Below are 144,179 nucleotides of genomic sequence, written 5' to 3' on the forward strand. Positions count from 1 at the left end.
ATCTCTCTCCACTCCTACTATAGTCCAAAAATACAAGAGAGATGTGAGTCCAGCCAGCCAGACATTATATTGAAAACAGGTAAAGGTAAAGGTTTCCCTTGACGTAAAGTCCAGTCGAGTCCGACTCTAGGGGGCGGTGCTCATCTCCGTTTCTAAGCCTTGGAGCCGGCGTTGTCCATAGGACGCTTCCGGGTCATGTGGCCAGCATGACTCACGGAACGCCGTTACCTTCCCGCCGAAGCGGTACCTATTAATCTACTCACATTTGCATGTTTTCGAACTGCTTGGTGAGCAGGAGCTGGGATGAGCAACGGGAGCTCACCCCGCCGCGCGGTTTCGAACCGCCGACCTTCCGATCGACAGCTCAGCGGTTTAACCCGCAGCGCCACCGCGTCCCTCTGAAAACAGGTAAGTTCCTATTATTTCTATAATAAACCAGAAGATTGACATTTATCTGGAATAATTAGAAACTATTAAAACTAGGAGAAAGAGGCCATTTCTGGATTCTTCCTTCCACCAGAAAGGGCTATCAACAATAAATAATTTGACTTTTGGATTTTAAATTAGTTATACAGGATTTAAGCAGTTAGACTCCCCCACAAAACACCAAAAAAGGCTTTTGAATGAAACCTATTTTGAGAAGCAATCACAGCAATTACTTCTCACAAGAAATACGTTGACTATGATTCAAAAATTCCTCACCACAAAAAACATCTGGCGCTGGTCTTTATGGGGAAGTAAGAAAAGTCGCAGAACAGTAGTATATGGGATTTTGTAATCAAACGTTTTGCCATGGAGGTGTAGGAAGGTAGGATAGATACGGATATCATAGCGTCCACGAGGAGTCAAGCACTGCAGTTCTCGGAAGATGCAGATAGCATCTCCAGTAGCCTGGATGACATCTGCCTTTGATAACACATTCTGGGCAAATGCCTGCAACAGCAATGAGAGTTTTATGAACAAGTGTTTCCTCCTCCATTGTCACCTCAACTCCAGGTTCAGCTTACCTCCACAGGATCCACACCATCCTCCTGAGTGGGTGGTACGTAGAAGCGGACCTCCATAAGTGACACCTCAGCATCATCATTCTGATGGAACTCCAGGGTCACCTCATTCTTGCCAGTTGTGCATTGGGACACATTACTGAGTGGGATTTCAAAAACTGGTTGCTCCCCAATGTCAAAAGAGAGAAGTTGCCCTTGCAAAAGAAAAAAAAGGGGGGATATTTTTTCACCAAAATATATTACCTTATTTCTCACATCCTGCTAAACCATAATGTGCTTAGCACATTGGCTTTGGTTTTGCATGATGGTGCAAACCGCTTGGTGATTTGCAAACTAAGGTTATATAGAAGGGGTGGGCAACCTTTTGACTGTTGGGAGCCACATTTAACATGGAAGAGAGGACCACACCAAGCAGGAAAATGATATAAAATGGATAGAACAGTATCAGGGCTGAAATTTTCAGTGTTCGCCTGCAGATTTGTTGGGGGGGAGAGGATTGGGGTTGGTCATTTTGTTTTTTAAATTATATAAGCCTATTTTACAGCACAAGCTGCCTCAAAAACAATGTCTTTGGTATTTAGCATCAAGGATCATAAGTTTTGGGATGCTGCAAAAAGAGGTTGAAAGTCATACGTGGTCCTGGTGCTATAGGTTTCCAACTTCTGGGTTATGACTTAGCATAATATGCAAATTTAGCCAATTGTTGCATATTTAATAAGCCATGATTACAACAAGCATCGCTTAAGCTTATATGTAAACTCAGCGACTACCTCATAGCCAACAGTCAATTCCTCCCCAAAATAACTAAAAAAAAAAACCCACCTCCATCTTCTTTTATTAGTGATGTTTCATTGAGTTCTGTTTCCAACTATCAACTTCTGTGGAGTGGGATATCATCTACAGTATAAAACTCACCTCCAAATTTGACTGTCCCCCAGTTCCAACCCTTCACACATAGATCTTTCTCAGCAAGCTCTAAATGAAAGTGGGTTTTGAAGAAATCTGAAAGTTTGTCAAACTCCTAAGGATGAAAAGTGAGTGAGATGGGTGGTGACTAAATTTGAAATATAAATAAATGAAAAAATGAAAACAGCCAATTTACACACCAGCAAGCTAAAGACATGTACATCAGTAATTTGAAGCAAGTCCCTTTTTGTACACTAGAGGAATTTAGATTATACTTCAGATATGAAATCACATTATAGCACAGGCCCTAAAAATATAATATTAAGAAACATTACGTGGGAGTTGAGCCGTTAAAAAAAAAGAATTACAAGGATCTGTGTATTTTACCAGCATCACTTCCTACAACAAATGCAAACATATGTAAGAAACAAAACAAAACTCTATTTTATCTTTAAAAACCAAAACTATACTTGCTTTGATTTAAACTGGGCTACTGGTGATTTTCATGGATATAACTATGACATTTTCCTGGCCTGAAAGAAAAGTGGTTTGCCATTCTTTCTTTCAGGATTTTTTAAAAACCTTCTCATTGAACCAAGAGCTCGAGAATGTCTAGGTTGTCTCCCATCCAAGTACAAAATAGGGCCAACTCTGTTTAGCTAATCAAAGTCAGCTAGGTGCTGTCACCTGCTGATGTAAGTATCTCTAGTTACAGCTAAATTAAAGGAAACAAGCATTGCTGCTACCAGTTCCATTCACGTTACAAACAGCAGTGTAAGATCCAAGGCTGAAAGGCACACTGGCATAATCAGATTAGATATCCAACTGCAAAATCTCTTGCTATAGTGAACACTCCAGTAGCAGATTTTAAAATAGCCTATCTTCAACTGCCTATCTGATTAAAACTCTGCATTCTTCTCTAATGCATCATGCTCAAAAACAAACCTGTATCAAAAGGGCCTTACCGTCTCTCTGAACCCATCATACTTGTAGACATGGCCACTCTTAGTAAGCAGTTTGAGGCCGTGGCCCAGTGCTACTCGCCTCCAGACACCCTCTGCCAACTCTGAGGCCTGGATGTTGTCAACTTTCCCAGTTTTGCTGTTCTTGAAAATCACACCTTGACGGCTTAGCCGCAGACGGCCATCATTCTACCCCAGAACGAACAGAAAATGTAAGAAAACAATACTGAATAGCAGATGAAAGCAGAGGATGGCACCTAATCTTTTTAGGCTAGGGAACACCAAAACAATGTTTCAAATTCCTGTTTAAAGAAGGAAGAAACTATTTCCTCCTCTAAATTAAAAAAAAAAACTTATGTCCTAAGTATCTTCATTCTTTCAAGAGCCTCTAAGAACCTCTTTAAAATTTAGAATCGCTGGCAGCAAGCATACATCCATATAGGTAAGCAGTTGCAGAAATCTGCACACATAATGCGAAGACCTAGTTTTCTGGGGAGCTTCATAACGCTGGGAAAGGTGGAAAGAGAGGGAAGAGGAGAACCAGCAGCGAAGTGGATGGACTCAGTTACAATGGTGATGAGTGCCCCATTGAAAGACCTGAAGAAGCAAGTTGGGGACAGATTGACCCAAGAGCACATAATCTATCAATCAATTTGCAGAAATTCCTTCTAACATTGTGCCCAAACAACTGAGATGTGGCCAGCTACATTTCTTATATATGCTTGATCCCACCTACATTGGACATGCAGAATTCAGTACCATTGAAACCTAGGCTATAGACAAAGCTAAGCAGTGGCTTTCTCATCAATTAGAATAAGTAGATGTTTTTGCAGAATAAATGTTCTTGCAAACCTAATAGAGTGGACCATTGTTCTGATTCAACTTAAATTAATGCCTCATTATTCAATCAAAAAAGGAACCTAGAAATAAAACATGGCAATTTGTTCTTGTTTGATATCCCAAATGCCCTCACTATGTCTATACTGCCATTTGAAGATTATTTTTCTGAAGATACTCTAGACATCAATAGTATGCTTAATCAATTAGCATTATCTCCCATGCATCATACACTTTTAACTTGTAACTGTAAAGCCATGTAGTTAACCTTCCTCTTGTATAAATGGAGAAAACATACAGCTTTTGAACAAACAATTCAGGATTATGGAGAACAGCATATTATCAATGACAAGTGCCACAAATGTCTTAGGACTGAAAACCAATATCAACATACACAGGAAGAGAAAGCTATTACTAGAAATCAAGCTAATACCAAAACAGTAGCACTGAGACATAGAATACTAAAACACAAATCACTCAGTAATTTTTAGAAGTTTGGATTAGTCATTTTTAAAGCTAAGCTAAACTAAACTGGTCCCCTATGCATTTTTACAGTGGTAATATCCTGAGTGATATACCATTACTCTGCTCAGTTAGGCTCAAAGTGGCATTAACAACATTAAATAATTAAAAAGCCCTTAAGATAAATATCATTACCATCAGCAATTTCAAGATACATTTTAGTGATTAAGGTACAGTAGCATCATGGATCCCACAATCCCTAAATCAGAATACTTGAGAGGCAAGGTCCATTCCGTTACAGAAATATGGCATGTTATCTACAAACCTAATCTTCATCCAATCATATAAATGTTTCTCATTTATTACAGTTGACATGCCCTCCCTGCAAATTACCAAGATCCATCTATTCAGAAATGTTACTACATCACTCACCATAGATCCCTTCACCTCTTGGTATATTTCATTGAACTCCAATGTATCTGCCATGCTGACAGCTCCCTGCCCACTATGGCAGGGGCTGGTGTCAGATCACGAAAGTGTACTGTTTAGGAGAAAGGTGTTGTGCAAGAAAACACACAGGACATCAAGCAGAAGTCTTAGTGACTGGCATATTCTACCCTGAGAGATGCAAAGGAAGCCCTGAGAAACCAAGAACACTGGGTCTCTTCTTTAATATATCTGGAAAGGAAACAGATACATACAAGCATTTACCACCAAGATAAAAACAAGCAGTTTCCTTTTGCCCTTGCAAACCAAGCACTCTCTTCATGCCAAACCAGCTGTAATAACAGTATCCCAGTGCAGTTTCAAAAAAGTCAACATGGAACTTTATTAAGTTGTCCCAACACCATGGAGCCCACAAGAAATTTACCTGCCTTCCAAGACAATTCTTTATTGCCCTTGCCAGTTCAGAAGTGAGTCAGGAAGATTTATTTAGAGCTACGTATAGCACTTTTGCCCCACCTGGGAATGGCAGTCCCCCAACACACCGGATGGGCTCCAGGTTAGAAGAGATTGATGTCAGAGATCGCAGCTCTAAAGAGCCGGCGAGCGCAGAGACGCAGACATAAGGCCCGCCTCCACCACAACACCGGCAATGCGTGGCCCAGCGGTTTCATGCCCAGCCGTGTTGCAGCCGCCACGACTCCCGGCCCAAGCCCCGCATCACTCACCCCTCTCGCCAGACACAGTTTCCCGCCTGCGCAACACGAGTCCCAAGCAATCCCCTTCAGCTGCCACCGGAAACCAACCTCACTTCCGTCCTCCGAAGCCACAGACCGATAGTCTCTCCTGCGAGGCTTCGAGCTGCATGGTAAACTTCCGATCAAAAGGGACGGCTGCTCTGCACTACGTTTCTCTATGAATGCAGAATAATTCCACTCTAGCCCTTCGCGTGTCTATGGCCAAAGTCTTGGAACACCTTCGGGTTTCAAGCGCACAAAAGCGGGGTTGGGTTTCTGGAGGGAGGTTATCCTTTGTTTTCCTAGAGTCTGAAGCCCTGGTGGTGAGAGGCGTCAGTATTTTCTGTAGGCACCTAGAAGAGAGTATAGCCTTGCCTTTCTCTTCTAACTTGGCAAGGACGTGTTCAGACTAAAGCCTCCCGTGTTAGGCATAAAGCCGTTCTCACTGAAAGCATTTTCCCGCCTTCTCTGGCAGGATGGTTGGATAGGTGACCATTTGCCTGGAGGCTGTGAGCTATTGAAACAGGATTTTGCCTAAAGAAAGTTAACAGGCAAATATAGTAATGCTGTAAAAATGCATACGCCATTAAGCAGTTCCGTTTCAGGGCAAGCACCATTACACAACGTAGAAAGGGAGTAAGAAATAGCTGAAGAAAGTCAAGGCGTAAGAAAATAAAATAGAGGTAGATCTAGTTTGCACCAATACTCTATATATCTTCTCATTACAACTCATCATGCTGCCATCACGCCCATACACCACTTCTCGCTACAACGCTTGCCTCTCATTTTCAGGATTTTATCAACTCCATTCAACCACAACTTTCTTGCCAGTCTTCCCCTGCTTCTGGCCCCCTTCACCTTTCCTTTATATATTTTGCAGTCAGCCCTCATTCATTCTCTCTGTATGGCCAAACTACTTCAAGATACTTCTTTCATGCCGGTCACTCACTTTTGCATTAAATTCATATTCATTCATTCATTCATTCATTCTTGACCCACTCTTCATAAGTACCCCATTCCACTACATCCAATTTTTCTTTCTCTCTTGAAATACCCAACTCTCACTTCCATAAACATAGTGGGCAGAGACACAGCCATTTTTACTTCTTTAAACAACATTAATTCTTTTTCACAACAGGCCACATACAATCCACTACTTTACCAGAATTTGTGTATCTTAAAATTTCTACATCCAGTTTTCCATTTTTAGAAAACATTCAACCAAAGTACTCAAATTCAAGCATTTGTTCAAGTCTTTTTGCCATTTATGTAAAACTTGCAGTCATTCACTGCTTTCCTTGTTAAATACAACTAGTCTGGTAACTGAAACGTTAATTTTCAGTTTCATACTCCTCTTGCATCAGACTGTTTACTTAATGTTCACTACTTTACTTCTATCATTCAGAGTTTCAACCAGCAACAGAAAATTGTCTGCATACAAAAGTACATTACATGAACAATTTATATCTCCAACCAACACACTTTTAACATCAGCACAGTATACATTTATCCATCAGCATATTAAATAAACTAGGAGACATCACAATCCTTGGGAGAAGAGCAATGACAAATCTCGATAAAATAGTTAAGAGCAAAGACATCACACTGACAACAAAGGTCCACATAGTTAAAACAATGGTATTCCCAGTAGTAACATGGCTGCGAGAGCTGGACCATGAGGAAGGCTGAGAGAAGGAAGATCGATGCTTTTGAACTGTGGTGTTGGAGGAAAGTTCTGAGAGTGCCTTGGACTGCCAGAAGATCAAACCAGTCCATCCTCCAGGAAATAAAGCCAGGCTGCTCACTTGAGGGAATGATATTAAAGGCAAAACTGAAATACTTTGGCCACATAATGAGAAGACAGGACACCCTGGAGAAGATGCTGATGCTAGGGAGAGTGGAAGGCAAACGGAAGAGGGGCCGACCAAGGGCAAGATGGATGGATGATATTCTAGAGGTGACGGACTCGTCCCTGGGGGAGCTGGGGGTGTTGACGACCGACAGGAAGCTCTGGCGTGGACTGGTCCATGAAGTCACGAAGAGTCGGAAGTGACTAAATGAATAAACAACAGGAGACATCACACACTGTCTTATTCCCCTTTCAGCGTTGAACTGAAGTATTAAGTATTCCATTTATTCTCAGGCATTATATACTTCCAACATATACTGCTCTAATCACATATAGCTAACCTTCAACCCCATTTTTTGGCAAAATATTCTATAATTCAAGTCTTTACCAGTTATCATATGTTTTCTCTAAAGCAACAATCATCCAACAAAACGTCACTCTCAGATTCCTACATTTCTCAATGACCCACTGAAAAGTAAAAGCACAAACCTGCACTGCCTTTCCCAAATTTTGATCACTGTCACCTTTTGTGTTCTTTCAGTCAGAATTCTGCCAAACACTTCTCAAACACACTTAGAAAACTAACCCCTGTGTCATATTTGCATTCACTCATGCTACCTTTCCTGCTAGGGAGGGGAACAGTAGCAGCATTCTTGCAATCATCAAGCAGAGATGCAGTTCTCACACATACATTAAGCAGGTCACACTGTCATTGCATAAACAGACTACAACCATATTTTAACATGACTCCATTTATGCCATCTATACCTAATGTCCTACCTGGTCACCTCACGGCTTGACTACTGCAACACACTCTATATGTGGCTGTCCTTGAAGACCACTGGGAAGCTTCAGCTGGTCCAGACTGCAGCAGTGATGGGCATGCCTCAGTATGCCATGTAACACCTCTGCTTTGCAAGCTGCACTGGTTGCCAGTTCGCTTCCAGGTGTGATTCAAGGTGCCAGCCACTACCTATAAAGCCCTACATGGCATAGGGTCTAGTTACTTGTGGGACTGCCTGTCTCCCATTGTATTTGCCCGACTGGTTCAATCTGGCAGGGTTGGCACGCTCAGGGTTCCATAGATTAAACAACGCCACCTAGTGGGGCCCTGCAAGCGTGCCTTGTCTGTAGCAGCACCTGCCCTCTGGAATGAGGATTTGAACAGCTTCCACCCTGCTGGTGTTTCAAAGGGCCTTAAAGACCTGGCTCTTCGCCCAGGCCTTTGGAGCAGATGATTGATGCCCCTTTTTTACTTTCTGTTCCCGTCTGGATTTATGTTCTTTGCCATCATTGTTCTTCTGTCGTGTGCTGTTTGTGTTGTGTGTATGTGTCTCTGTGTGTGTGTTTCCATTGTTCTTCATTTTTAAATGTTTTAATGACTGTAAGCTGCACAGAGTCAATGGGAGTCAGGCTGCTTATAAATTTATATTATTATGGTTGATCACACAGCCAGATTTTTAGACTGGATTTGGCATTTTTGTCTACCTATCGAGTCCTTCCCAAGGACCTGGGATAGGCAGATGTTGTTTAATAATATTTAAGGTATCATCGCAGGAGGTAAGCTGTCCCAAAAAAAGCTGCCTTTTGCAATTGACTGGTGGTGATTTTGTCAGTGTCGATGGTGTTCAAGTGGTGCTCCAGATGTTTTGGGATTGCACTCAAAGCACCGATTACTATTGGTAAAATCTTTGCTTTCTTTTGCCACAGTCATTCTATTTGCAGGTCTTTATATTTTGTAATTTTCTCCAGTTCTATTTTTTTCCCCAGTTCTTTTTCTTCAGGTATTCCAATGTCCACTATCCAGACTTTTTTGTCTTTCTTATCAACAATTGTTAAGTCTGGAGTGTTGTGTGGCAGATGCCTGTCTGTTTGAATTCTAAAGTCCCAGAGCACTTTAGCTTCTTCATTTGAGTCTCCTTGAAAGATTCCTCTCTTAAAGTTAACCTCTCCCAGTCTATCACTATTGACCAGCAACTGTATCTTCCATTGTGCCATTGATCTTTGCAAAAAGTTTCTGATGTTTCTATTGATTCCTGTTATTTCTAGGCATTTGATTATCCAGTCATGTGGCAGGGAGTCAAATGCCTTCTTGTAATCAATCCAAGTAGTAGCTATTACTATTACTGCTACTATTCAGTACTCTCACAGCATTTATGACTTCCTTTTCATCCATTTCTTCTTGGACACTAACATGTTTCACCCCAAATTATTTCACTTTTATTTTTAATTCTACAGTAATGACTTTGATGTAGGCACCTTGTTTAGTCCTCTTCACCCATTTCTAAAACACTTTTTAAAATTTCCATCAAAATCACTTTATAGTTTCACTGCCTCTTTTAATTTTAATTGTTCCATGCTCTCTTTGACTGCCACCACTACTACAACTAGCAGTGATGTTATCAAAAATAATTTCATGCAAAGTATAAAGGAAATTGATCTCAAAGGCATCTTTCAAGAATTTGTACTGGAGATCAGAAATTATGATCAGAATAACTAAAATACAATGTTTGGATCCATTAGCTTTTAAAAATCAATGGTTTATCGATTTTATTGCTGGTTGGTTAAGGGCAATTACTTAAGCAGATTTGTTTGTTGGTTTGTTTGATGTATACCTGCATTCATTTGATATTCAAGGTTACACCAGGTTAAAGAGGAAATATCCGCAGATGTAGGTGGCCCTAACATCCACAGCCACTCAGTCTTGGTAGAATTGAGTTGGAGATGGTTCCTCCCTATCCAAGCCGCACAACCCCCAGGCACTAGGGCAGTACTTCAACAGCTGCACCTAGCCAGCCTTGAGGTCAAAAGATATAATTGGGCATCATCAGCATACTGTGATACCAAACCCCAAACCAGGGAATGACCTCACCCAGCAGTTTCATACAGATGTTGAATAGGACAGGAAAGAGAGTTGAGCCCTGTGGCATCCCTCAAAGAAGGGCCCAAGGGAGCAACTTCTCCACCACAACAAACCCCAGCTGAAACTGGCCCTGAAGGGAGGAAGAGAACCACCATAAAACAGTCCCCCCATCTTGGGACCCTGCATTTTCCCCCTCTATGATAACAAAAGTTTGTATATGTTTACTGCACTTCCTGGCAGTATTCAAAAGACTGACTCATTCAAAAGATTATTGTCTTCCCTGAATAGGTCTTCAATTCTTTACCAAAGGGGTCCACATAACACAACAGTGTGATGTGTTTTGTTCTGTCTTACTGTAGTATTGTAAACCATGCTTTATGATTGGACAGACTGCACCAAACCCAGTGTGGTTTATTTAATAAGCCAGGATCAACTAAACCATGAGTTAGGTCTCATCCACAGAGCCCCAGAGGCTGTGCTTTCCTCTCATCCTCAAGAGGAACCTTGAAAAATATGGGTCTTCTTATTGAATAGGGAAGTGGCACCAAGTCCAGAACTTTTCACATGCATCGTCTTCAAAGTACACACAGCCCTCTTACGCAGGGCTTCTTCAAAACGCTGTTCCATGTAAAGCCACTTTGTGGTCTTTATTCTTTCCAGACTCAATCTTAATCTGAACCTGAAACAAAAAATGCATTGTTTGTTTTCTTTCTACACATATTTCTACCTGGGGCAATAATTCTCAAACTGACAAAAGAGATCTGGAGCATAAATGTTTTACCAGCTTAAAGTAACTTTCCAGAGGGGAGATTCACTGCAGTTGCTCTCCAGGGAATTGCTCTCAACTTCCCTCTGTTAGATCAGGGTAGAGATATATTATAGGAGAAGCACCATCACTTAATTTTTGCTCAGTCTAACAGTAAATCTCAGTTGCAATAGATAAATAATTCCTGAGCTGTGAAAACATTGGGAAACACTTCTCCAGAGTGACAAGATGTGGAAAAAAATCATATACCTTTAATCATTCAGGTTGGATTTTGTCAATTGTAAAAGAGACAGGATTGTCTTTTGAATTTGATTTAAAATGTTTGATTTAAAACATTTTCTCCATGCTTTTCCTTAGCTTAAAAAACCATTCAAAGAACAACATAAAAGAAAAGGGTGATAATGCTACTGGTTCATCCACTTTTTCTTCTTCTGATCTTGTTGTGACTCAACGGTTGACAATAACAAATGTTTAATTTACTGATCATCCAATGTTACAGAAAAAGAAGCTGGTCAATGTAAGGCCTAAAAAAGAGGTTACATTTGCTTATTAATATAAATATTAGTTTATGTAATATTTTTAATCAATTGGTCCCAACCATTTCAGCCTAATACTTAGTTTGGCTTTTATTATTTCCTGTTGTCAGTTATATGTAATTGACCCTTTATTATGCTTGTGCAACAAATAATGCCACTAAGTTACCATCACTGTAATTTTTGACACAGATGATGTGTTAAAGCACTGTACAAATGATGAACTTTTTTAGTCATTTCACATTTTTTCCTGCTGTACCTATACATATTTCTCCTTAGTTTTTCTAGTAAAGTTGGATTGTTCAATAAATATACATGGAAGTGTTTGTAAGAGATGTCCTTAAAATTATATTGTACGAGCAGGATCCCTTTCACTGATTCTGCTACAACTCCTCAATCTGTATTTCTTCCTGGGGAGAGTCTTTGACAACAGTCCCACATTTAACATATATTTGACATAGCCTTGAAAATCACATCTTACATTTCCCTTATGCTGCTAGACAAATTACTGTATGTATTTCATAAGTTTCTGCTACTGAGAACTATCTGAGATAACACATTCCTAAATCTGCTATGAAAATGATTTGAGTTGATCAGATTATAGAAGCTGAAGATCTAGAGATACCGAGGTGATAGAACAGTGTAGGAAAATCCTGATTTAGCATATATTAATGCTTTGACATTCATTTCAGTGGTTACTGATCATTTTTAGATTGCAATATAATTGCTATGTATAGCAAAAACATTTTCTACAGAAATGCAGAACTAGAGCAAAACCCTATACCTGGCATATGGAAATTAGAATCTTTCAAAAAATCATTGGTTAACCTGCCATACACTTCTACTTATTAATAAGGACTGCTCTATAGTTCCCAGTTCCTGGGCTGACAAATTGTCCAGATGATATAGGCCTTATTAATCCTAGAGAGCCAGTTTGGGGGTAGTGGTTAAGAGCATTGGGCTAGAAAGCAGGAGACCATGAGTTCTGGTCCTCCCTTAGGCACGAAGCAAGCTGGGTGACCTTGGGCCAGTCAGTCTCTCTCAGCCCTAGGAAGAAGAAGGTAAGGGCAAACGATACCGAAATCTTGCCAAGAAAACCGCAGGGACAGGCAGTCTCCACAGCTAATAAAGCACAACAGCAGGACACAGGGCACTTTCTTTGTACAGAAGAGGTCATTGATTCAATAATTCTGGAATCTTTTCTCTTGGGGAATACAACTGAACCAATGCACCAGCATTACATTTCATCTCCTCTGAGACTTGGATATCATAGAAATAGGAGGAAGAGAAGTAGCTGTTCTTAAGTGTGTACCTCTTTTATGCGCTTATCCAGCTACTGTATATTGAGCAGTTTTCAGTAATATAACCAGCAAATTTGGGCAAGATTCTTGATACTATATGCTTGATCCTGTCCTTTCTCGGCTTGGTGGAGTGACATCATGTCAAGAGGACTTATACTTTTGGGTTCCATGAAATGTATCATTTTTTTTAAGGTGCTCAACACCCCCCACTTCTTGTCACATCTGTTTTAACCAATATTTGAACTTTTTGGGGGGGGTCAAACTTGGATGTTAGTGGATGATCCCATGTGGAAACATTTCACACACATTTTATAGCAGTTGCACCGGTTATGTTTCCAGGCATAATTCACAGGGCTGGTAATTAACTTTCAAGCCCTGAAGAACTGAGGTTCCTCTTGCTGCACCTGTGGGAGATGAGCTTCTTTCCATGTCCCAGAGACTTAAATATTTCTGAAAAACCCTCCAATCATATTTTGGGAATAGTCTACAAAAATAATTCAGCAATTCACATGTAAGTCCAAAGGGGGAAAGTGTACAAAAATCACCAAATTATGAAGATAACATAAAATTGTCAGCAGGGATCAAAAGCACAGTAAACAGAGAGCCTACCTAATATAATTCTACTCTTTGTTCCCACACTGTCATTGCGCGTTCTACTTTCAAGCACTCACATGTATGCAGTATGCAGTGAACATGGGAATGTTTTCCTGCACTGAAGCTTGCACAACCCTGCTGTTGCTCTTCTAAGTCTCTTGATGCTTGCCCTTGTGATCCTGAAAACCAAGACATTTTCCTAATTGGGACTGAGGGCGAACTCAATGCCCAGGATGCCTCCCCACAAACTGGGACTGTCCTACTAAAACCAAGGAGCCTGCTCACCCAAGTGTGAGTGGAATGGAAGTAGGACCTGCGGTGTCCCAGGCCTGGAAAAAACTGGGCCTTTTGGCAGCAAGACACAGCAGAGAGAGAGTGGTTGCCAGCAGTGCTCTTGCCCACTTCTCCTGCTAACTCATAGCTGGCAGGAGAAGCAAGAAGGGAACAAGAAGCAGGTCCTTCAGCACCAGTTCTCTCCACAGAAGGGAGAATCAGGGAAGTGGGCTTTCTATGGCCAGTGATAATGCTGTGGAATTAGAGAATGAGCAGTGAAGGGATGGTAAGAGAAGAAGGAGAAGTTGGCTTTTTGGTACTAGTTCTCTTGGCACCAGAAAGAGCCACTGCCAAGCAAGGAGTGGTAACTGGCTTTCCAGTGGCAATGCAAAGGGGGGTGGGGGCAGTTCTTCAGTCAGCACTCCGTAGTAAAGACAGGGCCCACCTGATGGGTTTGCTTTATTGCAGGGCTGCTGTCTGCAGAGGCATCGCCTGCCAGAGTAGATCTGCCTGCCCCTTCCAGCTTTGGTGCTACAGTGCCAAAGCCTTACGGATGTTTTTTATTCCTGTCCAGTGGTCTTCAGGAAGACTGCTGGACACTTGTATTAAAAAGCAGCACCTAAGCCACATAGGAGAGCTGGTATCTGTGCCATGGCCCTGCTAACTGCAGAGCTTCTTCCACTGTATTTTGCTGCCTCTAGGGGCAAGGGAGAGCCAGGTTGATGCAGTGGTTAAGGCATCAGGCTAGAAACCAGGAGACTGTGAGTTCTAGTCCCGCCTGAGGCACAAAGCCAGCTGGGTTACCTTGGGCCAGTCACTCCCTTTCAGCCCTAGGAAGGAGGCAAGGGCAACCCAATTCCAAAACCTTGCCCCAAGAAACTGCAGGGACTTGTCCAGGGAGTCACCAGGAGTCAACACTGACTTGAAGGTGCACGCGTGCACATGCGCACGCACACACACACACACACAGGGGAAGGGAAGCACATGAAAGGGCTCTTTGGCCAAGCACCATTCCATCTTTTTAGTGCTAGGAGAATTGGCACCTCTAAGATTTGCTTCCCCTCTTTCTCACCCCTGCTTCTCCTACCACAGAAAGGGTGAAAAAGAGGAGGGGGCAAGGGCTTCTTTGCTGCCAATTCTCTGACTCCATGCAATGATCATGCCATTGGATAAGAGAACTGACAGCAGAAGACTGGTGGGTGTTCTGCTGTCCATGATTTGCCCCCAGAGGAGGCATTCCTCCCTGATTCTCTTCTCCCCCTGCTTCTCATGCAGATCTACCCCTTATTCTCCTTTGCTACTATGACATAATAGGGGCTGCAAGTGCAGTCAGCACTCCCTTAAGCCAGCTTATTTTTCCACCAGCTCTTAAACTTGATGGCAGCACTTTACTGCTGCCTCTCCCTTGGGAGGATGCGTAAGTGTCCTTGTCCCAACCACAGTGAGCTGGCTTTGCACTTTGGGAAGGGATATGCATTACTGTTACTGAGTTCCCACATGGCTAAGAGGTTGGACTGAGATTTGGGAGATCCAGGTACAAGTCCTACTCAACCAAAGGACTTGGGTGACTTTGCACCAGCTACTCTCTCCCTTATCATGCAGAGTTGCTGTGGTCAGGGCAAAATGAGGAGAGACCTATCATGTGCACAGTCTTGATCTCCCAGAGGAGAGGCAAGATATAAATGTAATGAAATTATAATAAACATTTCTACACTAGTGATTCATAGCATCACCAAGCCATTGTGATGGCAGTATAAAGCCTGCCTTCATTACAGATATATCACCAAAGTGATGACCATAGAAATCACTATTGTGGAAATGGTGAATATTAATATTTAAAAAGCACATGCACATACACTCTCATCCCCAGTAGGAACATTAATAGTCTAAACCTACTACTAATCTTTAGAAAGAGCCACACATGCTGCCTTCGAAAAGGAATCTGAATGATGAACCTGGAGACAGATATTCTCAATGGATATCCAGTTACTTAGCTCTGCTCACTATCATTCATCTGAAGCTCTTGGGAGGGTAGTGGAGACAGGATTGTGTTAGGACGCCTCCCATTTTTCAATTTTGTCTCCAAAGAAAAATATTCTTTAACCTTCCTCTTTTGTTGGCGATCCCTTCCCCCATTTCTGACTGTGTGAAGTTCCCAGCACTCACAGAAGCAGCGTCTGTGGGGCCGGAACACCACTCAAGAAAATGCAGCACTTGCGGATTCATTATTTAATGCTAGGATGTCTTCCATCTACATACTTGCTAGAATCCAATTTGTAACTGATGAGCTGGGAAGCCCCACCTTTCTCTGACAGCATCATTATAGTAGTCAGTGGAGATGGGAGCAAGATCTTATTAAAGGGGTCCCTGCCCTTCAGACTGGCCCAGAGTTGCAGCAGAGAAGAGCTGGAAGGAGCCAACTTTAGAAGTGCCTTCTGTGCATTCTGCCAGCACTGCTTGTGCCATTGGTGTCTGTTCCTACGCTCATCATCACAGCCCTTGGCCTTCTCCTCTGGCTTGCAGGGCATCCTGGAGTTGCTTCTCAGTATCCATGCTTTCCTCCGGCATGACTTGCGTGGCAGACTTCTTCACCTATGAAACCACCAAATCGGTGGTGGTAAAGAGCTGGACCATCGGCGTGATCAACCGGGCTGTCCAGTTGCTCATCATTTCGTACTTCATTGGGTGAGGGAAGGCAGGTGCACTGGGGGCGATATCTCCTAACCTGGGGGGAATGTAAAGATCAGGTAGGAGTCTAATCCCCAGAAATCACCTTCAAAGAAGATTTCTTCATTTTAGGAAGTTTAATAGGTGGAAAGAGTGCAGTGGAGGAAAAAATGAATAAATACTGATTTATGTGAAAAATGAGGCAGGACAGGCTGCTTGACTGAATATCTGGAGTCCTAAGTGCAGCTTCAAATGCATGGGGTCATAAGCATGGGGAAGATTTGAGAGAGGTAAGAATTTGCATCCTGATTATTTTCTAAGCTTGCAGAAATTCATATTCCCATGACCGCCAGCTCTGAAAAAGGAACCTATGGGTATATGTGGAAGGAAGCTCAAGTCTCATGAGGTTGCAGCCAATGCCTCCTCCTGCAGGTAGGGTCTTAGGTAACAAGCTGAAAATTGTTCCATTCTGCTGTGATGAAGACAGGACGTTTTTTGGAGAAGTAGAAAAATGGGTTCAGACTCAATTCAGTAGCTTTTATTTGAAAGATCTAGATTCCTCATCTAGTGATTATCTAAATGAAAGCTACACGAATCTGGGATTTCCTCTTACTGTTAATTCAGAGGCAATTACTTTGATAGGTAAAGAAGGACTGTCGGTATTTGTTTTTGCTTTCCTGTGCAAATGTTTTGCTTTTGGGTTGTTGTGCACCATGTAGAGACAGTTGGAACTTTGGACATCTGAAGGCAAAGGAAGCTTTGGACTAGTGAAATGAATGTATGAGTGAAAATGCACATTTAGATGGGTTCAAACAATTATTTCACCATTGTCTCAGATTCTAAACTCCTTATTTGTTATCAAGAACTGTATGCAGGAGGAAACCTGATAATCTGCCACAGACCAAGGCGTAGCTTACCATATTCCCCCACATCATATCACCTTATGGCCAGACGTTACCAGTAATTGTGTGAATCCATGCTGCATGTGCTTTGTGGGATAGGTGTTCATGTAGACTTCAGTGGAGAGACAGACAAGAGGTAAAGAAATTGGTGAAAAGTTTTATATGTCATTCCATATGGTGGCCAATGATTATTCTGAATAGGGGAGATGTTTTGAGGGGGAATGGAAGAATAGTACAACTGCTAAAATGGGGGATCTGACCCACAGCTCGGTGATAAAATCCTTGCTTTGCATATGGACGTTTTTTGGTTCAAACTTGGATATCTCTGGTGAAAAAGTTCCAGCAGTAAATGATATGAAAACCTTCTGCTTGGAAGTCTCAGTCTCAAACAGAGGAAAGAATATCGGACTAGATGGACAAAAAGCCTGCCCCTGGTTTCAGGTAGTTTTCAATGCTTCATGGAAGACAACGTGAGCAGGAAGCAGCAACAGTTCAGTAACAGTTTTTGTGCTGGGATGATGTTTTGCCTCAGTCCGTCTTGTATTGGAGGAGTCCCTTAAATCCTAAGGATGCCTCCAGGCTAAGGTCTTTTGGCCCAGTGCCAACAAAAAAGCATTGTGCAGCCATTCTTCCCCTCCCTCATTAATTGTTTGTTTGTTTTTAATGTGTACGGTAAGAAAAAGATGGAAGAAATGGTGGGAAAATGCAGGAAAGCTTGGATGACACCAACGTAAAATTCTGTGAACTAGGAGGAGCAGTGGCATAATTCAAAGCCTTATCTAGAAGCGCCCCTGGAGGATTCTTTGAAATAAAGTTGGAGTGCTGTAGCATTCCACAGAAAATGTCACTTATAATTATGTGTGAGGGAGAAAAAGGCACCCGGGGACCTCTGTATGAGATGACAATTATATGGGAAGGCATGTTAGGAAATTGGAAGTAATTTAACTCATTTAAAATAGCTTAAGCAGAAGGGTTACGGGGAAGGGAAGTTATTTATCTGGTGATAGGCTACAGGGACATGAGGGATGAAGGAACTGGTGAAAGCCAGCAACTAACTGGAAGAGGAGACAATGGTTACAAAGGCCACTTCTGCTAAGACATTGTGACAACACAATAATAACAGAAACAGCCATAGTTGAAGGAACATTCCATTGAGGTGTGCTAGAATAGTTGCAATAGTTTATTACTGTGAATAGGACAATATCATATTAGATCTGTCTCACAGCAAATCACTGGCTTACTGGATCTACTCAGGCATTTTACTAGAGTCCTGAAATCCACTAGTTGGATTCCAAGGCAAAAATTACAAGCTTGGATCAATTTTGAGTCTCAGCATTTATTGTGAGTACCACAATTGAACAGAGTTCGGAATCTTTCCTCTCAAAAGAATTGTCCTGATACTTTGGATTTTCTTCATTTCCTCAGTATATTAGAGCAATGAGTCTCTGTGTGTGCTACTTTGTTGTTGCTATTATTTTTTAAATGGGAATCTGAAATCCTTGCTAAGCTATGGTAAATCACTCAGATGGATATCTGAATGATTTCTGGTGCCAATCAATTCAGATATCCTTCAGTCTTTCAGTAAAGCCTGATGAGAATCTGGAACTTAACAAAAGAGTGCTCCTTTGTGACCCCAAATAGACTCTGCATATTTCTGTGTGGTAACTCTGCCTGCAGCTGCTGAGTACCAGGACCAAAATGAGTACCAGGACCAAAATAACTCCGAAAGCTAATGCATTATATATACTGTAGTCATCTAAAGGATGAAGGTCTATGAGTTCAATTCCCTATGAACCCCATAGAATAATATCTGGCTACCTGCATCGGAAGAGTCCCAATAAGGATGAAACCAGTAAGGTGGTGCCTCCTGGTGGCCACTGTAGCTCATCCTCAGAACATTTCTTAATGGTATTTCCTGGAATGTTTGGAATAGGAAAGTCATCAGAGTCTGAAGAAGGTGATATACCACAACACCTCTTCTGGACAACAGGAAGGATGTATATGAGAGGGAGACCCTGTCTTCACTTCCACTTTACCATGGTATAATTGTACCTGGACTACAACAATGTGCTCCCTTGCTTGTGTCGTGTCTTCATTTCATCACTGTATCAGGAATGAAACATCTTTAAGTCATTAGGTTACCAGTTTTAAACTAATATCCTCCCAGGCAAGCCAACACTATTCCATTACAGTTTCAAGGTCACCCATTATCTTGGAGGTGAAGTCAACTGACCTATTGTGGGTGTGGTTAAAGGTACGTTTTGGGAATGTCAGGAGGTGAGGCCATGCCTCTTCCACTCCGGTCACTTAGTTAGACTCCACCACAGCTGTTTCTTTCCCAGCATTTGCCCTCTCCATTCCCACATTATTTCCTGAGTTCCCTTCATACCCATTACCTTCTTCCTCCACTACGCTTGAAACCAACTTCTCTCCAGGCTTCAAAAAAGGGAAATGAAAACTCTGCTAATTTAATTTAATTTAATTTAATTTAATTTAATTTAATTTAATTTAATTTAATTATTTAATTTTTTTAGGAAGAGGAGGACTCTCCTGTTTTAACAGGGTTCTTGTTAGAGGCATGTCTTTATCTTAAGGTGCAGCAACCTCATTTTTCCTCATTGCGGTGTCCAGAAAATCAGGAGGGATGTTGAACTGGGCTTTTGTTGCATATCTGCTGCTTTCCATCCGTTTTTCAGTTTCAGTCACTTCCCACTCCCATGAAGTGAGAGAGGTGGTTGCCTTGTGGGCTAGTCACTTTCAGTTCTCCTGCTGTACAAAATTTATTTAATTAGGCAGACATGGCAGGCAATCTGCTTTCTTCCTCCCTAGGGTGATTTCTACATTTATTACTGTTATTGTTATTATTCCACATTATTTTAACTTGAGAGATGCATAAATAGGATGTGAAGAGAAAATCAGAAAACCAGCCTGCAGAAGCCCAGCAAGAGTCTTGAAATTAGACCTCCTCCATTCCTGCTGCAGTGCAGACCCGCAACTAGGGTCTGTGTCACCCGGGGCAAACATGGATTCCGCGCCCATTTTGGCGCCCCCCCCGTGCTCATTTTGGCACCCCCCCAGTGCAGCACATGCCCCACTTGTTCCACCCAGTTGCGGCCCTGCTGCAGTGCATTAAGTGGGGGACGTATTCCCCACTCACATGTGGCAAGGGGATGGCAGCAAGGCCAGAGAAAAGAAACCTAATCACCTTCCAGTTATGAGTGGAACGATCACCAATCTGGACAGCACTCTCTGCAGTGACCCAGAACAGAGAAAATTGAGGAATGGTAGGGATTGGCAGCAGGGACAGCAATGGTTATTTGTGGAGTGTTTTATGCCCACTCAACGATGGGTGGGCAGCATTTTAACTTAGTAGTAAGGAAGAGAAAGGGAGATAGGAGTTGAAAGCTGGAAAGCTGGAAAGACAGGGTAATTCTAGGATATGATATGAGGAAGCAGATGTGCTGCTTTTTCCTGTTATTTGTTTATAAATTTGCAAACAAAACAAAAATTAAAGTCATCTTTGAGACAAGCTCATTTTTTGATGACCTACGTGGAAGCATCCATGCAGTTTCCTTGGCATTGTAGGGAAGCGATTGGCCTCTGCCTTCTTCCTGATTTTTTTTTTTCAAACCCCAGCCTGGCCTACAATACAAATCTCCCTGTGCTGTGCTCTGAAGGAAGCTTTAGGTAAGATTGCATCTGTTGGAGAACTGGGAAGAATTTAACACCAGTTTTTAAAGTTTCTGTTTTCTGATCAGCATTATTTTAATCTTTTTGGACTGACAAATAAACAAGATAGTGGTTGTAAAGACAGAGAGAGAATACAGCAGCTCTGTGACCTGTAGGGTAGAATACCAAACTCGAAACAAATGGATGCATTGATCTGGAAAACAGATCACATAAGGGTAAATATTATGATATTCATGATATTCATTTCCTCCCAGAAATTCAAAATTTCTTGCAAATCCATCTGCAGAAGAGCAAGTTAAACTATAAATTGAATAAATAAATAAATAAACTAAGTTAAAATAAAAAATTGGCCCAATAATTAGAGACGATGGCTGCAGGTTTACAGCCTTCCTGATCTGTAAAGTGGGCTGAAAAACACACGCAGCTACAGAAGTACAATATAAAACAAAAACATCTAGCAGCTTTCTGAGTTGTAAAAGGGGTGATGTGGTAGCAGTAGAACCAGGGCAATAATATATATGTGGAAACTGCATTGCTGTCAGAGGGATGATGAGTCTGTTTGCCTTACCAGGCATAGACTTCCTTCCTAGGCATTAGTCCAGATGGATATGGGTGGGTAGTGGGGTTCATGGCAGGAAATAGCTGGAGACCTGTCATCCACTCCCCTGCCAAGCTCTGCTTGAGTGCTGCAGTTGGTTTCCTCTCTCCTTTGAGGTTGTTAAACAAGATTTCATTAGCCACAACAGCCACTTCCGCCTTGCCAGCACCCCCCACCAATTCCACCCCCAATCAAAAGGGGAGTTCAGTTCTGCTCAGATACAGTGTTGCTGGCAAGAACTAGATTGTTAAATCTTGCTCCATTCCCAAGAGTCTATCAGGATAATGAGCAATTTTGTTCTCCTTAGGGAGATTGCTTCTTACTGCCAGAAATGCATTTGACCTAATTCTACCTAAAGATATTTGTAGCTAAGACTCCGATCCACAGCTCACTTATTAGGGAGTAAGCCTCATTAAACACAGGGTGCACTTCTGAGTCAAGATACAGCATTCTGCTGCAAATCTCATTGAAAGCAACAGGGCTTCAGTTATTCATGGTTTCTTCCATTGGATTCAGCATGATTTAGGAGTCCTTCCTGTGTACATCAAGTTCACCTGAATACAGTAGCAGCAGCATTTTCTCAGGATGCAAATGAATAGGCTGCTTGTCATAACTAATTGCAGCTGGATCAGAGTGTCTTTCTCTATGTGGAATTTTTAGGTACATTTTTCAAACACTTCAACTGCAACAGTTGAGACCTTTCTCTCTCTCACACTCACACACAAACACATCCATCCACAGAGAAGTCCTGATTAAAATGAGTTTGTTGGGTATTTTTGTCAGTGTTGTATAGTCAACTGGAGGTGGTTCAAAAATTGAACCACTCAAGTGACAAGCAGCACAATCATCTTGCTTCACTACTGTGCAGGGTTTTAGATTAGCAACAGATCTATCTTTTCCAGTCTGGTGCCCTTTATACATGTTGGGTTGTAACTCTAGCTCCCCATTTATAACTCATGCCATCTTCAGTGACATGAAGAGGATTGCTGCCTGCGATATGACATTCTCTCTGCTCTTATATCTAGAAAGCAGTGTGGTGAAGCATCATTTTTCATAGCTATGCTCCTTATTCTGTCTTGGCGTTTTCATTCATATGGCCTACCTTCCCGCTCCCTATCTCCTTTGAGACTTTGCACTGCTCCTTAGCTTTGTCGAGGCCAGTGTTTCTCAGCCTTGGCCACTTGGAGATGCGTGGACTTCAACTCCCAGAATTCCCCAGCCAGCAAATGGTCAAGGTTGAGAAACACTGGCCTAGACTTTTATATTAGAATTCAGTTACCCACATCATTCTGATTTTCAGGACAAAAATGCTTAAATGCATCCATTATATTTTGGAAGAGGAGTATCTCAGCAGCCTAAATCCAACTAATGCTGTATTAGTCAACTCATGTGGAGAATGAATATAAACACACACAAAACCACCCCCACTACTTCAGATAATTCACTTATTTTATTTTATTATTTATTTATTGGATGGATAGATTTTCTATCTTTCTACCCTGGTGAGTACTAAAGGCAGCACACAAAAGTTAAAAAATAAAAAGCTAAAAAGCTAAAAATACAGTTCAAAACTGATACTAAAACAGGCCCTAAAATCTTATACAATTAAAAGCCTGGTGAAAGAGACGCATCTTTACAGATTTTCTAAATGCTGAGAGAGTGGAAGCCAAATGCAGCTCCTGAGGGAATGCATTCCATAGCTGGGGAGCAACACAGGAACGACTTTTTACCACTTGCGGGAAAAATCAGCCTCCAACAGCAGAGGCATCTTCAGAAGGTCCTCTTCTGCAGCTCTTAGCAGCTTTGTAATAGGAGAGCTGTCCCTTAGATCAGAGTTTCTCAATCCTGGCAACTTGAAGGTGTGTGGACTTCAGTTCCCAGAATTCCCCATGCTGGCTAGGGAATTCTGGAAGTTGAAGTTCACACATCTTCAAGTGACCAAGGTTGAGAAACACTGACTTAGATAGTCAGCCCTAAGCTGTTTAGGGCTTTAAAGGTTTCTGGTAAGCAATTGGCAACCAGTGCAGATGTTTCAGTACAGGCATTGCATGATCCCTATACTTCGTAGTGGTTATCAGCCCGGCGGCTGCTATGCTTTGCACCAGGTCCAACTCCAGGGCAATTTTCAGGAGTAGCCTTATGACAGGTGCGTTACTGTAGAAGTTGGGAAGACATGGATAAATAGTCACCAAACAGCTCAGGAAGGGCAGCAGTTGGCATAATAGCTGTAATTGTACAAAGGTGTGCCTTGCCCCAGCTGCTAGTTGTAAACCCAGTGATGGCTCATGGAACACTTCTGCACAAGATGGAAAAGCCATCCTGGTCTGCTCCACGCAGATATAATGTAGGCAGAGAAGTACACACTTATGCCTGCATTCACTTAAACAATCTCTTCATCTAACTGAAAACCTTGCAAAGAGGATGTACTGGAAATATGTAAGTCTCTGTGTGCTAGGGAAATATACTTCTTAGAATTTTGAATTGCATGGAGAAAACAATACTTTCTTATTATTTTTCTTGATATATCACTATTCATAACCACGGCACTTTGTAAAGCACAGGAGAATTGGTCCTTGCTCAAAGGAATTTATAATCTAACTTGTAGTTATAAAAGAGGAGGGGATATTTTTTTTTCCCAGTTGGAGGGGAACTCTATTTTTTTCCTCATTATATGCAATTTCTGAGGAGTGGGCAGTGCTGATTTGGGAGTCCTTCTGCACTCTTAGAAATATTGGGGTGATTATAGAAGTCAGGTGCATCAAGCCTCCCAAGACTAGATACACCTATTTTGTAATTTAAATTGTTTTGTTTTGCTTGTAAGTAAAAGGGAAAAAAAACAGCACTGCTGAAAACTTGCTAATTTGCTGCAGACTTTCAGCAGCACAGTTCTGGGGACTGCAAAAATAAGGCTGGGATTGGACTTGTGGCCCAAGGTGGTTACCCTCTCATATTGGAAAAGATAATTACAGATTCTAAAATTCTGAGAGTGCCTTGGACTGCAAGAAGATCAAACCAGTCCATCCTCCAGGAAATAAAGCCAGACTGCTCACTTGAGGGAATGATATTAAAGGCAAAACTGAAATACTTTGGCCACATGAGAAGACAGGACACCCTGGAGAAGATGCTGATGCTAGGGAGAGTGGAGGGCAAAAGGAAGAGGGGCCGACCAAGGGCAAGATGGATGGATGATATTCTAGAGGTGACGGACTCATCCCTGGGGGAGCTGGGGGTGTTGATGACTGACGGGAAGCTCTGGCATGGGCTGGTCCATGAAATCACAAAGAGTCAGAAGCGACTGAACGAATAAACCACAAAAATGCAGACCCTCGCATGAATTCATGTAGAGTGAAGATGGTGTCTGCCACCACATCCCATCATTCATATAGTAAGCCCAGATCAAAAAGGCTCTTGATTCACAAGGAGCTGCTGTAGTCTTGATAGAGTTTAGGCATTACTAGACAAAGATCAGTTTCAGTTTCAGTGTGAGATGAGCCTATTGGTGACCAGAGAATATCACGACCAGGGGGTGGTACCTGCATCCCAAATCTCTGTTATTTTTGTGAACAAGGATCTTTTATTTCAAAGCAGTTGCTCTTTTTGAAATCAGCTAGCCACACAAGAACAACAACAAGAAGCCTGGGAGTTTCCATGACTGTTCATCCCTACCAAAGAGTTTTTCTTTCTAGCCCACTCAGAACAGACGATTTTCTATTACTGTCTATTGCTAATTAAGTCTGATGAATTTCTAGTCAATTTCCCCCTGCTCATTTCACCTGGTTAATAGATTCACAAACTATCAAAGGGGCCTGGATCAATTTCAGGCACGTCTATATTGGGATGCTGTGAGACAGGAAAGGTTGGTCATCTGGAAATGCTCTTTAGTTCGGCTCCAAGCATCAGAGAGTATCTGTAGTCTGATATCTGGTGCTTGACATTGACTGGACTGCAGAACACTGAAATAAACCTGATCATTAGCTTTTTAAGGGGGTGGATGTCATGCGCTGCCTACCACTGAGTAAAACACAGACGCTGATTCAGAGAAGAGCAGGTTCAGGTTTATTCAAACATAGAGCTAGTCGCGAAAAAAGCTGAGAGTGAAGGGAGCGCGCCAGTGCGGGGTTTAAATACCCCGCGCCGGTCAGCGCCCCCTCACCTTGGGTTGCATCATCCCCCCTTTGTCCTGCATACGTTTGTGCCGGTAGGTGAAGGGTTGCGGGGCCCCAGCTGGTGCCCCGGGATTGCCCATAATCGGTTTCCTCCTTCAGCCGGTGATTGCTGTCAGCTGGGTGATCTCCGTTGCGCTTTTGCTAACAGCTTGGGTGTGCCTCGTGATCCGCCTAGTCTTTGTCTTTCCTTCTTCCTCTTTTGTGTCCTGATGGCTGAATCATCCAGCCAGGGTCTGTGTCTGTTGTTGTGCGTGCTATGCTTATCTTGTGTCCCTTCCTCTGCTTCCTCGTTATTGTCATGTGTGCCGTTGTGCTGATGTCTTCAGCTCAACGGCACTCATGACATACTGCCCCCTGTCCGAATAGTGCCCCCCCCCCCGGCCTTCCGGTTTTTCACCAGGAGAGCTGTCAAAAATGTTTTGTTTTTTTTTAAATTTCCCGCCGGAGTGTTTTCGCCCCTCCCTTTGTTCCGCCTTCTACCTCGTGTCCATCTTTAGGGTGTGTTCCAAGTGCGCATGCCCCGACCACACCCTGGGCGTGCGCATGCCCCGGCCACACCCTGCTTGTTTGGCTCAGTTCGTCGAGGAAAGAGGCGTGGCTGGTCGGGTGCTTTTCAGCTCCAGGTAGGAACCTTATCTTTTTGCAAGTGCGTCGTCATTGTTATGTGTGCATCCTGGGCGTTGCCCCCAGGCATGCACTGGTGACCAATTGACACTTCCTCGTGGGCCCGGGGCGGGGGGAGGGTGAGTCCCGGGTGGGGGAGGTCTACCCAAGTCGTGGGCTTGGGGGGCCCTTTCCCCTTGGGGCGTGGTGGGGGGGGCCCACAGGGAAAAGGGTGTTCAGGGGCCGGTTCGGCTTGTCGCCCCTTTGGCTTGTCGGGGTACGTCCGGTGGAATGCCCGGGTCAGGTCTGGCACCTTGACGTGTTGCGCCGCCACCCATTCTGGGTGGGGGAAGTGTTTCCACCTTACTAAGTAGTGTAGTGTTCCCCGTTGACGGCGAGAGTCGAGTATGTCTCTTACTTCAAAATGTTGTTGGCCGTCGATCATCACTGGGGAGGGCAGTGGCGTGCTCGGGTGCCATCGAGAGGTGGTTGCAGGTTTCAGGAGGCTGGTGTGAAATACCGGGTGGAGTCTCCGTAGATTGTGCGGCAGGTCCAGGCGTATTGCCACTGGGTTCACTATCTGTGTTACTCGAAGTGGCCCGATATACTTAAGCCCCAGTTTTTTCGAGGGTTGAGGTGACTTCAGGAATTTGGTGGATAGGTAGACCATATCCCCTGCCTGGAACGTCGGTTGCTGGCGCCGGTGCTTGTCGGCCTGCTCTTTGTAGGCCGCCTGTGCTTCCTTCAGCGCTGCCGTGATTATTGGCCACAATTCCGCAATCTTCCGTCCCCAGTCACTAGCGTCCACTTGGGGTCCCGGGGGTTGCGGTAGCTCCGGTATGGGTACGAAGTCGCACCCCGAGACTACTTCGAACGGGGTTTTCCCCGTGCTCGTGTGGACGGCGTTATTATATGCGACTTCTGCAAACGGGAGCAGTTCGACCCAGTCGTCTTGGTGGTAGTTGGTGTATGAGCGTATGAATTGTTCTAGGGTGGCATTGAGGACCTCTGTGGCTCCGTCCGTCTGGGGGTGCCAGGCCATGGATAGGGCTTGTTGGGTCCCCGTCAGCTTTAGGAAGGCCCGCCAGAATTTCGAGGTGAATTGTGTGCCCCTGTCGGTCACCACGCGTGCGGGACATCTGTGTAACCTGTACACGTGTATAAGGAAGAGTTTGGCGAGTTGCTGGGCGGACGGGACCGATGAGCAGGGGATGAAGTGGGCCTGTTTCGAAAAGTAGTCTTTCACCACCCAAATGGCCGTTTTCTTCTGGCTGGGTGGGAGATCCACTATGAAATCCATGGAGATTTCCTCCCATGGGCGGGAGGGCTCCGCCACCGTTTGTAGAAGTCCCGGGGGCTTACCTGGTGCCCGTTTGGCCCTGGTGCATGTCGGGCAGGACGCTACGTAGGCTTTCACGTCCCGTCTCAGCGCGGGCCACCAGAATTGACGTCGTGTTAGGTGCAGGGTCTTTAGGAACCCGAAGTGTCCTGCTTGTTTGGTGTCGTGGGATCTGCGCAAGATTGCCTGGCGTTGCGAGTCCGGGACATATATTCTGCCTTCCCCCCATGCCAGGTCCTGTGCCATCGTCACCTTGTCGGGGTTTGCTAGTAGCCAAGGGTCGGTTTTGAGGGCGGCGGTGAGGTCCGCGCGTATCCCCCCTGGCAGTTGCGGTTGGCGCCGTCTGGTCACTGGTTGCCCCGCCGTCGGTTGCGCCGTGGGGTTGGGCTGCCTCCGAGCGCCGCTCCGGGTGGTCACAGCCATCCCCAGCTGGGAAGTGGATAGGACCGTCCCGATCATGTCTGGGGCGGGCTCCTCATCTTGGGGCAGTCGGGAGAGGGCGTCAGCCAGGAAGTTCTTTTTACCCGGCATGAACTTCAGCTGGAAGTTGAAGCGGCTGAAGAATTGGGCCCATCTGACCTGTTTTGGGCTGAGGCGTCTGGGCATCCGGAGGGCCTCGAGGTTCCGGTGGTCTGTCCAGACCTCGAATGGTTGGGTGGCTCCTTCCAGTAGGTGCCTCCATGTTTCCAGCACCGATTTTACTGCGAAGGCTTCCTTCTCCCAGACGTGCCAGCGCCTTTCTGTCTCAGAGAATTTCCTCGACAGGTAGGCGCATGGTTTCAGGACTCCTGTGGGGTCCTTTTGGAGTAGGATGGCCCCCAGGGAGAAGTCTGAGGCGTCGGCTTGGACCACGAACGGCCGTTCTGGGTCCGGGTGCGCAAGGATTGGCTCCGTGGTGAACAGCGCTTTCAGCCTGTTGAATGCGGTTTGGCACGCGGGAGTCCAATTTAGTACTGTCCCCGGGTTCTTGGCGCATTGTGTGTCCCCCACCCCTTTAGTTTTGAGGAGGTCTGTTAGGGGGAGGGCTATCTCCGCGAACCCCCATGCGAATGACCTGTAAAAATTCGCGAAGCCAAGGAAGCTCTGGAGTTGGCCCCTGTTACGTGGGCGTTCCCAATTCACCACCGCCTCGACTTTTGCGGGGTCCATCTCTATGCCTTCCCCGGAGATTCGGTACCCCAGGTAGTCTAGGCGTGCTTTATGGAATTCGCACTTTGAGGGTTTGGCATAGAGTTTCGCCCTTTTTAGCTTATCGAGGACTTGTCTGACTAGGGTCACGTGTTCCTCCTGCGTTTTGGAGTAGATAAGGACGTCGTCTATGTAGACCAGGACCCCTTTGAACAGGTGTTCATGCAGAACCTCATTGATGAGCTGCATGAACACCCCCGGGGCCCCTGCTAGTCCGAATGGCAGCACTTTGTACTGAAAGGCGCCTAGGGGGCAGTTGAACGCAGTTTTCCATTCGTCCCCCTCCCTGATTCGGATTTGGTAGTACGCCTCGCGAAGGTCCAGCTTGGAGAATACTCTGCCCGTGGACAGGTGGGCGAGCATGTCTTTCACGAGGGGTAAGGGGTATTTATTGGATAGGGAAGCTGCGTTGAGGCCCCGGTAGTCAGTGCAGAGCCGTAGGGTGCCGTCTTTTTTCTCCCGGAATAAGACGGGCGCTCCGACCGGTGAGCATGCCGGCTCTATGAATCCCCTCTCTAGGTTTTTGTCGATGAACTCCCGGAGGGTTGTCATCTCCTTCGGGGTCATCGAGTAAATCTTCGGCCTAGGTAAGGGGACATCGGGCAGCAGGTCAATCCTACAGTCCGTCTTGCGGTGGGGGGGTAGTTGATCAGCTTCCGCCTCTCTGAAGACCTCAGAGAAGTCAGCGTATTGCTCGGGTAGGTCTTCTGGGGTAGTTGTGTTGTCCTGGGTTGCCGCCTCTGCCCGTCCCACAGTGGGGTTGGTCCTGCCCGCCGGAACTGGCGCCCGGTACTCGCCGTCGTCGAATTGGAAGGTGCGGGTCTTCCAGTTGATGCGCGGGTTGTTTGTCGCGAGCCATGGTATTCCCAAGACTACGATGGGCCGTCCTATGTGGGTCACCACGAACGATGTTCGTTCGGTGTGGGTGCCCATTTGTAGGGTGACCGGCTCAGTCTGCATCGTGGCAGGTTTCCCTCCCGCTGTTGAGCCGTCCAGCTGGTGAAATGCCAGCGGCGTGGGGAGAGGGAGGCAGCATAGGTCGAGTTTGGCGACTATGTCGGGGTGGATCAGGTTTTTCGAGCACCCTGAGTCCACTAGTGCCGCGGCCAAGGTGGCTCCGTTGCCCACGGAGAGCTTGATTGCCGCCATTATTACGGAGCTTTCGCCGCTCTGTCGAAGTGATCCGCGCCTCTGTCCCACCACCTGCCCCGCGGCGCATTTTAGGGCAGGCGGGGAGCATTTCCCGCTGGCTGGTCTGGGTCTACGGTGTCCTCTCCCCGCAAGTAAGCGTCCCAGCCTTCGTCCGGTGTCGCTGTGGCTCCGGTCATTCGGCGGTGGGGGGGCGGCGGCGGGTTCGTTGGTTTGAGGCTAGGTTTCAGTGCGGGTTTGGGAGCGCTAGCTAGGGTTCGGTTGGAGAAGCAATCTGCCGTTTTGTGCCCCATTTTACCGCACCTCCCGCAGGGCCCGTGAGTAAATTTCTTCCTTTGATATGTGGGACCGGCCGGCCCCAAGTGTGGCGCGGGTACCTTTGGGCTGGTGTTGGTTTTGTCTTCCGTCGTCGCCATTAGGAAGGTGCGGTGCGCGTGTTCCGCTCTCCCCATGAGGTGGATCCAGCCTTGCAGAGTCTCCGGGTCGTCCCGGTAGAGAGCCCATTGGAGTACCTCGCGGTTGAGGCCCCTTTTGAACATTTCTAGCAGGGTGGTCTCGGACCAGTCGTTGATCTTCCCTGCGAGGGCTTTAAATTCAAGGGCGTAGTCCGGGACAGTGCGTGCGCCCTGTTTGAGGCTTTGGAGTGCGCTTTTAGCCCTCTCTTTGGCTAGCGGGTCCTCAAAGTAGCGCTTCATCTCGGTGATGAAGGCATGGAAGTCAGAGAGGGCGGGGGAGTTGGACTCGTACATTTGGACGTACCAGTCCGCCGCCCGGTCTTGTAGTTTGATCGCCACGGCTGCGATCTTGTCCGCTTCTGAGTTAAAGGAGTGTCCGTGCCGCCCCATGAACTCCCTGGCGTTCGTGATGAAGAACGACAGTTTCGCGGGGTGCCCGTCGAAGAAAATGGGGAAGTCCTTTGGGGCCCGGGTGTTCGGTGAGTCCCCTCTTCTCACTTCCCGACCCCTGGCTTCGTCCGCCTGGGCCGCTTGTTGGTTAGCAGTTGGCCCATGGGGGTGCGACGACCCGCTCGGGGTGTATACTTGCACAGGAACGTCGTTGTGCGGTGCGGGGGACCTCAGCGATTGCAGCCTGGTCCTGAGGTCCTTTAGCTGGGCCTCCATGGCTGCGAGTCTGGCTTGTGTTTCCCCGTCTGAGATCCGCGCCGCAGCTGGGGTCGGGTCTGTCGGTGCTTCCGCAGGGTTGAGCCACCGGTGGGGTTCAGGCATTCCCGTCCGCTGGTCAGCTTCCTCCATTTGGGAGTGCATCGACTGGGTTGCCTCTCCGTCCTCCACCGTGCTTGCCTCAGTTGGGCTGACGCTCCACGCCTGTGGCTTGGGTGCGATGTGGTGCGGGGGGGTCTCCGCGGGTCTCGGGAGGTATGTTGCTCCCTCCCGTGGCCGGGTCGCCTCCGCCTCCGCCTCCCTTTGGGGTTGGAGCTGAGGCTCGGGGTGGGCCAGGAGGGTGTCCGTGGCTCCTGGGGTTCGCGGTGCCCCCGGCCTTGATCGGTCCTCCTCCGCTTCTTGCCGTGCGGTTCGCCCGCCTTGGCCGCGACGCGTCGGCCCCATTGCTCGTGTTCTTCTCGCCGTCTATTCCGCCCGCGGCTCGTTGTTGTCCGGTGGGGCTCGGCGAGGCTGAGTTTGTGACTCTCAGCTTTATGTCATGCGCTGCCTACCGCTGAGTAAAACACAGACGCTGATTCAGAGAAGAGCAGGTTCAGGTTTATTCAAACGTAGAGCTAGTCGCGAAAAAAGCTGAGAGTGAAGGGAGCGCGCCGGTGCGGGGTTTAAATACCCCGCGCTGGTCAGCGCCCCCTCACCTTGGGTTGCGTCATCCCCCCTTTGTCCTGCATACGTTTGTGCCGGTAGGTGAAGGGTTGCGGGGCCCCAGCTGGTGCCCCGGGATTGCCCATAATCGGTTTCCTCCTTCAGCCGGTGATTGCTGTCAGCTGGGCGATCTCCGTTGCGCTTTTGCTAACAGCTTGGGTGTGCCTCGTGATCCGCCTAGTCTTTGACTTTCCTTCTTCCTCTTTTGTGTCCTGATGGTTGAATCATCCGGCCAGGGTCTGTGTCTGTTGTTGTGCGTGCTATGCTTATCTTGTGTCCCTTCCTCTGCTTCCTCGTTATTGTCATGTGTGCCGTTGTGCTGATGTCTTCAGCTCAACGGCACTCATGACAGTGGAGGAGCTCAGCTTCCATTTTTACAAGAACCAAAGTGATAATTGTCATGGTAGTGGACCAAACACCAGGCATTAATATGTGCTAAATATTAAAAACAAACAAAAACAAGGGAACTAAGGAATGGTTTAAGGAGTGAGGCATCTAATGGCACAAATGCCTAGCCTTCCCTACCTCAAGACTCCATATCCAGAGAGACCAGTTTCCTCCCAAGAAAAGCAAATCAAAATCTTTGTTCCCATGCCAAAGATATAAATCAAGATAACCTAATCTGAGAGTTTTGAATATGTATGCCAGTCTAGTGATAAATTTTAAGCCCCATCATCCCTGATTAATCTGCTGGTTGGTGTTATAGTTCAATTCTTCTGGAGAACACATTGTTGAGAAAAAGCCAAAAAGGTTACCATGCTTGTGCCCTGAATGCTCAGTAGTATATCATTTTATTGTCCTGTATAGTAGTAACAACAACAATAATAGCATGCCAATAAATCATTCAGATTCTCAGTAGCTTACAACAAAATAAAATACAATAAAACAGCCAAGGGAAAGAAAGAATAAATGCAATAAAACATCTGTGGTAAGAAAGAAAAAAAATGTAACTCACAATCCTAATAACACTATTGTTAAAACCAACAATAACCATCAATAGAAACAATAATGATGGTGAATAATCACTTATCCAAAGCCCTCCAAAAGAGTTATGCCTTCACTAGCTTCCAGAAGGGCATATCTGAGGGGGCCAGTCTAGCTTCCAGAGGGAGGCTAGTCCAAAGCATAGGTCCCCTGGTTGAAAAATAATGATTTCTGGCCTCAGACATCCACCCTCAACTCATGAAAATAGGGTACCACCAGCAGCTTTTCCTAGGAGGACTTCCTGGATGGATCAACTCAGTTGGAGTAGCGTTTATAAGACAAAATTAGCACTCTGAATTGCACTCAGAAACCTTTTGGTAGCCAATGTAGGTCCCATAAGATAGGGGTTTGCAATACTGATGGATGGATGGATGGATGGATGGATGGATGGATTGATAATATGCCATCAAGTCAGTGTCAACTCTTAGTGACCATATTAACAGATTTTCTCCAGGACTGTCTGTCCTAAACTGGCCCTTCAGGTCTTCCAAGTGTTCACCCATCACTACTGCAAGCAAGCCCATCTACCTTACTGCTGGTCTTCCTCTTATTCTCTTTCCTTCATCCTTCAGAGCATCAGAGCCTTCTCCAGAGAGCAGGGTCTTTACATAATATGTTCAAAGTATAATTGTCATACTGAAGGTGCTCCCTTTGGTCACTGATCTAGTGGCTATTAGGCGAGAGAGAGGCTGGAGAAGAAAAGTGTTTTACCTGGTTCTACAAGTGAGTTCCAGTAATTGCTCTGGGGTGAGGTAGCAGAATTGCTCTGAGCCTCCGAAATAGGAACAAGTGATGATTGAAGTATGAGAAGCTATAGAATTATATTGGCATAATAGAGGAGGAATTCTATAATTCACTATTAAGGACACAATCCAGTTCCATACAGCCCTTGTCAGACCACAAGAAACATAGCAACTGAGAGAAAAACTGTATTTCCCCAGTATCAAAATGGGAATTCTGGGAAGATGCTGCATCCATAGTTAAGGCTCTTCCTTATGAAATGTTCTCACTTCCCAGCAATAAGCAAATAATTATCGAAGTGTGTTCTGTTTGTCACAGGATTACAAAAAAACCAATCCAGTATCTAGCAAGGGCTGCAGGGAAGAAGCCGGAAAAAGGGGCTGCACTTTCTTTTTTTCCCAGTGAATTAGAGAAAGTAACTCCCCCTCCTTTCCCCAATACTTAAAACCATATTTGCAAGGCTGGAGAATCTCCTCCATTCCATCAAAGAATGTGGCCCAAGGCCATTTCCCCACTTGTGATTTTAGTGTCTTCTAATGCCACCCAGTGTCCTTGAAGCAATATTCTTAGTACTGTTAGGTTCTTGTTCTTACTGTTCATTTATTTATCTTATTTATTTATTCATTCAATTTACATAGCTGTCCATCTCACATTTGTGACTCTGGGTGGCTTACAATTAAAACATAAACAGTACCAAGAATGAAAAATAAAACAGCCATACAAACAATACAAACATTAAAAACAATTAAACAATTAAAGCCGTACAGTACAATCACCAGGAGAGCACAGCCATTCAGGAACACTGCAGCCATTTTATGGGCTCCGCACCACGCTCTGATCCCCAGGCCAGATGGCAAAGCTAGGTCTTCAGGCCCTTCTGGGCTAGTCTGACTCTGGGGAGAATGATGTTCCATAGGGTGGGTGCAGCAGCAGAAAAAGACCTCCTCCTGGGTCCTGCCAGATCACGCTCACTAATGGACGGAACCTGCAACAAGCCTCTTCTGCTGAACCTGATGGGATGGGTAGATGTCACTGGGAAGAGGTGGTCCCTCAAATAACCCAGCCCCATGCCATGTAGGGCTCTATAGATTATTACCAGCACCTTGAATCAAACTGGTAACCAGTGCAGCTTGCCAAGCAGAGGGGTAAGATGCGCAGACCTAGGTGCACGTGTAACTGCCTGTGCTGCTGCATTTTGCACCAACTGAAGCTTCCAAATACTCTTTGAGGGCACCTCTTCTTAGATCAGTGCAGTCTGGTTTGATGTGCTATAGGCTTGTCACCATATTCTTCAAGCCACTGCATGAAGATATTTCACTGATTGATCTAAAAGGCATGTCTCATTCCCAGCTCACTACAAAAACAGTTTATGCTTATCTTCAGCTGTTCCAGTTTTAAAATAGCGTTTTCCCTCTTCTCCTGACAAAAGTCTTGCCATGGACACAATCTAGGATGCTTCATCAATATTGCTGGTGATAATGCATTCAAGAGCTGGGATCTGTCCAGCTCCTAACAGTCACTTTAAGCTGTGGTGGGCATGCCCCCTTCCTTCCTTCCTGATCAGTCAGCATTGCCCTGCATAGGCCTTCTGGCTTGGTTGCAGCACCTGATTTCTGCAGAGGCATCCACCTGTCAGCCTGACCAGCACTTTCTGAAGCACTTGCCATGGGCTATGTGGGCTCTGTCTAAACCCAAGTTTACTGTTCTTTTGAAAGAACAGTAAACCCATCTTAAAAACAAAACAAAACAAGACTAGTGCTGCCTTGGATGCTTGTGTACTTCTGTGTTAGCAAAGTGGAAAAACTGACCTGAGAAATCACCAACACTGCAACGTCTTAGCTGGTAAACAAGAGAAGGCTGTTCCCAGCCAATCTCACTCCCTTGATCACTTGCTTTAATCAATTAGAAAAGTCTCTAAAATTCTTCCCCTCCCCAGTTAAAATCCATTAAGGAACTCCTCCCCACTCCAGCACCTTTGGTTCCAAAGAGGAAAGGATGAGCCAATCTACATTTAAATGTAAAACACACACACTAGTACACCGTGCCTCCTTGATGTGATTTGTCTTTATGATATCTTGAGGACTTGGTTCTTCTCCCCACCTCTTTTTTTTTTTCAAAGCAGCCTGCAATTTTTTTGCCATTGCAATTTACCACACAGCCCCTCCTTATCTCACCCAATGATCCTTCCCAGTACCCTCTCAACAGTTATCTCTCCTGCCTGTTAACCAGTTTGGACTATTTATAAACTCAGATGTACTACTGTTCAAGAATGGTGCTGCTCCAGAATTTTGTGGAAGAGCACTATTCCAGAATAGTACTAAACCCAAGTCCCAAAACTAGCCTAACCAGCTCCCTTGGAAAGCACATAGGCAAAAGCCTGGGACAAAACCAGAGCGAAACTCACTTCATCTTGACTCCAATTCCACATTAAGGACAGCAGTTGGTTGACGTTTCTCCTGCCTGCTGGGGCTATCTGCTGGGAGGTGAACAAAGCCAGGGGAATTCACTAGTCCCTTTTCTTGACTTGTCCTGCACTAAAACTATAGAGACACAACCACTTCCTGGCCTTGTTACTGAGGCAGAATAGGGTTCACTGAGGGTCAATTTTTAACAGCAATCTAATTGATTCACCTTTAGTAACTGGTGCAAAAGTCTTGTCAAAGTCTAAATCTTTCCTTTGAGTGAGCCCTTTTGCAACCAGCCTTGCTTTATATTTTTAGATGTTACCATCAGCATCCCTTTTCAGTCTGAAAACTCACCTACAACCTAGACAGCATGCATTGGGAGGTAGATTTACCAGTTTCCATGTGTTATTTTCTTTCAAGGATGCTAACTCCTGTTGCATAGCAGAATGCCAATTTTGTGCAATCTCAGGTGGTAAAGCATTCACTTGTTCTAAAGACTCAGGTTCTGTGAATATGTGAAAAGCCTTTACTGTTTCAGCCTGAAAACATGATGGAGGAACACCTTTATTGCTCCTCTGAGATCTGTGAGGTAATACAGGGCTTAAATTTTGACTTCTATCACTTTTCTGAGAAGCATCTGTCTCATCAGACAGATCTTCAGTTTGCTTTTCTGGTTTAATGTCCTCATCAGGCAAAAGATCACTATCAGCAAGTCCTTGCTGTTCTCTTGTGGTGGTCAGATCAACTGGAGAGTTAGAATTTAATCTCCCCCAGTTTTGTTCAGCAAAAGAAGCTAATTAGCTTTTGCTAATTATTAATTTCTTTCCCATTATGAACCTGTAGTTCCTTTGGCTTTGTTCATAGCCAACAAAGATGGCTTTCTTTGTTGTGGGGCCTCCTTTCCTTCTCTGTTGTTTTGGAAAATGAACCCATGCAGTGCTACCAAACACTCTAAGGTGGTTTACCTTTGGTTTCACACCATAAAACAAATGGAATGGAGTGTCCTGAATCACAGAGTTATACAGTCTGTTTTGTACATAACCGGCAGTAGATATTGCCTCTCCCCAATACTTAAAAGATAAATGTGAATCTTTAAGCATGCATTCCATTGCATTTTGCAAGGTTCTGCCCTTTCTTTCAGCAACACCATTTTGCTGAGGGGTGTAAGGGTTAGAAAGAATTTGTTCTATCCCCTTTTGCACTAGGAACCTTTTGAATTTGTGAGAAAGGTACTCTCCTCCTCTATCACATTGGAGTGCAGATACAGGCCTAGGGAATTTTCCATTTGCCCATGTCACAAAACATTTAAATTTCTCAAATGCCTCATCTTTGTGTTTTAAGATGTAGATAAATGTGTATCTTGAGAAATCATCAATGATGGTCATTGCATACCTTGCTTGTCCAAGACTTGGAGCAAAAGGACCAATACTGTCAGAGTGTACAATTTCCAAAGGTCTAGTTGTAACTCTGTCACTGTGCTTACTCACAGGAGCTTTTAGTGTTTTGCATTCTTTGCAAACTACACAATCTAAGTATTTATCACAGGGTTTTATCTTTAGGTCAGCACACAGCTGTGGCATTTGTGCTATATACTTGAAATTAGCATGACCAAATCTCCTGTGCATCAGGTGTACACATTGGTCATGATATGGAGTGTTGCCAACTGCAGCTTTGCAGCTTGGCTTCCTTGCATTTTGCACAATGTACAAGGAGTCTTTTAATATACCAGTAGCACACAATTTCCCATTTTTACGTATCTCACAACCATTTTTCTTAAATGTTATGACATACCGTGTTGCAACCAATTGTGCCACAGATAAAAGGTTTGATTGTAAATTTGGCACATACAAAACACCTTTTACAGTTTCTCCCAAGCAGAATAAATACAAGTTACCTTGTCCCATAATTTTGGTCACAGACCCATCAGCCAAAGATACACTTTGTCTGTTTATTTTAGACAGTGACACAAAAGAGCTTTTACAATTACATAAATGACAATTGGCCCCAGAATCTAACACCCATACATCAGAATTACCCTTCTCAGCAACCTGTGCAATTTGGGTGGTCTGAAGAGCCTTCTTCTGTGTTGCCCTCTGTTCTTCTTCTCTGTCTTTCTACTCTTGGGTCTCAAGGCACAGTCTTTCTGCAAATGTCCTGCTGAACCACAAGTGAAACATCGCTGGCTGGCTAGCACTGTGGGCTCAGCTTCTTTTCCCTTGTTTTCTGATGCTGCAGCTTTCCAGAAGAGATGTGGGGGAATCTTTCCTCTCTCTTCTCCCATTCAGCGAGCAAGCACTGTGTAACATACGATGGGGTGAGGTCTGCTTCAGGCATAGCCTCCAGGGTACAAATCAGTGTGTCCCACATTTCATTCAGTGAGGACAGGAGGATATAGGATTTTGTGAGAGGTGTAAATTCCATTCCTCTCTCCTGCAACTCAACAAACAGCTGCTGAATATGATGCAGGTGCTCAGGAAGGCTATCTCCTTCTGCTAGGTAGGCTTTGTACAGCTTTTTCGTCAGGGTAACTTTACTCCCTGCTGTTGCCTTTACATACAAGTCTCTCAAAGTGTCCCAAAGTTGCTTTGCAGACTGCATGCCTCGCACGTGCACTAGCTGATTGTCCTCAACTCCCAGGATAATGGTGGCTCTAGCCCGCTCATCCTGTCTCAGCCATTCAGCACTGGGATTTTGGGGGGTTTGCTCACCAATTGGCAGCCAAAGATTCTCTCTGCGAAGATACATTTCCATCTTCAGGGCCCAATTCAAATAGTTGGTTTCTGATAGGTGCTCAAGAGGCATTGCTGAGGGCTGGGAGGTAGCCATGGCTTCTTCCTTCTTTTGCAAGTCACCTCAGCTGGCTTCTTTGTCCTGTGGACCGGCAGTTGCTGGAAAATCTCCAGACAGCTCCAAAGAAAAATCTTCACAGGTCTTTGCTACCTGCCTTTAAAAATGTGCATGAGGTGTGAAGCTGCTCTCTCTGCTCTCTCTGGGGTTTTATACTGGGTTTACTGGGCCCATAACCTCTTGCAGAGTGCTGGAAAGCATTTGGCCCAGAGAGATCAGAAAAATCACACACCAGGCATTTCTATAAAAATAAATTTATTTATAGAAAGCACAAAAACATATTTATAGGCTTGTGTAATGATTGCCTATTCCAATAAAAGGAGTCTCATCAGTAGTTACTAGAGAAAACTAATTTATTGAATGAATAGTATGCAAAGTACGAAGAAAGCTGAGAATGAGCAAAAGCGCGCCAAATACAAACTTAAAAAGCCTTGCTCCCGTTGCGAACCCTCCCCTCAGGCTAGCATAGCAACCACCCACCCCAGATGCTAGCAACCGTTAGAATCGGCCTGAGAAAGTAACCTTGAACAGCAGAGATAACCCAAACATACATTCCAGAAGATCACAAGTCAGCACAAAGGAAATTTACCAGCGTGGCCAGGCAGGCACGCAACTGCAGATATGACATGTGAAACGTTACGAGGAACCATAAACATCAGAACGGGAACATGACAGCTTGTGCATTCACACACGTGCTCAGAAAGAACTGAGCTGCTTACGCAGCTGCAAGGCTAAAAACTAAACAAAAGTCCTGCAAGCTGCCTTCCCCTCAGGCAATGCAACTATTAACACCTAAACTGAGGACAATTAAATTCAACCTCTTCACCTGGCCGATGCTTAAGGAAGTACTTAATTACCATGGTAGCCAAGAGCAGAAAAAAAATGCCAGCAAACACAGCCATGGGAAATAGCCCTATAAATCATTAGTGAGAAAATGGCCTAGTGTAGAGATGACTCAAAGCCAGTTCCATGTTTTTCCTTCCCTTTCCTTTTTTCCTGGCATTTAATCGTCTTGCCCATGAAGATAGAAATTAGCATACCAGCAACTAAATGATAAGCATTTGATTGGCATAATAAAGGTATGGCCTATATGGATTTTGATCTTCAGCGTTGATCAAAGAGAGACATAAACGCAAAAACGTTTAGTTGAAAAGGTAGTTTGATTTCAAGATAACTGTGGTTAATGGTGTTAGCATTTTACCAAGTTCTCAGTGGGTCTGGAGGTAGGAAGGAAAAAAGCTTGTAACTGAATTTGTTCCATTAGTGGCCTTCCAGCCTTGAATGTGTGGCATCTGATACTTCATGGGGATTGTGTCCTCTCTGATGATGCTCAAAAGAATTCTTCCATTGCAAACTGGATGACATCAACTGCATTTGCTCACCAGTTCTGCAAGATGTCTCATAACTGAGACATAGGCTTTTTTTTTAAGCTAGGCAGGCAGAGTGAAATCCAGCCATGACAATGAAGCACTTGAATTAGGAATTTGGTATAAATATTTCATAAAAAAATAATTGGCAGCTGGAATACTTTGCCAGAGGAAATGATTGAATTAATCAGGCATCTGATGTTCCATTAAAAAAACATACCTTAAATGTTTAAATTTTATTAGGACAATGCACCCTGTTGCCTGTGGGAAATCAGACCAATTATTAGACGGGTTCTTCTATAATCTGTAATTTGATTAATCATGTTACATTTTCCATTCTTAAGTGCATGATTTTAGTTAGAACTACATTTGATTAAAACCAGGGGGACTTACTCTTCAGTACCTGAGTTCAAGTGACAATTTTGTCAATGCTGACAATCTGCTTGTTCTTGTGGAAATCGGTGCTGAGTTTTAAACTGAGTCCAATGAATTGTGGTAGTAAGCTCTTTCTGTACACTAGAGGGCAGTGCATATCAAGAAGTAAGATGGATATGTGGAATTGCCTGATTAAGTTAGGGGAAGAGTAATTTTAGCATCCTTTAAGGAGCCAATTCTAGTTGATGGTCTAGCCGTGTAAAGGGTTGTAGAATCAATTTACTTATATTACAACAAAGCAAGGTTTTGTACAGGCTTTTTGGATGGTGAGGTGCAAACCAGGATGGATCTGGTTCCCACTTGGATAAACCTGTCAGTTTCCTGAAGAGGGAACAAAGTGGGCTCACTGCAGTCAAGAAATAGGTGTCTAAAACACCTTAGCAGGTGAAAATACAAAACAAAGGGAGTTTCAGTCATTATTAATGCTGTCTGAAGGGCTGGGAGACCCAGCACCTTAGTGAAACCTAGGGCATGCTTCATCCAATTTGTGTCTCTAGATCAGTGTTTCTCTGGGAGTTGAAGTTGAAGTCCGCACGTCTTAAAGTTGCTAAGATTGGGAAACACTGCTCTAGTTGAATGGATTGGCTACAATTAAAAACGATCATTCAAATAGGTCCCAATAAGCCAGAAAGGGACTTAGTGATCAGGGGATACCATCAGGGGATTGCTGACTGAGAACAGCTTCAGAAGTCAATCAAAGCCAAGGAGAAGAATAAGAAGCTATCAATCTAGTTTGTCTAGGGAGCCATTTCATTAAGGCCGCTCATAATGTTTACAGCAGAGTCTTTGTCATGTTGTATTTTCATATAATGGAGCAGGTGGAAATCTACGGTCTTCCAAATGCAGCTTAACTAAAGTGTCCAACAAACCAGCCCCAGGCAAGGGTGAGGGTGAGGATTCTGGGAGCTGTAATTCAGCAACATTGGGAACAGGGCAGAAGTTCCCTATCTTCCATTAGCCCTGACGGAAATACTGTACTGAAAGGTCTCTTTTCCACAGGTGGGTGTTCCTGCATGAGAAGGCCTACCAGATAAGGGACACCTCCATCGAATCCTCTGTTGTGACAAAAGTGAAGGGGTTCGGCAACTACAGCAACCGCATTATGGATACAGCAGATTATGTCACACCTCCACAGGTAATGCTGTCCAAAAGCCAGGAGGGCAAGAGTAGCAAAGAGATAAGAGACTCACAAGGTTATTTTTGCTGCAAAAGATGAGCATGGCTATGCGTGGAGAATGTGCACCAGTCCCTACAAACAGCAGCCTTGGATATCTTCTCAGATAAGTCACAACTTAGTAATTTAGTATAGGCCACAGGCAGCCTCAGCCCATTTTGGGGTCTACAGAACTCCCTCAGGATCATGCTGCCAAATATCAGCTGCAAAATGATTTTCCCGTGGGAAACAAAGGGAAATCAGCATGCAAAGCCTCCGATCAGCTTAACACATCTATAAAAGTAAAATCCCACCTCCCACACAAACACACACATGCTGCCAAAATGGGAGAAAACTGAGTGAAAATTCTTCCCTGCCCCATCTGTTAATTTTATTACATTACTTCATTATGTCCATGGCCATTAAAAACAGTAATAAAAGTTCATCCCCTGTCTGCAAGAATGTGACCTGCCCTTGGAATAGGTCAATAAGCACAGCAAGTTCTGATAGATAGATAGATAGATAGATAGATAGATAGATAGATAGATAGATAGATAGATAGATAGATAGATAGATAATGTAGATGAGAGAGAGAGAGGGAGACACTCTGTGTGTATGTGTGTGTGTATCTACCCAACTTGCAAATGCTACCAACACACTGAAACAATAAAAAACAATATTAGCAAAGAATAAAAACCTACAATAGTCGCCAAGGATAAACCCAAACAAAACAATAACAAAAACCTCTCAATGGGTCATCTAACCTCCCATTTATATACCTTATACTTCTCAGAATCACAGATGACCTCACGCCCACCCAGCTGCCACTGCAGCTGTAACGCAATTTTAATGCCCAGCTCACATTCTGCAGTTTTGCCAGAAATACCCCAAAATGGAAGGGGCTTATTAGGAATCCTATGAAAGCGTCCATGAATGTAAAACTCTAATTTCTTTCAAAGATGACAGGAGCAGCTGTTCTGGGCTCTCACTTCATCTAGTTCTCTGTTGATTATGGTTACTGCCACATATTCTAGCAAAAATGAATGAAGTTGGTAAATTGGAAGATGAGGCCTAGAATAGGTGGTAAGATTCTAAGTGGCCTTGTTGAACTTCCTGATCCATGGAGTGTGGATCTCTTCTGGGGACACAATCATGCTGTTGTGATTTTGGCTGGCCAACTATAGATGAGTACTAGAGGCTCACAAAAAGCCATAATGTAACTTATTTGGCTTAGCACAATATGTGAAGCCAGAGATCATGGCTTAGTTCAAAACCATGATTACAACAATATGTTAAGCCAGCTTCTGTTTGCCCCTGATCATGTCTATTGAAAGCAACAAATATTACAAAGACATCACTCTTCTGTTGTTATATCATCCAAATAAAACTCATCCTAGTGTATAGAATTTTGCACCATTCATGGAAAAGGGAGCATGTAGTACTAAAACAATTGACTTCTTCTTACAACAGGGTTGCAATGAGCAACATTGCTCGTTCAACCATGTGATATGGTTCTTACATAATACTAAAACCATGGTTTACACACCATGATTTCCAATGTCTGAGTTCATACATTGGGCTAAACCCAAATTAAATAAACTACATTATAGCTTAGTGTGATGTGCAACCATCTTACCACTTGTTTGCTTAGTGATAGGTTAGGCAGTTTGACATCCTTCAAAGCTAGTTGTTTCAAAAAAGTCTAAAAACATATAATGTTCCCAAATAAGGCTAGCATCAAGGCATGGTCCATTAGGCAGCTACTGATGGCCCAGTGTCTGGCTCCTCTGCTTCACTCAGTTGGGTAATTCCTACTTTTTCTTTGCCCAATGTGCAGGAGATGTGTTGGAAGCTAGAGTTTTCCAGGGTAGGAAATTCCACAACCAACTGCCAATGACAGTAACCAACTGGCCTCTCACACTAAGTATAAGAAATACACTCTGTGTCTATTAAGCCATGGGAAAGGCAGATGAAAGAAGAGGTGGGCTTAACTGCAGATATACCATAAGAATGGACAGCACCCTCATTTGGGCCAAGGGCCATCAGCTAATTTAACTGGCTTCAGTGTGGTGTGCAATGCATCACAAGCTGTGCCCCATCAATGGCTTGAATGATTTTTGCATAGGACGCACCAGCCAAGAGGGAGCTCAGCACAGTGATGGTGTCCACAGCTGCCTCTAACACTTTAATGCCCTTAAAATTCTCTGAGTCCCAGCACAGCAATATTCCAGACCAAACCTACTGCAGGGGCAGCAGGTTCCATAGCAAAGCATGACAACATCAAAATGATAAATGTGTGATAACATCATTCCACAAATCTCACAAGTACTTATTAGTGTCATGACATCTCATCCAAGTACTTCATTCATGGCATTAGCATGATGATGTTGTCATGCATGTGTTTTCATTTGTCTCTACAGATGCCCATATTTAGGAGCATTATGTGAGAATTTAAAGGGAGGGTTCTATGACCACTACTTAACAACTAGCACAATGTTTTGTTCATACTACCATCACCACAAAGAAACAAAAACACACACTCCTTAGGCTGCACCTACAACCACCAAATTAATGGAAAATGAAATATAATACCAAGCAAATTGAAAAGGCATTTTATCTTACCAGTTTCAGTATTCAGAATGTGAATGGTGTGCTTATAAAGCCAAAAATGGCCCCTCTGCAATCACCTAGGAAGTTTGAAGAACTGTTAAAAAATACTTGAAAATGCTGTAAGCAGGAGAGATTTTTGCCTCCCCTCCCCTGCCACCACCAAATACCCTAATAAGAAAGGAATATGGAATACCAATTTACTAACAAAGTTCATATACTGTATTGAGCTAACTCATAAGGTGATCTCTCTAGGCTGGGTTTAGCTGTTGGAAGAACCCTCCCACTGGGACTTCTAAATCATGTTTTATGGCTTAGCATGCCGGGGCACCTTAATTATTGTTGTTGTTGTTTATTCGTTTAGTCGCTTCCGACTCTTCGTGACTTCATGGACCAGCCCACGCCAGAGCTTCCTGTCGGTCGTCAACACCCCCAGCTCCCCCAGGGACGAGTCCGTCACCTCTAGAATATCATCCATCCATCTTGCCCTTGGTCGGCCCCTCTTCCTTTTGCCCTCCACTCTCCCTAGCATCAGCATCTTCTCCAGGGTGTCCTGTCTTCTCCAAAGTATTTCAGTTTTACCTTTAATATCATTCCCTCAAGTGATCAGTCTGGCTTTATTTCCTGGAGGATGGACTGGTTTGATCTTCTGGCAGTCCAAGGCACCCTCAGAATTTTCCTCCAACATCACAGTTCAAAAGCATCGATCTTCCTTCTCTCAGCCTTCCTTATGGTCCAGCTCTCGCAGCCATATGTTACTACAGGGAACACCATTGCTTTAACTATGCGGGCCTTTGTTGTCAGTGTGATGTCTCTGCTCTTAACTATTTTATCGAGATTGGTCACTGCTCTTCTCCCAAGGATTAAGCGTCTTCTGATTTCCTGACTGCAGTCAGCATCTGCAGTAATCTTTGCACCTAGGAATACAAAGTCTTTCACTGCTTCTACATTTTCTCCCTCTATTTGCCAGTTATCAATCAAGCTGGTTGCCATAATCTTGGTTTTTTTGAGGTTTAGCTGCAAGCCAGCTTTTGCACTTTCTTCTTTCACCTTCATCATAAGGCTCCTCAGTTCCTCTTCACTTTCAGCCATCAAAGTGGTATCATCTGCATATCTGAGATTGTTAATGTTTCTTCCAGAGATTTTAACTCCAGCCTTGGATTCCTCAAGGCCAGCTTGTCGCATGATGTGTTCTGCATACAAGTTGAATAGGTAGGGTGAGAGTATACAGCCCTGCCGTACTCCTTTCCCAATCTTAAACCAGTCCATTGTTCCGTGGTCTGTTCTTACTGTTGCTACTTGGTCGTTATACAGATTCTTCAGGAGGCAGACAAGATGACTTGGTATCCCCATACCACTAAGAACTTGCCACAATTTGTTATGGTCCACACAGTCAAAGGCTTTAGAATAGTCAATAAAACAGAAATAGATGTTTTTCTGAAACTCCCTGGCTTTTTCCATTATCCAGCGGATATTGGCAATTTGGTCCCTGGTTCCTCTGCCTTTTCTAAACCCAGCTTGTACATCTGGCAATTCTCGCTCCATGAACTGCTGAAGTCTACCTTGCAGGATCTTGAGCATTATCTTACTGGCATGTGAAATGAGTGCCACTGTTTGATAGTTTGAACAGTCTTTAGTGTTTCCCTTTTTTGGTATGGGATATAAGTTGATTTTTTCCAATCTGATGGCCATTCTTGTGTTTTCCAAATTTGCTGGCATATAGCATGCATTACCTTGACAGCATCATCTTGCAAGATTTTGAACAGTTCAGCTGGGATGCCATCATCTCCTGCTGCCTTGTTATTAGCAATGCTTCTTAAGGCCCACTCAACCTCACCCTTCAGGATGTCTGGCTCTAGCTCACTGACCACACTGTCAAAGCTATCCCCGATATTGTTATCCTTCCTATACAGGTCTTCTGTATATTCTTGCCACCTTTTCTTGATCTCTTCTTCTTCTGTTAGGTCCTTGCCATCTTTGTTTTTGATCATACCCATTTTTGCCTGGAATTTACCTCCAATGTTTCTAATTTTCTGGAAGAGGTCTCTTGTCCTTCCTATTCTATTGTCTTCTTCCACTTCCGCGCATTGCTTGTTTAAAAATAATTCCTTATCTCTTCTGGCTAACCTCTGGAATTTTGCATTGAATTGGGCATATCTCCCCCTATCACTGTTGCCTTTTGCTTTCCTTCTTTCTTGGGCTACTTCTAGTGTCTCAGCAGACAGCCTTTTTGCCTTCTTGGTTTTCTCTTTCTTTGGGATGTATTTTTTTGCCACCTCCTGAACAATGCTGCCAACTTCTGTCCAGAGTTCTTCTGGGACCCTATCTACTAAGTCCAGTCCCTTAAATCTATTCTTCACCTCCACTGCATATTCCTTAGGAATATTAGTGAGCTCATATCTAGCTGATCTGTGGGTCTTCCCTAATCTCTTTAGTCTGATCCTAAATTGTGCAAGAAGAAGTTCGTGATCTGAACTACAGTCAGCTCCAGGCCTTGTTTTTACCGACTGTACAGATGTCCACCACCTTTGGCTGCAAAGGATATAATCAATCTGATTTCGGTGTTGTCCATCTGGTGAAGTCCATGTATAAAGCCGTCTCTTAGGTTGTTGGAAGAGAGTGTTTGTTATGCAGAGTGAGTTGTCTTGGCAAAATTCTATCAGCCTATGTCCTGCTTCGTTTTGTTCTCCCAGGCCATACTTACCTGTAATTCCAGGTGTCATTTGACTGCCCACCTTAGCATTCCAGTCTCCTGTGATGAAAATAACATCTCTTTTAGGCGTGTTGTCCAGTAGGTGCTGCAGATCCTCATAGAACTGCTCTACTTCAGCTTCTTCAGCATTTGTGGTTGGGGCGTATATTTGGATCACTGTGATGTTAGATGGCTTGCCCTGAATTCGAATTGAGATCATTCTGTCATTTTTGGGGTTGTATCCAAGCACTGCTTTAGCCACTTACTATTAATTATGAAGGCTTCTCCATTTCTTCTCTGGTCCTCTTGTCCACAGTAGTAGATCTGGTGGTCATTTGATGTGAAGTGGCCCATTCCAGTTCATTTCAGTTCACTGACGCCCAAAATGTCTATCTTTAATCTTGACATCTCACCAATAACCACATCCAATTTGCCCTGGCTCATAGATCTTACATTCCAGGTTCCAATGGTGTGTTGATCCTTAGAACATCGGATTCGCCGTTCACCACCAGCACCGTCGGCCGCTAGCCGTCCTTTCGGCTTTGAGCTAGCTGCGTCATCACGTCTGGGGCTAGTTGAGCTCATCCTCTGTTCCTCCCCAGTAGCATTTTGACCATCTTCCGACCTGGGGGTCTCATCTTCCGATGGTATACCGACATATCTCTGGTTGTACTGATCCATTTAGTTTTCACGGCAAGAATGCTGGGGTGGGTTGCCATTACCTTCCCCAGGGATCGCATTTAGTCTGACCTCTCTGTCATGACCTTCCCGTCTTGGGTGGCCCTTCACGGTTTAGCTCATGGCATCATTGAGGTGCTCAAGCTCCAGCACCACGACAAGGTAACGATCCTTTGCTGAAGACCTTAATTATAGTTTACTGAATTAATGATAGGTAAACAGTTTAGTACAATGTGCAAAACTAGCCTCTGTTCAAAAGAAAAGGGGTGGGTGAGTGGGTTGGGAAGAGAACAAGAATAGAGAATGCCTAACAAATTTTTCATGCTGCATGGGGTTGCAAATCCCACTTGTTTTTCTAAAAGTTAGAAGAAACGTCTTCATCTATTCATTTTGATTGCTGAAAATTGCAAAAGGAGAACATTCTCACCAAGAACCCTGGCAAAAAACAATCTTGCTTAACTGCAAAGAGGGAAAGATATGTTCAGGAATCATGACATAATTAGAACAATTTCTAGCTGAAAACACAAACAAACTCCCAACTCATTATTTTTCCAGTCCAATCCTGAATCACATCTACAGAAATGAACTTTGAGGCTGCTTCCACATAACCACTGGCTTCATCCTTCCCACAGGAGTGTCTGCAGGGGAGAGGGGAACGTCCAAAGAGTCAAGGTGTCACTTACATGCGTTTCACGTAAAAGATGGGCGGGGTTTCCATTGTGTGGTCACAGTCACCAACTTGCCTTTTTTCACCATGTCCTTCCCCTCTGCACTGCATCCCCAGCTGCAAGCAGTTTTGTCTCCTCCCTGCCTGCCTGGAGCTTGGCCTGATCTTCCCCTCTTTGTGCTAGTCAAGGTTCCCACAAGCTGACCAATCTGGGAACACAAGACAGTTGTATCTATCTGGCACACAAGCTTTTCCTTGTTCTTCCTTTAACACATTTGTTGCAGATTTGGGGGAAATAGCTGATACTGTACCTCTTTTCAGGAATTGCAGAAATTTGTGTTAATTCAGCTATCTGAAACCAATGTTCCTCTTGTTAGGAAAGACACCCCCCAAGCTAATTTAGGGACAATATTTATGTATTTAGAGAATACAATAAACAGAAAATAGCAGACCAATTAGCAATTGGCAAGGATAAATACAGAACCAACTGATTAATTTAAGGGACTAAAAATAAAATAATTCCTAATTTTTGTTAAGTGCAAAGTCATAAGTGACCCCAGTGAACAATACTGGGTTTCTTCTTTGCTGAAGGGTAATCACCTCTGAAGGCCAATCCCCGCTTCCTAATTATCTGGGAAGAAATCCCATTGAATTCAGCATAAGATTAACTGGTAATTGATTATAAACGTTAGCTGACAGCCAAAGGTTTCCTAAATAGTGGAATTTAAAAAAATGATACCTCTAATTAAAGCTAAAATCCATAGACAGTCCTAATCCAGCATTCTAACCACTAGATGCCCTGATAGCAGCTGTTCTTCCATCTCCCTCCATTGGCCACTTCATTGTGGGGTGCTATAATCAGTCTCAACTTCTGAAGCATGTGAAACATGTGTTAGGAAATCTGCAGAGTTTTTCTTTGTACACACTTGTAGGTTGTGGAGCACACAAAAAAGAAATGCAGAACTATCTGTTGCAATGTAGAAATGACTAAAGCAAGGTTAGGAATGTGTGTTAGAAATGGTCACGTCTATGCTTCTAGGTCATTTCAGTGTTGAAAAATATTGGGGGAATGTATGGACACTTGTGGAATCACAGAATTGGGAGTGGCTATGTAGGCCATTAGGTCCAGGTCTCTCTTCAGTGCAGGAATCCAAACTTCACGTCCCAGACAATTGGCTTCTAGTTTTTTCTGGAGAACATCCAGCAAGGGAGAACTCATGCCTCCATTCATAATCCTGTTAACTGTTCTTATTATTAGGAAATTTTGCTCTTGTTTTCAAATTCTAGTCTTAAGTCTTAGTTATGAGGCCTGGTGGCCTATTATGATCATCTCCAGGTGATCAGGCAGGAAGAACTCACCAGGAGTTGGCTTGCCTTCTTCTCTGTGCTTTACATTCAAGACGATTGACATCATTTTCTTTTCTCCATCTGCCAACATCCCTTTGATCCGTCCACCTACCAGGGGACATCAGTCTTCGTCATCATTACCAAACTCATTGTGACGGAGAACCAGGCGCAAGGCTTCTGCCCAGAGGTATGCTAGTAAGCCGAGAGGCAGGAAGTGAGATAAGCTGGAGACTTGGGGGTGGGGGTGAGCGTGGTAGCCATCTTCCGCTTTGTGCAGACTTGGAACTGTTTCCTAACAGCAGGACGTGAGACTCAAAACTTTAGTGTTTTGCTTCATGCTGCCAAGGAATTGTTTATAGAAAGCTTCAGAGGGCCATGATTGGAGTGAACTGGATCATAGGAAGCTGCCTTATTTTTCATAAGGCAGCAGGTTTTGGGCATTCCAGACTGAGGTTTCTGACACCCAGACCTGGAGATGCAAAGGTCTCACCTGGGAACAGTTTACATGCTCTGTGTGTGTTTCCCACTGAGCTACAATCAAGTGGTGGGCTTTTATTTATTTATTTATTTATTTATTAAATTTATATCACCACCCATCTCCCCCAATGGGGGACTCTGGGAGGTTTACAATAAAACTTGGCTTTGAAACAGTGTGCTCTTCCCTTCCCTCCTCATAACATATACACTAATTGCAGGGGGAACCAGAAGTGGGCCAGTAATTTCTGCTTCTCATGCTTTCTGCCCTTTCCTTTGTCTTCCTCTTCTAGAATAATCTTCGGTACCAGTGTACATCAGATAGTGAGTGCAAGAAGCCAGTCTCCATCACTGGAGGGGGTAAGCCAGATATCTCACCCAAAGGGAGAAAAAAAATGCTCATCCTAGACAATCTGCCTTTCTGTTAATTGCCGGTATGGTTACAGAGGGGCCTATGGAGGGGTTGGGCAACTTGTTTAACATGTGCATGGAGACTGCATCTGTGCCTGACTATTGCGAGAATGCCACTGTTTCCTGATACAAATGGGATGGTAGCAAAAGTGGATGCAAAAATTGTGGGAAGATTGGTTAAATGTGCCTGGGAAAGTGTTTGGCAGAATTCTGCCTGGAAGAAGACAAGAGGTGGCAGTAAAATCTGGGAAGAGCAGTGCAGCTTTATGCTAGGCAAAGGGTATGCAGACCAGATTTTTGCACTTCAGCAAGTTACTGAGAAATACAAAAATGTGAGAAACTTTATTGTGCATTTGTTCATTTAGAGAAAGCATAATAGGCTTGAATTAAGGGATTGTTTTGCATAAATATACAGTTGGAGGTTGGCTGCTGAGAGTGATAAGCATGGTATATTATGGAAGAAAGTATGCATGAGAATAAATGCTCAGCAAATGGTTCACTACTGAGTAGGGAGTAAGACAACGTTGTATAATGTATTTATGGGTAAATGTGCAAGGAATCCATGTGGTGATATTAAAAGTAAGTTGTTGGGGATGTGAAGCTACATGTATTGTACTTTTGTATGCAGACAATGCCGTGTTATTGTCTGAGAACCCAAATGATTTGCAGTAAATGTTAGGTAGCCTATATGATGCAATGAGAAGCATGTATCTGAAAATTAATGTACAGAATTGTATTGAAGATCAAGAAGGTTGCATTTGACCAGAAAAATGAAATTGATTATTCATACATAAAGGACAAAAAGACTTGAGCAAATAGATGAATTTGGGTTCCTCAGAAGAAAGTGGAAATGGAGACATTTTAAGAAATTCAAATACCAGCAGAAAGACAGTAGATAGCACATAGTCTGTTAGCAAGAAATGAATATTTGTTGAAAGAATTAAAAATGGCTCTGTATAAGATTGCTATATGGAAGTATGAAGCAGAAACATAACAGTAAGTTGAATTCAGTGGGAATGGGATACTCACATATAACCATACTATGGTAAAACAAGAAAAGATAAGGTCAAGAATGAATGGGTGCTGAATAAATGTGGATCCAATAAAAAAGTTAGTGGCCAGTTTGAAGAAAGAAGTACTTTGTGGTAGTTTAGTCCTATAGAGAGAATGAATGAGTATTGAATCACAAAAGAAATAAGAGTGAATGGGTAGAGGGGGAGAAGAAAACTGTGAAAATTGTAGTTGGATGGAATTGATGAAATCCTCAAAAAGAGAGAGAGAGGTAAAAAGTTGAAAGAACAAAAGGTAATGTATGGACATGGAATAAGCCGGGATGGTTTGCAAGAGTACAAAGGTATAGAGAAATATAGTGAATGGGTATATGTGAATGTAAATTAGATTAGCTATATTTCTTTTCCTTTTTTCTTATCATATATCTTTAATTTCTTTGGCTTCCTATTTCTTACACATTTTCTCTGCTTTGTATAACGTTGATGGGTATGTTGTATGGGTATATTGTATTAAGAGATTAAGGACACACTCAGACCTGTAAGATGGTTGCACTGGAACATAACCAGCAATGAAATAGCATCAAGATCATGTCAATTTGATAATTTTCAGCCAGCAAATGAAAATGATCCAATGATCAATGGGAATTTCTAGGAGTATCCAGAGACTTTGAGAGTGTGTGTTGCCTATCCTTTATTCTCTGATTCCTCTAGGGGTTGCAGACTCCTACTTTCACCTCCCTCTATGCATCTGGAAGGCGCCTGATTGACAAAAGTCTGATGTACAGAATTCCCTCCCAATCCAATTCTATTTCCGCTTCAAATTGCCCCCTCCATTTTCTACTTCTCTGGCGCAATTCATTTTCCAAAACATGGGTCATGCTATCATCATGTTGATCAGACTTTACATCTCCTGAAAGATGTATCTGATAGAAATGTAAATTAAATTGTGCAGAAAAAAATATGGCTTCTAGGTGTCACTATTGATGGGTATATTATTGCACATTTGCTGGGGTGCATTTTCTAGAAGAAAAGCGTATAAAAATTACCAGTCTTTTCACTTCTACTGATGAGGCAGACTGAAGCAGAATTGCCCCCAGACAAGCTGTCAAAATTAATCCCAAGAGATGGGGTAAATTAGGCTTCTGGTGATTGAAATGATGGAGGGTTTTTTTTCCTTCTACAGGAATATTAACAGGCCGATGTGTCAATTACAATGCTACTTTTCGGACCTGTCAGATCCAGGGCTGGTGCCCAGCAGAAATGGACAATGTGGATGTGTAAGTGCTTATCTATACCAGCCCATGTTATTTCACAGGAAGTGAACATGGGCCACATTGTAGTTGGGAACATAGTCACAGAATGTCAAACTGGTTGACTGGAAATCAAGAGTTCCCTTCTGGAAGGATTGGCTCATATGTTTTAATTAGATTACTTTTTTAATGGGACTTGGGTAAAAATGGCCTGTGCATATGGAAAGCTTTGTAATGGACACCAACCTCACTGTCACTAAGGGAATTTTCTTGGTGTGTGACTTGGGCTAGTCCAAGCTAACTGTGGGATATAATAGCTAGTTGTAATTGTCATATGGAGTTATCATGTATTATTGCTTTTTGTGCAAAAATGATGATTTTGCTTAAAGAGGTTTTTTTTTTTTTGAAAGGCCAAGTATCTGTGTTGAGTTTTATGTAGGCCATAATACAAACTTCAGATCCACATTCAGTGCCCTGAGTTCTCTTCTGAAGAGAACTAAAGATCTGAGAATTGGGAGCAGGAATCAAGTTCAGTATTGCCAAAGGTCCCCCCTTCCGTTCTATTGTTGGATTTGTATGCCAGTCTATTGTCCTTCTTGCTCATCAGTAGGGACCATGGACCTCTTCAATGAAACCTCTGTGTGCTCCTCACAAATTATTAATGCTGAGTTAGAAGGAAACAGGACAATGGAAGTTCAGGAAGTGGGGAAGTTCAAAGATCTGAAATGGGAGCCTGGGCAAAGTTAGTTTTTTTTTTCCCCTCTACAAAAGGAGTATTAACACTTTGTCTCCCAATCTGGATTAGGACCACACATGACCACTATTTCCACCCACTTTCATTACATTGCCATTCTAGACAGGGACTCAGGGTGCTGTTATTTTCATAAAAATTGCTATTAGCATATAGTCTGGTTTGGCCCTTAGAGTCTTCCAGAACAAGCAGGCTGTTCTTTGTGTATATGTGTTGAGTAGTATAGTATTATTGCTTCTATAGCATCTTACTTGTGAAAGGCTTTTGATTTGGCAGTTGTTGCTTGATGCTTTCAATTCAAATGTTTGATCAAAAAGAGAAATTAAGATGTTTCCTGCTTACAGTTTCTCCAGTTTGAAATAGGTTTCTAGAGGACAGAGAGCGATTCTTCACTCCTGATTTCAGTCTGATTTCTGTATTTTTCCCCTTGCAGACCTGTAATGCTAGAAGCTGAAAACTTCACTCTCTTCATTAAGAATAGTATTCGCTTTCCACTGTTCAATTTTGAAAAGTGAGTAAGGTGACACCAACCAAAACCCACACTGTACCTTGGAATTTACTTCCCAATAAATATTAGGTGGACTTGGACTAAGAATCACTTCTCTAATGCAAAGATTTTGCCTGACCAATAGAACCTGGTCTTGTGAATTTCAGAAGGTCCCTTACAAAGATGGCATGGACAGACCGAGACTGTCTTTCAACAGTCTTGCTGGACCATAAAATCAATATGTAACACATGTCAACATATCTGTTGTTGGGTAGTGGGCATGTGTGTGGGCATGTGTGATTATGTGTATGTGTGTAAAAGAGATGGAAAGCAGTCACAAATTCAGTCTGATGCAGAATCCTAGTTGTTTACATCAATCTTCCCTGACCTGCTTCTCCCCAAATGGGGTGGCCTGCTATTCCAATAATTCCCTTCAACATGTTACTTATGAAGTGGGTTGAGTGGACCAGAGAACAGTTCATGCATCCTCCTAACAAATTTCTGGCAACTGCTTGTATGTTTTGATGGCTGCAGCTCTTAACTCTTGTATTATCTCTAATTGAGGCTAGACAAGGAGGTGGCTTTGAAAATCCCATAACCTAAAATGCATTATGCCAAGATCAGAATTGTCATTCTCTATCCTAACCCCTGACCACAACCACCTCTTTGGGGGTGGATGTTTTGCTCTCAGGATAGTTTTCTTTGCTTCCTTCACAGGGGAAACCTCCTACCCAACATCACAACTGAAGATATCCAGAAATGCCACTTCCACCCTTTACGGCAACCCTTCTGTCCAATCCTGCGCCTTGGAGACATAGTAAAATTTGCTGGGCAAAACTTTACATCATTGGCAAGGACGGTGAGAGTGCCAGTTGCACAATGATTTATTTATTCATTTATTTAATTTTTATCCCACCTTTATTATTTTTATAAATAACTCAAGGCAGCGAACATACCCAATACTCCTTCCTCCTCCTCTTTTCCCCACAACAGCTACCCTGTGAGGTGAGTTGGGCTGAGGGAGAGGGACTGGCCCAAGGCCACCCAGCCAGCTTTCGTGCCTGAGGCGGGACTAGAACTCTCAGTCTCTGGTTCCTAGCCCGTTGCCTTCACCACTAGACCACACTGGCTCTTGTGATCATACTGGAACAGCAACCAGCATTTGCGTTTTGTTGATTTGCCTAGAAATTCATCTTTAAATCCCCTCTTAGCCATAGAGTTCTCTCAAGATTGTTGGGAAGTCATTGTCAGGCTGAAATTACAGGATGGCTGAAATTCTAAAACGCTTTGCTAATCTCTTTGGTAATCTAGAGATACAAATGTAATTAACAGTGAGATAAATAGTGAAATAGGAGAGCCATTGACCAAAATGAGGCCAAGAGAGTAGCACTGCAGCTAGAGATTCCCAGGATTACATGGGAATCAATAGATAACTTCTTTAATACACAAGGGTATGTTGAGTTAATTGATCTGGAATAATTACTGCTCATTCTTAACCAATCATTAATAGGAAGTAGAACCCTACATCTTACATGTGTGGAGAGGAAATCTGCCTTTTTCTATTTGCCAGTGACCTTGATTGTTTGATCAAACAGCCAGTGGATTAGAAGGTGATTAATCAGAATGTTGTGCCTTTAGAAGCAGCTCTGATTTCTTTCTTCTGTTGCTGGGATCTCCCTGGGCTGCATATCAAGATTTCTCCTAAAGCTGTGTTTTTCTATGCAGGGTGGGATAATAGGAATCAAGATTGGATGGGTGTGTGACCTGGATCATTCTTGGGAGCACTGCATTCCCAGCTATTCTTTCAGCCGGCTTGACAGCATCTCAGAAAAGAGCAAAGTCTCTAGCGGATACAATTTCAGGCAAGTCCTGTAGGGAAGCAACACTCAGAAATCCCCCTTTCCAGTGCTGATGAACTAAGGTTTCTCTCTATCGTTTGAGTATCCTTTGATTTACAGATAAACTATCCTTTAGATTCCATCTATTTTTCTTCTGTGTAGACACACCAGAGCCATTTCTTACAAGGAGGCAATTTTTCATCACAGGCAATGTATTCAGTGAGTTGCGCAACACACAAACCTTCCCAGATGCAGAGAATGAATGGGAGGGTGGGCCCAGACCATTTGCTTTTCCCATTCAGCCTTAGGTAATGGACTAATGGCTTGATATAGTGTGGTTTGGGCCTGCGAGCTTTTAATTAGCTCCCTTCTGGTACACTAATGGCTTTTTTGCAGCACACTAAGGTATTCAGGTACCCAGTCTGCCCTGTGTCACTTGGCTAGCTTGACAGGAAGCTCCATCTTTCCTCCCAGATTGTTATGCCAACACCAGATATATGCACCTCCCCCAACCATACCCACTTGTGAAACTTCCTCATTGCCATTCTGTGGCATGATAAATGTGCCCATGTAATTATATGTTTGCTCTCAAAATACATAGGCCAGGTCTTCCTGTATATTTCTGTTTACATACACACATTCCCCCTTTTCCTTGCCCGCAGGTATGCTAAGTATTACAAGCAAGAGAATGGTACAGAATTCCGCACACTGATGAAGGCATATGGCATTCGCTTTGATGTTCTGGTATATGGAAATGTAAGTGGGGCAGGGCAAACCTGCACTTCTTGGTGCACAGGGCTGCTGAAGAATTAAAATATATAAGAGGGAATTAGGAAATATCTGTAGGAGAAACAAGTCCTGGCTCTTTTGCTTATGAAAAGGTATCTTGGGTGCTCTGGACTCCAAATCATTAGAACCATGTCTGGAGAACGTTGTAGAGTCTTCCTTACTGGGCCTGCCTCCTTCACCATGCCTCCATGACTCATTAGTTCATTCTGACCTCTCCCCTGTTGGAGGAAAAGTTTGAGGGCAGAGCCTCCTCAATGGTGATAAGCTGTGCAAATCTTCAAAGGGGCACTGGGTCTGGATGAAAGTCCAAGTGAAACCTCCCATCAAAGTTTTTCCGCAAAACACCACCATGTTTCACTTTTAACCAGTGGAGCATGGCAGAGCTTCTTTTCACTCAGCAAAAGCAGCTTTTCATACATGCAGGTGCCATTTCCATTGCAGCAGCCTACTAAGGAAGATCAGCTTTCCCACTTCTAACAGGTGGAGTGAGTACCTCCCTTCTGCAAAGGCCCTTTGCCTCATCAAACCAGAGTGATGCACCTTAGCAAGGCAAAGTACCTCCATGAGACAAATCAAAATGATATCCATAAGTTTCATCATTAAAAATTCTGCCTGGGCAATCAAGGTTCTAGATTGCACAGTGAGGACATTCTCCACTGTAGAAGGTCACCTTCAAGTAGACATGTGCAGGGCCAGGGATCCCATCTACAATATCCCCTGATCATAGAGGGCCTGATTATCAGAGGAAGGCTTGAAGAATTTGATTTAAATGAAAAGCTTGCAGTTTAGGTCAAGACTAAATTGGTGGAACTTAAGTCCTATAGAAATTAACAGGACACATCTGTTATGGTATAATTTCCAATTCCACTGATTTCATTAAGAAATAAGTGCAGCTGAATTAGCTTGAATTCAAACTTACTTTCTGAAAACAGTTGTCTACTTTGCCATGACTCTATTCCAGGAAAAATTCATGGTTTTATCCTTAAAGAAAGGTTCCATTGCAACTGCAGTGGACAGTTTCATGACAAAATCAGCCATCCAGGCTGGTCCATATCATTGTCTTGCAAAAAAAAATTACCTGGGGGTATCTGAAGCACAGGAGAAAAAAAACCCCCAGATTCTTTGCAGATGGTCACGCACTGGACTTGTTTGTATTTTGAAATATAATATCACTGGCTTGTTCTAGCTCCCTTACTAGCACCAGGGCCATGTCATCTGCACTTGCATGGTATCATCTTGCAGAACTCCTTGACAATCTTTGAAAGAAGATAGGTTTTCCAGTCTTCCAATCTGATTGACTGCAGGGTCAGAAGGAAATGAATTGTTCCCTATCCCCACAAAACGATTCTGCTATTGACAAAGGATGGATTATTGAGAAGTAATAAGAAATGAGTGCCCACAGAGTAAAATGGCAATCTGGAATAGTTTTAAGATCAGTATGTCAACCTGGATTGTGTCTGTTCCATGATAGGATATAAAAGGAAGCGGTATTCCATGAATGGACAGAAAAGCCATTTCACAAAAGATGGAAGAATAGGCAGTATTCTGCCATGGCTGCTTAGTCACACGTGCCAACTACCCCATCACACACACACACACCCATTCACTTAGGAGAAGCAGTTTCTATCTGCTTACTCTGCCTTATCTTCCCTCAGGCTGGAAAATTTAATATCATACCAACGCTAATCAATAGTGTGGCTGCCTTCACATCTGTCGGGGTGGTAAGTGTTTTGGTTTCACTCATAGTTTTATCCACCTTCTGTTAACTTTTTCTTTCATTATTTACTTCGTAAGTTTGGATCAGAAAAGCCCACTGTTTATGGGTTCAGACAGAGTCTGATTTTCAAAGCTAAGCATGTATCTTCAAGAAAGTTTCCTTAAACCTGGAGAAAACACAACCTTTTGGCATATGTAGTACATTCTTTACCAGGCATGGCATTAACCCACATAAAGAATGTACTAAATACCACAGAGCCATCTGGATGGAAAAGTAGAGGAGGGACCTTTCTGAAGAAATTTCAGTCATCCAAAGGTAAGCCTAGTCTGCACTACTGATTTCCATTTCTGAATTTTTAGTTCATAAGAACTAAGTATAATTAGAACTAACTCTGATTATCTGCCTCCACTGATACCTCCAAGTTAAACACATGAAGCAATATATTAAATGTTAAGAAATTAATAGCAAATTCTGCAACCAACTTTTAAAAAATAGTCTACTATTGCTCTGATCTTTCCGCCATGTTTCTAGTCTTCTTAAAATTTAAAAATGAATAAAAAAGGCAATATATATATTTTTTTTAAATGATCAGGTACATCTTTTTTCCTGATTGTGCCATGAATTTTGTGCAGGGCACTAAAAAAAAAACTTTGACAGAACCCTTATCATAACTGTGTTTCTTCCTGGGTAGAAGGGATTCTGCATTTTATGAAATTTAACATTTTACCATGTGAAAAATTGCATAATATGAGCATGTATGTCAGAGTTATGCCTGCCACTGTAGCATTTGGCCTAGCCATATCACCTGTTTTCTCCTCACCCCAGGGAACAGTCCTGTGTGACATCATTCTCCTCAATTTCCTGAAAGGTGCAGATCAATATAAGGCCAAGAAATTTGAAGAGGTAAGTCTGGGCAAAATATACCATTGGGCTTGCTGGTGTCCCTCTGCAAACAAGAGGCAACATGTGGCATGACATGGCCGTTTCAGACTGGAAAAAAGCTTTAAATGGAAATGTGCACTTGTGGCTGTTAATATTTATTTATTTATTTATTTATTCATTCATTCATTCATTCATTCTGCTTCTATAGAAGAAAGCAGTTTGGCATATTTCAGACACTTGAAACAAAAATCCTCTTGATGCACGGCCATTATTCAAACTGATTGGAGATTTTTGGCAGTCTCATAAAAAAGTTTCAAGGATATCCAATAAAGGAGCCCAGCCAAGCAACTGAAGACCAAATATGTGGCCTTTATTTATCTAGGAAAAAATTCTTCTGTTCCTGTCTTCCCTCATCCCAGACAATCTCATATCTAGAATTATTGTCCATGAGGGAAAAAAAAACTATTTTCCTTTCTAATTAATTAATTAGAGAGCCAGTTTGGTGTAGTGGTGAAGGCATCAGGCTAGAAAGCATGAGACCGTGAGTTCTAATCCTACCTTAGGCACAAAGCCAGTTGAGTGACCTTGGGCCAGTCACTCTCTGTCAGCCCCAGGAAGGAGGCAATGGCAAACCACTTCTGAAAAACCTTGCCAAGAAAACTGCAGGGGCTAGTCCAGGCAGTCTCCGAAAATTGGACACAATTGAACGGATTAAAAAAATTAATTAACCCCTCTCTTTCTCTCACTTTCTCTTTCTCTTTCTCTTTCCCTCTCATCATTTCTTGCTTTGGCTGTTTCCCCTCTCTTCCTGCCAGATTCAGCTCTGATTAGGCATTTATGTATGCATGCATGCTTTTTACCATAATGGGCCTCAAAGCATAAGAACAAGAATAGTAATGAAATGCTATTAGAAATAACAATTAAAACATTTGAATGATGTGCCAGGAGTACTATAAATGTGGACAGGGTGAAAACTACTAGACAATCCCTTTTGTTTAACTGTAATTAAAATTAAATTAAATATGATCATTATAGTTACTCCAGCGTATGAAATGGTTTCTTCTTTAGTCACACTGGAAATTTCAGTTTGGCGGCCCCTTCTGAGGGATTGCTGAGTTCTGCATCAGCTTCTGAGAGTGCCTCGTTTGCATTGCACTGTGTTCCACCAGGCAGCCTCATCTAAGCAGAACACCTGTATTTGTATGCTTAATTCCAGTTTCTGTAATAGTGAGGAAAAACAGCAGAGCTGGATGCTCTAGGAAGGTCTGCCATTACTAGTCAAACCCAGAAAACCAAGAGGTGATGAGCTGCCTCTTGCTTCGAAGCCTGGTAGTTCATTTTTCTTAACTTAGAGTAAGGATCCTCCATGATTGCGGCCTAGTGGGGACATGTTCTGGGCAGGGCTGCTGCAAGGCTTTGCCCATTCGCATAGTAGCTGCCCTGGGGGATACACCCTCTTAGAGAGGACCCATTTCACAGAGTGCTACCTGCTAGCTTCTCCCTATTATCTTTGTTTGACTGTGCCCTTGCTTAACTTCACAAAAGTGATACTGAAGGCTGGTGCTTTTCCATAGCAGTTCCTAAGCTTTTAAATTAAACTGTTAATGAAATAGAAAAAGTCCCATGAGGCAGGAAACGAGGCAAGGGGCTAGAGGAACTTTCAGATCTCAGGCAAGCAAAAATGAATTCAAAATATATTTTATCAGGAAAACCTACCTCAGACACAAATACTTTTCAAAAGTATTTACTGAAATCTCATCCTTATGCTGAACTATTCAATAACCGAATTCTTATGGAATTAGGAATCAGAGAGAATCAGAATCAAGAGAAAAATTACAGACTTATACTCAGTGCTCCTTAAGTCAGCAAATCTTACTTCTGATTAGACATGCAGGATTACACTGAATATGTTGGCAGAACATCTTATTTTTTAAAGGACTCACATAGAGGGAAGCTTTCTTTTGTTGATTTGTCTAGCATAATAAAACATACTTTTAAAAAAACAAAGAAGTTAGTTTTGGTATATCTTTAAATGGGGAGATTTAGTTAGGTTAAGGAAAAATACATTCCATGTTATTACTATACTTCCTCCAAAGAATTTCAGATGACACAAGAAGAATGTTTAGTTTATCATAATCTATTTTAGAGCAATGCTTCCCCTTCCCAAACAATTTCAAAAACTGCTAACCTATTGATGGTTCAGAATTATTCTGGCATAAGATAAAGTACAGAATCTTTTTAAGAATTTAAGTAAAAGTTACACAAATGATGGCCTCCCTTTCCTTAGGAAAGAATTTGTGTCACTTAGCTTCTTAAATTGACTTTCAGTAGTAGTTAGAATAGCCCTCCATTACTTGGTACCTCCTTGATCTGTCCAGATATCTCTCAAAATTCCCTGCCATCACAAAGCTAGGAAAATCAAAGTAGGAACTGGGAGAACCAGGTTGAAATCCCTATTTTGCCATATGGGGACCACTGTCCCTCATCCATACCAACTCAAAGGGTATTTGGGAAGGAAAAAAAGAGGAGTGGGACAAGCACTTCTGCTATCCTGAGCTCCTTGGAGGACAGGGGAGGTATAAAGGTCCGATAAGTTCAAATGTCAGGAAGATGTGTGATGAATACGCAGTTCAGGTAAAATAAGAACGGTAAAAATGCTTAGAATGGATCAGCATTAACAGGTCTTGATGTCCCTTCTTACCAGGTATCAGAGACAGTATTGCATCCAGACATTCCCAGCAGCTCCATGTACCGAAGTGATCAGACCTTGGGAGGCCGTTGTGAGGAGAAGCAGTCAACTGATTCAGGAGCCTACTCAATTGGGCTGTAATAAACAGGAACTCTAAAGCAGACATGAATAAATTCTCTGCACTGGTCACCTGCATGGACGTTGCCCTGTGAAACAGTCTTCACTTGGAGTCTTCTTTTCACATCCTGTTGTTCAGGAAATGGCTTAATTTTTTTTCCCTTTATCATATGCTTGTTATTCTTCCCACTTAGTCTTTTTCTTCATGTTTACCAGATGCCTATCATGTCTTTTTTATATATATAAGAATTTTATTAAGTTTGACAGATGCCTATCATATCTTATGAAACCAGAAGTCCATTCCTTCTCCATACTTCTGGAAAACAGTGGGAAAGGCCATAACCTGTTATTAACCCATTTACTAAAAACAGAATACTGTGAAATCTGAACAAAATATTAATACACGCTATGTATTAATTGAAGAAATAATAATCCAGGAAAGTTCTAGGCAGCAGCTAATAAAACTGAAAAAAAAGTCTATCACCAAAAGTGCGTATCTTGCATTGCTAAGAAGAATCAGTGAGGCAACTGGGATAATCACCAACACACACACACACACACCATAATGGGACAAATGGTCATCTTCAATTATACCATATAACATACTGCCCTATAGAGGAGGAAAAAAACCATATGAAAAAGAAGAACTTTAAATTTTCCCTTGCCTTGCAAACTGGCAGGCTCTAGGGAAAAATGATTAATATTTCTTGTAAATATTCAGGCATTTTTCTTTGTTCCTTGGGTCTGTTGTTATAGACTCCCTAATTCCATACAGGCTTCTCTGTTTGATTTACCAAGATAAAAGCAGAAGAAAGCAGAATCCTGCATCTAAGTCTCAGATATTCAGAAGGAATACAGGAAGCTGCTCTCTAACATGTTCAATCATACTACATACTGACTTAGCAGTAACTTTCCAGTGTTTTCAGACATGGGTCTGTTCTAGCCCTTCCTGGAAATGTCGTCATTAAATCTGAGCTCATTTTGCATGCAAACATGGGAGCTATGATTCTTCTCCAGAGTACCACCATAGACTCCTGCAACCCTTACTATCACTATTACTTCTGGTCCAGCTTTTCTAGCTTTCACCTTAAGGGATTCTTTTTTCATGTCCCCCAAATTCTGTGGCCTCAGGCCCCTCACTTTACAGAACATAGTATGGACTCTCCCATCAACCATGTCCACTGTGAATTTGGGAGGAGTGGGCTCTAGTGGCAAAACATTAATCTTGTGTCCTTTCAGCAGACCGGCCCACAGCACCATTTCCAGAGAAGCAGGAATACAGAGCAGCAGCAAAACACAGTGAATTCAGCTGTTTCCAGAACTAGATGAGGCTCATTCAGATAGATTCAGGAGATGTATGAACTGAAGCAGAGACATCACACTGACAACAAAGGTCCGCATAGTTAAAGCAATGGTGTTCCCCGTAGTAACATATGTCTACGAGAGCTGGACCATAAGGAAGGCTGAGAGAAGGAAGATCGATGCTTTGGAACTGTGGTGTTGGAGGAAAATGCTGAGAGTGCCTTGGACTGCCAGAAGATCCAACCAGTCCATCCTCCAGGAAATAAAGCCAGACTGCTCACTTGAGGGAATGATATTAAAGGCAAAACTGAAATACTTTGGCCACATAATGAGAAGACAGGACACCCTGGAGAAGATGCTGATGCTAGGGAGAGTGGAGGGCAAAAGAAAGAGGGGCCAACCAAGGGCAAGGTGGATGGATGATATTCTAGAGGTGATGGACTCGTCCCTGGGGGAGCTGGGGGTGTTGATGACCGACAGGAAGTTCTGGCGTGGGCTGGTCCATGAAGTCACGAAGAGTCGGAAGCGACTAAACGAATAAACAACAACATGAACTGAAGCAGAAGTCCTCTAAAGGAGACAGGATCTGAATTCTCACAACGCTTCATTAGTGATTTGAAATTCAGAAAGCTACATTCATGCTACATCTGCAAAAATCAACCCAAATTACAGAATGGGGAAGGGAGGGGAGAAAGAAGGATGTAATTTTATGGCTCACAGAATGAGTTTCTTATCAAAGTAAATGGTTTACCGGGGTTTTCCAATCATGGTGCTTTGTGGGAGAAACGTCAAAATAATGTATCTCGCAGGTGTTCCAGACTCTGTGCTCTTTGCTAGCCTCTTTCAAAAGCAGAAAAGGTAAACTAAAGCTTTGCTGGAGTCTGTGGAATTTGGGTACTTGGCCTCCTTCTACTGCTGTTTGCTTCATACCTAACATTTACTCACATTTTATTGCATTTTTTCTTTCTATCCCTTCAAAGCAACATTTGTTAATTCCAGTACGAGTCAATGGGCTGATTGACATGATCAGCTTGCCCCAATGCTCTCCTGGAGGCAGGAACGCACCTCCACCCATCTTTGTCTCTCTTTCTGCTATGCATCAAAAGTGGCATTTTTTATTGGGGGTGGCTCAAGGAGTGCTTCTGGTTCACCTGCTGTGTTTTATTTCATGGCAGGCAAAGCCCTCCACTCTAAATGGCTCCTGTGCACTGTGGCAGGAATCCCACCCCCACCCCAGTCACTGGTTGCTGCCCTACAAGCCATTTTGGCCCAGGCTGCCTGGCCCCTTCTGAAGGGTTCTGAGCTGGTGAACCTTTTTTTTATGTGCTTCTCAAGTAGATTGGTGAAGAGGTGAACTGCTTAAAAAATCAGGCTAAATTGATTTTTAACAGGGCTCAGATGGAAACTTCTCAAAAGCCCACCATTGCTTTCTCTGCTCAGGTGGGAAGGGTAAAAAAGCAGGAAATTTACCAGTTGGGGACCGTAGTAAGTATGGTCCAGAGAGGCCACCAGATTATCACTATGGTGTAAGCAAATGAAGTAATTAAAATTTGGGAAAGGAGTCCTTAGCTGGCTCCATTTCCAGTCAGCTTATGCATGGGAGTCAAACAACTTAAGGCAGCAGGGTGGAAAAGTCCATTGATCTGCAAGTCAGGACCTGAATTTGTGCTCAGGGTTGAATTGAATTTAAGGCAAAACAGATGATTATCCAAACTTCTAACTGGGATTTGATCTGAATCTGGTGGTCTAGGTATGTCCCTAATGCAGAAGCTAAAGCTTGTACTAATTAAGCACGAGTGATGTTTTTTGCAGGGGCTGATCACTTTTCAGATGATAAGCACTATCACATAATGTTATGGATAGCAACAACTAAAAATGAAAAAAAGGCTAAATTTTTAGATCACTGAATCTTGCAATTTTGTCAATTTTATTCCCCCACTCCATCTCATGCAAGAGCACAAGCTTGTGATCTCATGTTTAATTTTAAAAATTGGAGTCCTGGGGTTTTGCAGATTCAGTGTCATTAACTGCTAAAAGAACAGGTTTTTTTTTCCATATTGGTACACACATCTATGTTGTATTAGAATACATGAACTTGCTTTCAGTTTGCCTATTTAAATTATATTAGTGAGTTGGCAGAAAACCTATTAATTCAGAGAACACCAATTCCAAATTAATTAGCATAGACTAAACAGGCATGTCTACCATGTTAACCAAACTGTCTTTAAATTAAAACCAAAATCCAGAAACTGAGAAAAGCATATTTCATAACAATCGCAAATTAATTCTATAGCAATGTTTAGGTATGCTTTGAAAAAATTGCCTGCATTGCTGAAGCTGCTACTTCATCAGTTTCTCGTTTGAAAAGTAGCTCTTATAATAACAGTTTATATAATATCAATTCCACAGAAGATAATAGTTAGACAACATGATGCAAACTTCAGTTTAAGTAAATTTTGAATGCACAATAGTGCTGGTTTGTTTCCCTGAAGCAACCAACACTTGAAAGCCTTATAAACATGATTAACTAGAAAAGAAAACACTGGCTTGGAATCACATAGAGGCCACCTGAATAAGGGGAAGATAGACTTCTAACACCAAAAGCAATATGAATTTCTATCTCACACAATAAAACAAACTCAGATCTAGAATCCTTCACTTCTTTTTATTCCCCCCGCTTCCCCTCCATGCCAGACTTAGACTGTTTCTGTCTTGAATTTCAGCTCCTCATGCACGATCTATCCAGCACTGACAGATGGCCAGTTTAGATTCAGAGTGGGTTAAGAATTACAACGCATACATTTTATTTTGAAACAGATTGAAACCAGCTCTACAATGAAGCCAATTCAAATTAAAGTCCAACGTTTAAGCAAGATTCATATCATGAACAGGAAAGCACCCAGACATCTCAATCTTAACATTTATTCAGAATTGTCCCACATTACAATAGAAAATTTGGAGGGATACAGATCCTTTGCATCTATGAGTAAACCTCATCTGAATATTTAGAACATGTCACTAGGTGGCTGATATATTGTATGACTAGCTTGATCCATCAGATTAAGGCATCATGTAGTTTCATTGGTTTTGGCTTAGCATATTGCATACACCCAGCTGTTGTGATTTACAGCTGAGTGCCAATTGTGGCTTATTCAAAAACCATGATTAAATAAACCTTGGCACTGTGTGATGGGTAAACTTTGCTGAAGAGAAGAACTTCAGCCTTGGTTATTTAGAGGTATCGTGCAAGTGGGCAAATGAAGAGATGCTTCTGGAAAACATGCAAGGGGATTCTTGATGTCAGGCCCAGCTCAAGAACAACAAAGAATCAATCCAGCCAAACTTCAGTTCTTTATTTGCTCACACTGTATAGACAGAACCTTGCCAGACTAAAGCTACTCTACCTAACCTGAGGAGAAATAACCTGGGAAGGCCCTAGGGCGGGGCTACTCTGAACCTCTTAGTCTTCCCATGGTCCATCTCTGGACTGTGTTTTCTCTTATCTTGCCCCCTCCTTGGAATGTGCCCCCTCCTTCCTGCGAACCAGCAGTGTTGCTGAAGTCCATCACACTGGATGAGGTTTCCATGCGGCAATTGCTCTGCTTCATTCACAGAACGTTTACCCAGCATTGAGAGTACAACAGCTGCTAATTCTCTGTTTCCCCCTTCTTCTTCCAGTTTTCTAGAACTGGAAAAACTGCACCAGCCGCATTGTGCCCTTGTTTGCCTGTATAAGGAACACTCTATCTGGAAGCAGTCCACTAAGTCAACAGGGGATTTTTCTGAGTCAGATATATCTCAGAGAAGGTCCTCAATAATTTCCTACCTCTGAGAGTTAAGAAGTGGAGAAACAGTCAACATAATTTTTCTCCACTGCCATTCCTTGAGAGAACTACAAGATACCACCTGCAATGTTTTCAGCACGCTCCAATGCTCCTTACCCCCATCTTCTTGTACTGACTAGCTCTTCTCTCTTCCTCAGCCATAGATCATTGTGGAAACATTTCTAAGCCTCTGCTTCTTGCAATGAAGTGCTGTCAGGGTAGCCGTACTTCGAATAAGACACGGACTCACTTAGAGGGTCTAAGGATTTCCGAGTTTATTGAAGCAGAATGCATACAGAGAAAAAGACGGGAATGCGGGTGTGGTAGCAGGGTGTCCCGTTTATACCCCTGTGGCGGACCTTGTCCTCCTCCACCCTCCATTGTCCCCCAAGCCGGGTCCAGATGGGTGATTAGAGTTGGTATGGGTCTGACAATGGGTGATTCCGGCGATCTCCGATGTTTTCCTTTGTCTCTTTGCCCTCGTCCGGTGCAGGTGCGTCCCCTGGGGTAATGGCTGGGAGTTCCCCCGATCTGTTAATGGTTTCCAGGTCCTGTCCGAGGTGCGCTCCTATTGTCCTGGTGATTGATTTTATGGGTTTGGGTGCTTAAGGGATGATGTGTGTGTTTAAAGGATAATGGTTATCCCTTCCTCTTTCCTGATGTGCATGTTCCCCGTTGTGATGCACTTATGCCTTGCAACGGGGAACATGACAAGTGTTTAGTATCTCTCACCTCCTTCCAAAATGAAGGATGCTAGCAATTCCCCAAAGTACCAAAGAAAAAATGACCACTAGGTACTGGTTTCCAGCTAGAAAAAAAATTAAACTGGCAGAGCTTTGGTTTCTATCAGGGAAACCCAAAAAGACAGAGGGGGTTTAACTCTAAGATTGTCCTGGGGCTTGATCCTCTCAAAGGAATGAAAAGGCAGAAGACAAGTACCGTAACTGAGCCTTGCTACACCACACTCCATTGAATTAACAGTTGGGTCCCAGCAGAAGGTAACTCCCACTTGCTTTTCCTTCTTGTTGACTGCACCGAATGTAATTTGTAACTTGCTTTCAGGAGTGTTCTAGAATGTGGAGAGGTGGGGAAGGTAGGGAATCAGCCTTTCCAATCTTTACCTGAAGGGTGGGAGATACCCACTTCCATGCCTGTTCTTTCCAATATAGAAGCCATAAAATAAAAGAATTGAGTTTCCAGTAGTTGGCAGACTAGCCAGATTGTAGACTGTAGTGTGGGAGCGACAGGATGTGCCCATCCTGCAGGAGATTTCCAGCATGTGATAGGACTCTGTCTAGGCTAACCCCTCTAGGAGAGGGAGCAGAGCAGCTTTGGGATCCAGTAATTGACTACACTGTGTTCCTTGCTAGGACTTGGGAAAAGAGCTTGACTGTGAAGAGTAAAGCCACGCTGAGAATTAAATGTCTAGAGCAGTGTTTCTTAACCTTGGCAACCTTAAGATGGGTGGACTTCAACTCCCAGAATTCCCCAGCCAGCATGGCTGGCTGGGAAATTCTCGGAGTTGAAGTCTACCCATCTTAAAGTTGTCAAGGTTGAGAAACACTGGTCTAGAGAGATGGGAAACAAGTGGAGGCTGTGAGTTCCTAAGCATGAACATTAAGATTTTACTTGTTTTGCTGTTCTGTCACAGAATATACAGTATAGCATTCATGGACTGTCTTTTCCCTAATTCTTTATTTTTATTTTTTTAACATTGGATCTTTGAGTTCCAATTATTTTAAAAAATTTCCAGAGCCCATTTCCTGTCCTTACAGCTTTCATTGACAAAGCTGGCACTTGTTTCTATGCTATATTTTTCTTTAAAAATAAAGTAAAATATTTTAATGGCTTAATTTCTCCCCCTGCCCCCTGGGTTTTAAGAATTTTTTGTTGTTGCTGTTCTTCAAAGTTGACATGTAGTTTGGTTTGTAGAAACAAGCAGTAAAAATGTTCTGAATACTTAAAAACAAGAGAGTAGAAGAGTTCTCAATATATTGAAAAGTTTAAAGGGAGGGTAAAAATATTAACATTGTGACATTAAAAAAAATACAGTTTCTGATCCATTAAACACTTCAAGTGGAAAAAGTTAAACTGGCTTCTGTACTAACATTTTATATAATCCACAAAAATAGATCTCTGTAAAAGAACAAAATACATAACAGTAAAATATATTCTAAATCCCCCCCATGTTAGAAAAGCATAATATGGTTTTAATTCCTATAAAATGCTGCAGAGAGAGAGTGTGTGTGTTTAAATCTGATTTTGAAACATGGGATTAGTAACCTAACCCAAATTTAGGCACAGTTAATCCCATTTGGCTTGAAGGATGTAAGAACACCTGATCATGTGGGACTGTGGCCTATTTTGTTGCTGTGAGAGAGACGGCGCTTATTCTTACACAGGCCTTTGTAAGGGCCCCTTTTGTTAGGTAAGGTTCCCAAAGTCTAAACGCAGTCCCAAGTGATGGACTCAGATGGAAGACTCTAGGCCTGACTTCCCTGCAGCCAAGGCTCTTTCAGTCTGCTCCTTCTGTCGCTCCTTACACTCCCGCCACACTATGAAAGGATTGACGAAAGCCAGAAGTATTAAAACTATGAAGGCAATATCAACCTGGAAGGAGAGATGGAGAAAGAATGAAAACACCCAACCGTCAACCAAAAGACTCCAATGTCCCCAAACTAGCAAATGGTATCTTTCAAGCAACATATCCTGGATCCTAACATCCCTCTGTTTGGGGTGCTGCTGACATCCAGATAGGGAAAGCGACTCAATGGGATACAGAATACTTACATAAAAGGAATCCCCCTTTAGTGGGCCCCTGATGAGTATAAAACAGGGATACTGTAGAAGGGACACCACAGCTGACAGTCCCAACACCAGACCATAGAGTTTCCCAAAGTGTTCCAGGGGAAAGCTGTAAAACGAAATGGGGGCAGGAGGGGAATTATGGAGAAAATGATCCAGGCATTTTAAGTGACTTTTCCTTGTTGCTTCCCTTATTGCAACTTGCAACTACTCTTCACCTTTTTCTCAGCCTCCCTTCTTGACCTTTGGTAACTACCTTTCTGCATCCCTAGTAGGATCAAGGAAGTGGGTAGAACATTTGTTTGCATCTATATCAGTGCTTCAAGGCTCCCTCACACAAAAGAATGATAAAGAGAGAGGGACTTTTGAGTATTTAACAGATACAGTCTTAAGCAAATATTAACAGATTTAATTAATTAATGGATTTCTCTGGGGAAAGGCCCAGGCTAGAAAAACGACTGAGCCAGGAAGTGTACTTTCTTCCTTACTGATTCAACTCTTATTGCAAAATACACATAAGAGGAAATAATCTAGCCTCATGCCTGTTTCTACAGTAGGTTAGTCTAAGTATTCCTGTCACTTCTCCACTTTGTTATTAGTGTAGCTTGTCTGTGTATCAAAACTTTGAAAAACCAGAAATGTGTCCAATAAAGATTAGAAAGGTATTTTAGCAGAACTCTGAAAACCTAGAAATTTTTAATAGTGTTATGAACTGCAGAACTTTTTTCTAAAGCAGGAGGAGGAGGGGGAAGGAGGAGGAGGAGGAGAATGGAGTGTTCTAGTTGCAATGCACACAAAAAGAAATCTCAACATGCATTAGCAGTTCATACTAGCAGTTCGAAACATGCAAAACTGGAAAGAGCCCGTATGGCACTTCCAGTAGGCAAGGATTGACTGGCAACATTTTTTCCTCATCAGAGCTATAAATTCCCTGTGATGTCCGTATGTCACGTTTAACAGTAGTCTTCCCTTCCTCTCCCCACTCCCTCCAAGTCTTCCTTCCCAATTTTTTCCTGGGAAACCCATCTCTTACGCAATAGCCAAGAAGGCAGCATTGCCTCCATAGAGGAAGGAACGGCTCAGAACTTGCAGGATAAATGTGGCATACTGCACCGGCAGCACAGGAATGGAAGCGCAGATGGAGAAGGCCAGGCACTGCAACACTGTGATGACCAGGGACAGCACGCAGGAACGGAGGTCAGCAAGGGAATCTGGTCTCCCTGCAAAGGAGAGAGAGAGTTCAGCCAGGGAGAACTCCGAGCACCAAAGCCTGGGCAGGACAATCTTATCTGGAAGGTAGGTCCCCACAATTCAAAGGGCGTACCTGAATGACTTCCTCCCTTTTTTTGCCTACGTTTGTGCCGGTCAAGAATAAGCCCATTCCAAGGGGCGCAGAGGATTCCACAGAGCTGAGTCAAGGCAAATGCATTGGTGTAGCTGCTCACTGCAGGCAGAAAAAAGTGAAGACAAAAGGTAACTGCAGTGTCACTCCAAAGAAAATGTCCCCAATTTCATTTCTATAACTCACTGTGTTTAAATAAGGCTAGAATGTATTCAGGTTTAGTCTCTTTGGTCATCCGGCAGTTCTCAGAACTGAGAAAACTCTTCTTGGATATGGGACAAAGCTTCTAGCAAGACTGATACCAAGGGAGGAACTTTCCCTCATCTTGCTGGCCAGTCCTATCTGGCAATCAACAGCAGACTTCTGCCATCATTCATATCTGGGCTTTAAAATGGCACAATTTCAGTCTTACTTCGGCAGCTTATCTCCGCTCGAAGACAGAGGCAGGCTTTCAGGGAAGGCCTCAGGCCATGTTTGATTACATCCTGACCCCATCGTCTTGGGAGAGAAGAACATTTTTGAAGAGAAATCACCTGCCTTTTGAGCAAGGGAGGAAGGGAGCAACATATATAGAAGAAATAGAGCAATGGAACATCTGATATATCCAGGAGAAAACTACCTTTCTGGGACTTAAAAGATTCACACATTAGGCTGAGCCCTGGTTATCTGAAAGCACCATTTGTTGGAGGAAAAAATGGTTGGATTCCAGAACATATTAAGGCAAAACCAAACGTATCATGGTTTAGTGAGATATGAGTACCCAGCAGCTGCGTACTTCTTGTAAGGCAGGAATATACAAGTTCCATCTGCTCAAAGACTCAACCAGGCTTTGCATAGCAAATTAAGGACCAGACTCCAAAAAGGAACAAGGCCAAGATTTTAGAGGATGAAAAGTGTCTGTTATGCTCTTTAATTTTTTTTTAATCCGCTCAATCCTGTCCGATTCTCAGAGACTGCCCGGACAAGTCCCTGCAGTTTTCCTGGCAAGGTTTTTCAGAAGTGGTTTGCCCTTGCCTCCTTCCTGGGGCTGAGAGAGAGTGACTGGCCCAAGGTCACTCAGCTGTCTTGGTGCCTAAGGCAGGACTAGAACTCACAGTCTCCCGGTTTCTAGCCACTACACCAGACTGGCTCTCTATGCTCTTGAATACCTCTCCTCAAATTATTTTAAAAAGTTAAAAAAAAACTTGACAAAAATGCTGTTGTAAGCTGAGGGGGCTCTGGCTCACACTAAGCATTTGTAAAGCAATGTCCTTTATTGCTTTTTCTCTCCCTATTTTCCAGCTTGTTGCCCCAATCAATACTTCTCTTAACTGTTCTTACTCATCTCTGTAGTCTTCTTCCTTACTGCTTGCTTCTCACCTATCCCAAACCCATTAGCCATTGTGCATCTTTTACTATGCCCTCCTCTTCCCCAAAGAACCATCTGATGGCCCTTCCCTCCCCACAATTCTCTGAGTTCCCTCAGTACCAAGGCTGGTGTCTTTATTTGCCAGTTTTGTCAGCATGGGGTTGAGCGTGCCAATGAAGAGGTAATGGCGCAGCTGCATCACTGACAGCCATATCAAGTGCCAGAAGAATAACATGGAGAAAACGCATCTCCAGAAGGATTTAACAGGTGGTTGCTTGGAGCCTGATCCAGTCCCAGCATCACCTAAAAAAAAACACAAAAACCAGATACACTCTGGAGTTATGTCCAATCTGATCTTTGTATCACAAACCCAGAATGTGTTCACACGGAACAGTAGTTGCTACTGTTTCTGTGCCAGCACCTCCAGGATTAAAGACTTGTTTCATTTCAAGTCACATACGTGTGGACTTAAGTTTTATTAACGCTGGAAAGAAAGTTTGGTTAAGTAGGGATGAGACAGTTATTCCTGAACTTCAACACAGACCCTCCCAAAAAAGGATATGGAACAGGTTCTAGAGTACAGATGACATCAAAAGTTGAACAATCTGTGCCATTTATAATAGTTGCTGCAATGTGTGAAGTCACAAAGAGCCCTCTCACTTTTCTACCAGCCTCTGATCAGTTGGCTGGCAGGGTAAAAAGCTGCTGGTTTCTTACTAGCAATTTGCAGCAGGGTCATTGGGAGGAAAAAGGAAACAGTATTTCTCAGTAACGTGACATTAAATATGATTAATATCTTGCTGGAACTTCAGGCAGTAGATCCCACAACCTGGGGAAACCATAACAAGTGAAGAATTATGACATTTGAGCTCATTCTTCCTATCTGCTCACCCATAAAAAATAGTTGACTGCAATAGCCTAGAAACACATGGTGACTTGGGAGCTGATCATGTTCCACAATGCCTAACACCTAAGACAATGGGTAATTCAAGCCTGATTTCATGTATGGAATTCTAAAGAAAGAGAATGAGTCAAAAGAAACAGAATAAAAGAAGCTAGCTGCAAAAAGAGGGGCATCTCTCAGTCCTGGATGAATTGTGTAGTCCAGCAAAGGCTGCCTCTGTAACAGACACTGAGGCAGACTCAAGTGAGGTCTTACAATTACTTTGCAGACCCTAAAAATTCCACAGAAAGAATGGCCCAGGGATTCTGAATGGTACAATCCTGGTTAATATGAGATCTACCAGTGAATCAGCCACAGCCTCTACCTTTGTCAACTGTCTCTTTGATGGTAGCTTGTTCTCCTTTGAGTGCTGACTCAGGATGTACATTATCTGAGTCTTGTGCTTCATCCACATCTGTGATCTTGGGGCAGTGTTGTTCCTCATATGTGCGGTATGAATGGGAAATCCCAGGACAGCTCAATCTGCAGATACAGGAAATATGACACATACCCTGCTCTCCCCTTCTCCATGTGAACTTATTTCTACATATGTCCTGCGTACAGAACTAAAACAAATGTTATATACGCACAGAGAGAAGGAAAAGGATTTACGAGAACACTTTTATTAAGTTTTGAAGCCATTGGACCATGGTATGAAAATGCAAAACTGAAATGAAATTAACGGGAGCCAGTAAACATTCTATAACATTTATACACATTAAATGGGTAATCAAACAGGCAAAGCAAAAGGCAGGGGAAAGCCTCAAGGAAACTGAAATGTGTACTTTCTGGTGCAAACCATTTTCAGTGACACATTTCATAATCATTCTTTCCTTTACTCTTCGTTTGCATTAGTACCTCTGAAATGGGAAGAAGAATTACTAACCAGGTCTGCTTGCTGATACTGACATCCACATTTATTTGGGGGTAAATCCATTAAACTCAATGCCCTGGTTCAGACATAATGCAATGCCATAATGTGATTTATTTGGTTTTGGCAACAGAATGATGAGTTAGCTCACCTATTAACGGTTCAGCATAATGCATGAACTACACCAGCAGAGCCAGTCTACACCTGGCATGCAGATGAATCTGGCTGCAACTCCTTTTTGAAGAAGCAAAGCTACTGGGGCAATCAGAAACAGAAACAAGGCAAGAAGACCAGGGATAACTTTGCAAAGAATATTTGAAATTAGTGGGGGAAGGGAGCATTTGGAAGCATAGTACTGGCAAGTGAGTGGAGAGCTCAGTTCTTCACCCATTGCTTCCCTCCTGATTTTCACCCACAGGAAGTGGCTTCATCAATCCAAAGTCAGCCTAGAGACTTGTGAAATGTATTCTAGCCCATATTTTCAAGTAAACATGTAGAGGTCTAGCCTGCTAATGACACCTATCTAAACTGCAGGCATACCTAAACAATAGATTCAAGTAAAGCAGGGAAGGGCAGATTAAATGACCTGAATCGTTCCAGTGCAGGCTGCATGCTCTGCTGTTAAGTTCAGATGTTTCTGAAACTTTTGTAGCACCTGAGCCAGAAATTTGACATACCAGCTCAGGAACAAAAAAGCTTAGAATGAATAGGCAGGCACAAGGAAAGGTATGAATCTAAGATTGTTAACAGGACAATGTATGGATTCATCTTTTAACATAAATAGCAGCTGGATGTTAAGAATTAACCCAATGGTGCAGCTTTTCTAGGCATCAATTTAGTTTTGCACACCAAACTGCTGTTAAAGGCACAGTGACAGTCAGATGAGAAGCACAAGGCATATCCTAGGATATGCTTTCACAGGGCATACCTAAAAATAGCACTCGGAAAGAAAGATTGTCTTTATAGGAATAACTGACAGAATTTAAAGATCCCTAAAATATGTTATCTGGTTACTAAGATTTCAGGCATCAAGATAATAGCTAGAAAAAGGAAGAAGAAACTGGAGAAAAATGATAGGAAAATAAGGGGACTAGGATTTGGGGAGACACGCAGAGGAGCCAGCTGCCCATTGGACAGAAGTGCTGCTTACCCATATGTATAGCCAGGGGGCAGTGGATAAGGAATATGGTATCGGGGCATCAGGAAAAAGGTGCGAACTAAGTGCCAGGCGCTACAGGCAGACATGAAGAAGAACATGGCTCCCAGGGAGAGGCCTTGCTCATACAGGAGCTGTGGACAGACAACGCATTCCAAGATAAACTGGCTGCATTTTAATGCTCCTACAGTGTGCTCTAATCCCTGATTTTCTGCAGGAGTGTAGCAAGGAAGATGGAAAGGCTTCCGTTCCCCCTCTCTGCTTGCTGCTAACCTGATCGTTAACAGCTCCCACTCGGCAGATGCATGTGGCTTCTGAAATTGTTGGGCAACCTTTTGGTGCCCACGCTGAACATTTTTAAAGGGCCCATTGCCACAGTGAGGGGGGCAAGGATGCAAACAGGGCAAAGCTAGGCCACTGAAGTGGGTGACAGTGGGGTTTCATGTGTTTCCATGGGTGTTCGAGAGGTTATCTTTCTTTTCACATGTTTCCTAATTCAAAAGGGGAGAAAATGGCTGCTGAGCCCAAGAAAAAATGCTGTTTCTTTAAGGAGATACGGATAGGTGCAGTGCTTATCCCCACTCCCACACTGATGTAAAATTTTGACTTCAGAACTAAAGTGTAGCACATACCCACACTAAATCCTAGGCCTCGGTTTATAGAGCTAGGTTTCACACAACCTGCTGTACCCAAACAAACACACAAATGGTCTGATTTCCACAGCAGGCTGACATTGGCTGGGTGGCTACAGTAAGCTGAATCCTAAACTCCTCAACCTTATTTCTGTCTTCTCAAAGTTGCTTTATGAATCCAGCCAATTAATGGTGCTAGCGGGCTAAGGATGATGGGGGCTACAGTGCAATGCAACGTGTCATGTAGCAGAGTTGCTTCTGGTCTCTCAGCCTTCATTATTCATTCTGCTGAGTATCACCCAGAAATTCCAGTTCCTGTTCTCCTCTATTAGCAAAGTTCAGCCACAAAGGAGCTTTAGAAAGCTGAGTCATGAATTACAAGATGCAACAGGACAAAGAGTCCTCTCTCTCACTTCGAGCGAGCGCAACTTCCTGCTGAAATCAGGGTCACTCTGCTGTCAACAGCAATCCTCTCCTGGTCCCTCCAGGGATCTGAGAACAAGGACCAGACTTTGTATGGCAGGCAACTCCCTCCCTCTTTTCCACCCTCAGTGCTTGAAATGCAAAAGTCCCCCCTAATGGGAACTTAAATGGAAGGAAGGAGGGGAGGCCACCTTACCCTTTTCTTTCTCTGTCCATCCATTCAACCCAAAAAGAAAAGAAACATGTACGTATTTTATATCCCTTTTTTCCTTCAGGAGCTCAAGGTGGTGCACATAGGGTTCCCTCCTCCCATTTTCCTCTACAACAACCCCATGAAGTAGGTTGGGCTGAGAATGAGCCATGGCCCAAAGCCACCCAAGCAGTTTCTGTGGCTGATCCACCTCAACCTGGACAACTCCCTATCTCCAAACAGATGGCAAAAGGGAAAAGGGGTTGCATAGCCTCTTTCCCCTCCTAAAATTAAAAATAAATACCAATCCTTACAGTGACGAAACAGTCTTATTTAGTTTGGTTGTAGCCTCTGCTCTGCCCTAACTTGGATTCACTGAATGCATGGGAGTGACTTTAGTGCATCAATCAGCTGTTAGCAGCATTAATGGGTGAAAATGTCCCAAATTCATGGCCAGCTGCAAACAGTGACCTCTCTCTAGTGTCCACTAGCAAAGGAGATGACTGTCTGCATATAACAAATGCCCTTGAGCATGCATGGGCTGGCTAATCTATGTACGAATGTAGCGTATTTCCAAATCAGCTTGTTCTTGTTCTTTAATAGGAACATGAATCTGCTGGAGGCAAGGAGGAAAAGTGTTACCTGTAGTCTTAGTTTTAAGCATATAAAGTTAGTCCAGATCAAATACCTCTGAAGACTAAATCAATTTGGGACAATTCAATTATCTATTTATGCTAGTTTATTTTTTTTTCTCCTGATCTTGCTTGTCTCTTCTCTTGTGGTTCTCCACATCATGATCTCCTCATGTCTTAGCCGTCCTAAGGTTGTACCCTGGCTTGCTTTGGAGCGGGCTGCTTTTTGACTGTCTAAACCAGTTATCAGCTAGTCATTAGTTCATTTAGTGCTGATAATTTAGATGGATCTAAGGCCACGCTTTACTGCTACAGATAATGGACACTGAGATGGTTCTGAGCCTACGCTGGTGATACAGCACCTACCAAAAGCAGCAACAAGATACTAAAGCCCAAAGATAGAAGAGGGATTTTTTAAAAAATTAAAGATAAATTGATATGGGAGGCAAAAAAAAAAAAAGGAAAAACCCTTCTCACCAACCTTGATGATGAGAAATACAGCTGAAGAAGAATCAAAGGCTCCATTGTAGAGGGTAATGATGGTGGACCGATGTTTTCCAAACAGATTCCCAACCTGGAGAGATAAATTAAAAGGGCTAATCCCCCTTTATGACAGCAGAATACAGCAAATGAGTTCAGTTCTAACTAGGCTAGAATATAAAAAAATAATTGCCATGGACAAACAAGCAATCTATCAAGTGGATTTCTTCCATGCCTATACCCACCATTTATGCAATTTTATTTCCAGGCTAGCATGATATGTTCTGAACATGCAGGAAAAGGACATAATGGTTCCCTTTTCCCAGCTTGATTTTAATATCTCAAAGAGAGGAAGTAAAGACATCTCTGGGATCTTTCCCCACCCAAAGTAAAAGTCATGTCATGCATAGACAGATCCCTGCCCCCTCCTCCAAGTTCTTTTTGAGCAGTTTCCGTCCCCAGCTCCCCTCCCCAGTAGGATCACAAGGGAAGAACTTCAAACCTGCATGTTTGTGAGAATGAGGAGGATTCCACCAATAGAGATAAATGACAATGCTGGGTACAGCATTACTGCAGTGGCTGGAAGGAGGAAAAATCGATGTATTACCATGCTCATAACTAAGACACAGACGATCCCAAAGTACTGTTTTCCACCATCCATATACATTTACAGCCCAGAACTAGGAAATCAGTTGTGCCAGTACACAAAAAGCTATTCATATATTGCCCAAACAGTCATACGGCCATTCCAACCTAACAGTTTCCAATTTACGTACTATGGGGCACAGCAAACTGTATCTACATTTATTTATATTTATATTTCAAATTTCGTCACCGCCTATCTCACTCAGAGAGCGACTCTGGGCGGTTTACAATAAAAGCGGTTTACAAATATATTACATAAAGTATATTTTATGCCAGTTTAGGGGATTGAGAAATTAGTAATCAAAAGCATTCGCCCATGCTCTTTGCTCTGCCTTTATCTTGGATAAATATTAGCAAAATATGCCAGCCAGAAGTGCATGAGCAGAGGTAAGCTATGAACTCTCTATGGATACTGACTACAAATGAGATCTAGTCCTATTTCCTAGTTTTCCCCTATCTTTTTAGAACAAGCTAGAAAATTCACACAATTTTTGGAGAGCTGGGTAGACAGTTGGAGCCAGTTCATGCATCTCAACAAAACACATAGAACCATTTCTCAAGAGAGGTACCCATCCAGACACCTCGTATCCTTTCACAGATAAATGTATACAACAGTAAATGAGCATTAAGATAAATCCCAGTCATGCTGATCCAGGGAATAACACAATGATAAACCAGGATATGGTAAATCCTTCAAGCTTTGAAGAGTCAAAGGATAGCCATTACCTACTCATTTAGCCCAAAAGAAGTCAGTTTAAACATTGCCATTGATAACCAGCCAGCAAGGCATTCTAGCTACCATGACCTATACTTAACACAATGGTCCATTGTTGCTAGTTGGACTCACTAACTTGCCTTCAGCTAAGATGAATTAATAGAAAAAGAAGAACAAGGATCCTTTTAGAGCTTAAAGGAGCCAGTTTGGGCTAGTGCTTAAGGTGCTGGGCTAGAAACCAGGAGACTGAGAGTTCTAGTCCTGCCTTAGGCATGAAAGCCGGCTGAGTGACCTTGGGCCAGTCCCTCTGTCTCAGCCCAACTCGCCTCACAGGGCTGTTGTTGTGGGGAAAAGAGGAGGAGGAAGGAGTATTAGGTATGTTTGCTGCCTTGAGTTATTTATAAAAATAATAAAGGAGGGATAAAAAATCTAAAAAAAAGGATTCTTTTTTAGTAGCATTAAAGAAAAAAACAGCAGTTGTTGCCTTTATATGATAGCAAAACCTGGCAGTGCAGTATTTCCTTTTCTAAATGACTATTGAGATACAAGGCTGTCTCTACCTGACAATCCTAATTGTCAGGTAAGTTAAAGTTAAAGTTAAAACTTTACCTGAGCTTCCCAAAGTCTAACTACTGATGTTACTTCCCTAAATCAGAGCGTGTTACATAGAATGGGGAGGGTTCAAGCCTACCAAGCCACTAGCAAGTTCTTCACTCATATCAAGGCATACCCATATATTCTGGAAGACCACATTTTCCCATGCTGCTAACTTGCTGTGCTAGCAAAAGCAAACACACTTTAGAAAACTGGCCCCACCCCTCCAACATTTCCCAGTGATTTATCACCAGTATTCACCTTACTTTCCTTAGTATTTTCTACACTCCCACACAAGTTTAGCAAGCTCAAATGGACTCTTCATGCAGAAGCACTCACCTGCTGAAGAAAATGCAATGAGGAGAGTACCAAGGGTATAGGAGGATCTGGAAAACAAAAGGAGATTCTGTGCTATGAATGAGTGTGACCGTGTGAGGTTGTACAGCATGGTTTTTTTCATTTCATCAACAGATCCAGTGGCTTTCTTCACCAGCTTCCCATCTTTAACTAAGGAAGGTAGGTAGGTAGATAGGCAATTGTGGCAATTATGGGCAGAAACAGCAAAGTCAACATGTCAGCCAGATGCATCAATAAAACGAAACTTTGGGTTGAGGATACTGAAAACACTCAGGGAGAATGAAAGAAACAATGCTGATTGAGGAAGAGAATATAAGACTGAAATTAAAAGAGATGGGAGAAGTGTGCAAGAAGGTACACATTTGGGCTAAATTCTAGTGTAAGCTAATTGCTAATGTATTATATGATCGGTATAAGCAATCACAACATTTCACATGATGAATGTCTTTGAAACGATTCACAAAACAACATCCACCCTATACTTCTTCACGGCTGCTTCTTCACTGCTGAGGCTGCCTCTGGCAGTTTCAGCAGAAGCCTCCTCCGATGCTTCCAGTCAGCTCCTGGAAATGTCTGCATGCCCAGTGCATGTGCAGAAGCCTCATCTGGCTAGTGGAATTTTAGGATGGCGGCTTTTAGGCAATGCAAAGCACCTGGAGTTTGCACTAAGCCTGAGTCACAGATCACCTGGACGGAAGTACTCTGCATCAGTAACATGTCACACAAGGTGTTTCTGAAATCAGGTCTTCCCATCTTCTGAAAGCCCAAGCAACAGGAAGAACAGCCAACCAGCATACCAATCTTCTCTAAGACTGGTAGACATTTGTCCAAAACTGTCCCAGCCAATATTGGTGGCATGGAGGATAAGTACAGAGTGAAGCTCCTGACTGAACTTCAGCTGCCTGTCAGCTGGGCTTTTTTTTTTTTTGGACAGAGATGTATCAGCCTTACAGAAGACTAAAGATTGGCAGACAGTTTTAACATTCTTCCTATCAGTTGGGCAAGGAGGGGGAACTGGCCAAACTCTTGGCAAGTTCACCCCAGGTGCCAAATATCCCAATCAATAAGTGTTCCAAGCTGCCTCCTGTCACAAGTGATTGCAGCACCTATGAATATCCCACAGAGTATGCAAAATGACACTATCTCACAGAAATTGCATGGGATGTCCTTCTTTTTCACCTATGCAGCAATCCACCAGTGCCTCACCCATGCAGGAACCAACATACTGGTGCTCTCAATCAAAAGTGTTTTCAGGGATATAAGGAGTCCCCATAAGCCCAAGATGCATCTTGTGAAGTGAGGTGTGATCAGGGTTTATGTAGGAAAGTTCCTTCTTGGTGGGGACAGGTAGACCAAGACCAGATGCCCATGAAGGGCAGATACCATTGATTGGAGGGGAGGTGGTGTGGCCAGCTCGCAAGAGCATGCGCTAGTCAATTGGTGTGCTGGACTTATCTACCAGGGAATGCGGTGACATCATTTGTGCTGGTAGAATTTGGAAAACACCACTTTGGCCAACAAGCAAAAAAAGACAGGCAGAGGCTGTCTTCATGGTGTGCCAAGGCTAGGCTGAGGACAGCATTGTGCATTCATGTCCTCAACTAAAGGTTGGTGAGTCATCTTCGGGCCAAGGTAAGCAGCACATATGAACTCTTTCAGACAAACTTCATCATGCAAGTTAAATATCACTTTGCATGAGGACATGGTTAAAGACTGAAAGTATCAACTGCAGAGACTGATTCACAGCAAGTCTCTAGAGTGTGTTTTACCCTTTCCTCCCCTAATTGAGAAGAAAATTCTGTTTCTGAAACTGCTATTTGCTTTGAGTAGAGCATGCTTATTGTAACCACTAGATGGATTTCTTCACAAAGTAATGAGTTTCTTGGGTCCATAGCAGGAGAGGAAAGAGTTAAATCTTCTCTACCAACACCTACTGTCATCCAGTGTCTGAATCTAATCCAGTCTCTAATCTGCCATCCCAGCTGAAGATACCTGTATCTGTATCTATCATCTGCAGGGGAAATTTAAAAATGCAGTTAATCATATATACTTTAGCCCTAACATTTCTTTAAAAAAATGGTTCAGACCCTTTCAACTGGCTAGTTCATCTACATTTTAACAGATTAGTATCATTCCTGCTGCAATACAACTTAGTGCTAAATAAATTTTGAGAAAAATGCATATTTGAAATGTAGTAATTTCACTTAATAATGTCATATCTTCAGAATTGTGGGTCATATCTGACACTAAGAAAGACCAAGATGAATTTCAATTCTCAAATGTTCCTTCTGTGTTGATTAGTGCAGCAGAAACAAAAATAACCATCTTAGCTAATTTCAGATATTCTTGGTATTAGCATCAGTCTCCAGTGTTGCCACATTTAGAATGTTGCATGTAGTTACCCAATCAAGCTAACTGGTTTGGGGGGGAAACCATTTCTTTGTTCAACAGCAGATTCAAGAAAAGCTGAGCAGTTTAGTAATGGCTGGGGGAGTGAAGAAGGACTTTACCTCTCTTTCTCTTTCCTACATTCCCAACAAAAATCAGAGATTTAGTATGGAGACTTGAAAACTTGCCTCTGAAGACAGCCTCTTCACTGAGAACTTGAAAAAGTCTCTTGCTTGGCTCTCTGACCTTTTCTCAATCCCCTAGTTTTAGGCTGATAGAAATTATGAAAGGCATGGCTCACCAGATAGCTATGAGGATGCATTAAAGACACTTCATATTTCAGAATATAACTGAAATACAGCAGAAGCACCCAGGAGCAAGTGACTCCGCATTTGTCCAGAGAAGCTGGATTAGGTGGATCTATGGAATCTGATGCCCCTGATTACTGCAAATGATGTATTAGCCTGAGATTAGGAAACCCCTCTCTATATTCAAAAGTTTTGAGACCTCTTTCACATTGCAGCTATTTCCAAATGTTTGGTCTACAGAAAGCCTACACAATTTGCCATCCTAATCCCAATTCGTCTCAACAGTCCGGTATGATGTCCCCTCCTAAACAAATCATCTCATCTTTCTACCTATAAAAGATGGCTACATATGTCAATGGGCTGCTTTTGGCCCGGAGGATGCGATGCTGACCACAGACCCCACTGGGCTGCTATGAACTTATGTCAAAGGCAGCTGCCCTGAATTTCATATTTCCTTCTTTGGGCTCTGATATATAGTCCCCTGTTGACACTTCCACAGTCCTCCTTTGCTCCCATGAGTAATTGCAAAGGCTTTCCTCATAGATTTTCCTCCTCCCTTTTTACAGACTGGAAGTTGTTTAAATCGATCAGCTATAGATTCAAGAGTACCAAAAGGTTTCTTCACCCAGCTTCCTTTCCTGGGAAGCTTTTAGCGCAATCCCTAAGTCCCCAGTAGCCTGCTGCAGTGAAGTGGATGTACTCAGACTGCATGCCTGTGATGGAACCAGACCTCTTCTGCCCCCACCCCTCGGGCTTCCCTCCCAGCCTGGCCTCTGCTGGCTTTGAGGACATTTCCTTCCATGCCACCCTGTGGGAAGCCTGCAGGGAGCTGCGCCTGCCAGTGCCGGAGCACCTTCCTCGGCCTGGCCAGTCAAAACTTGGTGTTTGGAGCTGTACCATTCTGCTCTAGAGGACCTCTAGGGGTGTTAAAGGGATTTTAAAAAGGGCAATACTAGAGGATTTCACTTTCAAAATATTGGTCTCACGTCTCTAACATACTCAGCTGGTTTTGGCACCATAAAAGGATCCACTCTATCCTTTTCCATTTCATAGGCTGCTCCCTCCCCCGGCTGCTTTCTGCGTCTTTCATTCACTGGCAGTGAAGCGGTTTGATTTGACTCACAGATGCTTTGCTAATGCTGGAGGGCTACAAAGGCAGCCGCCTTCGTAAGGAAACTAAATTTCTCCCACCTAGCTCTGCTACCTCTTCCAAGATGCTGGCACGAGCTCCCAGAAAGGAAAATAAAACATTCCCTTTACGTTGCCACAGATTATTTCTTCCTGACCAGCATTAACTGTGTTTTCAAACTTCCTGTGTATAGTTAATAGCAGCCTGTTCTTCCGCTTTATAAAGGTGAGCCAGTCAGGCAAGTCACTTCTCAACCAGGCTTATTTTAATAGAAAATGCACCACAGCATATATTGGAGGTCCCCATTGAAATAAAAGGGGCTAACATTTGGCTGAGAGAGCTACTTGTGGGAAGAAATGACACCCTACAAATAACTATTTTCCCAGGAAAGAATTGCTGCTTCTACACTCACACTGTTTCCTCATTTGCTTTGTTTCTCAGCAACAGATGTGAAATGCCGTCCCCTGACAAGGCTGGGCTGGTAGCCCTTATCTTTGAAATGATTCTTATTCTGAAAGGCTTTTAGTGGCAGTTTTAATGAGAGGCAAGGAAGGGTTTTCATTGTTTGGCTCAGGTCTCACCCACCGCTGGAATGCAGATCCCTGCCTGCCACCTGAAATGGTGTGGGCCTTGAAAGAGTTTTCCTCACCATGCTTTGCATCCAGAGGTGAGCATTTCTAGAAGACAAGACTAGCCCAGCTCCAGGAAGTTGGCCACATGCCCTGGTACCGTTGGGAAGAAGGTGGAAACAAAATAGCCTCTTCAGCACTGCCCTCTTGCATGTGGTTAATCAGTCCACCCACATGAGGTGTGTAACTTTGCCCACTCCATTAATACACGCAGTCAATTAAGGAACTTAAAGTGCAGCCACAGCAAAAATCAGCTTCCTGGACTACAATCATACAGGAACCCTTGGACTTCCAGCTGCATAAACTGAGGTGAGTTTTGGCACAACTGAAAGCCTCACAGGGACAAGACACTTTGTAGATACAAATCAACATGGCTCAAAGATCCTGAACCTTATCACCAAACAATGGAAACAGCCCTCCCCACTCCAGTTCCTAGTTTATCATAAATGCACTTAGTTAACAGATAACAGGATCAGATTCCCAGCATCCTGACTTCCTCGCCCACTCAGCCTGCCATCAACAATCTTTATTTAATGCATACTACAATTGGCTGGGCTGGGGGAGTCCCAGGGAGAGTCAACCATTTTTGTAGCAGTGAGTTTCCAACTTAGTTTGATACTAATAAATAGGGAAGAATTAGCTGAGGAAGTGGGATTAGCAGGCACATTGGGGGAAATGGCTATGTAATCCTGGAATTCTTGATTTTGAAGAATTAGCTGAAGAAGTGGGATTAATAGGTGCATTGGGGGAAAGTGACTAAGCCTAGTCAAATCTCTACCTTGAATTTCAGAAAAGGTTGATTTGAATAAACTCAAAGCAATAAGAAGTAGGATGCCACGGCATGAGAAGCTATTTAAGAAGTTGTTCAGGATGAGTGGGAGTTTCTAAGAGATACTAAAAACAAATCATTCCAATATAGGGGGGAAATGATGTATAGCAGAAGACATCAGTGTAGCTACCTGACATAGTTTAGTGAAAATCTAAACATAAAAAAGGACTCATATAGAAAATGGAAAGAGGACCAGGTCACACAGACAGGTAGCCAGGACTGCAGGGCTGGTGTCAGGAAAGAAAAAAAAAACATAATTAAGGTTAATGAAAAAAGCTAAAAATTATTGAAATGTTTCTTTAGCTATGTTCACAATAAAAGGAAAAGTTATCAGTCAATGTACCAGCTGCTCAGTAAAGACCAAAAACCACTAACAGCTAACAAATGAAAAGAAATGCAACTTGTATTTTGGTTCACTCTTCCCCCCAAAAAAGTTGGAGGTTTCACAGGAAACTGAAAACAAGGTGAAGGGCTAAGACTGAAGACTGAAGTAGGATATAAGCATCATAAGGATGTATCTGAAGAGTTCCATGAGGATCAATCCTGTGTCATCCACTCTTCAATATTTTTATTAATAATTTCTATGCGAATTTGGGGGAATGGTTATCAAAATACAATGGCTGGGAATGGTTATCAAATTACAAATTACTTCCTATGAACCGTTTCACATTTCTATGGTCTCCTTTTCCTACTCGAGTTTTTAATCAAACATTTAAAATTGCTGAACGTAACTAAGAAAAGCAGAAACGTTTATCCTTGAATATTCAGTTCTATATTCTAGATGACTATGACGAATACAGAACTTACGTCTTAGACATATCATTAGGGGGGGGGACTGATAGCAATTCCTGTTCTATTTCTTTAGGATACAGCTCCCCACCACCACCACCACCACCAGAAAAAAGGTTGGCAGACTGTTTATTAAAGTATGTGAAGATGAGTATTATGTCAAGTAAAAAAACCCAGTTCTCTGGGGCTTATGGAGGCAGCCTGGGTTGTCAGAGATAATGGGCATTTATCATTTCAGCTGTCTGGCAGTTCTGATAGACTGGAAAGGCAAGGAAGGGGGAGAGGGAGGGAGGGAGGGAGAGGGAGAGGGAGAGAGAGAGAGAGAGAGAGAGAGAGCGCACACGTTTGTATATATGTATAGCAGAGAATTTCTGATCCTCATAGTTCCCTTCTGTTATCACATGCTGAGCGGAAGGAACTTTATCTCCTCCATCACTGAGGCCTGCTCAGCCAGCATAGCTTAACTGTTTCAGACTGTGGGGTGATTTTAATGTGTCTTGCATTAACAATTGCTTTCCATTATATTATGGAAAGAGCTGGGCTAGAATGTCTCTCTGGAATGTTCTACTTCGCTGTTTCCAGAACAGTCTTATGTAAAGAAGACATGATGCCTTCCATCTAAAGTCTGAGTGGTGCAATTCACATGGATACCTCAGCACTCACCTACGTTGTTCTGCTACACTTACAGATCCAACTCAAGTGTCCTTGGAGAAGAGGCCCCGACTCTTATGGGAAAGTGTTGCCGGCTTTCCTCACTTTCCAGCCCACTTACATTGCTGAATCAGGCTGCAGAGACTGAGGATTCTTTGGGGCCCTTTTGATGGGCAACATTTTGGAAGCAAAGGAATGCCCCCAAACCTTTACAGGGGGCAGGGAAGAGACCATAATCACAGACCGATAATACAAAACAAGAGGCCACATTACATGTGCAGAGAAGGCTAGGATTTTTCTGGATTTAGGAATTAAGACAACAGTGTTAAGTGTACTGTACAATTGACCCTGTAGTTTCCATGCATTTCCTACTTCAAAATGGTGGGAACCTATTATTATTATTATTATTATTATTATTATTATTATTATTAGCAGCAGCAGCAGCAGCAGCAGCAGCAAATTGGGGCAAGGAAACTGGAGCTGCTCCAAAAGGCACATACATGCAGGAATATGGCTGCTGTTCACAGTCTCAGAGCTGGGGGTTCCCCTTCTAATCTGGCAGGACTCTCCCTCTCACACTGAAAGCTTTCAGACCAGGGGATTAAGTGTTGCATGACAGGAAGGAATTCAGCAGGTTCTCCTTCTCGTCTGAGCGAAGAATCTGCCAAGTTCTTACAATGCAATTATTAAAGACAAGGGAGTTCCTGAAAATCTGCTGAAATCAGATGTCTGGAATCAGATGTCTCTGAGAAAAAAGACAGGGAGTGAGTTGTCACTTACATGGCAAGCAGGCGGGCTGCTGCGGTGCCAAAGTGGTCAAAGATGTAGCCAGTAGGGAAGGTCATGAAATTGTTCATGAAGGAGCCAATGGTGAAGATGAGGGAGAACTGTTCCTCCTGAGCAGTACAGCCTATGAAATGGTGAGGAAATGTAAGTGTAATCCCTAATGCCACATAAAACTGCAGGCATATACTTACTATGTGCTATCTTCCCTACTGATACATTTCGCTTTTGGTTCTCCAGGTTTCCCTGCTCCACCTCATTAACTCTGTACTTTTAATAGCCAGCAGTTCTTTCCTGGAATAAGAGATGCAAGGGGACAATTTCCCTGAAAGTTTCACATTCAAACCTCTTCACCTTTCATGACAGCACTAGCCAGCTGATCTTACTAAAGTCAATGAAAGGATATCACCCAGCAGAACTTAGCCCATCAGCCATATATTGTGATGGGCCCCATGGTTGATAACCATTTTCAGTTTTTGCAAGGGTGAAGCAATTGAAAGTTCATGGTGATAAACTTGGTTTGACAGAGTTACAAGTAGCACAGTCCTACAACATGGCTGTATGAAACTAGCTGCTAATTTAACCTTTATATACAGTATGCACAAAGGATGTAATACCTTCCCACTCTGATCTTCTCAGACCATACCTTGACTTGTTTGATTGATGGTTGTATTGGCAGCTGACTCACAAAGATTCCCAAAGTAGTTCAAATCTTTGAGGACGTAGACCAGTGATGTCCACCCGAAAATGACGCCTGCAAAGCACATGCACTCCACCAGGCCTGAGATTAATGTGGCCAGACGTTTGGCTGTTCCTGAATTCTGGGACTCCATGGCATCTAGAGCACTTTCCTTCTGTTTCCCTGCCTTTTCTAATCTGGAAGACAAAGGGAAAAAGCATAATTAATGGAATGACTGGTTCCTTACTTCATACTAAACTATTATTTCATTAACCAGGGTTTCTTGAATAAACCACAGATGGCTGGGCCACCTAATTCTGAACCAGAAATCACAGTATGCAGACCACAGCATTGAATATATACCACATCTTAAACAAAAGCCAGTAAGATAGATTAAGGCTTAGTGCAATGGGTGAACTAGTCAGCTATAACCCTCTGGAGCTGAAAGCAAAGATCCCGAACAGTTCATACTTCTCTGAGTGAACCATGGTAACCATTTAAAGCTTCCATCCAACCCTGAGATGACTCAGTTGCCTCTGCACTGGAACATAGAGTTGTTTTCTGACTGCAACATTGGTAGAGTTGCTAGGTATCTTTTGTCAGCCTCCCAAGCATGCCAGTCGTGTTTCCTGTGCCTTTGTTTTAGCCAAAGTCCAGGCAGTGACAGAACGACAGCAGATTCTGTCATTACTGTTACTGCTTGGTCGGGCACTCCCTAAACAACATCTGACTGGATAGCAACCGCTCACTGGGCAAGGCTGGGGCATGCAGGAAACTTCTCAGTATTTCAGATAGAACTTCACGAGATTGGCCAAACCAGTTTTCCACTACAGAGCATTTAGGTTCAGCAAAGGAGCACTTCTGCTGCCAATGAAAGCCTTTATCTAAAGCTAAATGAAGGTTGGAGAAGTTTCACCTGGGAATGGAAGAACTAATTCCCATAAGTTCTCAAAACCCTTCCTCATTGGTTCAAGCAAGGAAAGAGATAATTGTAACCATGTCTATCTATCACTGGCTTTTTCCACCCCAGTATTGCTCTGAGCAGCTTCTAACTTACATTTACACTGTGGACAACCCAGAAAGGGGAAGAAGGATGAGGGTAAGGGGCCATGCCAGTATGGTTTCATGCAATCCTAAATTATACAGATGATCATTGCTAAACAGGAAGACGTCCTCTCCAGCCTTTTGCAAGATTCAGAGCCATATCCTGCCATCTGCTCAAGTTAAGGCAACCAACGTTCTGCCAATCACCTACCCTCCCGCTTGTCACACGCCAGTGCCTCCAGGTACCCCCTCACTTTCTATGCTCCTAACATTTTCCTATCTTTCACTGGCAAGCTCATCACTAAAGCATTTCTTTAGCCCTGTATATGATAGGATGACAGCTATTTTGTCTTCAGTTATTGTGGTAGATTGCATATGGATAGCGAAGTGTACATGGCCATGTGTATGTAATTCTCTGTGTGTGTATCCCCCAAAAATATACAGATATGTTGTATTGTGTAACTAATAGCTGCAGCTTTGCCTGTGAATCATTAATCACACATTCTTTTAATAAATGCCTGTTCCCTCTAAGCCGTGGGTGGTGGTAAATGTTAAAAATAATGTTCTGCCATTTCTGGGTTCTGCTCAATTTGCAGCCCTACCAAGATGTTAACCACTCATACTGAGCCTTTGTTGCTAGTAAACAAACATCCCATCACCTCTCAATCACTTGGAAGGGAACTGAAGTCCAGTTTCACCACACTGGATCTGCTCCGTTTCAGTTTCAAACACTTTCAGCACAAATTCAGAGTCAAGCTTCCTTTGCTATGTAAATTTGGGAGCACACCAGGTGGTGTTGCAGAGACAGAAGAATAAGAAAACCAGGCAGCCCTACTCTAGCAAACTGGTCTTCCTATAGGGAACACGTTGTGGAAGGAAGGAAGGAAGGAAGGAAGGAAGGAAGGAAGGAAGGAAGGAAGGAAGGAAGGAAGGAAGGAAGGAAGGAAGGAAGGAAGGAAGGAAGGAAGGAAGGGTAAGTAAGCAAAGTAGGTTAAAATGCAGGAAGACAATCTTCTATAAAAATACAGAAGGGACTCAAAAGTATGCTTCTTTTTCTTGCATCTGCACTGTCCATTATAAATAAAGATTTGTTGCAAACATCTACTTGTCTCCTCTCCTTCTCTGTCATAAAAAAGCTACAAGTAATGACTCTGTGTTTGTGTGTGTGTGTGTGCGTGTGTGCGCCTTTAAGGTACTGTTGGCTCCTGGAGACTATCTGGAGAAGTCCCTGCACTTTTCTTGGCAAGATTTTCAGAATTGGCTTGTCCTTGCCTTCTTCAGGCAGGTTGCGAGAGAATGACTGGGCCAAGGTCACCCAGCTGTCTTTGTGCCTAAGGCAAGACTAGAACTGGTTTCTAGTCTGGTGCCTTAAACCATTATGCCTCTCAATGACTTTATTAAGAGTAGCTAAAATGTTACAAAATAGTGAACAAGTTCCTGAATTTTCTTGGGTTATTTTTCCCAGCTGACCTGAATAGCTACCCTTTGTGAGAGAAGTTTGAGATGAGCTGGAAATGCTGAGAGTTGCAGTCCAATGTGTCTGGAGGCCACCATGTTGGGCAGCCTGTTCCAGACTCTTACCTATTCAACTGCCTCCCACCAGCAGAGCTCCATCCTCTTCACTCTCATCAGATATGCCTCCACTCTACCCACTGAGTCTTCAACCACCTTAACTCACATCTGAGTCATTTTCAACCTCGTGGAATCCCTGATCCCTCACAGCCTCTGGTCTTTCTTAGCTTCACTATGTTATTTTCAGAATTCCGTAATAATTCTCCAAAACATGTACCTATAGCTAGCTTATTGTAGGCTGTGACAAGAAGGTCAAACAGATCTCTGACCTACCTATTGTTCTCAGCATCAGGATCAATTTTGTTCTCCATAAGATGCTCTTGGACGGAATATGGAAGTCAGATTGGCTTCTCAAAAGAGAAAGCTCTTCCAAATGAAGACCGTATGGCTCCAAAGAATCATCAGTAACAGAAAGCAGAAACTGATTGTGGACCTCATCTAGCTATCATATTTAACAGAGAGAACTAAGTATGTCTCCTCCCTTGAGTCTCCTCCCTTCCAACAGGAAGGAAGCAGATGAAGCAATGACAGAAACTGAGTGGTGGAAACCTATGTTGATTCTGCAGACAGTACAAGAAACTTAATGGCATACTGACATTAGATATTTTCACACATTAATGCCTAAGCAAGTGTACCAGCCTGCTGCACTAAGTTATATCACATGTCATTCTCATCGTTATCCTTGGGAGCAGACCAACAAATGTTCATTTGGGTACAGGTAGATGTGACATGTTGTATATAATGCATGTGAAGATTGCGAGCATTTCTTTAAACTGTTGAACTTTTTTCTTCTTCAAAGAGGCATTATGTGTGAAAGGATTCATTGGAGTACTCTTGGTTTCCTCAGCTATGATCTAAAATGTGGTGTTCAAACTTGGGAAAGGGGATGAAAACTGGCAGATGCATCATCTACCTTGAATGTCTTATTTTGAAAATGTCTTCCATCTGCATAGATGTCCACAGTAGGGGGCAAGTGAGATCACATCCATCATGGAATCCTCATGCAGGTGAAACAAATTCTTTGCTTCATTTGTACAATGACATCATGGTGCATGTGATGTTGTCATGGCTTGTACCAGACACCTATTCCTCTCTGTGTCAGAAATATGAAAACCTGGATACTTGCCTTCAAACAAAGAAGGGCGTGCAGTCTCACAACTGTTAACAGCTGCAGGGTCTAGCCACAGAATATTACAGATGCTCATTAGAAAGAGGTATCCACCAAAATTTCACAAACAGGACTAAGGACAGGGTCTCCACACTTCTGTTCTCACATCAAAGATCACTGCCACAAACGCACACATACAGTAAAGCTACCCACTGCTTGAAGACTTTACTCCTAACATATTTTACTGCTTTGCTATGCAACAGCCGCTTCTCCACAGATTTAAAAGTGCACATGTACCTACATACATGTTTCCTTTTCCTCTTCCCCATCCAGCTTCTCTAACATTTGCACCATGCAAATTTCTCCTCCCTGCCCCTATCAAGCTAGACCTAAAGGCCTGCCACCTCCCTGCCCCTTATCTCAGCCTCCAGGCTAAGCAGAGTCAAAAGAGGGGCAGGCAACCCACAATCCAGTGGCAGAAATTATCTAGAGGCAGAAGAGAACTCCCCCAGAGCAAAACCTTCTGTAATATTTCACCATAGGTTTGTTAATGAATTATTGCTGACTTATTGCTGAATGTCTATCTGCAACTTACAGTTTACAGGTAGGTATTGTCTGAAATGTTTAAAATGGCTTGGAGGACTAAACTTTCTACTTCATACATTTGTAAGTAAGGACAAACATATCTACAATCATCCTCTGACATGTGTCATTTCTACTTGAATTTGAAAATAGGCCACCTCCATCAGAAACCATACACTGGAAGGTAGCATAAGTTTCTCCTTACTATAATGACACATTATTTATTACTTATTTATTTATTAATCAAATTTATCACCGCCCATCTCCCAAAAGGGACTCTGGGCAGTTTACAATGATCTATTATAAATATTATCTATTTGTAATAATTTCCTGAAAGTCTACTGTCTCTGCACTATAATCTTATCCATACATATTTGTTTTCTTGCTGTGTCCTGAAGAGCCCAGTGGCCAGTTCACAGAAGTGGGAGCATCCACACACAAGGTGCCAGCAATGACTAAAGGCAAGGTCAGATGCTAGGTTTGCCCATCCTCTGTTAAAGTCAGGAACAAGGGACCTTTGAGGAATAAATGTCCATATATGCAGCTCCTATACCCATGCAATACAAATGCATTTAATATTCTGGATAACAGGATGAAATATTCCAAAACTAAGTTTCCCTCCTAAAAAGTGAGGTGGAAAAAAGGCATAAGGACAACACCTATGAAACACAACACCTGTAATGAGCTTCCTGGCTACGTACAGGGAACATTAAACTCACCATAGGAAAATCACACAGTCCATGGGTCCAAATCAAAGATTCTATCACACACACACACACACACACACACACACACACACGACTGCCAGATTGTGACTGGCTACATATATCATACTAAGCCACTGTATTTTTTAACATAGCAGGATCTGTAAACCATGACTTACAATTTAATAAAAGGCAGCTAATTGTAGTATATACAAAGCATCATGTTTAAATAAACCACAATTTAGCATAATGCACATAGCCAGAGACCACAAATCTCCTTTCCCTAAAAATTCAGACCAGCCATCAATCACTTTTCAATACAAAAGATGATATGGGGAAAATATGTGTGCCTCTATCCATGTGGAAAGTATATTTTCTCAAATACCTGCCTTTTCCAAAGAAACTCACAAAGTTTCAGTTGTTTACGTCATCAGGTAGTAAGGCTGTATTTAACAGAGAGATTGTGTACAATGGAAATTCTAGCTCAGAATTTTTTTCTGTGACAACAGCCCCATTATCCTTCAGTGCCCACACTTTCTGGGAAACGTTTTAGAAGTTGTATACCAAAGCAGTATTAAGTAAAAGAAGTTGGGGGAGGATGCTTTAAGACTCAAATGATATCCTGGCCATGCTATTGAGACTGACATCATGAAAAAAATAGTTGAGACAAATAAATGTTCAAATCCATATACTTTAATAAACTCTATATCCAGAAATACTGTATGTGTACAACCCATCCAGCTGAATGTACTGTAGCTTTGTGGTTAAGGAGCCTAGAGGAGAAACTGAACTGGCCTGTGCAACAACATACTTTTCATTCTATGGGGAAATGACTAGTGCTTAATTTTTCATGCTTTGATGGCAAATCCAACAAAACCTGTAATGTTCAAAAGTTGCTATCAATTGTCACAGAACAACTCCTCCCCTGAAAGCTAAACATTTGTTTGTAAGGCCATTTGTCTGTAACCATACTGTGAAAATTCTCTCAATACTCTCTCTATCCTTAATGAACATGAAATAATGAAGCCCAGATATCAAATCTGATCAATTAGACAATGCAAAAGTGACATTCAAGATTCTGAGAGGTCAAACTTCATATTCAAGGTGGATTTATTTCATTTTATAAACATATAGCCAGCCAACTACCAAACTTTGCCACCCGCACCTTCTTGCTAAAAATTCCAATTAATTTACTCTTCCCTCTTTACTGCACAGATACTGCATATCCCTTCTGTAATTCTCCCAAGTATGAAAACAGTGAAATACTTCTACTATTCTAAACTATAAGCAACTTCTTTACTTCGTTACTTTATTTCACTTTGTTGATTGACTAATTATGTGCAATCTAGTCAGTGTTGAGTCTTAGCAACCACACAGGTAGACTTTCTCCAAGATGGTTTGCCCCTAACCTGGTCCTTCAGGTCTTCCATCAGTGCATCCATTGCTGCTGTAACTGAATCCATCCATTTTGCTGCTGGTCGTCCTCTTCTTCTCTTTCCTTCCACCTTTCTCAGCTTTATAGTCTTCTCTAGAGACCTAGGTGTCCAAAGTATGACAATTTGAGCCTGGTCATTTATGCCTCAAATGAGAACTCTGGGTTGATGATCCATTTGTTCATTTTCTTGGCTATCCATGGTATTCTCAGGAGTCTTCTCCATCATCAAAGTTCAAAGCGTTAATATTCTTTCTATCCTGCTTCTTCAAATGCCAACTTTTGCTTCCAAGAGTGTCATAGGGAAAACCATTGCCTGCATGATTCTGATCTTTACTTAGCTACAGTACTTACAATTTAAAAGCCCTTTTAATCCCTGACAAGACTTTGCACCTTCCATCTGTTTATTCAACATCCTTAATGGACTCTTAATAGAGGCATATTACTACAAAGGCTTGTGAAAAGTCCACTTAATTATGCCAAACAGTTGCATTTCACTACTAAAGATTAACTATGGCCTAGAATTGACACTTTTTTTTAACTTGATTTCCTTCACTGTTACATTGACTGCAACACTACACCAACTATGGCAATGCATTTGTGACAATCTTTTGTCAATTCCCTCAATAATTCCTATATTTATACTGTTCATTTCAGGGAGAGGTGTGTTTCCCCTGCTCATAGAGTCAGTCTAAATTAAAACTGCCCAAGTTTACACCTGGATTTCCATCCTCAATGATTTATTAAGGCTAGAAATGGCTGCTCTTTCTCTCATATCTAGAAAGACAGCACTATCCTCCTGCATATAACATGCACTCAGTTTTCTGTCTAGCTGGCCCCCTTGGGATCTATGCATTCAATAGGGTGTAATTTGTTCAGCAGCATTTCAACATCAGAAAAAGCCTCTTTGACAGTTGATATTATTTATTCTTATAGTTATCTCCTACCTTTCCTTCGAAATGCACAAGGCAAATCCACTTCCAGTTGTGATCATTACACCAACTCTGTAAAGTTAGTTAGACTGAGACGTACTGACTGCACCAGGTCAAGTCTCAGTAGAGGGTTGTATATAAAGCCCCTAGCTCAGTATTAAAATGCATAACTAAGGTTATGGATGGAAAAATGCACCCATACGTCAGTATGTGTCATGATCGCCGTTGCGATGTTTGTGACATCGTAACGGTTCACATGACAAAACATGGATATGTATCAATGACTGAAGAAGGGCAGGCGATAAACTAGACAAAAAGGGTAATGGGTTTGGGGAACTCAAATGGGCAAGATCTTATCACCCGGCAATCGACCATTTACACCATTGTCGAGGAAACTATCAGGGCGAGGATCGGAAGGGCGCGCCCGGGCTTTCGAGGAATATCGAGGTCTAATCACCCAGTAATGGACCATTACCTCACAGGAAGACAAACGGGGCGATGCCCGGGGCAAATGGGACTGGACGACCTCTCACCTAGCAAGCCTTGATGACCTGCCACTCTGTAGAACCCATGGAACCCACCCGGGGAGTGTGGGGGTGAAGCGCTGTTTGGCGCAAGACTATTTAAAACCACTTCGGGCGCGCTTTCCTCACTCTCAGCTTTCTACTGGTGTGTGTCATGAGTAAGGATGGCGAGCAGGGGGCTCCCATCCAGACTGTTAAGCGCATGCGTAGCACTGAGGAATTGGGCAGCCATTCAAAGAGACACAGATCGGGACCGCCTTAACCTTTGGGTTTTATATATCTGGGTTTTTCCCACGCTTCTTCAGTTTGTTAGGATTCCTGTTATGTACTAGCAATAAAGCATTAGAGACCAGTTCCTTGTCTCAGCGTGTTTCCTGGTTGTTAGGACAGTGTGCACTCTATTCTAAATAAAAGCCAGAACTTAAACTTGCTTTATAGTCTGAGTCTTTTTATTTAGTCTTAGGCATTCCTTACATAAAGCTGAGTGTCTTTCAAGAACGAACCTCGCCAGCCTCTACCAGAAAAAAAATTTTCTTGCGAGAGAAGCAGCTGGCAATGACCAAACCGGGGTCAAACTTGGAGTCAGCGCTTCAGAGCGGAGACGCGAAGGACTCAACACGAGGGGGGGAGGTGACCAGACAGCTTCTGGAGTTGGCGCTCCCGAGATGGGACACAAGCCCCCTCCCTACCCACACCGCACCCCAGTTTGGAGCCTGGAGCCCCAGCACGGAGTGGAGGGCCTCGATGGAAGAAGGAGTCTTGAGCCATCAACACTTCAGGTGGGACGTTGTCACGGACCCCTGGCCGGGGACACCCCACACCATCTGGAGACTCCAGTACCCCCAGACGCCCAAGAGGGAATTCGCAGGACTGCCGATCGGGCAACAGCCGACAGCACCGAGGATGGACGATCCCAGCACAACAGACAGGATCAGGGCTCTGGAGGACAAAGTGCAGTCACTGGAGCACATGCTGCGGTCCATATCAACTGTGGTGAGTGAGCTCACGAAGAGTGCTGCTGCGCAGGGTACAGGGAGGGGTCTCGGCATCCCACCCACCCTATCGCCGGCCCCGAAAGGAAGGGGTCAGGTACGGGACTTCTTCCCAGGACCCCGTGGCTTTACTCCGGTAGGGGTCACCCCTACTAACTCACAGGCTGGGGTTGCTCCAATTGGTGGGATCACTAAAGACTTCCCAGTAAAATTTGACGGAGATCCCACGAACCTGTCATTCTTTTTAACGAATGCAACAAACTACATCCAGATATACGGACATTGTTTTGCGTCGGAAGGGGCCAAAATCTCAGCTATTGCCACAAAACTTAAGGGCAGAGCCACGGACTGGTACGTTCAAATGTCAGAGTCCGGAGCCCCAGCCCTAGCTACCTTCCACACCTTCCTGACCGCCTTGAAGCGGTACTTTGAAGACCCCTTGGCGAAGGAGAGGGCTAAAGGCACGCTGAAAGAACTTATTCAGGGGCAGAAATCGGTCGCGGATTACGCCCTAGAATTTAAGGTCTTGGCAGGGAAGGTCCCTGAATGGTCAGAGGCCACCCTAATTGACATGTTTAAGGATGGCCTCAATCGAGAGGTGTTGCAATGGGCGCTGTACAGAGACGATCCAGACTCACTGCATGACTGGATCTGTCTTGCCGGGAAGGCTGAGCACGCCCAGCACACCTTCATGCTGGCGGCTAAGAGGGACAGGCTTCCTCCCAGTGGGAAAGGGCAAGTGCCACAGTTGGGCCCGACAAGGGACGCCGAAAGACAACGTCGCTTTGCCCGCGGGCAATGCATCAAGTGCAGTAAGGCTGGGCACCAGGTGGCAGAATGCCACAAGGCTAGGACAGCAGATCGCCCACCTAGACCGACGCAGAAGGCTCCACAGAAACCGCCCAACCCCCCCCCCCCCCCCGGCAACTGACAGCGGCACTAGTGACCCAGGATGAAGAAGAGGACGTCTACCTCGCGGAGGACGGGTTGGCCACCCCGAAGCAGCCGGCAGAAAACGCCTTCCACCTGTCCTAAACAGCGCCGCTGGACAGGTGGTGGAGAATGGGTGCAAGAACACCGGGGGGGTGCGGACTGCCCCATCCTGGCCGTAACAATTGAACTAAGCCACCGCTCCAAGACCATCGAAGTCAGGGCTTGGGTGGACTCCGGGTGTTCCAGATGCCTGATCCACCCCAACCTAGTCGCTGTGCTAAAGTTACCCTGTTTCCCGCTCCCGAAGCCGCTGATCTTCCAGCAACTTGATGGTTCCATGGCGGGGGGTGGGCCAGCCACCCAGGGTACAGGGAACATTACCCTACAAATGGGCACACACAGGGAAACCATAGAATTCGTGGTCACCCCGGTGGGCAAGCCTATAGTGGTTCTGGGAATCCCCTGGCTAACTCACCACAATCCCTACATTAACTGGAGGACCCATACGATAACGTTTGAGGATGGGTTCTACCAAGCACCTGCCAAGGGGAAATCCCTCACTCTGTAGGGAGGGTGGAGATTGTCGACCCTCAAGTTCACGATTCCCCCATGGAGGGGTTGCCCAAACAATACGCAGACTTTGCGGACGTCTTCGGGGAGGAGGAGGCGGACCAGTTACCCCCCCCATCACAAGACAGACTGTGCCATTGAACTGCTCCTTCATGTCCCATTGCCTAAGCCAAAGATTTACTCAATGACACCTAAGGAATTGGCGGCATTGCGGGACTTCCTCGACAAAAACCTCGCACGGGGCTTCATCGAACCGGCAAACTCACCGGTTGGAGCGCCCGTTCTGTTCCGCGAAAAGAAGGACGGTACCCTAAGACTGTGTACAGACTATTGCGGGTTAAATTCAGCTTCCTTGGCAAACAAGTACCCCCTCCCCCTCGTGAAAGACATGTTGGCACACTTGTCGACTGGAAAGGTCTTTTCCAAACTTGACCTCCGCGAGGTGTATTACCGCATTCGCATCAGGGAGGGGGACGAATGGAAAACAGCTTTTAACTGTCCCTTGGGCTCCTTCCAGTATAAAGTACTGCTGTTTGGTCTTGCAGGGGCTCCGGGGGTTTTTATGCAACTAATCAATGAGGTTCTGCATGACCATTTGTTTAAAGGGGTACTGGTCTATCTGGACGATGTCCTGATATACTCCAAAACTGAGAGAGAACACAAAAGATTGGTAAGACGGGTTCTCACCAAGCTCCGGCATGCTAAACTTTATGCTAAGCTTTCCAAGTGCGAATTCCACAAGTTGCGCCTGGATTACTTAGGCTACAGGATTTCAGATAAGGGCATCGAAATGGACCCTGCTAAGGTTCAGGCTGTTTTGAGCTGGGAGCGCCCGTGCACCCGGCACCAGCTCCAAAGCTTCCTAGGATTCGCAAATTTCTACATATCCTTCGCAAAAGGGTTCGCAGAAATTGCCCTACCCTTGACTGATTTGCTGCAGACCAAAGGCGTCAGGGAGACGCACAAGGTAAAAAACCCAGGGGCCGCGCTCAGTTGGACTCCCGCATGTCAGGCTGCTTTCGACCGGTTGAAAGCTCTCTTTACAGCAGAGCCAATTTTATCCCATCCCGACCCCGAATGGCCTTTTGTCGTTCAGGCTGATGCCTCTGATTTTTCAATTGGGGCTATCCTGTTACAAAAGGATTCTGCCAGACTCCTGAAGCCCTGTGCCTATCTCTCCCGGAAATTTTCCAAGACAGAAAGGCGCTGGCATGTCTGGGAAAAAGAGGCATTTGCAGTGAAAGCGGCACTGGAAGCTTGGCGTCACCTGTTGGAAGGGGCGACTTGCCCTTTTGAGGTCTGGACAGACCACCGCAATCTCGAGGCGCTCCGCACGCCCAGGCGCCTCAGCCCGAAACAGATTCGCTGGGCTCAATTTTTCAGCCATTTTAACTTTCAGCTGAAGTTTATTCCAGGGAAGAAGAATTTTTTGGCAGATGCACTTTCCCGACTGCCCCAGGACGCGGAGCCTGCCTCCGACATCGTGGGGACTGTGCTCTCCGAGTCTCAATTGGGTTTGGCCACTGTCACCTGGAGCTGCGCTCGGGAACAGACTCCCCCCCCTGCTTGCGAACGACTCCAGCACAGCCCGCTCCGGGCCGCAGGCAACTACAGCTGCCGGGTGGGCTGCGTGCAGATTTTGCCCGTGCATTACAGTCTGACCCCTGGCTCCTTGCTAACCCTGACAAGGTTACAATGGAACAAGACCTCGCCTGGGTGGAAGGACATCTATACATCCCTGACTCGCAACAATCAGCTATCCTCAGCTGGTCTCATGACAGCAAGCAGGCTGGTCATTTTGGGTTCCTCAAATCCCTCCACTTGACCTGACGCCAATTTTGGTGGCCCTCGCTGAGGAAGGATGTCAAAGCATATGTAGCATCCTGCCTGGTTTGCGCAATGTCTAAGCGACCGTCCGGTAAACCACAGGGGCTGCTGCAGCCCATGGCTAACCCTTCACGGCCTTGGGATGAAATTTCTATGGATTTCATCGTAGACTTACCACCCAGTCAAAAGAAAACAGTCATTTGGGCAGTCAAGGACTACTTTTCCAAACAAGCTCATTTTATCCCCTGTGCCTCCATCCTGTCGGCGTAACAGCTGGTGAAGCTCTTTTTGGTACACGTGTACCACCTTCACGGATGCCCCTCTCGCTTGGTGACTGATAGGGGCACACAATTTACCTCACGGTTTTGGCGGGCGTTTTTGAAACTAATTGGCACAGAGCAAGCACTGTCAACCTCCTGGCATCCCCAGACTGATGGATCCACTGAGATCCTCAATGCCACCCTTGAACAATTCCTCCGCTCCTACATCAACTACCACCAGGACGACTGGGTGGATTTGCTTCCTTTCACGGAGGTGGCATACAATAACGCTATGCATCAAAGCACGGGACAAACCCCCTTCAGGGTGGTATTGGGCCGGGACTTCGTTCCCATTCCTGAGCTCCCACAGCCCCCATCTCTGGTAGTGGAGGCCTGTGATTGGAGTGCTAAACTCGCAGACTCCTGGCCTGTCATTAAATACGCCTTCAATGAGGCACAGACCACATACAAACTTCAGGCTGACAAACACAGGCGCCAACAGCTGCCTTTTCGAGTAGGGGACCTGGTTTATCTCTCCACTAAATTTATCAAATCACCTCAGCCTTCTAAAAAACTGGCCCCCAAATTTATTGGCCCCTTTCAGGTTATACAAATTGTGAACCCGGTCACGGTGCACTTGGATCTACCTCATAACCTGAAGTGGCTGCACCCCGTGTTCCAATGCAGTTTACTCAAGCCGGCCAGTGACCCCTCCCGGTGGCATCCACGCACTCCCCCCCTCCACCCGTCATGATCGATGGACAGCAGCACTTCGAAGCCAAGGAGGTCCTCGACTCCCGCAAGCTTCGTGGCTCTCTCCAATACTTAGTGCGCTGGAAACACTTCCCCCACCCTGAGTGGGTCGCTGCCCACGACATTCAGGCCCCTGAACTAATCCGCAACTTCCATGTTGCATATCCCTCCAAGCCCTCGGCTTGATTTTCTTCAGGGGGGTGCGGTATGTCATGATCGCCGTTGCGATGTTTATGACATAGTAACGGTTCGCATGACAAAACATGGATACGTATCAATGACTGAAGAAGGGCAGGCAATAAACTAGACAAAAAGGGTAATGGGTTTGGGGAACTCAAATGGGCAACAAGATCTTATCACCCGGCAATCAACCATTTACCCCATTGTTGAGGAAACGATCAGGGCGAGGATCGGAAGGGCGCGCCCGGGCTTTCGAGGAATATCGAGGTCTAATCGCCCAGTAATGGACCATTACCTCACAGGAAGACAAACGGGGCGATGCCCAGGGCAAATGGGACTGGACGACCTCTCACCTAGCAAGCCTTGATGACCTGCCACCCTGTAGAACCCATGGAACCCACCCGGGGAGTGTGGGGGTGAAGCGCTGTTTGGCGCGAGACTATTTAAAACCACTTCGGGCGCGCTTTCCTCACTCTCAGCTTTCTACTGGTGTGCACTCTATTCTAAATAAAAGCCAGAACTTAAACTTGCTTTATAGTCTGAGTCTTTTTATTTAGTCTTAGGCATTCCTTACAGTATGTGGGTATGTATATTGTGCAAGAAGCCACTCTGTTTAATTACAATATACTGAAATCATCTTTTTATAGAGCACATCAGTTTCTATAGATACGATGTTCATCTAGTAGTTATATGCTACTTTTTAAATTAGATTTATTACAGCTATTACCCCGGGTCCTAATCCAACACTCCTTCCATTACAGCACACTGACTCTTATATATGCAACCCAGCAATCATAACTGATACCCCTAGCTACTTATAGCATCCTGCAAACCTCAGCAAACCTTTGCATTTTGCTGCCTGCCTAAACTGTGCAAAACAGTAATGTGCGTCAAGTAACCTGGCAGTCCACAAAGCCCAGAGAGTAAGTTGCATTAAGTCTGGCTGGACACCAATACCTGTGCAAGTCTGTGAAATCAGAACAAGTGAAACTTATGATCTTGAATTCAGACATGTTCTACATGGAGCTACCCTTTAAAAGTGAACAAAGTAAAAGTAATGGATTTATGCAACAACGTCATTTATTGAGACCCAAGAAGCATACCTTCTGTGTCACAGTGCCTAAACTCTGGGATGATATCCCCCCAGAGACCTGGGTCACCCCACCCTAGTGATGTTCCAGAAGGTCTTAAAAACCTGGTGATTCACTCAGGGCTTGGGGTTGGGTGTTTGTGGAACCCTGTACGTGATGTTTGTTTATTTTATTTTATTTTTATCCCACCTTTATTATTTTTATAAATAACTCAAGACAGGGAACATACTTAATACTCCTCCCTCCTCCTATTTTCCCCACAACAGCAACCCTGTGAGGTGAGTTGACTGAGAGAGAGGGATTGGCCCAAGGTCACCCAGCCGGCTTTCAGGCCTCAGGCTGAAAGGTTTTGGTTAGAGAAAGTGGGTTTGTTGAGACACACAGGATTTTCTTGTTTGTTTTTTTTCTTGTTTCCTTTATTATTTTTACTTGATGTAAGTCACTTGGTCATTTTGGAATCAGACAGCCTCTCTATCTCTGAAACAAATAAAAAATAAATCACAGTTTCTCTGTCATTGACCAATCCTGGGACTTAAAGACCTGCTCTGTTAATTAATTGCCAGGTAAGATCAAATATACTATTCAGAGTGTGCTTTTCAATTTTTTATTTTCAAACCCTTGACAGCAAGAGACTTAATGGAACATCTCCCATATCAGCCCTCCAGAGTTGCAGACTTCAACTCTGAGAACTCTTAGCAATGGCCAGGTTAGCTGAAGACTTTCTAGCACTGATCTCTCCCCGAAATACTTCTGTGGAAAGTCTCTGGCAGCAGCTTAGAATGGCAGGATGCAAATGTACTAGCAATAGAGACCAGTTCCTTGTCTCAGCGTGTTTCCTGGTTGTTAGGACAGTGTGCACTCTATTCTAAATAAAAGCCAGAACTTAAACTTGCTTTATAGTCTGAGTCTTTTTATTTAGTCTTAGGCATTCCTTACATAAAGCTGAGTGTCTTTCAAGAACGAACCTCGCCAGCCTCTACCAGAAAAAAATGGTTTCACCTAAAGATTGGTGAGGAGGAATTGTGTACCACTTTCCCTTAGGTGCGTGGTACATAGAACTTTATATTTCCAAGTAATGGCTGAGTACATAGTACAGAAATAAGCAAGCATTTGTTTAGTCACTAAAGAGTTACCCTTTGTTTTGTCCTGGGACACCAGTGTAGAATAGGATGATGTTTCTTATCTTCAGTCCAAAACTTGGGACTGTCTTGTTGCCACCTAGTATAAACATATATTCCTTGACCTTGGATGGTCCCATCCATGGCAAGAATAGGCAAAGCATTCCAAGACAAGATAAGATAAACCTACCATCCTCATTCTTGGCAAAATCAAGTGAGATGAGCCCATTGAAAAAATGTGTGCTTAATGATGGTTTGGAGCCTTTATAAGCTGGTCAAAAGCCCTCAGGAAAAGGAACTTTGATGCAGACCTAACAGGGAGGGTGCTTTTTATTTCATTCTAGTCCTTTCATCTGGACCCCCAAAAGCTGTATCACAAAATTTAAAGCATTACAAAACCCAAAGGGTATTTTGATCCACACGTGAATTAGCAGATGTGGTCCAAGTCAGCGTATTTTAAAAGAACCTGAAATTCTCAACTGCTCCTGCTGAAAAGGTATACAAAATGATACTGATACCAATCCCCCAGAGGAAAGTAGGGAAGACAAGTGGCTTTCCAGAGTATTTTCCCTGCATCCAATATTGTTCTACCTTTAACGCTTTTATCTCTTGCCTTTAAAAGACACACAGGACCAACTCCCTGAAGGAACAAGTGAATAATATCATGTTAGGCTATGGCAGGCCCAGTGGGCATGATGGAGGTGCAGCCCACCCGCAAGCTGTCACATCAGGAAAGTGCCTTAAGGCTTAAGACTGAAAGCACCTTTTCCCAAGCCACAGAACCATCCGGTTGCATGAAGTATAAAAGAAACCCTGGATAATGAATACATTTGCTTTTTGCTTCGTGTTCATGAAGTTAATCATTCACAAACTGAACACCAGCAAAAATAGTATTACACAAAGGTCATGAACATACGTACATTCAGCAAAATGCCCTTGGTCAGCAATCTAATTGCTAAGTAGATATTAGAGGCTCTGATTTGGCAAAGCATTTAGCTCCAGCCCAGGAAAGTCAACAAAATCTAGAAAAGCTTAATGAACAACAACTGATGGCCCTATAGGCTGAAATCACATTAATGTTAAACTGTAATCCAGTTTTATGCATTTAAATCCCATAGACTGCAGATGGCATAACTGCAATAATTGGCCTTGAATTAGAGGCAGCAGTAGGGAAATTAAATACCAAGGGTGACAGGAGACACAAGTCACATTTAGACATATAGTTTATTGAATAAACTATAATTGGTTGTGTTTACACATAAGCCATAGTTTATATGCCATAATAGTTGGATCTGACAATACACAATATTAAAATGGCTCAAATTCCCTCTTATACAATTGCTAAGATGCCCTAATGGGCCTTGTCTTACATCTGCCCACCTTAGAGAGTTCAAAGTTTATCTTGGATTTATACCGCCATTACAAACTTAGATGAGATTTCTATTAACTTCACTGGCCTACCTACAAGAAATGTGCTAAGAAAAAAAATATCTTCCCTTGCCCCATTACATAATTATAAAAAACAAGAGATATGATTGGCTTAACCAAGATGTGCCACAACTGGTTGGACTCACAGCCATTAACCATTACTAAGTATCAGTGTTGGCTTACAAACCACAGGGATTGGGTTGATACAACTTGATAAGCCAAAACTGCAAGCTGTACTGCCCCAGCTTAGCACAATGTGAAAATGCATCCCATGAATATGAACGAGAATCTCTTGGCCTTTTAAACGGCTGAGTAGACAAGGTTGGAGGTTGAGCAGCAGCAGCAGAATAAGAATTCCTCCTTGCCAATCCTCAAGTGGCAACTGAACAAAGACATCATGAATTTGTTATCTTAGAATTCCTTCATCAGGTACTGAGGGACACAGCTGGAAGTCCTTGGTATGACACATGGGAGGAATGAGTCTGTCATGGCCAAGACGTCTGAGAAGTGCAGAAGATATCTCTGTCTTCTTTTGCAGCCACTTTGTGAAGTTGTTGCTCCATGGAATGGATGGACTGACTTCTAATTCTCACCACTTTGCCCTTTGCCATCCAAAATTATTGCTGCCATAAGGACCTGCAGGAAGTAAGAATTAGCTCATTGAGTCCCCATTCACACTGCTGGGTTGGGGGAGTTACTTTGTCCTCCTGGGATGGCCTTTCTTCAAAGCCATGAGGCAACTGACAGTGCTGCCTATTCTGAGTTTGCTACTGTTGATTCTGTTCTCCTTTGTCCAACTTCTGTTGTTGTTCTGTTCTCCTCTGTCCAAATGGATCTTGGCCTTTTGTCCACAGAATGCCAGCTCCCCTTACAGCAGTAGTGAGACAATACATCACAGACAGAACAGAAATCATTTGCACAGTGTTCTTACTACATGGATTCTCCACCGAGGCTTCTATCTGAAGTACTATGGCAGCTCGTACAATGGGGACTTTCCACTCTCTGCGGCTCTGTGTATACTGAAGTGAGTCTTGTCAAAGTGCCATTCAGCCATCCTTGTGGGCTGACTACAAGCCATACAGCATTTCACTGCTTCAAGTTACAAGCAATGTAATTTGGGATGAAATATATTTGCAGTGGGAATGGATCCTGAGGAGATGTGTACTGAATTGCACTATGAGCTTCAGTCACATTTAGCTGTTATGTGATATTTTTGCAAATCCCTTTATAATTTTGCACTATCCTATCCAAGCACTATAATGAGATATAAGGATCTGAATGCAAACTTGAACCTATTCAATAAGGTCAGGGCTCAAATCCACATGATGAACAAGCATTAATCCTCCTTAGACATTTTTTTCTGTGACAGCTAAAAGGTAATCCAGAAAAAGATTTGCTTCTTGACCAGCTCAGATTTAGATTTATTTTTGTTTCTATCTGCTGTAAAGACAGAAAAGGTGAAAAATTACATTTTCTGAACATGAGACTCCTGTATTTTCCAAACAATAACATAATGTTCCAGAAAGCTGTAATTCTGAAATGTACAGCAAAGTCAACCAGATTCCAAACAGAAAGGTCTCAGAGAAGAGGAAATCAAATACATACATTTTTTTTCTCCTTGCATGGTAAGCTGTACTTGCTGGAATTCCCTCTCCTTCAGAAATCCTGTCCTTTTTTGCATCCACTCCTCTACAAAGTAAACAAGAGTTCTGTTATGAATACAGACAGAAATCTGCTGTGCTGGTGTTCAAATGATGGCTAGGAAAAACAATGGAGACAGCACTTCCAGTAGGATCAGTATGAGTGCTCTATAGTCACATGTCTTTGTTGTACACACTGTGTACCAGTAGACTGATTTCCTCAAATGGCACCATCTAGACAAGAAGGAAAGTTCAGTGAGCTTGAGTGGACTCCAAGGGTTGAACAATAGAAAAGGAAAGGTCCTGAAGGAGGAAGATGCAGCAGAGCTCAGTGAAGACTGAGCACACTCAAGAGGATATGGGATGCTGGCTGAGGCAAGAATAAAATCAGTAAAAGCCAAATAGACACATTTATTCAGTGTTCTATAGATTAAATAATATACTCCATTCTTATGTATCACTCTTCACAACAATGCCTAATTTGTTTCTACCAAAGAAATAAGGGGAGGGGAGGGGAGAAGCAATTGCAGTTTATAGTGTCTTGACCTGAAGATACTTTTAAAGAAATATAAAGTCATTGTGAATGGAATGGTTTCAGGGTATAAGTTCAGCTTCTTTGAAAATATGTGTGGTTCTACCGACATCTTAGTGAATCCTTAAGTTAAGGGGGGGTCTTTCCCTTTGCAAAGGGAAAGTTGGTTTGACACTGGAAACACATGGCTCTTTCACAGTTGCTAAGCACCTAAAGTGAGAGAAATCTAGAGGAATTGGTGAGACAATACTTCTAATATTCATAGACCAGAACAAGGTGACTCCACCTTGGTGAAAGGATTAGAAAGAAAACTAAGTACACAAGCTGTGCCCTCATTTACATAAAAGGCTTATTTACACTAGCTTTGAACCTGGTCCTGAGCATTTGGCTGAAAGAATAAAAACCCAATCTGGCACCGTCCCCACGTCTATAACCCCCGGAGCATGGAAACGAAGACCCCATTTAAAAAAGGTATTTTCTGAGTTGAGCAAAACAACAGTGTGTATGAAATCTTGACTGAACTACTCAGATGATTGACCTACTCAGAGAGAAACAGATGACTGTGCGAGGGATACCCTTGAACCAGGCCTCAGAGGCGAGTTAGGCAGAAGCATATGGTTCTCTTACAAGCTCTGAAGCAGCAAAGGGAGGGGAGAATCTCTAGGCTTCAAATGCTTTGCTTCATTGTCTCTGCCTGCCATTTCAGAACCACAAACAGCAGACAGGACTTCAGAGAGGAAAGGCTACAGACAAACAGCGCTTTCCAAAGAGAATGTAATGCTGAACACAAGTTTCATTATGGAAATCAAACTTGGATGGGTGTGTACAAATTCTTTAAGTATAGCCCAAGGAAACCAGCTAAGTTGAACCATTTAGCAGCTTTTATTTCTCAAACAGTGTAGTCAACAAACATCAAACCAGATCATTAGCAAGCTCAGTGTGCACAGATCTCTTTCTATAGAGAAACTCTTTAAGAAAAGGCATTCTGTCCTAGACTGGGAAGTGGCAATGGTAAATCATTTCCATGCTGTTGCCAAGAAAACTATATGGACATACCCATGAAGTTATCAGGCTCTGAGTTTGACTGAAAGGGGTCTTCACCATTTTAAAAAAAATATTCTGTTCCTGAATGTATTCTTAACCTCCATATTATTTTAGTTGTCTTCTGCACCTGACCCTACTACCTGTTCTACAGGCTTCCTTAAGAGTTCCCCTTCCCAGCATCCCTCCCTCCCAAACTCTCATCAAGCAGTTGGTCTCCCAACAATCCCCCTCCCACCCAGTCATACTGCAAAGCACAGGTCACTTCACATGCTTGCAGGACAATGAGTCATGCCAAACTCAGGGAGTCAACATGTTCAGGACTGCCCTGGAGATGTTTTACTTCCTGTGATATATAACTATCTTCCCTTCTTGCTTCTCTCATATATGGAAACAATGCAAACTTGGCTGGAGGCAGTGGAATCAGCATGCATGCCATCAGTAGTGATGCTCTCTGAGAACCTTTCACCTCTTCAAAAACAAATGAACTGCCATTTGTCTCCAGCTCGTTTGCTCTGGTGGGTTTACATAGATGATCATACAAAGTTTGTCTTTTCCACAGTACAAGAAGACATCTATTTCACAACAGCAAAACATCTGTGTCTCAGGGAAAGGCAACAGTGGAAGAAAGCCACTAGATATTTCTCAATACTAAGGGATATACATTTGTTCCAACAAAAGTAAAGGTAAAGGTTTCCCTTGACATTAAGTCCAGTCGTGTCTGACTCTAGGGGGCGGTGCTCATCTCCATTTCAAAGCTGAAGAGCCGGCGTTTGTCCAGACATTTCCGTGGTCATGTGGCCGGCATGACTAAATGGAACGCCGTTACCTGCCCGCCGAAGCGGTACCTATTAATCTACTCACATTTGCATGTTTTCGAACTGCTAGGTTGGCAGGAGCTGGGACTAGCAACAGGAGCTCACCCCGTCACACAGAGTCAAACTGCTGACCTTCCGATCGGCAAGCTCGACAGCTCAGCAGTTTAACCTGCAGCGCCACCGTGTCTGACAAAACCTTCCCAGAAATTTGATTTCCCCATTACACTTATGTAAATCACTACCAGAGATTAATTATCACTTCTCCAAAGTTCAGTTATGAGTATTTCCCAGCTTTGCTGGAAAGCACCTTTTCTTGGCTTGTCTTTCAGAGGACAAAAGAAATGGGAAATGGGGTAAACTATTTTAATTTTAATTTTATTTATTTATTATACTTTTATTACCGCCCATCTCCCCCACTCCTTTTGCGCCAAGACCTATGTTTTGATACTTGGATATAAGTTAATATTAATATCTTGTAGATCAGCTAGGTTTGGAAAACATAAGCAAATAATATATCAACTTGAAGGATACAAATTTACCACCATTGATTGATATGGGCTGGATCTACTCTGCTAGACTTCTTCTATCTACACTATTTCTCCCTCCCTCTCCCCCTATCTATGTTGTCATTACCTCTTCTGGTCCTAAAACATCTTCCAAAATTTTTGAGAAAACAATTTCTCTCTCTCAAACACACATGCCAAAGTTCTTCTGTGAAGATAGGAACAAGTGTTGCAAGCCACCACACATGTCCTAGCCACAGCAGACCTATGTCTCACATTTATTTCACAGTATGTCCCACTCAAATTCCATGAGGCTTGCTCCAGAGCAACTGGTGTGGCCCAAATGTTGAGCTCAGAGGGACTCATTTTCAAGTTCCTCTATCCCTAAGACTCTCTGGCACCTTAAAGACTAGCTGATACTGCATAACCCCTTGTGGATCATAGCTTATGGAGTAAGAAGCAGCTTAAGACTTTAAAGTAACCATTAAATTCTTTGCGGGATTGCTGCAAAAGATGAACTGGGCTAGCTTGTGAGTCTCTACACTTCATCCGTTCTTTTAGGGGCTCCATCATCTTCTAGACGTACCTCCTTACTAAAGGTCAAGGGTCCACTTCCATTCAGTCCCCCTCAAAGCGGAGAGCGGGTCGCCGGGAAGAGAAAAGCTGGACCAGGGCTGTCAACGGAAGGAAAGGGGGCAGGGGAGCCGGAGACCCGCAACCCAAGGGAACGCCCGCGGTTTCCCCGCCATGTGAGGATCCCCCTGCAGGTTGTCTCCCCTTGGCCGCCAGCAAAAGAAGAACGCCCGTCCGTCACAGCCCCACCCCTCGGCTCCCTCGGGGACTCTTTCTAATTGGGCACCGACCTCCGCCTTCCCGCCTCGATTCCACCGCCCTCGCAGGAGCCTGCTCCCGGGGGTTGGGTGCTGCCCAAAGGAAGCGGCGAGCCAGCCGCCATCGCTACGAAAGCAGCAGCGAGCGCGGCCGGCGGCACCCCTTGTTCCGCGGAGCTTCGCTCTCCCTGTCCCGGCTTCCTACCTGTGGTCTTCGCGGCGGAGGGATTTGCAGCCACCCCCCACGCGCCTCTCCTCTTAGGGGCAAAATCGCTCAAAGGGTCTTCTGACGTCACGGCGGACACGCCCTTGCCCCGGGCTTCCTTGCGTCGACCTCCTCCTTGCGCGGGGACTGCCGCGTTCTGCGCTCGTCCATTAAACTCCTTTTTCTTGACTAAGAGGATGCATCTAAAACTGATGCCCTATACATGCAGGCCAAAGTGCATGAAGCAGAATTAAATCACCAGGTTTTCTCAGGTAATGCAGACAAGTTAAAACTTCTCCGTTCTATTTGTACGGCGCGCGTTCAGTCAAGAAATGGAGGAAATCTCCACGGGCAGCGATTTTCAACTCATGCTCTTAAAGATGAACTCCCTTTTCTCATCTAGAAAGCCTTTCCAGGGATCAGAATTATCTGGGGGCTGAAGGGTCCACTCACACTTCAGCTCTTCCTTTGGATCTCGTCCCCACAACCTTGCGCTTGCGCCGGTGTGAAGATGCCCCACTAACCATTTGCCAAGGATATCAACTCACAAAGTGGTGCTCTTCCCCTTCTGCTAGCGCTTGCCCTGCCCAGCAGCCAGCAGAATCGATCAGAGGCAGTCTTACAGATGGAGACCTGCCCTGCTCTTACAGGCCAGCTGAGGCTACTGTGTGCATACATGCCCCACCCACCCCCCAACTCCCTGGCGGCTGATTTCCAGTGCCTTTCATCTTTAGAGTCATCTCTTCCACATCTCTTGCCAAACCATGGGTGGCAGGAAAAGCAGGGGGAGGAGTGGGGTTGGGTATTTTATTTACTTATTTATCTATTTATTTGATTTCTATAGCCACCCAACTCAACAAGTGACTCTGGGTGGCGTACAATCATGTTGGAATTCGTACCACTCTCCCCTCCCCCACCCCCACCCTGTTCCATTTACCCCTGGGAAGCATGCAAAGGGGCTTCCCCTACAGACCAGCTGATCTCCATCCTCCCCCATACCCACAGCATCAGTGCTGCAAGGCCTATGTGGTAGTAGAAAGGTGACTGTACTATCGGGGTGCCCGTCCATAGTATAGTTTCCCTTCCCCATGGACCCCCTTCCCTTCCTCCTGACCCCTGCTATGACTGCCACCCATGGCAAGAAAAGTGGAGGAGGGTGGGTTTAAAGTGGCAGGGAATGGCTCTTTTAGTGCCAATGAACAGCAGAAGTCCCTTGGCACCAAAGGGGGCTACCTCCCTCCTATTTTAGTGCCAAACTTTTGTGCCATCTCCTGCCCTGGATTATAACACTTTAATGCTGCCCTGTGTGCCAAACAAGCCCACATAGACTTTCTTTAGCTCACCTCAGCACTTGCTGAACACGTTCCCCCTGGATAATTTTTTGCCAGGAGAATGACATGTTATCCTGACTCTTGTCCTTGTTGATCATACATTTTTGTTTGTTTGTTTGTTCCTGTGGATGGGTTTGTGTGTATGAATATTTTGACAATGCTGGCTGATGAATAGTCAATATTTCCCACCTTCCTTCTTTAGATATAGATATTCCCCTCAGGAATCTAGCAATTACTGATTAAGGTTGGATGTCTTTATTATTTATTCTGTCAGTCAGTCATCAAATTTCTAGGTCATCCAAGTCTAGAATTATTCTGAGTGGCTTCACAAGGAAAAACCGGGAAGGACAATATCATATTAAAAAGAACAGCAGACGTCCAGAGAGAGCCAATCCAAAAAATGCCTGCCCCATCCCCCAGCTTAAACATGCTTGACTGCACACTAACCCAGGGCCCGAGGGAAGAGTTCAAAGTTACCAAGAGTTGAAAGGCAAGTGGAGGCTATACAAATAGGGGGAAGTGCGGGCTGGGGCGGGGGGTGGGGGGATACTGTTCCAGAGGGCAGAGGCAACAAACAGATTAGTGACTTGGATACACCTCACCAAAATATGGGGGAGAGGATGTGCAATAGAATTAACTGAGAGCCAGTTTGGTGTAGTGATTAAGGCACCAGGCTAGAATCCAGGAGACTGAGAGTTCTAGTCCCGCCTCAGGCATGAAAGCCGGCTAGGTGACCTTGGGCCAGTCACTCTCTCTCAGCCCAATGCACCTCACAGGGTAGTTGTTCTGGGGAAAATAGGAGGAGGAAGGAGTACTAGGTATGTTCCCCACCTTGAGTTATTTATAAAAATAATAAATGTGAGATTAAAAATATTTTTTTTAAAAGTTGATTCTCCCTTAGTGGCTTAAGCAGGAACAAATGCTTATTTTTGTGAATGGGAAGGACAGGAACATGACTATGTAAAATACAAGATGGGAACAAGATAAAATGAGGTATTGGGAAGGGACTGGGGTTTTGAAGGCATTCTGTACAGCTGTAAAAGTGGGTGAGAAAAGGGCTTCTGCTCTGATCCAGGGTTGCTCCTGTGTGTTTTCTCCCTTTCCCAATAGACTCCGTTACAGCTCCTCTAAGCACTCTGCTGCTCCTACTGAGCTTAGCATCTCTCTTGCTATTACATCATAATGTGAGTCTATCTGAAAACTGGCCAAAGACCCAGGCCCACCAGTATAAGATCTTTGCTTTTGTTGTTTGGATTTGACAGATCATCAGCACCAAATGATCAGCATTAAAACTTATTTTTCTATTTGCCAGAGGAATCTTTTTCATGAGGCAGCATTTGTGACCATCTGGGAAATGACTTACCTCTGGATTTTAATGTGTACATAAGCTAGGGGATAATGAGAATTCAGCAGCTTTCCCAAGTTGGATGCAGTTATAGGTCTGGTTCAGACCACATGCCAAGGCTAATCTACAGTGTTGTTGCCTTGGTTGTGGCTTAGCACATATTGTTTATGGTTTAACCTGTTGTGTGAACCTAGCCAAATTTGGCTTATTGAGTAAATCAGAGCTAAGCAAACTGTAGCTTAATGCAATATGACAGCCCTGTTGTAGTGAAGCAGGATGAACAGAGATAAACTGCAGAAATAGAAGTAGCCCCTAATTTTGTACCTCTTTGTCTATGTTCCCATACTGCTTTCATGGCCTTTCTTTGGGAGCATCAGAATTTGCAACACTCAGTGCCTGCCATATACATAGCTATTTTTGACCTGGTGAGAATAATAGTTAGCCAGGGTCCTCATAACTTGCTACAAGTGCTAAGTCGCAAAACTGTGCATTTATTTATTTACTTTTAAAATGTGTATGATTTCTATAGGAGTGGAGTGAGGGCTTCTATATTGGGAGGAAAAAGTCCTTGGGAAGGATGGACATTACACTGTCTATGACATCTCTTTCAATACAGGCCAGTTCCCCCAATATCAGAGAGGTACTGTATGATCTCACCACCTTAATGTCAAGTGCAATTCTTTACTTTTCCAAGAAGAAAAAATGGGTACCATTAAAAGGAAGCTGAAGCTCCTTCCTGCTTCTATTAATCCCAGTCACCAAAAAACAAATCTTCTGGTCTCCTCACATTCTCTTCCTTGGCAGTGGTACCAAGGAAAGGTGGACTTCAACTGCCTATACAACTTAAAATCTCCTGTGTGCTTAGGGCAGCTAATGTACCTTTAGATTCTACAGAACAAGGTATCGCGTCTTACAATAAACAAAGATGGCCTCTCACTGCAGAAGGGGGAGAAGGCCAGAGGATTTGACTAGTCCAATGTGGAGCACATGGTTTTTCTATACTGGGGAAACAGCAAATGGCCTTCACCATTTCACACCTGCTGGAGGAATAGAGTGCAGATGTCTTGGAGTCAGATTTTCTTTACTAAACAAGAGTGACCAACGATGGTTGCTGAGTCCCTGTCTAAGCAGGAAGTGGAGAGTTAACTATGACACGGGATTTGGGAAGAACTGTCCCGTTCTTTAGCTCCCACTGAAATAAAGGTAAGACAGTGTAAATATGTGATTTGGAGATTCAGTTCAAAAGGGATATGTACAATTCAGCAATATGCTTTGGATTTCTGAATCAAATCACCAAAGCAGTTTGAAGCAATGAACTAGATACACTAAAACAGCCTTTCTCAACTTTGTGACCCTGGAGGAACCCTTGAAATATTTTTCAGACCTCAGGGAACCCCTGCACATTCAGGCTCAAATATAGGCCAGAAGTTAGAAAATTATTACATTTGTTTCATGTGTAGGCCTGCATAGATGCATTAACATTATTCTTAAACTAAAAATAAAGAATGAAACTTACCTCTTTAATGTGAAGTTGCCCAAATTTGTATTTTTTTTAATCGTGATCTCCCAGGGAATCCCTAGTGACCTCTCTCAGAACCCTAGGGTGCCACGGGACTCTGGTTGAGAAACCCTGCTCTAAATCGAGGCAGAATATTCAGACCCAATTTGGAAATGTGACAGGTTTTTTACTCAAGTACTCTTTTTCTGAATCAATCTCAATGTCTATATTAAATCAATTCAATTTTCAGAGTTGATTTAAAAGGCCCAATTGGATTGGATCAATTTCTAAATTGATTTGAAGGTATAAATTAACCCGATTTGACTTTTAAACTTAGTTCAGAAGTTTGAATGGGATCAAGGCTGATTCACCTATCAATCTCCTATCTCAGATTGAGCTCCGGGATCAGATACAATCCCATCTGTGCCTGAAGCAATGGGACAGAAAGGAAGATGTAACCGAAGAGAGTTCTGTTCCTTTTACTGATAGGCATTTTGACATAAAATTCAGAATCCAGTTGTAGATATGAACAAACATACAAACAAAAATGACTGCCGTATAATATCTAGTTCAGTCCTTCAAGTAATATTTTAAAGGCTAGTAGAAGTAGACCTCTCCCCCTTCTTGATTTTAATGGCTTGGACCACTACAGCTTTAGAATACAAAGGCATAGTGTCATGAGTAAGGATGGCGAGCAGGGGGCTCCCATCCAGGCTGTAAAGCGCATGCGTAGCACTGAGGAATTAGGTAGCCATTCCAAGAGACACAGATCGGGACCGCCTTAGCCTTTGGGGTTTATATGGCTGGGTTTTTCCCACGCTTCTTCAGTTTGTTAGGATTTTCCATCATGTAGCAGCAATAAAACACTAGAGACCTATTCTTATCTCAGCGTGGTTCCTGGCTGTTAGGACACATAGCCTGGACCCCTTGTTTATTCCCATTTTTTGGAACTGATCTGCAACAGATGTGAGGCCAGTTGCTAAGTTAGGCTCATGGGCTGTGTTGCTTAATCACCTTCTCTTAGCATAGAGGAGTGTTTCTCAACCTTGGCAACTTTAAGATGTGTGGACTTCAACTCCCAGAATCCCCAGCATGCTGGCTGGGGATTCCGGGAGTTGAAGTCCACACACCTTAAAATTGCCAAGGTTGAGAAACACTGGTATAGAGAGCACCACAGGGAAAATCCTTAACTGTGCAAGTGAGTATAGAAGTAAGTAGCCTTTCCCCCCTTCAGGCATTGCACAAGCCATTATGTTCTTTCACTCACAAGCCTGTGCCAACATTTGCTTGAATGGGCTCTAAGTAGCCCCCTGGTGGAATGGTCAGGGAATGGCAGGGGAATTTTAGGGGACCAAGCCGAACCAGCCTGTGGGCCCTGAGTGCCATGGAGAATGCTGTCAGGTTGCCAAGTCTAAAGTAAGAGGATTTCCATCAGTACACTTTGTGCCAGTTTGGAGGGGACTCAGAACCTGCCCCATCTTACTGTATCAGCTGTATCTGGGAATCGAGTTAATCTGTTGCTGGCTCAGGGCAATCTGTTGAATGCTGGTTTGTGGGCAGTCTCCCACTGATGGGAACATTGGCCTCATACTCCATCTGACTCCTCTCTCCTCCTTCCCCTATAAAGGTTCAGCCGTCACAGCATTATGATCTGTGTTTTAAGATCTGCAGAAGTGAAGGCAGGCACAGGGTGGCTTGAAACGGCTTTTGTGGGATTCAGGGCTGCGAAAGGGTTATGTCCAAAGCTACTTTAATTTAATTCTGGATATGGTATACCAGGGGGTGGGGGGGAGCTCTAGATTTAGAAGGCAATATAGTCTACTCCACACATGTGAGCTATTTATGAAATTACAATAATAAAAGCCACCCATAATTAAACCACATAGCCAACAGAATAGATAATATAAAATTTTAAAAGATGTGGATTTGAGAGAGAGAGAGAACTCTCCTATACTGTGACAAGAAAAGTGCAAGACTCCACTCAAATGTACTTTATTCCATAATATAGAGTTTCCACATGTTTATAATCTCCATTGAAGGAAAACACTATGCACCAATTGTTTGGAAAGAGGGACATGTATAATTTCATACGTACCTCTATAACTAGCTACGTGCAGTAAGGACCTAGGATTGGCTATGGTTGAAAGGTCGTATTCATACGCATTCATTATCTTAGCAGACTTATGTGGATTACATATATGTCAAGCTATATGAGAGTGAGTGTTTATGGAAAGTGTGAATCATCCTTGCAACTTTTCATACTGCATGTTTTGGGGGAAGACGTCATTTAGGGAGCAGCACCTAACTAAAATGGACAGATGAAATGGGCAGCAGATATTAAAAGCAGCAGTTGTGTGCACCTTAAAGACGAGTAGGTGGATTAGAAGGTTGTTTTGTCCCATAGAAGCTCATAACACCTGTTAGCCTTCAAGGTGCCACAGCTATGGGGTTTCACCAGTAGATGAGATAAAATCTGGTTTATTATATTTGGATGGTACAGCTCTGGAAGTGGTTACTGGATTCTAAAATCTTACCAGCAGCCACTAGAGGGAGACTTAGGCCCACATATATACGTCACAACACTTTTGACAAGCTCCTGAATGATGGATAATCAAAAAGAGGAGTCTTTTTGATTATCCATCATTCAGCTACCAAGTGAAGGGGTACAAGCATTTATTTGAAATTTGAATCGTTCAAAATCATCTCCATCTGAGAAGCATTACCAGCAAATTTCGTGTCATAATTCTGCCTGATGGGATAAATCCAAATTCAGATACAGCTTGCTTTTTGGATACATCTTGGACTGCCCCACAAAACAGTGTAAAGTCATCTAGGCTGCATTAGAATAAGTTTTTAAATGTCTGAAAAGACCACGGGCATTCAGTGAAAATAAGTTCCATTTAATACAGATGAAGATCCTGCCTGCCTGCCTGCCTGCCTGCCTGCCTGCCTGCCTGCCTGCCTGGAGAATTGCCCAGTAAAGAAGGATCAGGATAAAGGAATTGGAAATTTCATGGATTCTGAGACATACTGAAAAAGTGTATATCTTGATATATTGTATCTTGACAGATAATGTTTAATTTGAGCCAATCGTTATTGTTTCAGTCCCAGGATTTAATCCTGGAATGAGGTGAGATATCCTGAGAGCATATACAGAGGGTGCTCACTACATTATTAAGTGTCTATAGCAAGTCATCATACATTTTTTTTTTATCAAAATGGGCTTATGGATCAGAAAATACAGGTTTTTATGTAGATTTTGAGTAAGCATTTTATTGTTTTTTTTAAAAGAGTAGTTATAGACCCCCAAACAACTCCACTGCCTCCTCAGAATTCTCCTGTGAATGAACAGAACCACATCAGTTGGGTCTTTTAAGGATCTATTTTGGGATTAAATATGTAATTTATTCATAAATGGCCCCAGTATCAAGAGGTAGCTAGAAAGGTGATCAAATTTGCAGAATGTAATTGAATCGCTACAGATTATGAAATTTAAACATAAAGTTCTCCAAAATAGGCTTTCTAAATTGGGTAACTTGGCAACACGTAACAAGAGGGGATTCACCATAAAAGTGCTAACTAGATACATAATTTAAAAAGGGGGGGGGGAATCCTATCTTCTATCCAAAATGACAGTAATCACCTATGAATAAAATACTTTGGAACATGGGGGAAGCAAACAGTTCATGGGAACTATCCCATTGAGCTGTGGTCATTTTTTCAAAGGTGAACCTTAGGAATGTTTGGGAAGGGTTTGTAATTAAAGCAGCAAGTACCACAATGTAATTCTTTAACTTTTCCATCTTTCAAATGCTGGAAGCAATTCTGAGTAAGATGAAGAGCTGGAGAAAGTATTTAAAAGGAGGGGTTAGTGAGAGACAGCCCTTTCCTCAACAAAAATCCCTCACGAAACCAGAGGGGGTCATTTGGAGAGGGATTGGGGGGGGGTGTCACACTGAGATTTATTAAGCTGACAGCAGCACAGAAAATAAGTGGATTAGCCCCCGCCTCCTCCAACATATACTCTCACGCACGGTAGCTCAGGGTCCTCTGGTGAAAATGATTGGCAGGGAAGTTCTTGGCAAACGAAGAGAAACAAATGCTTTCATATAACATGGAACTGATCTAAAGAATTAATTGTCACACGATCTGGTGGGTTTGCCACCCTGGAAGATGTTTTAAAAAGAGTGGCACCTTCCCAGGGGATATCAATCGATGACCAAAGAAAAAAGGGGGAAAAAACTCAAAACGCGGCTGCATAAAACCAACAGGCTTGCGTTTGACAAACACCGGAGCTGGGAGGAGCAACAGGGATTAGGAATCCGGATTACTGGCTTGTTTGACGACCTCTGATTGGCTGCTGGGACAGAAAGGGTGCAGAATGGCCTGCTCAGCCAGGCAAGGCCAACTCTTGGCCCGGGATGAATTCCGTAGCGTCTTTCGGGGTGGGAACCATGGTCCTCCAGATGTGGTTGGGCTCCCATTCCTAGCAGCCTCAGCCAGCCTGAGCCGCGTGAGGAGTGCTGGGAGTTGGAATTCCGACACATCTGGAGAGCCACTGCCCCCCTCAAGGGGTAAGCAGGTGAGAGCGCGTGGCCCACCCGGCCTTTGGGGACAGAAGAGAAAGAGGGCTGCGGAATGGGGGCTGGCGGGGTGGAGGGGGCTGGAGCAGAGGGCTGCCACACTTCGGAGGGCCCAGGTTGGTTGTGGGCCCAGTGCAGGCTGGGAGCGATCCTCCCTCCGCGAGCGAGCCGCACATGGCCAGCCAAGCGGATGACGGCCCCCCTGAGTCAGCCTGAGCTACCGCCCGCCACCGCCCACCCGCACCCCTCGCCGTCTGTCTCTCCATCTTGTGATATTTCACTCCGGAGGCAGCGAGGCAAACAAACGCGGCGCCAGATTGTACAGAAGAGCCCTTCCCAGCCCTCCCGAGGCTCTCGAGAGTTCCTCACCGGCGCTTGTTGGCGGGGTCGCGAATTCGCATCCTCCCCAGCCGAGAGGCGCGCGCGGGTGTGCGCGTGCGTTCCCGGGCCCCAGACTTGCCCCCTCCTCCGTAGCCCTGTCAATCAGAGACTCACGTCCCTATAAATGACAGTCGCGGCCCACTCCGCTTTATTGGGAGATGAGGTCATTTACACCCAGCGTTCTTCGTCTCCCCCTTTCCCACCCCTCCGTTACTTAATGCAGATTATGAGGATCTTGCGTGTACATTCTGTCACCCGAATTGGAAAAAAGAAAAAAAAAGAAACCTGGCGTGTTCCAAGTTAGAATAACTAAAGCTGTTCATCGTGGGCTGGTTTTTGGTCAGAAGCGAACGTTTTTGTAGAGCCTAAAATGTGGGTTTTGCCCGGATTTCAAGTCTATGGAAATTCTGACGGGCGGTTGGCTGGCTTGCTGGCTGGCTGGCTTTTGTGCCGCTGTTGCCGCCCAAACCGCCCAAACCCGCAAACCCTTCGTCCTCGGAAGCGACACAAAATACACGGAAAGCGTCCCTCACTTTGTCACTGCTTTTCTTTTTACTTTTAGGCTACACTAGCTTACAGTTGTACTTCTCGTCCTTGATCAGACCTGCAAGTCCCACTGAACTTAGCGAGATTTTCTAGGGAGTAAACGTACATTAGATCTAGCCAGCCGGTGAGCCTAAACCCAGGGCTACACAGAAATAGGTCTCATTGAGTTCAACGGACCCTAATCCCAGGTTTCCAGCCTGTCAAAAAGTTGTTAATCTTCGCCGCAATGGTCAGGAAGTGGAGGTGGGAAGGAGGAGTACCAATTACCCATCTTGTTGTAAGCCATCTTCTTACACTACCTGAAGAAATATGTGGGAATTGGAGCAGCTTGCCGGACCGGTATCCTCCGGAAGTGATGGACTGACTTCCATCATTCTCAGCCCAATAGCCCGAGTTGGGACAAGCCATCTTCGCGTCTGCAGAGCGCCTCTTCCCCTCTCCCTCCACCACCAGTCCGGCGAGGGTGCTTCAGATTCTCACTTGCCCTCTGGAGAGGAGGCTGATCTGGGGTGCCCGGAGGCTAAAGGCAACTAAAGGAGAGGGATCCTGCTGATGTTGCTGGACTGCCCGCTCCTCACCCCACCCCGACTATTGGGGATTGCGACTGGGGCTTTGGGGAACTGTACTCCACCCTCAAAACCAGGTTGCCTACCCCTGGGTCAGGTTCAGCTGGGGTTTAAATAACTTGGGACCCGCTCTTTTCTCAGCCCTTCGTGCACTTCCACTAACCCCGCGGGCTTCAGGGAGAGGGGCTCTCAGCGCAGCCGTAGCCTTTGCGCCCCTCCAGCTTTCCTTTGGGATGGGCAAGCTCACCCCACCCCACCCCCCGCAGCCGTCTTGTCGTCTCTCCCCCTCCCTCCTCCAATGTGGAAACTGGCAAGCGAACTGGCCCGGAGCGATCGTACTAAATAATGGAGGGGGAGGGGGGAGGAGGCGGTGGGTGCGCGCTGTTTCCTTTCCTGGGAGAGCAGAGATTATTGGCAGGGGAGTCTTTGGCAGAGTCTTCCACCAGCTGGTGCCTATTCCAGGTTATCATTTACCCGGGATGCTGCTTCTCCTCCTCCTCCACCTCCGTCTTTCTGAGGCTTCTTCTAAGGCTCGGGTGTCTCATTTTTTAGACTAACTGGGTTTCTCTAGATGGTTTCTTTCAGACCCTCCTCGCCAGTGCCCGTCATTCCTCAGGGGATGATGATGAAACCTGGCTAACTTGCCGTTTAGTATATTGTGTGAATCCATCCACTGCGGATAGTTAAACTATGGTTAAGTAAGCCATCTTGCCTCTACATAGTCGGGGACTTCTCCTAGAGATACACTGAAGTAACTGAACCACAAATCAACTAACCATATTTTAACCTAGCATGTTATGCGAACACAGTCTTCCCAGCTTAACCCAGAAAATGAGATAATTCAGTAATCTATGCTTGACTAACCATGGCTAAAAGTGTCTCATAAACCCAGGTTTCCTCTTTTCCTGTGATCTCTTCTCATAGAGAAACTCAACTCTATTTGTCTCAAGTGTCAAAAGTGGAATAACGCAGGACATTTCCAGGAGTAATTCGGTTCAGCCTGGATCAGCGGAAGAGGGAACAAGACGGATGAGTGATTTTTTTCCAACTGGGACTCATCCTCCTCCCGCCGTGTGTGCTTCCTTCTATTTGGCTAAAATATGTTAAGGCTAAGTGTGGCAGGTGAATACACACTTCGCTCACTCCATTTCCGTCCTGCTCCAAATTGGACATGTAGGATCCTACGAAGATAGCTTAGGCTGAGAAATAATGTCTCCGTGGAATATCGCTAAGTACACATTAGAATTTGGGTCCTAGTTTGGCATTCTAAAGCCAGCATCGCACTGGCCTTGGGCCGTGCATGTCTCAGAGATTTTCTTCGAGGTTTAAGGATAGCTTCCTACATTCTTGTGTGATAACCAGATAACAGAGTCCAGGGTGAGGTTTTGGCGCAGGAACCAGCTAAACTCTCGCGGCCTGTTTATCATCGCCAGGAGCAGCGAACCGGCCATTCGCGCAGAATCCCGCAAGCGGAAATGCTGCACCGCAACCCCCGCGCTCGCTCCATGAAAAAGTTCTGCCTGAGCACCAAGGCTGTCCATCGGAAGGGCGTGCCTTTTCCTTTCTAGAAAGGCAGGTCTTTGACAGCTGATGCCAGGAGAAGCCCCTCCCTCGCTCGTTCTCTTCTTCAAAAGCCAACCGCTTTGGGAATTTCTATCACAAGGCGGCAGAGAAATGCGTCCTGAAGGGAAACACACCTATTCCGGGCATGAGTCCCACTGGGTTTTCTTCCGACTAGAAAGCTAGGATTCCGCGCTGCAATTGACTATTACCGGATGTGGAACTTTGATGAGAAAAGTTACAAGTAACAAGCTGTGAAAAGCAAGCGAATGGGAAGAGCGCTTTTCCTCCTCCTTCCTCGCATTTTCAGGAGGGTCCTTTACTATTAGAGGAGTGGGGAACCCGCGGGTCTCCCGATGCTATAGATCGACAACTCCCGGCAATCCCTGTCAAGATGGCCAATGGGGAGGCGGCCCTCCTCGGGAGCTGTCCTTCAGCACCATCCGGGGGGCCCGGGTTCCACGACTACTGCACGAAACCGTTCTTCCGCTCCTCACTACAAACATATTTCTTAGATCTGCTCATCCATTGCTGTAGAATTTCAGCAACAGTACTTCATCCCTCCCGTCTTCTGGTAATGGAGTGGGGAGGGCTAGGAGGAGGCGCTCTGCAAATATCCCTCCTTGGGAAAACGGAACCCTCCTTTCTTCCCGTTCATCTAATTACATCGCTAGCTCGGGTTGCTCCAAACGTGGGAGGGTAATGAAATCCGAAGTCAGTGTTCCCAAAGATACAATCGTATCTACAATACAGGTACTTCGGTGAGACAAGCGGGAGTTTATGCAATGTAGCGGGAAAATTTTGGGCGAGGAAACTCGGGGATTCTCATTCATGCACTTGCCTGATCCTCCCAGCTGAGATTTCTCACCACGTTCGGCGCCTGCCCAAAGGCCCTCCCCCTCCAATTTCACTTGGCCTTTGCCAGGAAAAGTTTCCGGCCCAACCCTCTCCCTAAGACCGTGGCTAGAACTTGGATTCTGAGCACACACACTTCAAGTCTTCGCTTCTCCCGAGCGACGGAGTCTCGCTTTTCGAGCAGTGAAACAGGTGTACTTGCGGCGCATGCTCAGATTTTCTACTGCGTCTCAAGGATCCCTTAACTTTACTTAACCAGCCCATTCAGCAGCAGCATTAAGTCCCACTGAGTTGAGAGGGAATGGCTCCCGTTAGGAGGATTGCAGTTTCTGAAATCGACCAGACTTATTTCAGGCCAATACTGAAAAGGTGGAGTCAGTTGCCAATGTGGGAATGGAAATGTGAATGAATCCGGATTAATAAATGCTGAGTACAAAAGGTTATGTATTTGCGGCGCTGCATCTCATGCCGTTCCTTTCTGTTTTCGACAAAAGGGCACGGAATTCAATCCACCCGGGGACCAGACGCGATGACGCCTGAAAGGAGGGGCGAGGCGCGTGGGCTGGGGGGAGTGCTTACTGCAGGGCGGGCGGCGGGCGGACCGGCGAGCGAGCGAGCGCGCACTGGTGGCTTATTCGGGAGTGGGCGAGGAGGGCCCTCCCGTTCTGGAAAGGGTTAAAGCAGCAGCAGAGAGGGCGGAGCCCGGGCCGGCCCCGAGAATAAGGCGCTGCCGCCTGGCTCCCTTCCCTCCCTTTCGCGGCGTGGTCGGCTGTGCCGCGGAGGTGCGCCGAGCCAGCCGAGCCAATGCTCCCCGTCGGCTCCCCCGAGATGGAACCTCCTTCCGGCAGCTCTCGCCGGAGAAACGGAGGGTAGAGCCAAGTAAGAGAGGCTGACCGGTCATCCCCGGCCGGCCATGAGTTCCCGCGGGCGGCGCTCAAATTGTGAAGAGCTGATCCGACGACGAGTGGTTGCTCTGCGCCCGGTCCGGCAGGAGCCTCGCTAGGGAGTCTCGGTACTCGGAACGGTTCCGCAAGGAATTCGACCGACCACGAGCTCCCCCGCCGCGCCCCTCCCTGTCCCCGCCTCCTCCTCCTCCTCCCTCTTCATCCTTCTCCGGAGCTTCTGCTGCCCCTCTTTTTGACTCTTCTGCTGCCACTCCGTCCGCTAGAACTGCTTGGCACCATGCTGCTCCGTCTAGGATCCACTCTGTACGGTAAGGGAGAACCGGGTCCGTTCCGGGTACAATGTCCGGGGCAGATGGATTTTTCCGGGCGAGGAGTTGGATCGGCTCGATTTGCGGGAGAAGGAGAGAAAGCGTGGAGCGGAAAGCGGCGGGACCTCGCGTGGAAAAGCGCTGTTTAGCGCTGCGGAAGAGCTAACAGGGAGCTGGGTGAAAGGAGTGACTCGGGGCAGGAACGTGGAGCCTTCCCAGCTCCCTTCAGACGCCCCAGGGAGGAGCGCGGGCAGGCTCTCGAGGGAAGATCATCCCTGCCCCGCCGGAGCCTGCCCAGCCTCCTCGCCCCGTTGCGCTGAGTTGGAAACCTCCTGGCGCTGTTTTCAGACGAGAGCTGCGGGCCTCGGGCGGGAGGGCCGTTCTGAAAGCCCGGCGGAGCCCGGATCCAGTCTGTGCCGTCATGGCCGGTGCTCCACCGCAGCGGGAGCGACGCGCGGGGGGCAGGGCCGCGGGTTCGCCTTTCTCCGCCTCAACTGCGTAGACCCAGGGGCGGAGGGAGAACTCGCCCGCCGCCTCGGATCGCTTCAAAAGCTTCCCGAGCCCGCGAGAGAGAACGAGGGGACATCTAGGAGGCTCCACTTGCAGGGTGGCTCTGAAGCGGTGGAGGTCGAGACCTTTCTCCTCTCGGTCGGTTCTCTCGTGGAGAAGGTGAAGTGTGCCTTCCTGAAGTGAAGTTGGAGGATGGGGGTCACTTCCTAGCAGCATCGAGAGAGCCGGTGCGGGTCATAGGCTGTGTTTATGTAAGACGTGGTGCCTGAAGTGGGTTCCCTAGTTCAGAAAGATGCTCGGGTCACTGCATTCATTACAAAAAAAAGGCTGAAGAGTGCAGAGTGAGTTAGGAGCCAAGGAATGGCAGGTGCTGCAAATGCATTGACAGCCACTGCCTGGACAATGTGTGGCCTGTGGGGTGCCAAGGAAGGATCACAGTTTAGATACACTATGTCTGGTGGCAGCAGTGCCCTCCTGGGAGGAGGGATGTCACCAGTGGTTTTGTGCTCAGCTCTGTTTCTTGCCTTTTAGAGCATGGCCTTCAGTGGGTTATACAACAACAGGCAGCTGCTTATTTAGGGGGTGATAAATTATGGACGCAAAAAGAGTTCAGCTTCATTCACGTCACCAGCCATGTCAGACCTGTCACTCCTGCTTCCGCCAGCCTCTCTCAAAAACCCCATCTTAACCCCAAGTTTATCCCCACCCCTGAGTTGTCATTTCTGCTTCCACACCAGTCAGATCAAGAGCAGAGGTAAGCTGTTGCCTATCCTGATCCATCTGGCGCCAGAGTCGTCTGCCACGGCCTGCACTGAAACCAGTGGACACCTCAGCCACTTACATTGATCAGGATGGACCTTACTAGTTCTCTCGGCCTAGTGGGCTTCCTAGAAGGATTCTGCTAACATTAAGCGTAACTGTTTGGGTTGTCCACACAAGGATCCACCTCTGACTTAGATATTGAGAAATTCCCCACAGCTCCAGGAACATTAAAGCAACACTCCAGAAAATGGATTTGTAAAGCCCTGACTAGCTGTAAGTTTTCTTCAGAGACATGAGGTTTCACTTGAAAATGGAATCATGATAGATAGCCAAAACCCTTCTTTGCAGCTTCCAAAGTGGCCCATTGCCCACCCTGGTGCATCACTCTTTTCTATAGAGCAGTGTTTCTCACTTAGCAGCTTGAAGATTTTATTTTTATTTATTTATTCAAATTTAATTACCACCCATCTCCCCCAAAAGAGGGATTCTGGGCGGTGTGTGGACTTCAACTTCCAGAATTCCCCAGCCAGCATGCTAAGTCCACACAAGCTGCCAAGGTTAAGAAATACTGCTATAGAGAGTAGCAGCTGGAGAATTAGATGATGCTTCCTAAAGAGACTTGATCAGGCCTAAGAGACTCCGGATGCTGATCTTGTTACTGTAAAAAGGCTGTAGACAATGAATTATGGCAAAGGATAGACGTGCAGTGGTGAGAATGCAAATTCTTCATTGTTAAAGAAGGTTTTAGTGTTAAAATGGAAGAGAGGCTATCACATGCAGCCACTGGCACACACTGAATTCTGATCTGGCATCAACTAAAAAATTCCAGGATGAAGGAAATGTTGCTGGGAAGAATGACAGGGATGAGTTCAAAGCTAGGGTTTAGGAATTCAAGGAAAGCAATGAAAATATTTAAAGACCCTTTAAGTATAGTCAGGATTTTCAGAATGAAACCTGCAGATACCAAAATGAGTTCCTTCAGGAAGATGAAGACAAAACCAACACTGGCAGGTAGAAAACCAGACACTGTCCTTTCATCACAGGTTATTAAATAGGGGAGAGGAAAAGAGGAGGAAGACATGAATGAGTACCCTCTTTCTTCCAGTATTCCAGTCAATATTTTAACCTGATCTGTGGAAAAGCACTATTACAGACATGTTGATTCCTTTGCTCCTCTCCATTTAGCAGTGCTATTTCTTAAAGACTTATGCCCAACCAGGAGATGATGGTTACTTTTAAGCAGTTGGGGAGTCCTTTTCTAGAGACTGAATATTTGCCAGTCTTCTCCTTCCTCCTTAGGTTAGTAAAAGAATCTGCTGGTGTTTATTTCACTGCTACATCTCAGTATATAAATGGAGCCAGTCTAAGCGTGCAATCGTTGATGGACCTCTGTTTTACTAATTTCCTGGCCCTTCCTCATCTGTCAAGCACATAGCCCCAATTCACTCCAGTGTAGTGTTTTGTTGTTCCTAAGGTGCCTGAGATACAGAACTACATACCTGACTCCAGTTAGCAACTCAGGCACTTTTGCTCCAGAGCCTTCTCGCTTCCCTTCAACTGCCCCAAGGGTCGGGTCTGTCTGGCAGGACGTACCACCACCTGGCTTCCTGAAGGACAGACAATCATGCGTGGACTCCCTGCATTCCAGACACCTGGAGTCGGGGGAGGGGAAGGTTCCTCTGTCAAAAGCTGCTGCTTCCTCTCCATGAAGGAGTGAGTTTGTTCCTGCACATTTTGCATGGAGTGGTAATTCATCATAGCAATGTGGCTACAAGCTGGAAGATGCTGAAGGGCTTGTTTTAACACGACTTGCAAACTCAAATTGTCTAACAAGGTTAATGAATGTTCAGTGAAGTTTTTCTTCTGGGGATCAAGGATTTTAATCTATACAGAAGCAGTTTCTGGGCAAATGCCTAATGCACACATTAAGGCCCATCTTGGCTTGTATGGGGATTACAGGACACAAATGATCAGAATTACAGTTGGGAGCAGGGCCGTCCCTTACACTGTGTGTCAGGAACAGGTTAATGACATCACTTTTCCATCCAATACACTCTGCTTGGACTGGTCCGATGATCTTGATTTTTGTTTTCCTTTGTCAGTGTTGAGAAAATCCAGGAAAATATTTTTGGATGACTGTTAGAACAGCAATGGAGAGTGGGGGGAAACTGAAAAATGAATAGGGATGGGCCATCTCAGATGGACTTGGAGATGATAGCTAGAAAAGGAGGGCCATATGAAAGAAAGCAATATGGGTCTGTTTGGGTCACAAGGAAGAGAGAGGGGTCATCAGCATCTGCCCCAATAGGTCTATAAATTCCTTTCTCCCAGATGATGAAGATAGGCCAGAAGGCTTTTATGGGGAGAGAGGAGACGCTTCCAATTTCTTCCCCTCCTCTTTTTCTGCCCAAGCTCCAGCGAAAGCCACAGGCCTGAATTATGGATGAGACTCCTTGGGTTACAGCCGTTCCACCGCACCGGAGAAGAGTCCAGAGACAGAGGCAGTCAACATTAGCAGCTGCAGCTCCCTTCCCCATGCTCAAGAGAAAGGCTTTGTTGCACTCTCAGGCTCTCTTTTCCCTCGAGGGAGAATCGGCCTGCGTTATTAGAGGAAATGGCTATCACAATGTGATGCCTGTGAAGAAGACAGGTCTCCTTCCATTCCGTTAGCCGGTGAGAAGGGAGGTGGTTCTGTAAGCAGGGGACAGAGAACCAGATTCTCTTCCCTTATTGCAGTGTTGGGGCAGTGGCTTCTTGCCTTGGTGGCAGCTGGCAGGAAAGCCCCCTTTGGCCTAGTGTTCATACAGCCCGGCTCATCATCTTCTTGCACATTGCAACTAATTGGGTCAGTACAAGACCTGAGCTTACAGTCTTGCAGCACAACAAGGGGCAGAAGGATAGGTACAGAACAGATGGAGCACTTTGGGGGGCCATGGATAGGGGCTGCCAGTTTATACCTTACCGACCAACAATTCCCTTTTTCAGGTCTCCCATTTCAGCTGAATATTGTCAGCAGAAAGAGGAGAGTCGCAATATCCATTTCAAGGGAAACATCCTAAAATGAAGTACGGCAGATAAAACGCTTTAGCCCTCTTCCCACCCCCATGAATCTCTCCTCCTGGAGTGGCTGCAAGCCATCATACTCCATCAATAGGGGCTTTTTTCTAGTGTACTTTGTGTAAAAGTATTAAAACAAGAATAAAAGGGAATGTGATCTGTGTCTTGCTGAAGGAACTTTCTGGTAGTTGGAAGGTTTGGGTGCTGATCAGAATAGGGCTGAGTTCAGATCCCTGGTTATCGACAAGGTAGCTTGAAAACCTCCTGCTTTTGTGTGGTGATTGTCAAAAAGAGATTGGAGGCTGGAGAGAGTGGGAAGACAAGAGGACTTGAGTGGAGGTGGTGTGAACTACTGAAGCGGCATTGGCAGCTTGTGTTACTCGTTCATCACGTCACACCACCCACACAGATACATACAGAGGTAGGGAACCATGCACACGTGCACGGGGAGTGCTCATGTGAGACCATCTGTGAATAGACACGCATGGCCAAACCTTTGCTTGGCTCACCTAGCAAAGTGCACACACAGGCGTGCTTTCTCACGTGGGATTATGCCTTGCAAGGTTGCCAACTTTGTGCTTTGTGAATCTCATGATTGAGGATGTTTCTCTCTGCATCCTAGCTCTTAGAAAAAGGCAGGGGGCTTTGGGCTCCCTTATAATTAAATTAAAACAATAGTCAGTACTCAGAGACCAAAGCTAAGAGTTGGAATATGTAACTGGCAAAGGGTTTTTAAAAACATCTATAAAAAGGAAGTTGTCTAGAGTGTTATGTTGCCAGTCTGTTCTGATCATTTAAAATTTCATCGAAAACCTAATAATTGAGCCTACTGGTGTATACTTAGTGAGGCTACTATAGTGGAGAGCACAATGCACTGTTTAGAGTAAGGTAGTGTATGGCTTTCTTTGAATGGTTCATGCAATCAATGGGCAAAGGGGAATGAGCACTACCAAAGTATTCCACCTTCACAGGTTCTTGGAGAGCGAAGAGCCTTAACGCATGTCCTTCTCTTGCAGGCTTGGCTCCTACCTTCCTCCTGTTATTGACCTTGCCCTTTGGATCTTCAATGTGTCCTATGCTTTGCACCTGCTACTTTTCCCCACCCACAGTTAGCTGCCAGGCCAATAACTTCTCCTCTGTGCCACGGATACTACCATCTAATGCTCAGCGCCTCTTTCTACAAAACAACCTGATTGGGACCCTGAGACCTGGGATGTTTGGGCCTAGCCTCATCACCCTCTGGCTCTACTCCAACAATATCTCCTCCATCCACTCTGGCACTTTTCGCCATCTCCAGGTTCTTGAGGAGCTGGACCTGGGGGACAACCGCAATTTGCGCACTCTTGAACCAGATACTTTCCGTGGACTTGAACGGCTGCAGTCTTTGCACCTTTATCGCTGTCAGCTTAGCAGCCTCCCAGACACCATCTTCCGCAACCTTTACAGCCTCCAATACCTCTATCTTCAGGAAAACAACCTGCTTTGCCTACAGGTGAGCAAACCTCTGAATCTGGCCTGGCATGAGCAAGACTGGGAAATCTTTTCTCAGGCAGAAGGCTAAACTCCAAAATATATGCATGATTGATTAAAAGACATGGACAGGATCAGGGCAAAAAGTCATAAAATGAACATGTTGAAAGGAACAACAGGCAGCCTGTGAGCCACAAATTATCCTGCTCCACTTTAGAAGGTAGTTGGGCAGAGAGAGGTGATCCTCCTTCCCTTATGGTTGTCCTTCCCACCTGGAAGATGTTGGGTTCTTGTAAAAAAAAAATGAGCTTGGTTTTGCCCAAAAAGTTTCTGAAACTATATATGGAGGAGGACAGCTAGGGAAGTAGGAAAAAGTGGAGCCTGAAGGAAATGTGGCTTCTGGGTATTGTGTAAAATAGGTGGGAGATAGCCACTCGGGCAGAACAGGAATATGGGATGAGGGACTTGTTTCTTGAGAATGATATGAAAATAGATGGTTTAATATGTGAAATATCTCCCAAGAGAGTAATTTGAGACACACACCCCTCCCAATTCTTCTGAAAACTGGTGAAGAACTGGTGTGGCTCTCAACCTTCATCTTCATGCTGGTTCATCCCCAAAGGCACATGCCCTGCCAGCAACTCACTCTAAAACCACACACCTATCCGGCCGCAGGCACTGTGGCTTAAGAGTGGAGAAACTGCAGTCTGGCCCTGCAGCAGTAAAAATGCATTTACAGATTATGCCTCACTGCCTCAAGCCACATCCTTAGCTGGAGACAATGTTGCTTGCATGTGAGGGAGAAAGTTTCTCTCCTGTGCGGTGAGACATTCAAAGGCAGGGGTCAACATAATAAAAACATGTTAGGCTCCCATGCAGCTGCAGATTCTTGCACGAGAGAAGTGCGTTTGGAACACGTGGGGGAAGGTTAGCTTAAAGGTCTGGGGATGTGGGGCAATGAATTTAGGTTGCAATGTTTCAGGGGTAGACCACCTGGATGAGCCATTTCACAAAAGCCGAATTTCATAGCTTTCATTCTTCCTCCACCTCCCAGGATGACCTTTTTGTGGACTTGGCTAATCTGAGCCATCTTTTTCTGCACGGGAACAAAATTTGGAAGCTCTCAGAGAACGTCTTCCGTGGTCTGTCTGGATTAGACCGCCTGTTGCTGCACCGGAATCACCTGCACTCAATTCCTGCTTGGGCTTTTCGTGATTTGGCCAAGCTTACCATTCTGTATTTGTTCAACAACAGCCTGACAACTCTGTCTGGAGAAACACTCTCAGATTTGCCCTCCCTGGAGTTTCTGCGTCTCAACAACAATCCCTGGGCCTGTGACTGCCGTGCCCACTCCCTTTGGTCCTGGTTCCAGCGCACGCATGTCTCCACCTCAGATGTGATATGTACCTCTCCTGCAGAACGCAAGGGCCATGACATGCGCTATCTGAATGAAGCAGTCTTTCAAGGCTGCCCTCCGACCAATCATCACCCTTTTGAGTTTGACTGGAGCTGTAGGCCTGAATGGGAGAGTGGACCAGCTCACCCACATCCTCGACCTCACCCCCATCCTCACCCTCACCCTCACCCTCACCCACATCCCAATGGCTCATCTAATCATCTCTATGGCCTTGGAGGATCCCCTCCTGCTGATCCTTCCTCCTTCTATAGGGACATCCCAGCCAATGACATCCAGAGCCCCAAGTATGATCCACCTACAGAAGATGACTACTGGGGGAGTTATGGTAATGGAGAAGGAAGCCAACTGAAAAAAGGATGCCTAGGAACTGCTTGTTCTTCTCTGGACTCTGGAGCAATCAGGATTGGCTTCCTATCATTTTTCCTTTCCTATCTATTAATTCTGTTGGAACTTTCATAGTTTTGACAATGCAGGGTGGTTACTCTACTGATTGCTAGTAGAGTCTGGGAACTTTGAGACTGTGGGAGGCTGGATCCCTACCCAGCACTTAGCTGAGGCCAAAGTTATTCACCTTCACCCTAACCCAGGGGTAAAGGAAGACTGACTAGGTCTGTTACTGCTGCTGCTTTCCTGGCCAATTGTGAGACTTGAAGCCACTTTCTATGTGGCACCTGTTATATTTCATGAACATATGACAAGGGCAACCCGTTTTTTATTTCTAGAGTGTTGCAAAACTCTCCTATTAGAGATGTTCCTTAAATTCTACTGCTTCTTGGGCGTGTAAGGAACCTTCTATCGTCTCCATATCCTCTACAGGGCAAGGATCTCTTCTGTGCATGAGAAGGAACCATGGAACGGATGAGGACCTGTTTTTTTCAGAGCCTCAATTCTTTTAACAATATCCTTTCACGCATATAAGTGCCTGCTCTGTCTCATAGGATAGGACCCCTCAACTAAAGGATACAACATCCTCTTCCAGAACTAAAGAAAACAATCAAAATTTGGGGCTCTGATCACTTTGACTTGTCATTATTCAGTGGTTTTTAAATTATCTGAGGGCACCCCAGGGGAGCAATTCACACACTTAATTGTAATGTTGATCATCTTAATTGGTAGGAGTGTGATGATGGAAGGTTGTTCCACTGGCTACTGAAACTGGAAATTGGTGTATGACTCTCGAGTAGATAGGCAACCATCCAGCTTCTCAGTAAACCACATTAAATACTCTAGCAGTGGGTTTTCTGCATTGACAAGAGGTTAGCTCAGACCTGCCTTCCCCAGTCCAGTGACATCCAGACATCATGAACTAAAACTCCCAACACCTTCAGCCAGCATGGTCATTGGTTATGTCTATTTGGTTTGACAGGAACTGTCATCTGACACAAGAGGGCACCAGGCTGGGGAAGGCTGGACTCAGTGATTTTTGCAGTCCCTTCAGTTCTGTAATTAAATCTTTAGGCAAAGGTTGCAATCATATGATAAATTCATGTGAATTGATCTTTATTCATAAAGACTGGTCTTAATTTTGATGGGTGTGACTTTCCTCTGGTGCCTCCATGTCTCCCCTTTTAAAACAATGGCTGGTTAGAGAATTATTAAACTATTTTGATATGGTTTGAACAACTTAGTCACTCAACCAAATGAACAATGAAATATACAATTCACTGTTTTGTGAGCTAAGCTGCTTAAGAATTCTATCCTGGTTAATAACCCAGAAGGTAGCTTGAAACAGAAGCTTCTTTCCCATCCACATTCTCCCCACTACACATTCTTGTTCTGGTACCAGTTGGAATGCTTTCCTGCCCTGTCCAATACCATTGGTCTACTGAAAAAGCTCACACTGAAGTTATCTGGGCTTTTCACTTATTCAAAACACACATTATTGCAGCTGCTCTTCCTGGGACCAAGACTGTAACCTAGCTTTACCAAAGGACATGCATTTTAGAAGGAATCCACATGAGTCTGACTCTCTGATGTATACTTCTATAATGCAAATGGTTCCTGCAGTTATGTGTTTGCTTTGTAAAATGGTATGCCTAAAAATAATGTAGTCACTGAAGTGATCAGGTTCTGGAGATTCCTAACCTGGCTAATTCCCAATACACTAGAAACTGGTCAGCAAATAGGTTAGCCTAATTGTTGTTACAGACTTAGACTGAAATTGTCTTTCCCCCCTCTTATCAGATGAAACTACTGACTTAGTAGCCTAATTATATGCTGCCTATAAACACAAATATTTCAGTGGTTTACACAGGACAAAATGCAACAATTAAAATGCCTTTTTTAAAGCTTTGGTCAACCTTAATCTGCCCCTTTGGGAGGAAGTTGTTGGAAGTGCTGAGAACCCAGACATTGCTTGGCCATGGGGAAAATAGCCCTGTCCTGGAAGTGTATTGCAAAACATTAGGAAAAGGAGGAGGATAGAGTCTAGTAAGATCAAGTTGGAAGAAGCAATGTGGAAGACATCTACTCAGGGTCTCAGAAATAACACCTTCAAAACCAGCCCATTTATTATGGTGTCAGGTCGAAATAATTCCATCTGAACAAGATGTAAAGCCACTGCAAGGATTTCTGTGAGTGTTAGGGAAAAGTCAGAGATTTAAGTGGGAGCACTGTTCATTTTCAGGTCAATTCAGTTATTCTTTCCAGCATAGAAAAGAACTTTCTTCAGGACCCGTGCAGAGCCTTGCTAGTGCAGGACTGATCATAAAATGATGTTCGGAATAACAATGGTTTTTTTCCCTGATCTCTTGTTTTCTGGTTATGCAGACTTCTGTCTGGGTCCCACATATTAAAAAATACACAGGTTTACTGTTCTCATTCTAAAGAAGAAAACCTGTCACCGATAAGAAATTGTCCTTTTGAAAGTTATTATTTTAATAACACTTGTTATTTTGAAAGTGTTCTGTCCTGGCATTTCTCAGACAGGATTTTTTGTTTTGTTTTCAGATTTGTTCCACTTAATTCCTTTTGTTTATTGGCCAAAAGTTTTACTTTTTGGCAACACAATCTACTAAAAACTACATTTTCTCTACTTCTTTCCTTCCCTGTGCTTGCCAATGGGAAGACGGTCTAAATCCAACACTCTTATTTGCTGTACTGGATTTGTTTTGAGTTTTCAAAAGGTGCTGCAGCTTAGTGTGTTTTGCAGTAACATGCAAGATCAAGCACTTTCTAAAATAAATAGGACCCTGGCCTATGTATCCAGGGGGCTCTGTGGGTTTTGTGGTAGTCACCATGACTTCTGGTGCTTGATCACCTTCCGGGGACTGGAAATTGTGGCAGAGCAATAGTGCTAGGCAGGGTCTCTTTTTTGGCATGGGGAAAGATGGGCAGAGTTGTTGGCACTTGGGCTGAAATGGCAGGAAGAGCACGTATCCTCCTAGTCTAAGGGCGGCTTTCTTAATTTAACTTCACATAAGGGAGAGAGAGGAGAGCTGGAAGGGAGAGCTATTTTTAGCCTTTGTCTGCTAGTAGCCAGAGTTAAATGCGAGCGTACAGGTGCAGGGCGTCTCTGTGCACACTCATGGGCGTATCTATGGGCATATCTACGTGTGTGTTTCCTGGTGGGGGCAAGAATTAAGGAGAGAGCAGATTATCACCAGGATTTTAGAAATGGGAGAGTGAGGAGAACTGAGGAATGGGGGTGTGGGGGTGTGGAGCATAGGCAGGATGCTCTGCAGAACTACTCCACAATGTTCCTTTGAGGGGTTATGCTGGGAGCGAGGGGGTCAACTGAAGTTAGGGTTAATTGGCAGAGGGTTGCACACTAAGGCCAAGGCTGCAGTGAGGGCCATGCTGAGCTGTGAAACGGGAGGAAAGTGCCATTAAATCTGCCAGCAAGACTCCAGCAGGCTGAGTCTTTCCAGGTCAGGTAATTATCCTTGTGAAATATTCATGACCCCTTATCCCAGATGCTATTTCAGAGCAGCAGGGGGAGAGAGGTTGGGATGTGAGAATGAAAGCTCAAGAAGATATACATGCACACACCTACCTCACAGCACGGATCTTTACAAATTGCACACATCCCAGAGCCTCCAGCCTACCCTTTCCCTTCAATGTACACAAATATCCACAGCTTGTGCACACATGATTTTATGTTCCCAGAGATGTTTAATGTTGTGAATGTGAAACCCATGTGTATCCTAGTTAATCTTCTCCCTCCCTCCCCCCCCCCAGTAGTATCTGCTTGTGTGATGAACTGCTACATAAATTGAAATAGTCAAGCTCAGCATTTCCAAAACAAAACAAAAAAGGTGTCTTCTTAGGAATCTGTCAACTTTCCCCAGCCTGGCACAAGTCAGATGGGCCAGGAGTGGCTAGAAAAGCTGAGAGTTGCAGTCCTGACACAGGTGGACAATGCTTGGTTGGGCAAGGCCAATCTAAGTCAACGGTGGTCTGTTTGGGCAAAAGGCATTGAGAATTTGCTTTCTCTCCTGTAACTGTAGCCATCGATTCCTTCTTTTTTCTTTTTTTAGATGCATTTGTTTTGGTCATAAGCTTTTAATGCTCTCCTAAGTTGAGTGTTAAGGATGCGTAGCAAATCTGTAGTAAGGCAAATCACACATGGATTAGAATTGCTGAGGTAGTAATTCACTGTGGCCCCAATAGCCTGGTGCCCCAACACCACAAGGCACGAGGGAGTTCAGTTCTCCTCTGCCCCATTCTTTCCTCATCCTGGATGTGGCATGTCTATGCAAGTTCCATTCCAGGCCCAGCCTATTAACTTTCCACCTCCCTATGCATCTCGTCCCCATACCTTTGCTCCAGGGATATAGAGGTGAGAGAGAGAGTGATAAACTTCCAATGGTGTCTTTATCTGTGAAGTTCTGATATCTCTCTTCCTAGGTAGTTATCCCACTCCTACATTCCTTGAAGGCCATGTTTTCTCATCCACTTCACATTAACATGCATGTGTGAGATGGATGGGAAAATATAGCTTATATCCTCTGTATACACATGCTTGGGCCAGGAACGTTTGAGTCCTTGGTGCACAGCAGGAAGCATTTTTCTATGTGCATTATATGCATCATCTCACATCAGCTTTACAAAATCCTTGCAACAAACTCTGGATTATGCTTCATTTATGGTGAAGGTGCATGATGTCTGCCTCTGGCAGATGAGATATGGACCAGGGGATTGCCTGGTACTGCGCCTGCACAGTCAACTTAAATCTGCTACTGAAATAATCCATATTCCCTCCCAACCAGGGTCTCTCTATAGAGGCCTAAGCCTATATCTTGCAGATCTACCTCTTCATGAGTTTGTACAGACTTGTGAACACCAGAGCCACTCATATAGCACTGCTTTCTTCCCAGCTGAACCAGTGGATCCAATGGATCTAATCTTCCAACCCGTGAATTCAGGCCGTCTTTAATTCGAATGCATAAAGACTGAATTTATCTGATATGGACTTCAGCTTCTTGAGAAACTCAGATTTCTTTTAATGGAAGCTTTTGGTGGTACAATCTTTAAAACCACATTGAAAGACTCCACAAGCCTGGAGAAAGCCAGAGGCATAGAAGGAAAGTGCCTTCCCCAGCACTGAGGCTAGCTACAAGAGTTCAAACAGTGCCAAAGAAGTAATCAGTCCAATTTGCTAGCATCAAATAACTTACCCAAAGAGCAAGCTGTATTGCCTTGGTATACAATGTAATCTTGGGGACATGCAATGTACACATGTTGTTGCTGTCTGCACATGCCCCTTCTATAAAAGAGACCAGTTCCAAACCCTTCAAAGGGAAATACTGTATATAGAAAGGCTTATAAGAGAATGATCAGATCTTTCCTTATTGTTTGCTTTTGGATGCTAGAAGAGAGAGGAAGAAAAAAGAACAGGGTATACAGTTGTGTTTGCTATGTAGCCCATTGAAAAAGTGTTAACAGTTCGTGATTAATTAGTCTCTCTTTCTCTCATGACTACCTGGTCTTATCAAGGGCAGTGTGACCTTTCTTGTCCCCAAGCAATATGTCCATAAACAAAGGAGTTGAAACTACTGCTATTCCTAATTTTTCTAAACAAATCCTGATGAAATGCAGATCCCTGCAACTCCTGAGAGCAGCTCTTTCTGGCTTCATAGTGGGAGGAGGCTACGGCGTCCTTTTTCCACAAGGGCAACTTCTGGAAAAATCAACCAGTAGTACTACGCCATCTTATGCATTCATAACCTTAACTCAGCCCTTTGGAGGGACGTGGTAATGAATTTGCAAGGTCACCATCGCTGGAGTGAGTTATTTCTGAGCATTTTGTGGAGGAGGGTATTAAAGGCTTGCTAAATTTTCTGGATCAATCAAGAGCTGCATACCAAAGATCTTTGGGTTACAGATGGTGAAGTGCCATTGTGGAGAGCGGTCTGAAGCAAGGCCTGGCATTGCAAGAACTTAAACAGAGCCAGGTGTTCTAGCCATAAAGATATCTCTTCCTTTCCTAGCCCCACTGAACTAGATCAATGTAGCTTGCATTGCCCTTGCCAAGGGCTCGCATTAATGTAGGCGTGGGCAGCATTAAAAGCCACAAGCTCCATATTCAGGAATGATTCAGGATCACCCAGAAGAGAGCTGGTTGTCCTGTACTTTATGGCTGCAATCCCGTGCCCTTGTGAAAGCTGCCCTGAATTTGGCAGAATGCACTTCTGAATAAGGATGCAGATGATCAACTTACAAAGAAACTTCCCAAATAGCAAAAATGCTACAATGCCAATAGTGCCATTTAATTTGCAAACGTGTATTGATCAAGCAGTTTTATCACCATAACTGGATTTGAACCGATAAGCTAGAAGTGAAAAATATTTTTCTCATATTTCCTGCATTACTCAAAGTAGGGTGCTTTGGATGTAGAAAATTAAACTGGGTTTAAGCATAAGACTTGCCAAGGCCAGAAATTAATTGGAAACTGAGTTCACTCTAGCAACGTATGAAAAATTCTAGCAACGTATTAATGTATATCTGTGTAGACATCTGGATCTGAGCAGAGTGTTGTGGAAAATGCTCACTCTGTGGATCAGGACAATGTTGGGAGGTTATTTATTTATTTGGTTATTGTATCCAGTGGCATTTGATTACTAGATATCCTCCAGATGTATTGGAGATACAATTCCTTATATTTCCAGCACTCGTGACCCTTGGCCATGATGCCTAGGAATTCTAAGAGTTCTAGTCCCAGCACACATGGAGGGCTCTGGGTTGGGAAAGCTAAACTACAGCAAATTATAGATTCAGATGAAAAAGATCAGTCCTATGGACCATCTGAAATACTGTGTTATACTCATGAACAAACATACCTCACCAACCTGAACAAGCAAATTCTGTTTTCAGGATGGAACAGACTTTCACTTGCACAGCACACTCTTCTCATGACAGAAAGATGAATCATCCAGCAGGTGAAAGGTCAAGAACACATTTCAAAATCTGATATGAGAGAACAATTGCCTCTCCATCAAATAACCAAAAATGAAATTTGTATGAAGGTCTAGCAGTTCTGTTGCCTCACTGACTGGATTGTGAAGTCCCACTCCCCAGCAAAGGGTGACTTGGTGCTTTCTAAAAGTATTGAATTACAATTTCTATGGTCATATTGGCCGGGGATAAATGGGACATTTATCCATTTAACAAGGCTATTCTCATTGCATATTTCTCCTAATCTTTTCTCTCTGGTGGAAAGTGAGAGGGAGAAAGAAGAAGAAAGGATGCTGTGAATTTCTGTTGTTTGGAGATAGCAAAGTCACTTATAAAATGGACATCCCTACCTCTCAGTAATGAGCTGTCTCTTTAGTCAAATCATTGTGCTTTATTGTAATTAGGATTTGTTTCAGTTGCAGTTGAAAACACTCCTGGTTCAGTTCCAACTTAATCCAATGCCACTTTGGTAGGGCCAGAACCAGCTAAGGGACCTCTTATCTCCTGGAAAGCTGCTGCATGGGACCTTGCAAGGAGACGCATTACTACAAATTGGTCCTTTCCAAATTGGACCTCATTGTGCAGTTAACAACTGTACAGCATGTGGAATCAGAATCAGGAGTGCAGGGATTGCCAGATGAATACTCCTTGCAGTCAACTGTTTTTGCCCCCTTCTTCTTTGGAAAGAAACATCAAGTTTGAAGTGGGGCAGGCTTTGAAAGGGAAAACAAAAATGCAAATGCACTCTTAGTCGAGGCTCAGTTGCCAGAACAAAAACAAAAAGAGCACAGGTGTGATATAACAGACCTCATAGTAACAAACTAATGCTATCATTACAGCTAAAAACTCCTAAATGAAAAAATGGGAAAGAGATTTGCACATCCGTGCAATATGAAGAATATTGTTAGTAGGTTTAGGGGACCTTTGTCATTGAGCTGCAAGGCTTAACCAAGTCATTAAGAAAGAATGTACGTCACAGAAGCACTCACCCTTGAAGTTAGAAAGCAATGCCAAAGTCCCTGACTAAGTTGTGCCAACAGTTCAGTTTCAGCAGGCAAGGTCAAAAGCCCTTGTCAGGTCCAGATGCGGAATCAAGGTACCCAGAGAGGATCCCACAGCTTGGAGACAAGGCACCGAGCACACAAGGGTGATAAATGCACAAGATAATCTGTGGCAGGCAGTGATGCTCTGCCACACATGCTGTACTCAGGTAGGTCTTAAATGCAGGAGCTCCCAGGTTCCATCTAAGCATCTCAGAGTCAGCTCTCATAATGATAGCCAGGCTACCTAGGAACAACAGTCTACCCCAAATAGAGTATCCTGCCTACGGGTCAATCCCAGGCAATGGAGCAATGGAGGTTTTCCATGTGGCAGCAGTGGTGTTCCCATTGGTCGGAAGGCCAGGACTCTGGTTTCAGTCTCCAAAATCAGAGACAGGAGCAGTGGGCATGACTCTCCCTCACTACTGGTGCCCAACTCTGATTTTCCAGCATGAGACAGAGGTGGTACGTCATCTGGTTCACCTTCCTCCTCTGAAAAGGACAGATATGTCTGGAGCATAACACATCTGTGGAATGACCTCTGTGAACCTGCTCCTGGAATAAACCACCTCCACTTTGCCACTAACAGTTTGGTTGTCCTCTTCCTCTGGAACCAATCTGTTCCAGTGCCAAATTGGAGAGATTGAGGCAAGTATAGGATGTTGCCACATCTCCTGTAGGATCAGAGGGGACAATGATGCAAAACATAGGTGGCACCAAGGGCCAACCGTGCCCTGTCAAAGAGAAGGTGGACCCTGAGCAGGAGCCTCATGGCACTGATTCAGGTACCAGCTCTGTATATGGTCTCCATTGAGAAGGGAGAAAGTAGTGACTGGTTCCCTTGCCTTCCTCATCTAATTGGCATTCCTGCCAGCACACAGCATGGCTTCCATCTGCTATAGAGGTCTATAGTCTTGAAACAGCAGGTCTCAGTCATACTTGCAGTTCCCCAACTCTTCAAAAGTGCCTGGACATCTGGACAAAATTACATATAGACAATTTTCCCAGGCTCTGTATTTTTATATATATTTGCATCTCTTTCTGATTGGTACTAAAGATTGTACGATCAGGTTTGTTTTGTTTATATGTTATAAAATTGCATTCATAAGCTGGATATGAACTGCATATTCCTCTTCCCCTCTCCTTATTATCATTATTTTTCCTTCCCTGTTGCCATTTAGTTCACATTTTTAAAGAAATGGTTCAACCCAAAAAGATTAGCCTGGTTTTCAGTTTAGTTTTGCTTTCACTTCCTATATCTCAGACAATACACATGGTGGAAGCATGGTCCCTCCTGACTACTATTCATATGGTTATTTTACAGTTCATCGTGTACAAACTAGAAAACTGAATTAAGCGAACAGTGATTAAGTTAGTACACATATTAAGTACACATATTCTGCAAACAAAGCGGTTGCTTCATCAAATCTAAGACAGCCTTCGTTAATCTAGTGACCTCTCGATGGGTTGGACTTCAGCTTCCATGATCCTCCGGCACACAAGGGCTGATCTAAGAACTGCCCATTAAGTGCTTGCAAGTTGCAAGAACGCTGACCCATTTCTGGCTGTTCCGCCACCAGGGCTTAGGAGCTTGGCTTACAGGGCAGACAGCTAGCTTCATGAAGGCTTATCTCGCAGTCTAGCTTCTCCCTCTCTTGCCTCAGCGATGCTGTCATCTTAGCGTTCCAATTCACAGAGCAGGCACAGGCTCCCTGATTCAGGTCAGGAGTCCATTGAGGTGAGGGCAGTCTGGGTGCAAAAGGCGAAAACCCTGGTGTGGACAGGATTTCCTTGAAGCTTGCCATTTACCCTTCCCAACTGCTAATGGCATCTCACCCGGTTCGTCCCTTAAGATCACTTGCAACACCACTTTTAGAAAAGAGAGGGCCTATGAATTCATAATTGGTTGGTGAATGAGAGTGTGCTCTCTGATATATCCCCATGGTTATTCTCCTGGCCCTCCATATGTCTTGTTTTGGAAAGCAGTGAAATGCCTTGCTTGAAAATAGATGCTGGGCTCTTGTTTCATCCCCCTCCCTGCCCTGTTCTGTTTTCTTGGGCATATTGCTTCTCCCTCCCCCTCTTTGCCTGGCATCATTTGCTGAGAATGATTCCCTTGCTCTCCCCTTCTCTCTCCCCCGCCACTCTACCTCTTCAAGCCCAGAGGATGTCCAATTGCTAGAGACAGGATTACATCTGGTAATAACTCAGGCACACCTACCTTGCCCTGGTCTGGCGGACAACAGGGAATTGGGCTTCCTTGCCACAACTCATTGGGTGGTCACTCAATCTGAAGTTAGTTACAATCACATCTGAGGGCTGAAACAGCTGTTGAGAGTGGGATTAGGGGGATTAGGCAGCAGGAAAGCAAAAGATAAATGTCTTAAATGGTTTTGATCTTAAAGACATAAGGCTATTAGATGCTAGCATCTAACAGGAAGGTATTTCAGGAGCCCAGTGCATCAAATATTAGTTTCAGGGACACCAGGCAGCACCAAGGGGAGAATCAAGAATCAGGATGCTTAGATCCACATTCTTGGGGTGAGAGCAAGGAGATGGATGGTCCGTGACATGCCCAGCAGCAAGCAGGGTTCTCAACCAGGGATCTTGCTGCTGAACTATCACATCTCTTGTCGAAACCATGACATATTTTCCTTTCTGAGAACATGCATGTTATTCTCTGATCCTAAAACCTCTGCAGCTAATATATCCACATGCAGGCACGCCCAAGTGGAGTTCCTTTCCACCTCTGAAACAAACATTCCCAATCGCCTGATTCTTGTTAGCCCTTCCTTATGGCTTACATAGAGAGGAGGAAGTGGAAGAAGACAAGGCACCTGATAGAGCTGGAGTTTGGGATATTGGAGAGCCGCTCACTGGAGGAGATGGAAGAGGTGAGGTCTTGTGTGTGTGTGTAGAGAAAGAGAGAGGGAGGGTAGCTGCTGGATCACAGTTCAGGATACCCAAAGGCCTTGTAGTAGCCAGTAGCCCTTTTCCCCCTGTCAGCCATATTGCTAGGAGAGGCCTATACACGACCCAGGAATGATTCAGCTGCCGACAGCAGGACTGGGCTCGGTGCTTACGGCAGAAACTCACAGCTCCTGTCAGCTCCGTCGGGCTCAACAGGACTATATAAATACAAATAAATTTCAATGATCACGGCAGCAAGAATAGGGCAGTCAAGGCGCAGCTGCAAGCCTTGATTTCATGAAGGCTGGCTGGCCCTGTCCACTCCCCTCTCACACACACACACCCCGACTGCAGCTGCATAGCAATAAACTGCAGCCTTGGTGAGATTCAGGCTACCAGGAGGGTTAAGCATCAAATCCAGGAAGATTCCCAGTGGCTGGGAGGAGTCTCTTTGGCAGGAGCGACTGGCCTGATTCTGGTGATGGAAATGAATCGGTTGCATTGTGGAGAGAGCCAGAATGAGCAAGCAGGCTAGAGTGAATGAGAGGCAACTGGCTGGCAGATGGAGGCAATGTCAATGGAGGGAGAGGGGTTGGCGGGAAGGAATCAGGAATTCATGGGCCACTATTGGCAGATAAAGTTGGAAAGACACAGGCATGAATTTTGCAAGGATTTCCAATGGG

General features: G+C 44.2%; 4 protein-coding genes across 8 annotated transcripts in view; 2 read left to right on the plus strand and 2 right to left on the minus strand.

The window, feature by feature from the left end:
• SSRP1 (structure specific recognition protein 1) overlaps positions 1-5,295 on the minus strand; it is a 16,043-nt gene extending 10,748 nt beyond the window's left edge. Inside the window, exons 1-6 of the mRNA XM_063289085.1 lie at positions 5,135-5,295; positions 4,604-4,849; positions 2,876-3,061; positions 1,920-2,025; positions 1,008-1,198; positions 703-933 (exon numbers count right to left, since the gene is read on the minus strand). Coding sequence (XP_063145155.1) covers positions 703-933; positions 1,008-1,198; positions 1,920-2,025; positions 2,876-3,061; positions 4,604-4,657 — 768 coding nt within the window. The 5' untranslated portion in view covers positions 4,658-4,849; positions 5,135-5,295. The remainder of the gene's footprint in view (positions 1-702; positions 934-1,007; positions 1,199-1,919; positions 2,026-2,875; positions 3,062-4,603; positions 4,850-5,134) is intronic.
• A 10,648-nt stretch (positions 5,296-15,943) lies between these two features.
• P2RX3 (purinergic receptor P2X 3) lies at positions 15,944-62,228 on the plus strand. Its single transcript, XM_063289091.1, has 12 exons — positions 15,944-16,216; positions 41,435-41,570; positions 49,695-49,766; positions 50,347-50,413; positions 52,658-52,751; positions 53,909-53,986; positions 54,680-54,821; positions 55,688-55,824; positions 56,463-56,556; positions 58,245-58,310; positions 59,132-59,209; positions 61,893-62,228. Exons 1-12 carry the CDS (start codon positions 16,083-16,085, stop codon positions 62,016-62,018), a joined length of 1,224 nt encoding a protein of 407 aa, XP_063145161.1. The 5' UTR covers positions 15,944-16,082; the 3' UTR covers positions 62,019-62,228.
• SLC43A3 (solute carrier family 43 member 3) lies at positions 62,140-111,107 on the minus strand. Of its 5 annotated transcripts, XM_063289088.1 has the most exons (14): positions 110,609-110,848; positions 107,094-107,177; positions 88,406-88,635; positions 87,757-87,886; positions 80,236-80,282; positions 78,445-78,521; positions 77,944-78,036; positions 75,580-75,719; positions 73,884-74,041; positions 72,736-72,918; positions 71,250-71,369; positions 70,959-71,145; positions 69,911-70,034; positions 69,217-69,730 (listed from the first exon to the last, which is right to left on the minus strand). In XM_063289088.1, the coding sequence occupies exons 3-14, from the start codon at positions 88,590-88,592 to the stop codon at positions 69,590-69,592; spliced, it is 1,587 nt and encodes a 528-aa protein (XP_063145158.1). In that variant the 5' UTR covers positions 88,593-88,635; positions 107,094-107,177; positions 110,609-110,848; the 3' UTR covers positions 69,217-69,589. The 5 variants fall into 5 exon arrangements, with proteins under 5 accessions (XP_063145160.1, XP_063145158.1, XP_063145159.1 ...); XM_063289090.1 differs by lacking the exons at positions 69,217-69,730; positions 107,094-107,177; positions 110,609-110,848 and adding exons at positions 62,140-62,223; positions 91,328-91,489; XM_063289089.1 differs by lacking the exons at positions 107,094-107,177; positions 110,609-110,848 and adding an exon at positions 111,058-111,107.
• Positions 111,108-124,481: 13,374 nt separating this feature from the next.
• On the plus strand, positions 124,482-133,680 carry RTN4RL2 (reticulon 4 receptor like 2). Its single transcript, XM_063289092.1, has 3 exons — positions 124,482-124,935; positions 130,281-130,756; positions 131,789-133,680. The coding sequence occupies exons 1-3, from the start codon at positions 124,905-124,907 to the stop codon at positions 132,608-132,610; spliced, it is 1,329 nt and encodes a 442-aa protein (XP_063145162.1). The 5' UTR covers positions 124,482-124,904; the 3' UTR covers positions 132,611-133,680.
• Positions 133,681-144,179: the final 10,499 nt, after the last annotated feature.

Source organism: Candoia aspera, chromosome 1 (genome assembly GCF_035149785.1).
Source record: "Candoia aspera isolate rCanAsp1 chromosome 1, rCanAsp1.hap2, whole genome shotgun sequence".
Classification (NCBI taxonomy): Eukaryota; Metazoa; Chordata; class Lepidosauria; order Squamata; family Boidae; genus Candoia; species Candoia aspera.

Bases quoted from the DNA above. Each gene is read 5' to 3' on its own strand.
- P2RX3 (XM_063289091.1), top strand. From the start codon at position 16,083: ATGCTTTCCTCCGGCATGACTTGCGTGGCAGACTTCTTCACCTATGAA. The intron at 49,767-50,346 runs GTATGCTAGTAA...TTCCTCTTCTAG, and splicing joins CGCAAGGCTTCTGCCCAGAG to AATAATCTTCGGTACCAGTG. The intron at 50,414-52,657 runs GTAAGCCAGATA...TTCCTTCTACAG, and splicing joins AGTCTCCATCACTGGAGGGG to GAATATTAACAGGCCGATGT.
- RTN4RL2 (XM_063289092.1), top strand. From the start codon at position 124,905: ATGCTGCTCCGTCTAGGATCCACTCTGTACG. The intron at 124,936-130,280 runs GTAAGGGAGAAC...CTTCTCTTGCAG, and splicing joins TCTAGGATCCACTCTGTACG to GCTTGGCTCCTACCTTCCTC. The intron at 130,757-131,788 runs GTGAGCAAACCT...TCCACCTCCCAG, and splicing joins ACAACCTGCTTTGCCTACAG to GATGACCTTTTTGTGGACTT.
- SLC43A3 (XM_063289086.1), bottom strand. From the start codon at position 91,365: ATGGAGAACAAAATTGATCCTGATGCTGAGAACAATAG. The intron at 87,887-88,405 runs GTATGGTCTGAG...ACCATTTCATAG, and splicing joins CATCAATCAAACAAGTCAAG to GCTGTACTGCTCAGGAGGAA. The intron at 80,283-87,756 runs GTAAGTGACAAC...TTTGTTTTCCAG, and splicing joins GCAGCCCGCCTGCTTGCCAT to ATCCTCCTATACCCTTGGTA.